Source organism: Rutilus rutilus (assembly GCF_951802725.1).
Source record: "Rutilus rutilus genome assembly, chromosome: 7".
In the NCBI taxonomy this organism is placed as follows: domain Eukaryota; kingdom Metazoa; phylum Chordata; class Actinopteri; order Cypriniformes; family Leuciscidae; genus Rutilus; species Rutilus rutilus.
Window position 1 is genome coordinate 41,830,987 of NC_140221.1, and position 144,179 is coordinate 41,975,165.

At 37.5% G+C, this 144,179-nt stretch overlaps 4 protein-coding genes across 6 annotated transcripts; 2 read left to right on the top strand and 2 right to left on the bottom strand.

Moving 5' to 3' along the window:
* The first annotated feature begins 4,369 nt into the window (after positions 1–4,369).
* On the top strand, positions 4,370–28,467 carry fbxw8 (F-box and WD repeat domain containing 8). The gene is made up of 11 exons (XM_084413455.1): positions 4,370–4,857; positions 4,941–5,045; positions 5,855–6,019; positions 6,141–6,229; positions 6,331–6,482; positions 7,544–7,740; positions 7,936–8,160; positions 17,324–17,451; positions 25,187–25,360; positions 27,818–27,934; positions 28,020–28,467. Exons 1-11 carry the CDS (start codon positions 4,486–4,488, stop codon positions 28,171–28,173), a joined length of 1,878 nt encoding a protein of 625 aa, XP_084269581.1. The 5' UTR covers positions 4,370–4,485; the 3' UTR covers positions 28,174–28,467.
* A 727-nt stretch (positions 28,468–29,194) lies between these two features.
* On the bottom strand, positions 29,195–38,400 carry tesca (tescalcin a). Its single transcript, XM_084413456.1, has 8 exons — positions 38,301–38,400; positions 36,440–36,509; positions 36,018–36,098; positions 31,813–31,952; positions 31,213–31,274; positions 31,026–31,133; positions 30,677–30,724; positions 29,195–30,039 (listed from the first exon to the last, which is right to left on the bottom strand). Exons 1-8 carry the CDS (start codon positions 38,359–38,361, stop codon positions 29,962–29,964), a joined length of 648 nt encoding a protein of 215 aa, XP_084269582.1. The 5' UTR covers positions 38,362–38,400; the 3' UTR covers positions 29,195–29,961.
* Positions 38,401–39,440: 1,040 nt separating this feature from the next.
* On the bottom strand, positions 39,441–54,332 carry fbxo21 (F-box protein 21). Of its 2 annotated transcripts, none has more exons than XM_084414102.1 (12): positions 54,041–54,332; positions 53,190–53,325; positions 52,933–53,027; positions 52,698–52,819; positions 51,455–51,601; positions 51,064–51,200; positions 48,821–48,957; positions 48,477–48,656; positions 47,011–47,143; positions 43,484–43,674; positions 41,869–42,026; positions 39,441–40,325 (listed from the first exon to the last, which is right to left on the bottom strand). In XM_084414102.1, the coding sequence occupies exons 1-12, from the start codon at positions 54,262–54,264 to the stop codon at positions 40,087–40,089; spliced, it is 1,899 nt and encodes a 632-aa protein (XP_084270228.1). In that variant the 5' UTR covers positions 54,265–54,332; the 3' UTR covers positions 39,441–40,086. The 2 variants fall into 2 exon arrangements, with proteins under 2 accessions (XP_084270228.1, XP_084270227.1); XM_084414101.1 differs by having other exon boundaries at positions 52,933–53,042; positions 54,041–54,303.
* A 692-nt stretch (positions 54,333–55,024) lies between these two features.
* On the top strand, positions 55,025–93,003 carry nf2a (NF2, moesin-ezrin-radixin like (MERLIN) tumor suppressor a). 2 transcript variants are annotated; one of them, XM_084413836.1, is made up of 19 exons: positions 55,025–55,156; positions 55,498–55,566; positions 55,735–55,871; positions 59,991–60,116; positions 60,973–61,095; positions 67,670–67,753; positions 70,936–71,004; positions 72,181–72,263; positions 74,781–74,856; positions 75,196–75,330; positions 75,438–75,512; positions 76,641–76,754; positions 78,432–78,554; positions 79,768–79,884; positions 79,979–80,079; positions 84,065–84,170; positions 85,643–85,770; positions 86,437–86,596; positions 92,188–93,003. In XM_084413836.1, the coding sequence occupies exons 3-19, from the start codon at positions 55,758–55,760 to the stop codon at positions 92,236–92,238; spliced, it is 1,785 nt and encodes a 594-aa protein (XP_084269962.1). In that variant the 5' UTR covers positions 55,025–55,156; positions 55,498–55,566; positions 55,735–55,757; the 3' UTR covers positions 92,239–93,003. The 2 variants fall into 2 exon arrangements, with proteins under 2 accessions (XP_084269962.1, XP_084269963.1); XM_084413837.1 differs by lacking the exons at positions 55,025–55,156; positions 55,498–55,566; positions 55,735–55,871; ... (1 more) ...; positions 60,973–61,095; positions 67,670–67,753 and adding an exon at positions 67,824–67,877.
* Positions 93,004–144,179: the final 51,176 nt, after the last annotated feature.

Below are 144,179 nucleotides of genomic sequence, written 5' to 3' on the forward strand. Positions count from 1 at the left end.
ACTGAAATCAAAATAAATTAACATGAAAACTAAATATATAGAAGTAAAAACTAATTCAGAATATTCATAAAACTTAAATAACACTGCTGTGTATATTTAAAGCCTTTTTATTTTCATAAATGACAAAACTCACAATATCAAAATAGCAGAGGTAAAACATGTTTAAAACACATGGTAGTAACGTAAACTATAAAAGATCGTAGCTTATGTAAACATCAGTAGCATGCCCTTTGATTCACATTTCGCATGAAATCTCATTCATGTCGCATTTCTATATTAACACTGACACAAACAATCAAGCCAGAAGCCCTTTATAAAAAGTCCTAAAAAAAGATTTGTCTTCATCTGTAAACAACATCAAGTTCAAATACACTTAAAATCATTCTACAGTATAAATATGCTTTCCATTGAGAAGAGTACAGTGTTAAGGACAATCAAAGTAATAAATATCTCATAAAAACCACAAAGAAACAAAGTCACAGCTCAGATATTGAATGGCATAGTCACTTACAGTAGCTTATAACTAAATGTTACAGTGCATTATGCAGAGGAGAGGTTTTGGTAGTAGTGTTTTTTTTCGTAGCTCTCCTCTGAAGATTGACCGTGATTGATCACATTTTTTAAATCATTTACAGCCTTTGCATATCCAAAGCACCCTCTCAACTTTTACCAGCAACAAGAAAATCTCAACTGCAAGGTCATCAAAGTTGAGGCAAGGCTCATATTGCCATAAGTGGTAGAAAAGATTTCCTCGCAAACGCCGAGGGACAATGACATCAGCCTTTTATTTAGAAAGATTTCCCAGGAGACACCGCTGGGTTTGACTGCACTGACCTTAAGACTTCTAACCAAACAAACGCGTACCAAAAATGACATCGGCTTGCCATGCTTCGGTAATCAAGAAGACTTCGGGATGAAGTATTGGTTGTTATGAAAGTGATCAGCACGCTTGTAATGTACAGCACAGATGCGTCTGCTGTTTGCATGTTTCCATTACTGCAACACTACTGCAAAAGTTGTGAGATATACATGGATGAGAAAACATTGACCCACTGTTTGCATGGCAAGTTTCTACAGAGTGCAGACGTGACCGGCACCTTCTCCTCTCCGATAAATCTGGAGCGGATCGTCCCAGGAGAATCTGAAGATTCATCTAATGGGGGGAAAATTGGGAATTAAGCTGATTTAGCACTATTACTCAGTTGCAATCAATGCAAAAAGCAAATTAAATGACATGAATTCAATTTAAATCTTTAATAATGTTTATATTTTGTTAAAGATTACTAACTACTTGTTGAATCTGACTTTTTATGTAATGCACAAAATTGTGTATATTTTGCGTTTCATTTGTAAGTCGTGGGGTTCCAATACAAAACAATATATTTTTAATATAGCAAAGTTGCATTTTAAGTTTTAGACTTCTAGCATCTTCCATTTACTTGAGCAAATCAATAATGACTTTGACATTTCTACTTTCCATAGTATTTTGCATGCACCTTCAATTATCAAACTGTTGAAAACATCAAAAATAACAGCTTCATAAATACTTTGTTTTATATATTTACATTTCACTTCTGTTTAAAAGCCGTTTTTAGTCACATTAGTCTGCAAACTGAATATAAAGTGTAAATTGTCAATCTTAAAAGTTTCATTTCAAAAAAGATTTTAGCCTATAATCTAAGCAATTTGCTAGCTTGCAAAGTGTACATTATTATTGCTATTAATACAAGAATGCAATATAACGTGTAACATGTAAACAATGTATTTCCAAGAAAGCCACTACGCATGACAGTAAAGTCCAACAATCCTCTATCCTCTCGGTCATTCTTACCTGTTGCTGTTGACCAGCAGAGCCTCGTCTCACCTACAGGTGTCGCTTTTTGACTAAAAACACCAGAAGCGTTACTTGAATGACCGTGCACACTATTTGAAAGCTTTTGATGATGTTTTCCCCGCCGCTTCGTTGTCCACCGCCGGAGCTTTTGTCGTTTGCAGCCCATCTCTTCTCCAGCTGGTCTCCGATCCAGCGCAGTCGGTGCGCAAACGGCAGCGGAGCGCGTCCGTGACACACGGAGTCTCCGCGCGCGCCTAAAGTCTGCTCCTCCACCGGCAGACAGCACATCCTTCCGCGCGCGCTCGGTCTAGGCTTCTTTTCCCGCTGCACTCTTTGAATTAGACGTGGAGAATGGTGTTTTGTTCGCCTGTCGATGGAACAGTGTGTGTTTGTTTCTGTCGGCGCTATGATTTATTAAAGTGTCACATGGTTTAGGGGTTTACATCACCATCTCCCCAAAGACAGCGGTAATGGTTAACTCTTCCCTGTCCTGTTCTCTGCGTCACGCGCTTTGTCTTTCCTGCAACAAGGGGGTGGGTGAGTGGGTGGTCGCGCAAATTATTCAGGCTACAGACATTACTGATTATGAATTGCATCTGCGGTGTGTTGTATCGGTTGTGCTCATTTAAAGGTGAGCTGTTACTCTATTGATGAGATTTTGAATGCATGTAAACAACATTAAAAACATCGGCTGCGTTTCAAACCCTATTAAGCTGCCTAGCTAGTGCACATTATAGACTCCAATAAAGTAGAAACATGTTAAATGTTTAAATAAATAAAAAATCTTTTATAAGTAATTTGTGGGAATTTTTGTATCATACATGTGTATTTTTGCAGAAAAGTTGAATGAGTGCATAACTGCCTGTTCTATTACTCTATTTTACTCTATCCTTTTGCATTGTTCTCACTCGCATTGGAATAACAGGACATTTTATAACTGATATTCAAATATTTATATTTCTTTTTAAAGAAAAAGCTTTTTTTTTAAAGCACAGAATAAAAAAGCACATAAAAATAAATAGAATAAACACAATTAAAAAGCTCATAAAAAGCATAGTAATCACGGTTTTAAAATTCCAAATAAAACCAATAACTACATAAGACAATTCCATTATATTCCATAGCCTATATAAAATTGAATTATATCTTTTGTAGTTTATTTGTCTGATAAATTTTACTGATGCTAATAAAACATGTCCCTACAACTTCAACTGTCCTTATATCATGCGGTATTTATGAAAACCTTTATGAACTCGGGCAGAATTAAAGTAATTTTTCATCCTGAAGGTCCTTTATTACATTTCACCTGCTACAAGTTCAGCAACAGCGCATTTTTTCATTCAAGTAATTGTGCTCATATTTTCTGTCACACTCACAACCATGTCAACTTTGCTCACACAAATAGTAAAACTACTTGGGATTTAATACCCAATTTCATAAATCCTATTAGCTGCAGATGCAACAAAACAAAATAGGGTAATATGTTATTTTACAGTGTCCTTGTTCTTACCATAGTAATAACAGTAAATTATTCATAATTACATGCAACTACCCTCAACCAAACCCTAGTAACATGTTGTTAATTAATATTACTCCGTGCTTAAATATTGTTAGTGGATGTGACCTTTTATCTTACACCTTTAACCCTATGATTATTCAGGTAGGGTAAAGGATAGTCAAATCAAATACAAAGCAGTTAATGCAAAATAAAAGTTCTCTTAATCTCTAAACTGCAATATTAGATATTGCTGTTGCAGCAAGCTCTCTTCACCCCAGTGTACCCTCTTGTTAACCTTTGTGGTTGGTTGCAAAAGTATCAAACTCAGGAACCTAACTTTCACAACTGCTGCTTATTCATCCTGTCTCATAATAATCAAAGGAAGTACTGCAGGCACTTTACAATTTCACAATCATTCAAGCATATAACTTAAAAGCAAGCCATTGAAATGGGTAAATGGCTATATCAATATCCAAAACAAAATGTAATTACACTGTAACAAGGACACCTTAAAATAAAGTGCAGCCCAAAATAGACACTGCATTTAATACATGTAACAAAATATGAATTCAATATAAGGATCTAGTAACCTGGCTGTAGCCCTAATTCATTCTTTCATTGACATGAATTATATTTGTCAATAGTTTTGTATAGCCTATCGGATGGTGCTGACCCATATTGAGTGATAAACACACATCCGACAGAATCTGATACCTTTATTGTTTCTGTTTTGAAGCCTTTGTCTCAGACCACAGTAATCAGTGATGTAATATATTTGGGCATCAGACAAACATATAGAATAGAATAGAATATGAGTCTAGAAATTTTGTCCCAAACATTTCTATACATTTAGTAAATGTTTGTCACATGTGAAGTTTTATTCATTATAAGCGAGTATTTTTTGCAGCTCCGTTGATGATGCTCGAAATGTTTTATTAGTCTGTGAGACACAGTCGTTGTCTTGTAAATAATTGTTCTTTTGGTTGGGTCACGTGAGGAATATGCGCCATGCGGAACACTTTACCTGAACATGATGTTCCAGCCGAGGCCATTTCGCGGTCGGATCACTGTTTGTTTTGATGGCAACAACGGTATTCAACAATACTTGTGTGAATGACATTTATAAATATGAATGAAAAAACAACTTAATTAAATGGGGATGGAAGAGGATGAGCTTTTGGCCTTTCGAGAGCGCTGGAAGCAGGAGTTAGAGAAAACCACAGACAAAGAGGGATATTTTGGGCATCTCAGTAAAGACAGTTCATCTGTTCACCAAAGCACTAGCTTTTGGGAGAAGCAGAGCAAAGCGTCCCAGCAAACCCAGCCCGCATCAAAAGAGCAGCCGGAGTATGTGTCGATCGCCGAGGGTTTGTTGGACGGGAGAAGTAGTCCACTGCTAGACAGAATCGAGCAAGAGAGAACGCGCAGGAAACGCGCTCCCGCCAGCGACGCGCTCAACACACGCGCGCCCCCCAAAAAAGAAAACAAGCGCCAGAAACTGCTTGAGCAGTTCCTTCAGGACCTGGTAACGCTCCTGTTATGTAGCTGTTCATGATATTAACTGTGCTTGTCTTAATAATAAACCCGGAAATTATGTGTTTACATTAGAATGAAGTGAATGACATCCCATTCTTTGACGTGGAGTTGCCCTATGAGCTAGCGCTAAAGATTTTCCACTTCCTGGGCAGAACTGATCTAGGACGATGTGCTCAGGTAAATATAAATCAGTGCATAAATGTCCATTCTATTCTATTCTATTCTATTCTGCATGATTTCCACTGACATAGGAATAGCAGTGACACAACCTTAGAGGGATAACGTTAGTTCACCCCAAAATAGTTCACCCTCAGGTTGTTCCAAACCTGTAAGAATTTCTTTCTTCTGCTGAACACAAAAGAATATATTTTAAAGTATGTTGGTAACCAGACAGTTGACTTCCATAGTAGGAAATAAATACTATGGAAGTGCAGGATGTGGGTGCTGTCATTTGTCTGGTTACCATTTTCATTTTTGGGTGAACTAACTATCCCTTTAAAGGATTAGTTCGCTTCAGAATTAGAAGTTCCTGATAATTTACTCAACCTTCGTGTCATCCAAGATGTTCGAAAAGGAATTAGGATTTTTGAGGAAACACTCCAGGATTTTTCTCCACATAGTGGACTTCATCGGGAACCAAAGGGTTGAAGGTCCAAATTGCAGTTTCAATGCAGCTTCAAAAGACTACACGATCCCAGTCGAGGAATAAGGGTCTTATCTAGCGAAACAATCTGTCATTTTGTAAAAATAAAAAAAAATCTAAATGTCTATACTTTTCAACCATGAATGCTCGTCTTGCACGTCCACGACTTCAAACATTTGGAAAGTACTGGAAAATAATATTATATTCAGAGAATATTTGGTTTCTCACTGCCACAAAGCAACACATTTGCTGTAATTGCCATCCAAATACTTTATGGATGTCTTGTGACATTTATTTTATAGAAGTAAAGTGGTTAATATTCTCTTCTTTGCTTTTGTGTCAGGTGAGTAAATCCTGGAAGGTGCTGGCTGAGGATGAGGTCCTGTGGCGTAGATTGTGTCTGGATGAAGGTTTTCACAATGGGGCAAGTATCTCTGACTCCCCCTGCTGGAAGAGCACGCTCAGAGACTGCCGCAACACAGAGAACGGGGTGAAGTCAAACTGGAAGGTCAGCAGCACCATGCCATTACGGACCCAGAATACATTTTACATAATTAATTTAGAACTATAATTATAGAAGTAATTTAATTTGTCGTTAAAATATGTTTTTACACCTTTTAAATGAACAGAATCGTGTTGGATCCATTCGTCACCTGCAGTACGAGTTAGGAAAGGTGTTGTGTGACGTCAGTTCCTGTGCTGGTCTTGTTATCGCTGGGTGTGTATTACTAAGGCGCATATAATTAATAAGCTGTATGTTTTTCAGTTATCCAAACACTACTGATCCTATAACCATTGTGTGCATCCGTTCTATTACAGTTACACCTCTGGTGATGTCCGTCTGTGGGACACGCTTCACTGGGACAAATCATACCTGCACCCCACACATTCCATCAGAGATGAAACCCCTGCCCCTTATGTTAGTCACGTACGCGTCAATAAGACTGTAGCCACAGCTGCTTATGAGAATGGTAAGAGATTTTTACTTTTTTTTTTTTCACCACCTTCTTTTTGCTGAAAGGATAAGACATTTCCTTTAAAAAAAATCTAAATAAAAAAATCACAATCTTACACTTCTTTGTTACTATTAGTAAACTACATTAGTTAGCAAGAACTAGCAATGAAAAAATACGTCTAAAGCATTTATTAATCTTATTTTTAATATTTATAATAATGTTTTTAAGACATGGCAATTGAATAATGTAACAAATGTAGTTAAAATATATATCACCATACATCCCCAGTTCCCCATGATTACGTTAAGTATTGCTAAAGTTTTTTGTGTTCTAAAGTGTTATGTTTGTAATTGTATATGCTAATTCGGCATGATATAATTAAATATGCACTAATTTGTATACATTTCCACGACAGAAATTTGAACACGTTGAACAGATTCTAATTCTTGTTTAATTTTTTTATTCAGAGGGGATTGTGGATATCTCCATTTTATTGCTCCTTTCATTGATTATCACCGCTAATTGAACTCATTTCGTAATTTACGCAGTCATTTAACTGAACTGAATCAACACTGAATTGACTTCAGCTGAATAATGACACTATTGTCTTTTTTAGAGCTGCTTTACAGCAGAATTAAATTATAAAATTATTATTTTCCTGTTTATCACTGTAAAGCTGCTTTGAGACAATCTGTGTGGTATAAAGCACTATATAAATAATGTGACGACTCCATAAATCACCATGTTTTTAGGAAGAACATTTTGTATACAACTAATAAAACCTTTAGAATGTGAATAGGAAGATTTGGTGTATGTAAGTACTGTTGAAGTGGACATTTCTGAGAAATCTACAGACACAAATAGATAAAGTGCAATAAATAAACACTTAAACGTGTATTTTGTATGTTTTCTTTTCAATAGTCTGAATTTATTTGATATGTTAATAAAGATTAATACTGCAACAAATGTATTGCTCACTGTTAGTTAGTTAATAATGGTTAATGCATGAACTGACTTTAACTAGACCTTTAACTGAAATTGTAATTCTGATAATACATATTGTTGTGTGTGTTTAGGGTGTGTAGATGTGTGGAGCACTGAAACCGGTCTTGAGCCCATTCACCGGTACCAGCACCTCCGTAGGGTTCATGCACTGGATCTAAGTCCTGACAGTCCTGCTTTGGCCTCTGCATCAGGACCAGAAGTGCGGGTGGACGCACCAGATGAGAAGGGCTACTGGAAATCACGATGTCTCGTTCAGTTACCAAAGCCTGTAAGTCTAATCTGAGACGTGCAGAGCAGATGCCAACCCTAGTAACAGTTGATAATTCTATGGAATGCCTTGCTGGTGCCAAAATCACCCACATGCATGACTCATTTTAAGTTGTTTGATGCATCCACAACTCACACAGAATAGTGCATAAGCACTAACCAGTCATGTATTCATCAGAGAAACTGTGTTTTTCAGGTAGATGGGGTATTGGTGGTGCCAGGGAGACGGGACTTCCCTTTGGTCACAGCATGGGCAGGGGAGAGCGTTTACTTGCTGGATTCCAGATGGAAGGAAGAACAGGAGCCAAAAGTTCTTCACTTTGTGTACGACCATCCAGTGACCTGTGTGGACGTGTCATCCTGCAGAGCCGTCCTGGGGATCAAGAGCTGCGGATGGGGCATGAATGACGGAGGCAACAAGGTATCTGTGTCCAGAATCCTGATTTTTATTTTTTTTTATCATTGTCTCCACAAAAATATATATAAAAAAATAGAACTGTTTTCAACATTGATAATTACAAGAAATACTTATTGAGCAGTAAATCGGCAAATTAGAATGATTTCTGAAGAATCATGTGACACTGAAGACTGGAGTAATGATTCTGAAAATATAACTTTACATCACAGGAATAAATTACATTGTAAAATTTCACTGTAAAATGTATTATCTAATGATATTTCACAATATTAGGGCTATTTTTGTTCAAATAAATACATCTATAGTGTGCATAAGAAGCTTCCGTAACACTTTTCAATAAGGTTTCATTAGTTAACATTAGTTTACTACATTAATTAACGTTCCCTAATAATGAACTGCACTTCTACAGCATTTATTCTTCAGTTAATTTAATTTAATGTTTAATTTAACCTTTGTTAATGTTAATTTCAACATTTACTAATACATTATTAAAATCACAAGTTGTATCTGTTAACATTAGTTAATGCCCTGTGAACTAACATGAACAAATAATTAGACTAATGTTAACAAAGATTAATGAATACAGTAACACATTTTTTGCTCATGTTAGTTAATACATTAACTAATGTTAACAAATGAAACCTTATTGTAAACTGTTACCGAAACATCTTTCAGAAACATAAAAAATCTAATCGACCCCAACCTTTATGGTAGAGTGTAAATATATATATATAGTGCTGTCAATCGATTTTTTTTTTTCATCGGATTAATCACTTTTGTTGTGTGATTAATCGCGATTAATTGCACACTTATCGTGAAATTAAGCATACTCCATTTATCTTGTTTAACACATTAATTTGCCATAACACATTGTTTTTGCCTTTATTGCAATACGATAGTATAGAGTTTACAGAAAGCAAAGTGGGAGATAGAGAGGGGGGCGGGATCGGGACTCAAACTTGTGTCGCCGATGCGTAATCGCGCTATATGTCAGAGCATTGCCCGTGAGGCTATCGGCTCCGACAAAACGACCTTCTTTTGTTGCCTGACCTCACCAAGCACTCTTATTTTTCAATACCATTTTGCAATGCAATGCCACTTTTCATAATCAAATCAATTTATAAAAAATGTAATCAAGTCCCACCATACATTTTTTCCGTTGGATATCTTATTGTCAATGTAGGAAACTAATGGGGCAAATCTTGCTGCGCCATATACAGGTTTGAGAGGCCGCTTCTGATAAATGATTGGCTATTTTTACAGATGGAGGCAAATTTAATTTCCTTCTCCATTTCCCATTTTAAGCTGCCTTTTATTTGCATATCCATTCTGATTGGTTAATTTATGCATCAGAGGAGACATTAGGTTTTCGAGATTTGATTCTTTTAAGCAGTCTCTTACCAGAGTAATCTCTTACTAAAACAAAATTTAATTTGATTCTTTTTTGTGTTGTTAGTTTTAAATAAAATATATACCGTTTTTTTTGGCTTACATGCTTTGACCACTAAGTCACACCACCACATAATGTCAACAAGTGCGGTCTGGAGATCTCATGTGGCCAATCCCTGTTGTTTACATAATTTGAGCCCACTAGTGAAGTGCATTGTGACCGTATTCCCAAAGTCGCAATGAATAAAAAGTTGCTCTGTGCTCATGTTATTATCTTAGGAATAGACCAGTTACTTTAATTAACACAAAATTGGGTCCCAATGCTTCTCCCAAGAGTCCCTAGTTTGTTTCTAACTCTAGCAGTGTTATTTTAGTATCACTAATCACTCTTATAAATAAAGGTTCCAAAAGGGGATTTTCACAGCGATGCCATAGAAGAACCATTTTTGTTCCCCAAAGAACCTTAAAAGAACTATTACTTAAAAAATCTGAAGAACCTTTTGTGGAATTGAAAGGTTCCATGGATGTTAAAGTAATATGTTGAGTAATAAAAAGTCATCTCTGCGACACTTTTACATTTAAAATCCCTCAATTCTCGCCATCTCTGAAAAGCCAAGCCAATATTGATTCTTGTTTTATTACGAGCTCTGTTCGTTTTTTGCGCTAGCAGACGTTAGATCCTCTGCGTCCCCGGAGGTTGGAGATTTAGCGCTTCATGTCAACCTTTCTTGCTCGTTGTGACAACTAACCTGTGCCACCCAACATGCATCAAAGTAGCCGGAGCAATTTTTCTCCAGTTACGGATATATGACGAGATGCACATGGACGAGTGACGCAAGTACACAATTTCGCATGTAAAGCATTCCGTTCATCAAAAATATAAACACTTATAATAGGCTTACCGTTATAATAGTGAATCAGGGTAAGACAAAAACACGTTTTGGAAGAAGGATTGATGGTGTATTGACTCTTGAATTTTTTTAACAAAAAAAGTTACACAGTGCACCTTTAATATTTTTTAATTAGATTTTTTTTTTATATTTTCTCTTTTAATTTGAATATAAGTTAGTTTTAATAATTTTGTTGTGTTTAAAAAAAAAAGTATATGGTTTTTATTAAGTTATTAAGCTCCGTTTATTATTATTCTTCCGCTTCTTCTTCTTCTCCAAAGTGAATCGCTTTTTAGAGGGCCTTAACAAGCTCAAAAACTCATGAAACTTTGCACACGCTTCAGAAGTGGTGAAAATTTACGTGTGAAATGGGTTTCAGAATTGGATGGGCCAAAATGGCTCAATTATTGCTCCTACATTTTGCCCCGGCTCTACGTTTCACGTACAGGTATGAAATTTGTTACATACATGTAATGACCCAATACCTACAAAAAAGTCTCTTGGAGCATAGCCCTAAACACAACAGGAAGTCAGCTATTTTGAACTTCCTCTCAGATTTTGTGCAGTTTTCGCAATTTCCTGATGTTGTACTTTAACGAACTCCTCCTACAGTTTTGATCTGATCCTCTTCAAATTTGGTGAGTGTAATCCTAAGGCCGTTGCGACGTTAAATTGCGAAGATCTTGAGTTTTCGTCGAAGGGTGTGCCCTCGGCGGCCTGACAAATGTGTGGGGCAAAATGGCTCAATAGCGCCCCCTACATTATTGCCCCGGCTCTACGTTTCACGTATAGGTATGAAATTCAGTACATACATGTAATGACCCAATACCTACAAAAAAGTATCTTGGAGCATAGCCCTAAACACAACAGGAGGTCAGCTATTTTGAACTTCCTCTCAGATTTTGTGCAGTTTTTGCCATTTCCAGATGTTGTACTTTAACGAACTCCTTCTACAGTTTTGATCTGATCCTCTTCAAATTTGGTGAGTGTAATCATAATGCCTTTGCGACGTTAAATTGCGAAGATCTTCGTCGAATGGCGTGTCCTCGGCGGCCTGACAAATTTAGATGTGCACATCCAATTTCAGCCTTTGGGTGTTATATGCATCATCAGATAAGTTCTATATTAAAATTGCTTGCAGTTCCGAAGTTGCTAGGCAACCACAAACAGCCTGCAGTAACTCAGGCATACAATGTCCAATCTGCCCCTAACTTCACTTGATAAGAGTCCTGTCCTGAACACATGACCATGCTCATATTCGGTTATAATAATAGGGCCACCTGCTGGTAGCAGGAAGTGTGGCAAATACAAATTTCCTTAACATAGTCCTCCTATATTTACATACTGCCCACCGTGCTCTGTTTTCCTAAAGGCGCCGGGTGGCGGTGGCACGGGTGCGAGGGCCCTTTTCATCGCTGCTTGCAGCTTTAATTTAATTTAATTTCTTCAGCTTAAACTAAACAAAAATGAGAAATGTTAGCTTGGCAACTAGCTAGAGTAGTTCTACAGATAAATGGCTAGAAATAAGCCTATCTTTATACAGTTTATTTTATTTCAGTTAATGTTTTATTTACATTAATGAACTTAGTTTTTATTGTTTCAGTAAACGATAATAATAACCCTGGTGCAAAGTTTCTCCAGAGCTTTGAGTTTGAGCCCGTGCAGTCTTGTACTCGTACTCTCCTGATTAAAAGCCCACACATCATGTGAAAATATACCTTAAAATAAACCTCTCTGAATCACAATAGCCCCCCCTGCAAGTCCCCAGCGTATTAATGCAACCGTTTAAATAGACAGCATTCATGTCTAGGGGGGAGATCAGTGCTCGAGGGGGAGGGATGGGTTTTCTCAGGGGGAACTGGTAGTTTTTCAGTGAAGCGAAAGGCGTACATGTTGACAGTAATCAGATGAGTGCTTGATAGATGGATGCAGATGGTGTCCTGTTGTATCACACAATGCTTTGGCTCTCTTTCTCCACTGACATCACCCCCATTTAAACACTCTCATTAACCAAGCGGGCACCGGGGCGTTCATTTAGAGTGAGCCGAGAGTTTGAACGACAGGACAGTTTGTCAAAGTCAGCCTCTAGTGGACTGTCTTGTTTCACTCTTTAATGGAAGGTGTTACAAGAATATTTCTTGTTGCACATCTTGTACTCATTTTTGCATCCCCTAACAAAGAAGTGCGCAACTTAAATTACGTTAAACTGACTTCAATTAGTTGAATCTTGTATAACAAAAAAAAAAAAAAAACTTATTTTGATGAGTTAAAGCAATGTGAAACATGTTTTTCACCTTTAGTTTTTACAGTGTGGTGGAATCAAAGTCTTTATTTGTTGCATACTTCTACGCACAGTACACAGGCAGCGCGATGCTTGATTGTGATGTATAAACGTAAAGAAAATTTGTTATAAGAATATAGGAAAAAGTTATGAATCATGTGACACTGAAGACTGGAGTAAATGATTTTCCAATAGAAAACAGTTATTTTAAATTGTAATAATATTTTACAATATTACTGTATTTTTGATCAAATAAATGCAGTCTTTGTGAGCACAAGAGACTTTTAAAAAAAACATTTTTGTGTACGTTAATTATGTGTTCTCAAACCACTTGTCTAACAAGGCTAATGTGTTGTTTTCCACAGACATTTACCATCATTCTACTAAGATGTGGAAATTTTTCCCTCCCTTTATTTTGACGCATCTTTCTTTAGACTGTCTAGAATCTCAGGACTTTATCTGGCACTAGCACATTTAGCTGGAATCATACTAATTTGTTTCATGTTGTGTCACTCCTCTGTGAATACTCTACAAGTTTCCATTCGATTCATGATTAGCACCTTTCGCATCCGTGTGTAATGTCATGTCTGTCAGCCGTGTTGCATGTTGACAGGATTTTCAGACTGCGAGAGGGAAGTCAGACGTGCCAGAACTGACGCTGGTGGTGAATCCAAGGTGTTTGTGTGTTATTAAATGAGAAGACATATGCCTCATTAAAACTTGTCAAAAACAAAGGAGGCAAATGGAGTCACAGAGTGAGTCATACATCATGTTTTGGTGTTTATTTCTTGAGCACTGTTTGGACTTTTGAATTACTATTATTACCACTGCACGTCTATGATTACATGTAATGATTAGGATGAGATTGGGATCTTAGCATTTTTTTACCAAGATGTCTAGAGTAGACACTTTTACATGTTTCAGTCTGTATTGGTTTGCTTTTCTTAGCTGCTATATTTAGTGTATGTGCTAGTCAAGTGTGTTATTTTAGCTTTCTGTTGTAATCATCTTTGTTTTTAAGCTGGAAGACTGGAAGCTCTGGGCATCTGTTGTGTATGTGTGTGTTTGAAGCACTGACCCAGACACACACACACGCAGATCATGCTGGCAAACCCTGAGGCGCCACTTTCATGTTTAACAGCCAGATAGGCTGGTGAAAATGTGGCACACTGTTGCACCTCCAGGTGCTGAAAATCAGAGACATGCAGTGTCTCGTGAGATCAGTATGAATCTGATTAACATCTCCACTCTGATCGAATTTCTGGAGGATAAAAGAGCTAGAAAATGTATAATTATACCAAATATCAGGGGACGCATTACAAATGTAAATTATTTGATGATTTTTTTAGATGCATTTAACAGTTTTATTGTCTATCTAGAAAAAATTCTAGTTACTACCAAACTTTCAGAAAACATCCAAGGATTATAATAACCAATCAATTATATATGCGCGTGTCAATTTTGTTGTTATAATAAAATCTTATAACATTTCATAAGATTGAACTTTATTTTTTTATATTTAAAAAGAAACTTCGGCAACATTTTAGTTAAGGGTCCAAATCTCACTATTAACTTTTTGCTTATTATCATGCATATTACTAGGATATTGGCTGTTTATTAGTATTTATAAAGCACATATCAATGCCTTATTCTGCATGACCATATTCTACATCCCTTAAAGGGATAGTTCACCCAAAAATGAAAATTAGCCCATGATTTACTCGCCCTCAAGCCATCCTAGGTGTACAGTTTATGACATTCTTCTTTCAGACGAATACAATCGGAGTTTTAAAAAAATGTCCTGGCTCTTCCAAGCTTTATAATGGCAGTGAATGGCCGTTTAAGTTTTGAAGTCCATAAAAGTGCATCTGTCCATGATAAAAGTGCTCCACACGGCTCCGGGGGGTCAAAGGCCTTCTGAAGTGAAGCGATGCGTTCGTGTAAGAAAAATATCCATATTTAAAACTTTATCGACTAAAATAACTATCTTCCGGCAGACGGCCGTACGCATCGATTTACGGCGAAAGAGTAACACTTGAACTTGACGCACAACGTAATGATGAACGCAGAAGCGCAGAGGATAGAGCAAAACAAATTACGAATTAGAAGTCTAAAACGACAATTTTTAAAGAGAAATGTTGGAGGAGTTTGTTGCCCAGCCCTGTTTGTTTGACTTTGAACCTCGAGAGGCGTCAAAGCTTACGCTACTCCTACATCCTCCGTCATACATCTTCCAGTGTTGCTCTTGTGGCATAAGTCGACTTGTGTAGGCCGTCTGTCAGAAGCTAGTTATTTTAGTCGATAAAGTTTAAATATGGATATTTTTCTTACACGAACGCATCGCTTCACTTCAGAAGGCCTTTATTAACCCCCCAGAGCAGTGTGGAGCACTTTTATCATGAATGGATGCGCTTTGATGGACTTACATATTTATAAAAAATATACAGCTGATCACTGCCATTATAAAGCTTGGAAGAGCCAGGACATTTTTTTTATATAACTCAGATTGTATTCGTCTGAAAGAAGAATGTCTTATACACCTGGGATGACTTGAGGGTGAGTAAATCATGGGCTAATTTTTATTTTTGGGTGAACTAACCCTTTATAATCCTATAATACCTAAACTTAACAACTACCTTACTAACTATTAATACGCAGTAATTATTGTAAAGTTGTATGCAAAAGTTGTAGTTAATTGTTAGTTAATAGTGAGAATTGGACCCTAATCTAAAGTGGAACCAAAACTTCAACAGTCACAATACAAAAACATATTCTGTTATGAATAAGTCTGTAAGATTTGTATTGTTTTAGATAGAAGTATCTTCTGCCTTCTTCTATCTTCTGTCTTCAGTAAAACAGTAATATTGCGAAATATTATTACAATTCAAAATAATAATTTTGTCTTTTAATATATTTAAAAATGTATTACTGTGCTGGCAAAGCTGAATTTTCAGCATCACCACTCAAGTCTTCAGTCACATGATCCTTCAGAAATTATTCTAACATTTCTTAATATTATCAGTGTTGAAAACAGTTGTGCTGCGTAATGTTTTTGTGGAAACCGTGATCCATTTTTTCAGGATTCTGTGATGAATAGAAAGAACCGGCATTTACATGAAAAATCTAAGTTTTTGTAACTTTAAAAATACCTTCACTCCGTCCTTGCTGAATAAAATTATGAATTTATTTATTACAACCTGACCCCAAACTTTTGAACAGTAGTGCACATTTTAATAAATTGAAAATTGTGTATTTTCACATGGCAAAATTTAATTTTGATGCATGTAAAGAGATGTGTATACGAAAATGCTATTTGTGAAATGTACTCAACCCCAACGCAGCAGCTAAATCATTGTTTACTTGTGTAAACGTCTCCATAACCTCCTGAATCCTGTAATGATGAATAAATCCCCGACATAATCCCAGTAGTCTGTCTTCCCGCCCGTGACATATGCACTCATCGCGGATTCATTCTAATCAGCTTTCATCCTCAAGTCTTTACATATTGTAGCTTTACACATTGGAAGCTTTACTCGTGTCTTGATGACAAACTCCTATTGGCTGTAATTTTTGGGTCCTCTCAAGGATTTTGGCTGGCAGCACGGTGGCTCGCAATTAAGTGTGTCTGGCCCAAACTGAAGGCACTAAACAGCTGGCATGAGCTCAAATCTGACATCATGCAGTTCTTCTCTTCTCCCTCTTTTGTTTAACATCTCTATCTGTTGCCTCAAAGTTTGCGTCCAATTTGGCCCGTGCCGTTGTCTGTCCTTTGCTCACTGTTTAAATGGCAGCTGATGCAATCAGTTAACCAGTCTCTGTTTTAGGATTGAATTACCTCAGAGACAGTTTAATGTGAGCGGATTAGTCGAAAGCTTCAGATGTTTTAAAGCACCTGCAGGAGACTCACGGTACAATGGTTCATAATCGATCATTGAACACTTTTTTTTGTTTCTCTGTGATCTTCACAAGAAGTGAGTGTCAGAGTTTGAAGTTTAAAAGACCTGCTTCCTGTAGGAAATATATAAATGCACACATAAATGAAAGTATGCTTTAAAGTATCAATGCACTATTGTGAGAATTGCATATTGATTCCTGATTGCATTTGCACTACCCTATTTACACTTTGCTTTTAAAGTTTATATCTTATTTCTATTTATGCACCCATAAACATGTGGTTGGTCACATTGCATGTTTAAAGACAGCTTATTATAACATCACAAAATGGCAGACGCTTAGCTCATGAATATCTGTAAAAATTTATTTGTGCATTTTCAAGGCAAAACTAAATGGAAACCAATTACATTCACTCTCAATTGCACAATGATTTTCTGTTTTGGTCATGGCAAAAAGTAAATGAATCTTAAAAAAGCTAAAATGCCAGTTAAACAGGTTGGCTCTGTTGGTTTATACTGATTGTGTACCTGAAGTGTTAAAAGTGTGTTAGAAGTTCAGAAAGGCATGCAAGACTTCAGAAATGTGTTATCTGGCATCTGTGGATGCAAGCTGTGGGCCTGACATTTGAACCTTAGCAGGTGTTACTGCACAATCCTGCCAGTTTTACAATCTATCTTCCATCTCACCAGGAGCAATCGTCCTCTCTCCTCAGATTCAGGTGTACAGCCTGGAGACCAGCCAGTGTGAGCTGACCGTGGGGAACTCGGCGGGAGACTTCACCTGCGTCAACCTGAGAGACAGCCCTCCTCACCTGCTGGTGTGTGGGAACAAAGACAGGCGGTACGACACACTCGCAAACATGTGTACCTCATCTATCACTGTTACGTTCACACACACACACACACACACATGCGCTTCTGTCTTCTGTCTGGCAAATTAAAGCCTCCTGTGGCTTGAGTTTCTTAAACACTGAGAGTTTGATGAGTTCCGACGGAATAGTAGCATTTCTCATTTACACCTGCAGCTGGTGTGAATTCAGGTTTTTTTTTTTTTTTTGGTTGTATTGCATTTTTCTAATGCAACTAGTTTTTTTTTTTTAGGGTTAGGGTATGTTGACACATTGAGCCTTGTGTTCATGTGAGAGAGGTTTGATGTGTGTTCATCTCATTCCCAACTCTCATCCCTCTGTAGATGAATCTCACAAAACCTTTTAAGAGCATGTTTTGCATAATTACAATGATGCCTATTTTTATGACCAAAAAAAAAATGTTGTCATCATTTACTCGCCCTCAAGTTGTTCCAAACCTGTATGAGTTTCTTCTCTTGAACACAAAAGAAGATATTTTGAAGAATGCTGGTAATCAAACAGTTGACGGTAGCCATTGACTTCCATTGTAGGGGAAAAAAAAATACTATGGAAGTTCCGTCAACTTTCTGGTTACCGACATTCTTCAAAATATCTTCTTTTGTGTTCAACCTTTGTTGATTTTTTTTTTTTCATTTTTTTTTCAATAACTTACATTCAGTACAACACATTTACTATAAAGTAGAAATGTTACAGACCAAAATCGTGTAATACTTGACAAATGAGAAAAGTCGCCAAGTTTCGTACCATTGCATAATGTACTAACGCAAATACATAATTTTCTTTTGATTCTAACGAATCTAACGTTTCACCCCAAAAAACTATAATTTAACATTGTAATAATAGGAATATGCTGAATTTTTATTGACACTTTAGACATTTTTGCTAAAAATCTACCTGGGCGCTGCCATGTTTGCATGCATGCAATTTTTTTAACGCTCTATAGCAATTTATTCACATTCTATTCACTTTTCCGAGAAGGTAATTGGAAATTCCAATCTAAAGGCTAATTAAAAGGCAAATTTAGACTCATCTAGAGAGTATAAACGAAATGATGTGATTAAGGCGGCAAAAGAAATCAGGCTTCGAATCTCCCACACGTGCACCACAGCTCAATGTACCTGGAACACGTGCGCTAACCACTAGGCCACAGCTCTGGGAACAGAAGTTTTTTTTGTTTTTTTATTGTTTGGTTCATTGTCTACTGGTCACATACAGCAGATTTGGACAGTTTAATAGATTTGCATTATATATACAAGATTAAAGCACTTAGAATAAAACACTCCTAATTATTTCCAAAGTGGAAAAACTTTTTTCCCCCACAGCTGTGGTCCTTTCAAAGCACGACAAGCACTCTGTCTTGCTCTCAACTATTTTTGGCTTACCTTGAAAATCATTTTACGGAAAAGCATCTGAAAAGCTCAGGCACTTATAGAAGTGGGAATGGGAATAATGAAAGCTCTCGGTTTGAAAGGATGGTGTTATTGTCAGCGGTGCATCACCGAGGGCTATTGATTTAGTGGACAAAGAGATGTTGGAGACGAGGAGAGATGCGGTACATCTGGCCAGCGGACTCAATACAGAACCTCGAACGCGGTCCACATCTGATGCTTGTGTCTCAATTAGTCTTTGCCGAATAAAGAGCCATTTCATTGACACTTGTGACAGCGGGAGCGCTACTTTGGCAGGTGGAGATGCTTGGCAGGTCTTTGTAAATAAATTCCAACTGCATCTTCGCTCAGACACTATATAGAGTGCCAAGAGGGAGGGCATGATGTCTCTCTGGCCAGCTGCGGTGTCTTTTAAAACATCCCTTTTTTGTGTCTTTCTCTGTCTGTCTTTCCACGGTTCCGACAAAGCAAAAGCTCTCACCTTTTGTTCGTCTTTGATGAATGAACGAAGCGAAACACTCCTTGGAGTGTCATTTTGGCTGTAATGATTTGACCCCATCTGATTCATCTGCGGGCAAAACACCAAACAGCTCAGAGGGAATGAGGGCTCGGGTCCTGCCCTTTATTAGCGTGGCCAAAGGCCAGGACCTAATGCATCAGTTCTGCTTTCCAATTTGTTCAGCCTCAGTGCTGCGGAGAGAGAGGAATCTCTGTTTGTGTTGTTGTGCCTGATTGGATCTGCCTGGACAGACATCTGAACAGGAAGTGTACACAGATAGGAGCCATAAGTGATTGGTATGTTCAGCTCCACGCATGGAAATTGCGAACAGATTCATGATGGCTGTTGCTTTTTTTTTAGAAACGGAAACAATGAAAAATTCACATGCTAATTTATATAGTGCATTAGTGTCAACCAAGCGGCAACCTTCCGATCTCTCCCTGGAATCCAACACGGAAGTGACTTAAACAGCAATTCATCAACTGGCCGCTAGAGACGGGCCCCAAAAGAGAGTCAATCTCATAGACCCCCATGTTAAAATGCCAAACTTTACAGCAGAAAAAAACATGTTTACAGCCTGGTACAAAAAGATGTATGGTTTTGGTCTATATAGCTAATTTTGCCCTTCATGACAACTGTGAGGGGCGTGATTTCTCACCCAGTTCCCCAAACATCCTATTTTCAGGTCAAAATGAAGCTCTACACTCAAAACCATTCACTCTTGCTGAAAAACCAAACTTTGCCCTCAGACAGGACACACAAGCCCTCAAAATCACACACACTACAACATAGTCTAACACACTGGTGCAATAAATTCAAAACAACATTTCCAAAACTGGTAAGTTATGTTGCTTGTGGTTCCCCCCCTCACAAACCTTTTCACATGATGAACACAACCAATGGATACATTGGCACATTTTTATTCATTAATGTACTACACAGTACAACACACACATAAAAAAACATTTTTTTTTTCCTGTTTTACTCTTTTTCTGTTTCTTTTTTTTAACTCTCTCCTCTAAATTTTTTTTTTTCATATTTACTTAAGATGTGTGTGACCATCATATGACAGTAAAAGAGCACACACAAACCTTATTCTAATATGGAATTGTATTGGAATGGTAAAGAATGTTGGTACGTGACAGGAGGGCCTCCACTCAAGGAGACAATATGATGAACAAGTCTAAGAATGTTCCACATATGGTTGAAATACCATTATTGGCCTAGAAAGATAACATTCTGGGAGTCAAGACTATAAAGGATGAAGGATCCCTCCCTTCACTGTCACGCTCTGCAGCCACTCTGTGTGACTGTACGACTGCTGGCCTTTTCTTGCAAGAAAATAAACCTCATCTTTAGAAAGACTATTGGAAATGTTTGTCTCTTATTCAGTGATAGAATTTTGTTTGCCACCACACCTCCCTGAAGGTTCTCGAGGCGACGGTAAACCGACTCAAATTTGGCCTTACTCGTAGCCCAGCTTCCCTCATAGTCATACCATTGACTAAGACATGGGCAACTAGAGTGGCTTGAATTTCATCTGAGACTGCTTGTCTTCTTGCCCTTGTCCTTCCTCCTCCTCATTCTTATCCCTCCTTGATCTCTTCCTTCATGTCTTTCTGGATCCATTGTTCCAAAACTCAATAAACTGATTTGGGCCCTTTTATCCATCTATTGAAGGATCCGATTGATGAGTGTTCAATTTTGACTCTAGCGTTTCCATTTGGGTAATTGTGTGCTGTCTTGAGTGAACAATATTGAATGCTAGTGCTTTCTAAATGACAACATGGTCTAGGCAATGAGAAATTAAGGGATTTGTGTGTAGAGTTTTGCAGTGACAGGTCAACAAATCTGACTCATGTGTGAAAACGGGAATAGTGTTTATAGTTTAGGGAAATGGGTGTGATTTTTGATAAATGGCATTATGGTTTTGAAATTTTAGTTCAAAAGCCTGGTTATAGTGTTTAAGCAATCGAGAAAAACTGTAAAGGTTTTTAGTTAAAGCATTATAAAGCCATGAACCAACCTAACCAGCTACAAAGTGAATCACAAAAGTACAAACTTTTATTTGAAGCAAAAACGTATTTGAAAATCGGGAAAAAAAACTCAATGGCTATAAGGAGGTAAAGAACTACAATGGGAAGAACTTCCCATGAAGCATTGCGAATGACATTATCACAGTGTTGAAATATTAAACTATTCATTTAAAGTTGGTAAGTTGGATGGTCTCACTTTACAATAAGGTTTCATTAGTTTACATTAGTTAACTACTTTATTTAACATGAAATAAGAATTAATAATACTTCTACAGTATTTATTAATCTTAGTTAATGTTAATTTTACAATACATTAAAATCAAATGTTGTATTTGTTATATATGTTGTATGTTGTATGTCAAATGTTGTTTGTTTGTTTGTTTGTTTGTTTGTTTTATTTGTATATGTCCCCGAAGGGCAATTGGTTTTACAGCAAGACAGCATACAAAAGGACAATACATTAAAAATTTCCGTAAAAATTAAATTAGATTTAAAATGTAAAATTAACACGAAAATAAGTACACACACAAAGTGCATACATGAAACCCAAACAACTACTTCCTTCCACCTACTCCCCCCATACCCGAATTTAACCGAGAAATGGAAGTAGGAATAAATGAATGTTTATACCTGTTACTTCTAACAGAGGGAAATCTCAATCGAGATCCTGAGGGTAGAAACTGAAACTCAGAATAGAGAGGATGTGAAGTAACCATTAAAATGGATCGGGCTTTCCTAACTACCTGCCGGTTGTACAGGTCATAGGGTGACTCTGCTGAACTCCTAAGATCTTACTGCTAGTATTTACTATTTTCACCAAAGCAGTCTTTGCCTTCACACCAAGAATTCCATACCAGCATAACATAATGTAAATGTTAGAACCGATATAAGATTTGTAAAACAAAATCATCAAGGACCTATCAACTTTAAATTTGGATAGCCTTCGTAGACAGTACAGACGTTGCTGGGCCCCTTTTACAAATCGTCTCCACATTTACATTAAAATTCAGCTTGTTGTCAATCACACATCCCAGATACTTATATGATTCCACAACATCAACCTCCTGCTCTTTGATAGTTGTTCTCTTAAGATCAAATGTTGTATTTGCTAACATTAGTTAATGCACTGTGAACTAGCATGAACAAACAATGAACAGCTGTATTTTTATTAACTAACATTAACAAAGATGAATAAATACTGTAACAAATGTATTGCTCATTGTTAGTTTATGTAAGTTAATACATTAACTAATGTTGATCTTATTGTAAAGTATTACCCCAAAAGCATAACCCATCAATCATGTCTTTAAAGGATTATTAAAGGTTTAAAGTTGGTATGAAATCAAAATAGACCCTTTTTATTTTGTTAGCGAACATTACTAGTCTTATGGTAAACAATTAATCCATGCAAGTTATTCCACAAAAAAAAGAAAGTATTTTTAATCAAAATCTGAAAATGTACTTCCACTCTGGAAGATAATTTAAAAGATAATTGTTACTTTTTTTTTTTTTTTTAGAATGGTTAGATATAAGCAGGTTTATATCTTGCAATTCTAACTGACACACAATTGCGACTTTATATTACGCAATTCTGACTTTATAACTCACAACACAATAGCTACTTTATATCATGCAATTATAAGAAGTCAGAATTGCGACATTGATTTTTTTTTTTTTTTACTCTGTGGTGGAAACAAGCTTTTAAGCTCCAAAAGTTTCACTAGCTAAATCTTTTATCAGTGACCCTTTCTCTCTCTTTTTCACTTTTTCTTTTATTTATTTTCTACACATATTTTTTCTCTTTCAATACATTCTACTTGGATTTACTGTGTTTGTTTTTAACCGTGAAAATGCCTGTTTGTTATTTGAAGGTAATATTTTTTTGGATTCTATTGTTATGTTGAAGCTACAATTGAAGCTAAACAGCTGAGATTTTGTTTCACTGCTTATAAATGTGGTTCAGTTAAATATGATGATGGTGATGGTGATGATGCAGCCCTTGTGTGTTATGTGTGTACATATGCTTGTCATGGCCGTGAGTGTCCTGTTGTCTTTTTGCTCACGGTTGGTGGCATTGGATGTGGCTGAGGATAATATTCTTGATTAATTGAACGAAGCCTGTCTGCTGACAGCTCAGTGAAACTAGATCTTGTTTTAGCTTTAGATTTATGGCCACTGCAACCTGCCAGTAAATATATTACATCCTCATACAACAATAAATGCTTCGATGAAATTAAAACAGTTCAGTAGATAGGCACATCCACATAATTACTCGCAGCATTAAATCCTGCTTGGCTATGCATTAACGATTCATTGTGACTAATATCTTTTGTCCTCCAAGTGTTTTTTTTTTTTTGGTCCAGGCAAAATTTAATTTTGTCGATTATCTTTTGGAAAGCACCAGCATGGAGTCATTCTTTGGCTGCCTTCGGTACCATTAAAGAGGACAGATGGAATTGAGCTCCTTTGGGCCTGTAAAAGTAATTTCTTTATACCAGCTACTAATGTCATCTCACAGTGGTGCTCTGTTAGAGGGAGAGAGCTGTCATATTGCAATTTCTCGAACACATTAGTCTTGCCTAGTCAGACTTTGACCAAAGTATGGTCCACTTTGCAGTTTATTCTGGCCAATATCCGACCATTTTGAGACTGTGGGACACATAATGCTTACCATAGGTCATTTTCTTTTCAGTTTAGGGATGGGTTTTTCTAAAATAGGTTATTACAAAAGTTATAATAGTATATAACATATATTACCGGTATATAAATATTACAATAATAGGACAATGTGTGGGAAAAATCATTCAAATAATTGCACAGCACGTAACAGCCAACAAAGCTTAAAGGGTTAGTTCACCCCAAAATGAAAATTCTGTCATTATTTACTACATTCTGACATTACATATAACATTTAATTTAATATTCAACAATAATATCGATCTGCCTGCATTGACACTATTATACAAGAACTGAACTGAGCTGGACGATGACATCACGGTTTACTCCAGAGCGGCTATATATATATATATATATATATATATATTTATATACACTACCATTCAAAAGTTTGGGGTCAGTAAGATTTTTTAATGTTTTTAAAAGAAGTATCTTCTGCTCACCAAGGCTGCATTTATTTGATAAAAAACAATAAAAAAAAACAGTAATATTGTGAAATATTATGACAATTTAAAATGACTGTTTTCTATTTTAATATATTTTAAACTGTAATTTATTCCTGTGATCAAATCTGAATTTTCAGCATCAATACTCCAGTCTTCAGTGTCACATGATCCTTCAGAAATAATTCTAATATGATGATTTGATGCTCAAAAAACATTCATTATTATTATCAATGTTGAAAACAGTTGTGTACAATTTTTTTTCAAAATTCTTTGATGAATAGGAAGTTCAAAAGAACAGCATTTATTTAAAATAGAATATTTTCTAACATTATAAATGTCTTTACTGTAACTTTTGATCAGTTTAACTCATCCTTGATGAATAAAAGTATTGATTTATTTTATTAGAGTATTACATCACATGTATTGGCGCATAAAATCTCATCATTTGCCCTTTTTTATAATCGTACTGAACCCTATCGCAATTTTGTTTTAATTTCGATTAATCATGCATCCCTATCAAACGCTCCGTGCGTGGACTACTCTCACTTATTAAAGTGGAGATCAGTTTACTAAATAATGTAAACTTGACTGACTGCTTCATTTCCACTTTAAGTGTAATGTTTTTGAAGCTGTAATGACATCCAGTTGTTTCTCTTTTCCAGAGTGAGAGTGTTTGACTTGCGTACTGGCTCGTCTGTCGTCTCTTTGTATGCCCATCACATGGGCGTGACCACCGTCCAGGCAGATGATTGGAAGGTTGTGAGCGGAGGCGGCGAGGGATTGGTCAGTGTGTGGGAGATGAGGATAGGAGCCAAACTATGGGAAATGCACAACAGGTGAGAATGTTTGAACGCTTCAGATAAAGGCCTCTGCCAAATGCATAAATGGAAATAATAATTTATGTGGATTAGAATCATTTAATCCAATAAAGCCTGATGATACATACAGATACGCAAAATAAATGATCAACATGGTAAAAACTTTGCAGAAAAACCTGTGGTATACAGTCTATGCCTTCGGTCATCTGATTGATTTTAGCAAGTACTTTTAGTATTATTGTAAAGAAAAGTCCACCATCAGGTCGTGGTTCACGTGTCTTTTTGCTGTGAAATCTTTGCAGATTTGTATAAAGTAAACATAAGAATAACTTTTCTATTGCCTGTAATATTTCAAGATAAACACTTTTTGCCTCATTATCCATACCTCATTTTTTTAGAAAAGTCATTAAAATGTAAGAATCAAATATGACACATCAGGCTCTTAAAGGAATGTTTGTTTGTACCCGCCACAATAAAAACTACAGAGCTTTGATCATAAAACTAAGCATTTAAATATCATCTTGCTAAGACATATTATTTGGAGATATAGTGACAACTGATATTTATACGCATTTTAAGTAGACACTCTGCTGTTCTGTTATAAAGAACTCACTGATTTACATTACAAACTATGAGAATTTCATCTTACATTTTGACCACAAAAAGATCAGCAATATTGCATATTTTTGCTTAGTTTGGGCCCCTGAATAAAATAGTTTTTTCCTCGTTAAGTATGAGCTCCATTTTCTCCTATATCATACTATATGAGTCATAATAGCATGATGTATCAAATATGATACATATGCAAACTTCTTTTTAAATAAATTGTTCGATAAACTGTTCCATAAAAAAAAAAAAAAACGATTTGGTAACACTTTAGTTTAGGTTTTTCCAATTCTCACTATTAACTAGTTGCTTATAAGCATGCATATTTCTAGGATATTGGCTGTTTGTTAGTACTTATAAAGTACATATTTAAGGTGCTCTAAGTGATGCTGGGTGACGTCACTTCTTGTTGACGTTCGAAGTATTGTCAAACAAAACGGAGGCTAGCTCGACCCTCCCTCCTCCTCATCCCGTCCCCTCCTCCTCAATTCTGTGCTTCCTAAAACAGTCATGAACCATTTAGAAAAACCAAACTGGATTTACCCACCTGTCCAGCAAAAACAGAGCCACCTGAATGTCGGATTGGAAGCCCTTCTGCCGGCGGAGTTCTCGCCACCTTTTGAACGCTTTTCCGATGTAAACGTGTTCCTTCTCCTTTTCCCTATTCTTTGCTATTTGTTCATCGGAACGTCGTCTCTTTGGTCGTGTGTCGGCCATATAAAAATTCTCAAGAATATACAATTTTAAAGGAGAACTCGGCAACTCTAGCGAACTCTAGTCACTTCTTCGCTGATTTTCCCTTTTGTTGTCGCATGTTTTCCCCACGAGCTCCCCCTACAGCTGTGGGGGGGCGTATATTTCACAACACGGTCGTAAAAAACTCACTTGCGGCGGCCTCCTCCCCCTCTCTACCGCTGCTCATGTGCGTTTGTTTTGATCGGAGCAAGCCAACTGTATCGTGTGGAGCTATGTCTACCGAGGTGGGTAATCTGGTAATACATCATACATGCGTGTGTGTTTATGTCGAATTGCCGTAAAGCAATTTGTGTTTCGCGCTCGTTCTCGTTTCTCACGAGACTTCCAATTTCTATCTTGCCGGGACGGTAGTCCCCAAGTTGCAAGGTTGGTTTTCCGCCTGGGAACGCTGGGGGGAGCGGGGAAAGTCACCAATATCACCAGAACAGGTTGTTTAACCATCCAAATGATTTCTAGACAGTTTTATTAAGTTAAAAAAGTTACCAAGTTCTCCTTTAACATTAGTCGTTGTTTGGACATCTCTCCTCTAGCTAACTTCCCTCTTCATGCTTCTCTCCTCCACTTCTCACACCCCCCTTCATGTGCACGCGCACTAACCCCCACCCCCAAATCATTCTGGTCGGTTATTGGCTGGAAACACTGTTTGTTATGTTTCGTGGCCAAGGCTGGGCAAGTTTTTCTTGCCGTTTGTGGAGCCTGGGCTGTCTACAGAGACCGCGTTTTTTACAGTGTGTTCAGGGGACAGGCAGCTAGCGGATAGTGAGAAGATGTTTGCTGTATGTGACAAAAAACGTTTTGGCCTAAAAAACGCGTGAGATCGCTTAGAGCACCTTTAATGCCTTATTTTGCATGACCATATTCTACATCTCTTAATCCCATAATACCCAAACTTAACAACTACCTTACTAGCTATTAATAAGCAGTAATTAATTTATTGAGGCAAAAGTCGTAGTTATTAGTTAGTTAACAGTGAGAATTGGACCCTAATCTAAAGTGTGACCAAAGATTTTTCTGACTATTATTTCCTACGTCAGGCTTTACATGGTTAAGATCATCACTGTTTTCAAAAGCAGAACTGCATTGCGGCCACATAATTGTTCTGTCTGTAAACAGGCACCCGGTTCGCCACATACGGTTCAACAGCAGCACTCTGGTGACGGCCAACATCCCCGATGAGAAGAGCCCTCGCGGGGCTTGTATCACAGACGATGACCTCACCGCTCACCGCAGGTAAACACAGATATCACATTCTGTTGTGTTATCTTTTGCTATTGTTTTTCCATCTGTTTATTTTGCACTTCTATTACTTCTTTAGATACAGAGGGCTGATCTGCCACTACGACTTCTCAATGGACTCATCTACACAGGACCACATTCTGCCCATCTGTAGGTCCAACTACATCGAGTCCTCTGGCTACAGCTATAACATTGGCTTGGCGGTGCCTTATGACATACTGAGTGGCCCTTAGATTGGCATCTGATACGCTGTGCTCTTGAGGCAAGTTGGACTGGGAAGATTGCCATTGAATTTGCTATTTTAAGATAATCTGGGCTCATATTCGTTAAAACTATTTCTTTATTTAATCATAATTTGTGTAATTTCAAAACTTTGTGTTTGAATGACACATTAAGATGTGTTTGAGGACTAGTATTAATTAATTGTAGGTCTTTTTATATATCTATTGTATCATGTTCTGTCCTTGCACAGTTTAGCATACAATACTATTAAATCATCATCTGAGAAGATGAAATACAAATCATACAAAATTACGTTCCAGTGGTTTTAATGCCCTCTAATTCAACACACAAAATACACAATCCTTCAAATGTTTGAGACTCTTATGCTCACCTAGACAACATTTATTTGATCGAAAGTAAAAGTACAGTAAAATACAGTATTCTAATATTTTTTTATATTGTAATATATTCAAAAATGTAATTTATTCCTGTGATGCAAAGCTGAATTTTCAGCATCATTACTCCAGTCTTCAGTGTCACATGATCCTCAGAAATCATTGTAATATGCTGATTTCTTATCATTATCAGTGTTGAAAACAGTTGTGCTGCTTGATATTTTTGTGGAAACTGGGATACATTATATTTCCAGGATTCTTTGATGAATAGAAATTTCAAAACAACAGCATTTATTTGGAAATAAAACATTTTTGTAACATTTGAAATATCTTTACTGCCACTTTGGATCAGTTTAATGTGTCCTTGTTGAATAAAAGAGTAGAGTACATAGTCGACAAACAAACCATGTTTACCAATTGCAAACGAACCCATATTTAATCTGGTTTATTTCACTGTAGTTTTTTTGTTTTTCGAGCATGTCATGTTGTCGTTTGCCTAATTTGGCTATTGCTTCAACCAAGTAAAAGATGAATTTGCTTCAAAATACCACTGAGTTTGGCTGAACGCACAACCTCTAAATATAGTATGGGAAGCATTTTATAACATTGCATAGATTAATGATTTCAGACAGAATGCAACTTTTAAAACAATGGTTATTTTATTCTCTTCAATATAAAGAAAAGGTTTAGTGACAGTTGTGAGGATTTCAAATGACAATAATGTACAAAAATATTGCACTGTAATATCCTACAGTAAATGCTGTTGCTGTAAAAACTTTACACACCCTGTATTATTTATTAATATATAATCTTGGGGGAAGGAAGCCAGATGGATTACATTTTAAGGGCAACAAAACAATCGCTCCCTGTTGTTTCTGAGGAAAATGATAAGATTTGTAGACTCATTAACTTAGGGTGTGGAGTGTTTTAGGACTGGTTTGTTAAGGAAGACTTCCTCCATTACACAACAAGCCTTTTGCTCAAAAGGGAAATTCACAATCACAAGGTTCAGTTTTGCAGTCTCAACAACCCTGCTAAAAATACAGTATACATAGTATCTGAAAGTATGTATGAATCAAAATGTTTGCGACCATGTCAGAGTAGAGTAGAGTAGAGATGAGAAGCCATAAAAACAGCCGGGCCTCAAGGGGTTGTTAAATATCTTCCAAATATGTATAAACACACTGTATGTTCGCTTTGCGTCAAGAGGTCTGGACTCTGAAATGTATCCCCCAGAGCATGTCGTGGTCACATCCACCATATCTCCATCATTGGAGATATTTCAGAGAAAGAAACCCAAGTAAACTCAATACTAAGGGTTGAATCCGTGGGACAAACTTTAGATGTTTCGATCTAAAATAAAGACTGTGCTGGAAAAGTGCTGTTCAGAAGCGGAAATTACTCTCACTTCCCACAATGCACGGTTTCCAAGTTCCAGAAGTGAACACTCATCTTGGTATCGATCTCGATGTCTTTCAGTATCTGTTGGAGAGACGTTGAAAGTTGAGGTATGAATAGCATGCATGTCATTTTATTATTGTATTTAAAGTCGCAATGAAATCAAAATGGACAATTCTTGTTTTTTATGGAATATTGCATTATTTATTTTAAATTATTTATCTGTTCGCACCATTTAAAAAAAGAAATAATAATGTGCCCTCGTAATCTTTAATCAAAATATTTTCTCCATCTCTTCTCTGATGACGTTTACTGGAGCGGGGGCGGGACAACCTGTCAGTTACACCAGATCACAGCGATTCGATCCAATCAGTTCCCGATGGACAAAATAAAGTCCCGCCTTACATTTATATTTTATTCATGAAGTCGTTTCACTCAATAAGGAAGAGAAGACTGTCGACTTCAAAGCATACTTTGAAGTATACACCGCGGACGGTGTGCAGCCTAATTTTTGTGTCCATGTGGACAGTGCGCGTACAACAGCACATGTATGAGTGACGAGTGCTTGAAAACAAAGTTCACTAGATAGTATGCACACGCCGAATGTGGCTTTCCGTGCTCACGGCCGAAGGACTATACTTTTAGGTTTTAAAAGATGGAGCAGAACACAGAAAATGAAGTATACCCAGTCCCAGGCCTTAAAATGTTATAGAGTGCAAACCTGCAAGAACTGTTCAAAGGTGATTCCCTCATAAAATTCATCAGGACCCTAAAAACAAAAAGGTTTCAGTTACAAAATCAAAAAAGATGAACAGTGTTGCTAGATTAGCGACTGGTTTACGTGTAGTCAGTCACTATATCATACTCTTTCCGTTGTCTGGCAGAAAATATGTACATGAGAACAGCTTATTGGATATTGGTTATTAAAATACAGTATGTGTGCATGGCTTAGGAGAGAAAACAGATGTAAAGTGAGGACATTACGTCATCTAGTGACATATTTTTCAGCAGGATTTAGCTACTCTCCGTTGAAAATAGTTGGCAACACTGATCGTGGAAAGTCACCGTACCATCTGACCCACTGTCTCACTGGCGACTTCCAGCATGGCAGCATCTGAAATGGCTTTGGCTGTTTCTGCTCCTATGGTTTCAGTGCTAGACAGCAGCTCCTCTACCACCTGCAATCACAATTACAATCAGTATCAAATCGTGCTACTGTGTTTGTAGCCATACAAGTAGAAGTCAAATGATTCTTACACGTCTATATTCATCCAGAGTGATGATGCCATCATTGTCAGTGTCGTGCATGTTGAACAGAACTACAGAGAAGGAAATATGCTTTTACAAAGTAGTTGTGTAGTGCGCATAAAATAAAAATGTAAATCAGCCAAAAATTCAAATTCAGAAATTCAAATAGTATCTCAAATGATGTTAAAAGAGGCATTTATAGTGATGCTTAACCGTTGTTTAGATGTTTTCACACACAGAATAATTCTATGTAACATGTCAAAGTATGTTAAAGGGGTTGTTAACCCAGAAATTAAAATAATTTACTCACCCTTATGTTGTTCCAAACCTGTACGAGTTTCTTTCTTATTGGGAGTCAATGGCTTACCAGTCTGGTTACCAACATTCTTCAAAATATCTTCTTTTGTTTTCAACAGAAGACAGAAACTCATACAGGTTTGGAATAACCTAAGGGTGAGTAAAAGATAACAGAATTTTCATTTTTGGGTGAACCATCCCTTTAAAGTTACATTGCAGTGTGAGATCTGCAAAACTTGTATATCAGCTTGTTTCGATCAAAACTGCAATTGAAAGAACATCTATCGGCAGTCTTTATTTCTTTATTCTCACAGCGTAGTTTCTCCTTCTTGATGGTTTTTCTCTCCTCCTCAGCAATGTGTGGTTTGGGTGGTTTGAAAAAGGCCAGGACGGTAACGAATTCCTCAAAACCGATCTCCTGCAAACAGCCCTTCTCCTTTTGACCCAAGTTCCTTGATGACAACACACAGACATTATCCACTGAGTATATATAGAAGTATTACTGTATAATCCTTTTATTTCATTGCAAAATGTAAACTTGCAACATTTTTAAGTGCCATTCACACGACACTGTTTTATGTTTTATTGTGTTTATGACTATTGTTTTATGCATTTTGGCCATTTTGGGGGCCTGAAAACGCACACTTTTGAAACCGGTTTCAAAGTGCACGTTTTTGAAAACGATACTGTTATCGTCTCCATGTAAATTACAGAAAGGCAAATTTGTGAAAACAGTGACAACATGTTGCATGCACCTTAAAGGTCCCGTTCTATGTGATCCCATGTTTCAAACTTTAGTTAGTGTGTAATGTTGTTGTTAGAGTATAAATAATATCTGTAAAATTATAAAGCTCAAAGTTCAATGCCAAGCGAGATATTTTATTTAACAGAAGTTGACTACAAAAAACGGCTGGATTGGACTACACCCCTCTACATCCTGCTTTAGTGATGTCACTAGAACCGTAACCTCCGCCCACAGGAACACAGGCGTATTGATGACGAAATGTCAACAGACGTGGTTGATGTTTATCTATAATCGGATACCGCAAAAGTTTAATTCGAAGTTAGTTTGCTCTGTCCATTTCACCACGGACTGTTTTTCTAACCTGGAATAATATCAAGCAGAGACTTCTCTCAGCGTTTCATACTGACGAAGGGGGCAATTTCAACTATATTCCAGCAAGCGGTAAGTAGTGATTTAATATGGAAGTAGCGATCACTCTTCACATCGTTCGTTTCTCTTAGTAGGATGAAAATAATCTTACTTAAACTGTGATTAATATACAGAAAGTGATCAAAGAACAATCCCTTTCCAATCGCCCAAGCTATCAATCACACAGCGCGAGTTTATCTGGACACTTGCCAAAACTCGTTATGAAATCAATGACGCTGTTACACTGCACAACGAAGCTCTTACTGTATTTATATGCCTCATGTTTGCATTGGTGAAATCATTAGTGATAGTGCAGAAACTGCGTTGCAATATAAGATCTTTCACGCGATCAACAGACTGTCATCTGCTCAATGCTCATCACTGCAACCTTTTATGTGATGGGAATAGATCTAAATACTTAAAAAACTTCTCATGATTCGTTAATCCAGATAGCTGTAATAGTAAAAACGTATAATAGCTGTAATAGTAAAAGTTTTCCAGATAGTTCCACATTTAATGCCAGATATTTCATATGCAAGCATGTCAGCCAATCACAGCAGAGGGCGTTTACACTGAAGTCTCACAGCAGACACGCCCCTTCAAACAGAGTGTTCAAACCTATTTTTTACAGTCTATGGTTCAAACCAGGGAATGAAATCAGGCTAGGAAATATGCCTTTTATTTCTAAATTATAACAATTTTTGATCTAAAAAACATACTAACATTATAAGGGCACCCCTGGAAACAATAATCCATGGAATGGGACCTTTAAGTGTCCAGTCTATAGGCAAGTATAGTGTTTCTTTACAAAGTGTCATCGCCAACTACTGGCCTGGCAGCGGAATACATCGTTTTTAGTCGTTTTCACGGATCCGTGTGAACGGGGATCATTTTGACAACGTTCTCGACTTTACTCGAAAAATGCAAAACAATTCATGAAATTACAAAAATAGAAAACCATCAAACCACATCTAGAAAAAAAGCTGTGGACTTTCCTTTTAAAACTGAGATACCTGCAAGCAACACCTGCACTCCCCCCTCCTGCCATCCACCAGGCCCAGATGGTGTTTCACCTGCCTGTTTAAAAGTCTGCGCTGGCCAACTGGCCCCCATCTTCACACAGATCTTCAACAGATCACTAAAGGAGTGTGAAGTTCCCTGCTGCCTCAAACGCTCCACTATCATTCCAGTCCCCAAAACCCCCCCAAAATCACTGGGATTTAATGACAACAGACCTGTCGCTCTCACATCTGTGGTCATGAAGTCGTTTGAGAGACTGGTGTTGGCCTACCTGAAGGACATCACTGGACCCTTGCTGGATCCTCTTCAGTTTGCATATAGAGCGAACAGGTGTGTGGATGATGCAGTCAACATGGGACTGCATTACATCCTGCAACATCTCGACAGACCTGGAACTTACGCAAGTTTGGCCTTCAATACCATCATGCCTGATCCTCTCACAGCCAAACTGATCAAGCTCTCCATACCCACCCCAATCTGTCAGTGGATCACCAGCTTTCTTACAGATAGGCAGCAGCTAGTGAGACTGGGGAAACTCACATCCAGGACCATCAGCACTGGCGCTCCTCAGGGTTACGTCCTCTCCCCTCAACTCTTCTCAATGTACACAAATGACTACACTTTAAAAAAAAACCCTGTTAAGCTCCTCAAGTCTGCAGACGACACCACTGTCATCGGCCTCATCCACAACGGTGACAAGTCTGCATACAGACAGGAGGTCATACAACTGGCTGCCTGGTGCAGTCATAACAACCAGGAGCTGAACACGCTCAAAACAGTGGAGAGATGATAGTGGACTTCAGGAGGAACACCTCACTCTTGAGTCATTCAGGTTCCTGGTCACCACCATCTCTCAGGACCTGAAGAGGGACACTCACACAGACTCTGTTGTGAAGAAGGCCCAGCAGAAGTTGAGCTTCCTTCGCCAGCAACTGCTGACACAATTCTACTCAGCTGTCATTGAGTCTGCTCTATGTGCTTCTTTAACCGTCTGGTTTGGTTCAGAAGGTTACAATAGACAGTGCGGACTGCTGAGAGGATTATTGGTGTTCCCCTGACCGGTACTCCTCCAGAGTGAGGAAAAGGGCAGGTAAAATCATCACACTCCACTCACCCTGTTGCCTCAGATCACTGGGCACTAGCACATAAAGGCACAGGAACAGCTTTTTTTCTACAGGACATTTCACTCTTAAAGAGTTGAATGCCTCCCTAAGCATTTGCCTGTAAGCAATCCAGGCAATCTCTTTGTAAATTCAGTTGATATTTTTTCATTTTCTGTAAATATGTTTATTATGACTAAACCTAACTGTGTCTTTATACTTTTAGATTTTAGGTGACATAGTATGGTATGTGTAACAATACCCTCAAGTCACGATTCGATATATATCACGATAACGATACTTGAACTCTTACGATACGATATTATTGCGATACTCCAAGACATATGGTAAAGGGTTAACAAAAAATTTACTGTTGATTAAAATGCAAAATTTGGTATAGAGACAGAGCGCATTTAGGACTCTTGTGTCCTTAAACGCTCGTTTTTTGGGGTCGACAGTTTATAAAAACTTAGTTCTGGGTTTTTTAGCTTGTTTGCTGTACACCCTGTCACATAGCAGCTTTTAGACATTTAGTTTTTTGTTCTAAGTCAAAAATGACAAGGAGACAGCTTCAGGCAATACAAAGTCAATGGAGACGGTTGGATTGTCCGCCCCGCCCCGCCCCGCCACCGGAGGGCGTGGTTTTCAGATTATGACGCATGTCGCTCTGTCTCTATTACATTGGGTGTGGAAATGAATAGGCTTGGACTTGGTGTTGGTAACCCAATGCACAGGACAACAATGGTGACACCAGAATGATTCTGAAAATTATTTTAGACGAATATACTTGCACTCTTTCACTGACTAGATATTTAAAATAATGGTAACATAAGACATTTGCCATTATCAGGACCCACAAATATTCCCCCATTGCATGATTATACATTATATTCAACATTATATAGTAGTTTAATGTAGTACTGACACTAAAACTCTGTAAACGTGAATTTTTTCTCACACAGTAATTTTCATTTTGGGTGAACTATACACAATACATATTGTTGCATTTTCGTATTGCGATATATTGTGACACCCCAACCCATACTCAGAATTTGTCCTCTGCATTTAACCCATCCAAGTTAGTGATCACACATTTAGAGCAGTGAGTAGTAAACACACACACACCCGGAGCAGTGGCCAGCCATTCACTGCTGCACCTGGGGAGCGATTGGGGGTTAGATGCATTGCTCAAGGGCACCTCAGTCAGTTCCCATATGTTAGAGTCTTTCCTTTTCTGTACACACCTTGTATCAAAGAAGGCCTCAATGATCTGTCTTCGGATTGGGTTGAGGGCCAAATCGCTCATACTCTCAAGGTGTTCACGTCTGAAATTTAGAAGAAATGGTTCTTTTTACACTACATTTCATTATAAAGGAAAATGAGTGTTTCAAAACACACAATTCAATAATACACGCTTGCTGTGTCATATGATGTTAAGCAGAAGTTGAACTTGCATCAAAATTAGAAAAGCTAACTGGTAAAAACAACATATTGCAACAACAGATTTTGCTTATTGTTAAACTGTAACTCAAAAAAAAAATCTGCGTCCATAATTTGCAGACCAATGGCTCTGCCCTAACACAGGCATTAATATAAAGTGTGTGATAGATGACCGTTATGACAGTATGAGTACTAAATGAGTGGCATCAAGTCATTTGTACAGTACCTTAAAGTGTCTTCATCTTGAGTCAGGTACGTAAATCTGTTATGGAGGTTTTTTAGCTGCTCTATGGAAACTAAAGTGAGAAAAAGATTTCAAATAACTTTGCAGGTCAATGCAGTGACAGTCAAAGCTGTTATGAAGGAGTGATGGAGACTGCGTCCGAAACCGCATACTCTCTTGAGGAGGTGCTTATTTTGAATCACTAAAATAGTATGTTCTATATAGTATGAGTGTGTGTAGTATGAATGTAATCCAGGCGTACTACAATCCCCATGCTGTCATTGTCATGTGACCTACCAGCGTCAGTTGCGTTGCTTCACTTCCATTTAAAAATCCTCTCCTGTGGCCTCATGGGATAATGAAGTGTCCGTCGTATGCACGCTTCACAATCTCATCGGAAGTAGTTGGTCATCTGGGTACCTTTTTGCCTTTTATGATACTTTGAATAAGGACATGCTTCTTTTGTCACGTCCTGTTTTTCTCCTATTATATAGTAGCCGATATGTGTGTGTGGGTGGGGTGCAAGATGAATTGATAATGAATCATATCATCAAACTGAGTTGTTAAACAATGCAGGGTTTATAAGGTAACCATAATAAACTCTCCGATTACAACAGGAGGGAGGTGATGGACTCAGTGTACAACACTGTCAACATGCCACAGTACAAATTGTATTTATAGATATTTAGTCAACCAAAATGGAATGTGCAATCAATCCCTGATCTTATGACAGCTGACACCAAATCAAAACGCTCACTATTATTATTGCTCATACAATATGCATTTGAGATGTCTAGTATGAGCTAACTGTACACTATATATACATATTATATAAAACTAACATTAACAAAGGTTAATAAATGCTGTAAAAATATATTATTTATTAGTTCATGTTAATGCATTACCTAAAACAAAGATTATTAGAGTATGTTTTACAAGAAAATACTGTTTCAGTTTTTGTACTTTTCATCATTTCTTTGTCATTTCTTTGTTAAATTTACTAGCAATTTCTGTGTGAAAATTATTTTAAAGTGACAGAAAATAAAATATTGAATCTTTTTAGTAAGGTTTTTATTTAGATTTTTTTTAAAAAATGCATTATTGTACATTTTTATGATTTAAAGAATTGATTATTATGAACACCCCGCAGTTCCTTTTACAAAACCATGATGACTATTATTTTCTGCTGTTAACTGAGACACTTCTCTTTAATGGTGGAAATGACAAGAAGAAGTAAATTATAGGCTATAGTTCACAAATACATGCTCACAAGAAACTAAAACCAGTAATACGAGAAAAACTCATATGTTAAGAAGAATAGTGTAAAGGAAGCAATATCTATTCTACATTTATTCTATCACAATTGAGTTGATTATAATCTATTCGTACAGCAGTACAGCAAATAACTGTTGTGAAAACACCTTCCTCAATAATGATCTATTCGCACAGTTATATTCACAGTTATGAGTGGGATTACTTGTGATTCTCCAAAAGTCCTTCTACTTCTAGCATTGCATTACTAGAATGCACTGAGAATTTAGACAGGCTATATGCACATATATTTGTTGTACAGTCATCGATCTGTGGGTCAAGGGTCATTAACAAACATAATATAATGCTAAACATATCACTAATAATGATCATTTGAATTTACATGTGTGTGTTTTTTTGTTTTGTTTTTAACCATGCATGGTACTATTCTTTGAAGTACATTGGCGTATTGTGTATATGAATACCATAGTACCATACTACCTTCAGGTACCATCACTGTACCATAGTACTTTTTTGTAAGTGTCTAGGTCTATCGTTTAAGCACACCTGGAAAAATGTAGCCGTCTATATATTTAGAAAGTTAGATACTCACAGCCAGTTTTATCAGTCAGATCTTGAAACTCAGGCACTCGTCCTGACTGAGAAGCACCCATGTTAACGTCCGGAAGAGACAATCACAACTTTCGCAATGTGCGCTGCGCTCGCTCACACTTTGACAGCAAAGCTCCGCCCCTCTCATGAAATATGCAAATATGCAGCTGTGACACACACACATATGGCGCGACCGGTTTTTACTGGGTTTGCGATCCGAACATTATTTTGAGACCCAGACATTTACATTGGATAATCTCCAAACTACATAAAAGAAGACATCCTGGCGTTTCTGTCATAGCAATATTTGGGGTCGTGGTCAATAAGATTGAGTGAATATATAAAATCCATTACGAATCCAAGTAAATTAATTGAGTTCAGCTTATATAATTAAATTGAAGTTTCTTAAATATATTGTTTTTAAAACAACACTGCAAATAATGTGTTTGTAATATTTACCCAGTCCACCTTCTGCAACCGGAGAAAGGTATGGTGTGGCAGATGCTTATATATTTGCATTATAAATATTTGAGGTTGTGTGACTTTGGATGAGTATTAAAGTTAATGCAAACACAATCTGCTTTGGATACAAAAGGGACATCGCCCTGACTTGTTTGTCGCTTGATAAAACAGTGAATTGCTGTCGATATATTGTCTACTAGTGAAAATATAAAATTATAACAATTTAAGTAAAAATATGAATTGACAAATTAACATGAATTTCAGAATGTTTTAATATTTGATTTGTATCTCAACTCGAAAAAAAACCTGACGGTCATGTTCTCCAGAAATGAATCATTGAAGAATATTCTAGGGCATCTTTAGAAAATTACAGATTTTTTTACAGAATTACAGTATTGAAAAATACAAGAGTTCACGTGGTCAATGTCTCAAATTTGCATACATTTGTTTGGTGACCTCAAAATGTTTTGCTTGAGAGAAACTTGAAAATGGAATCTCAATGATCTACCAAGATATTTTACGTTTAATTTTTTTCTTAATATACCAAATTAATATTTTATTATTTGAATAATAAAATATTGAAAGAGAATCTTAAAATCTCCCTGAACTTACAAAGCTATAGATAAGGCATAACAATAAAATAAACAAACAAAAAGAAATAAATAACTGAACCACTAGAAATGGGGATTCTTTTTTTTTTTATTGAGATTCATTCTTATATTCTCAATGCTTTACAACCATGAGCCAAGAATTCCTTAAGCCCTTGTTCTCTAGGTCTTTTTTTAAATAACTTTGAAGTAAACATTACAAAATAGTTCAAGGTGACAGTGTTAGACATTTTACTTCATGTCAAGTGCATGTTTGTTAACATATTAACATATATGAAATTAGTGCATTAGTAACGACATAATGGACGGGCCTAAAGCTGATCATCAACACATATACAGTACAGAAGTCCAGACCCTCCTGTAGTGTAGGTTCATATAATCTCTATATATATTATCCAGAGTATGTTTTGTTTCCATAAATACTGTAACTCAACCACATCATTTGTACTCAACCACTCAAATTCTACAATTATTTCTTTCAGACTACATTTGCAGCTCTGGGGTCAAAGTTGCCCGTAAAACTGATCTAGGACAAGGATGTTGTACGAAGGAAATGAATGAAATAAAAACTACTGGTTTTGGCCTGAACAAGAACTCCAAACATCAAATTCGGTCCATTGTCAGTTGTATTGAGCAACTTCCTGTAATAGTACAGGACAAATTGAGTGACTTTTCGCAATTAAAATGAGGAGGGAGGGAAAGAGGTGGCATTCTGGTCTACGGATCTAATAAATCGTGGTCCTGGAAGTTGGCGGTTGGCTCGGATGGCTGGCCTGAGTTTGGGTTGAGGCCGTGGTAAAGCTCCTCTACAGTCCTGTGGGTCTTGCACATGTCCTCTGGGTAACGCGCCTGGAGCTCTTCATTAGCGATGTAGTGTGTTTCGGAAAACTCAGAGAAGTAGCGGCCGACCTCAGGGTGAGCGATCTCCAGCGGGGCCGAGTGAGGCTCCAGATTCTCTGCAAATGAAAAGAAAAAGTGAGGGTTTCTTAGATTTGATTTTGTTTTTTGGGCTCTACCAAGATAGGTTTTCATGCTTGAATGTTCAATGTTGAGTGTGTAGTTACTGGTCAACCGCGTGTCCACTTCGAGCGTGCTTCGGAAATGTCACGCCCCTTACCATAACCGCGAGTTTCAACCATAGACTGTAAAAAAATATGGACGTCGTGTCCGTGACAAAGTGGGCAGCGCGTCACTCTCGGATAACCAAAAATGGGCAAAGAGGCGGGGTTAGCTGAGGTGACATGACGGCTAACAGACAGCAGACAAACGGCTAGTAGTGAAAGCAGCATCAGTCCACCTGTCACTCAAGTGGCCACGGCCTTAATTATGCAGAACTTTAAGGCTTAATATCATTTAAACGGATGTTAAAAAAAAAAATAATAAAAAAAAAAAAAATCACAGAATAAGTGGTTATAAAAGGTAAATTAGCTATATAGATCAAAACTACTTTTTATAACAGGTTGTAAAAAAAAAAAAAAAATCTGCTGTAAAGTTGGGCATATTAACAAGGGGGCTCTATGGGGTTGACTCTCTTTTGGAGCCCGTCTCTAGCGGCCAGTCAATGAATGGCAGTTTAAACCACTTCCGTGTTGGATTCAAGAGAGAGACCGGAAGGGTGCAGCTTGGTTTCAACACACTACTAACGCTATTCAACCAGGCGTCGGCCCCTTTTTCGCATTTGCCTTGGGCGGGAATTATTCAAAATCCTTTTGTACCGGGTAGTTCTTGGAACTTTGTTACGGGAACTAACAACCAGGGAGGTTCCCTGATAACTGAATGTTCCCCTAAGGCCATCTGGTTGCATTCGCACCGCCAGTAGGAACTCTGAAGTGACGCAAGTCATTGTGACTTTTATTTTGACGGCGCTGAGAATGCCAGAGCACACATTCTCCATGTTCATTAGTTTTATGATCTGTCTAACAGTCAAGTCTTATACGTTATTAGATAGAACTGTTACACAAAGAAAGTAGACAGTATTTGAAAAGGTATTAGTGTTTGCCGTGTCGTTGATGTCCAGTGTTGCTGAGCAGAAATACATAATCATGTTTCTCTTGGTCCCCTCAAAGTTGCGTTGGATTTTCTCCTTAGCGTAAAGGTTGAGAGGTCCATCTATCACTGTTTTCCATGTTCGTAGAGTTAGTTCATGGAGTAAACATAAAGGCTATAAATTGTGTGTACACGGCTTTTGGACGGGTGCTGGACTTTTGCGTGCGTTCGGCCAGTCAGTGTACACTTACGTCACTGGTAGTTCCTGTAGTGCTGGTTTAGACCCTACTCTGAAGTAGAAGCTAAATTAGTTCCTCCAAAAGGAACCTGACCCATTTGCCCCCAATGAAATGATTCACTGCTGCTAATGAAATTGAGAGCAATTAGGATAAAGACCCAGTTTTCAGATACCAGTCTCCAAAAGTATATGCACAACCTATAAAATAAAAGAAGAATCAAATAATTTCCATTGCTAAAATGATCCCACTGATCTTGGCTCACGGAAAGTCTTACCTTGCGCAGCGTATCTACAGGTCCCGTCCTGCACTAGGACGTTGTAAAATGGCTGATCAGCCCCCTTAGACAGTTGATGGACCCTCATGGTGTTAATCCACTCCTGACTCATGGTGCATTTAGGGTCCCATCCATAGATAACGCAGTTGTAGCCTGACCTGTGAGGACATTGGACGGTTTGAGAACATTCTTAACCAAATATTCCTATTGTAGATTAGCCTCTTTTCACATTGTATTATTTGGCATCACACAAACACACAAGTATCACCTTGAGCACTGACGGCAGCTGCTTATCACACTAGCTAACACTGTTTGCTGCTCTTTTTACTCCTGTCCTATGTTTTTACTAGCTAAACTTGTGTGTTTCTGTTTCAGTTGCATTGAAAGGGATTCACTTTTCACTGGAAAAGTAAGTTTTTCATTTATATTGAAAGAGTCTAATTATGTCTTATCTCATACAAAAAAAACAAAAACATATATAACATTTTTACTGACCACAAGCTTTTGAATGTAAAATACAAATGTAACATTTAAATAAATAATAATAATAAAAATAAAATCAGAAAAGTAGGAACAACTAAGGATTTATTTTTTTTGTACTCACCAAGGCTGCATTTATTTGATTAAAAATACAGTAAAAACAGTAATATTGCAAAAATATTATAGCAAATTAAAAGACCTGTTTTCGCTTTTAAAATATTTTAAAATGTAATGTATTCTTGTGACAGGAAAGCAGAATTTTCAGCATAATTACTCCAGTCTTCAGTGTCACATGATCCTTCAGAAATCATTCTTTTGTTGAAAACACAACGGTTGTTGCTGCTTAAAGTTTTTGTGGAAACCGTGATACACTATCATTCTAAAGTGTGAGTTAAGTAAGATAAAACAATAAAAGAAATGAATACTTTTATTCATTAAGGATGCATTAAACAGATCAAAAGTGACAGTAAATATATTTATGATTTTAATAGATATTAGATATAAAATAGATATTAATGTAACAAATGATTTCTATTTGAAATAAATTCTGTTCAATTAACTTTCTATGAAAAAATGTATCATGGTTTCCACAAAAATATTAAGCAGCAAAAACTGTTTTCAACATTGATAATATTAAAAACCATTATTAATAATTAAGTACCAATAACAATTGATGATAAACGAGCAGCAAATCAGCATATTAGAATGATTTCTGAAGGATCATGTGACACTGAAGTCTGGAGTAATGATGCTGAAACTTCAGCTTTGCATCACAAGAATAAATTACATTTTATAATATATTCAATTGAATATTCAGTTGAATTTTAATATTTCACAATGTTACTGTTTTTTACTGTATATTTTAAATCAAATAAAATGCAGCATCAGTGAACATAAGAACATTCTTTCAAAGAAAATTCTAACTTTTGACTTGTAGTGCATAGAGAATATTTCAGAAAAAAAGAGGCAAAATATAATACTTTGCAGTATTATATAGTATAGCAATGTTGGTTAGTTAAAAACACTGTAGTTTTCAAGATAGAGGTTTATGTTGCTGTTCTAAAATTTCAGATTAAATGGAGTTTCAGGCTCCATGTAGTTCATAAGTGTGCAGCTCACACAGACAGGAACCCACCTCTTATGTTTCATGACGAGGCCTACAGAGTACTGTACGTCCCTGTGCTCCGGCGCGCTGCGTCTCTTCACCTCCGGCTCTTCCGGATGTCTCTTATGCTGGATGTGCTCGAGCGTATGCTGCACCAGATACCCGACCGCTCCGTGCTGGGACGGGTCCAGAGCCTGAATGTGCTGCAGAATATCCAACACCTGAGACAGAGACAATCACATCAAAACAAACCTGCGTATTACACACACACTGCTTACACTTTGCTCCCATTCAAATATTAATATAGACCCTTAATCATAAAAAGATGATGAGTACTTAGTGGTTTAATCACAAATTCCCAATGCAAGTGCAAAATATACATTCCCTTTTAAGTTGTGTTAGGTACCGTGTGAAAAACATCTATTAGAAATGTAAAAGTAATGCTTAATATTCACTGTCCTTTTTTATTTTTGTGCAAATAGTCAATCTTTTTGGCAGATTGCACAGATAATATACCCTTAGTAAAATAGCATATTACTTTTGTTTACACACTTTGAGAATAGCATGTCACTATTTGCACTTAGTGTAACCAGGGGTGCTATTTAGTGCTATTTATACTTGGTGCAAACAGTATCCACCTTCAAAACAGCAATTACCCTCTTTAAAGGGCTAGTTCACCCAAACATGAAAATTCTGTCATCAATTACTCACCCTCATGTAATTCCAAAACCATATACTTTCATTCATCTTTGAAACAAATTAAGATATTTTTAATGAAATTTCAGCGATTTCTGTCGCTCTATTGAAAGTCTATTCACTCAAAACCCTGACTGTTCAAAAACGTTCATAAAGAGATCATTAAATAAATCATATGAAACAAGGGGCTTAATCCAAGTCTTCTGAAGTGACCTAAACATTGTTGCAGACCAGGTGCACCTCATGACAATGGTGTTCCCTGATGGAAGTGATCAGGAATGGTTTGAGGAACATGATGAAGAGTTCAAGATGTTCCCCAGATCTCAATCCAATTGAGCATCTGTGGGATGTGCTGGACCAACAAGTTCGATCCACGGTGACTTCACCTCGAAACCTACAGGACTTGAAGGATCTGCTGCTAACGTTTTGGTGCCTGAAACCACAGGACAGCTTCAGGGGTCTTGTAGAGCCCAGACCTCGGAGGGTCGGCGCTGTTTTGACCAACAGCATATTAGGCAGGAGATCATAATGATTTGGCTCATTGGTGTAAAGTGATTGTCTTTTAAAAAAGACTTGGATTAAACTGCTCGATTCATATGGATTTATTTTACGATCTCTTTATAAATCTTTTGAACCGTCAGAGTTTTGGATGAATACACTTTCAATGGAGGGACAGAAATCTCTCAGATTGAATGAATGTACAATATTTTAGTTCTAAATCGTTTTCTATTTAATATTTTGTATTTTTAGGGTATTTTATGGTACTATATTATATTTATACAGTAGTTATAATCCATTTATTCACTTTTTAAGCATAGACCTGAAAATAAAATTTCCAACTTAAACTTTCTTAAATCTTAAATGCTTTGGAGCACAGAGGCAGATTATTGCTGAAGTGAAAAAAAGTTTTTAAAAGTGAGCTTAAAGTTATAAAAGGATTGTCCATTTATTGTTATGAAAAATGCACAAAGATACTTCATAAATCTAGACAAGTTGTGTTCCAAACTTGGAAGTTAATATCTAAAAAACATTTGCTTTCAGTAAGATTTTGTTTGGGCGCAATACCAAAAGTTCCCACTAATTAAAGGCACACTATGCAGTTTTGTTTTTTCTCAAACAGTGACCCCTAGAGTCGCTGTGGAGTACTTGTATTTAACGTTACTGCCGTAAATACCACTCACACAGAGCCGTCTCTGCACTCCTCCGACCGCGCTTTCTTAGTCGACTCTGCCACGATTCACGTCTGAAATGTGTGCTAGTGTCTTCCATAGAGGCTGCTTCATATGTTGTTGATGTATGTGACGTCGTGCCGTAAGCAAGACGTGATTCTCGTGAGATTTGTCGGGTCGCCACCTCTGAAACTTGTATTGCTGGTCCCCCCCCCGCTTTGCTATCGGGATGATTCGCCCAACCACGAGTTCGTTTACCATCGAAATGATTTCGAAGCTGTTATATTAAAGTCCCTGTAAAGGCAATTCTACAAAAAAATTCTAAACACATTATAAGTGCTAGAAATGTATTGCTAAAACATGTTACAAAGACTGAGAACTGTGAAGTACTAAATTGTGGAGTTAGACCGTTTAACAGTTTTTCACCCTTGCTGTGAGCCGGATTTTTTGGGCGGGGCTAAAACGGGGGCTCGATGACGCACTGCGACCCCCTGAGCTTGATTGGGCCCCTACTTGATGACGCACGGAGTCACTAAGCCTATCGCTCAATCGCGAGTTACTATCAGACAGCCTACAGTTTGCTAGCTACTATGCCCACGGCTCTGGCTATGCCTTCGTCATGTAAATGCGTATTCCCTGGATGCAATCACTTAGAAAACAGATCGGTGTCCTTATTTAAATTTCCGAAAAATGATCATATCAAGAAGAGGTGGATTTATCTTGTGAAGAGCTAACGTTACCTTGATGGAGAGCTGATGATCACCACCACACCCGCCTCTGTAGAGATCAGGATAGTTTACTTTCGTTGGAGACAACTGGAATTCACTGATAATCCGCTGTTACTGGTGAATGGGGCCGAACCGACTATCTCCCGCTGTCCGCTTCGGCCTTCATCCTCCCGTCGCGCCGACATGCACGAGCTGTGCGCGAGTCATATTTCCCGCGAGTGGGCGTGGTTTCAGCGCAGCCAGCGGACACGCCCCCAGCGTTTGAGAGCTGAGACTACTGCTCATTTTTTCGAGATTTTGATAGCTTATTTTATTTACTTGGCGGCTTTTTTAATCATTGAAATTGGGCTGGGTGGCTAATAACACATTTTTCGGTGGTATGACAAACTCAGAACACATACTTAATTTTGACTTTACAGGGACTTTAAGGTACAAATCTTGCATAGTGTGCTTTTAAAATTCATTTTTGACCAATCATTTGCGATTATGTCCAATCATTTTTGCTTGTTCACATAGCAAGTGCCAAAACCTTTACTAAGTTTCATAACATTATGATGAATAAAAAAAAAAAAATAAAAAAAAAATAAAGTTTTGTGTGAGCACCAATATCTTAATTTGTGTTCTGAAGACGAACGAAAGGCTTATGGCTCTGGAATTACATGAGGGTGAGTAATTGATTCATTTTTGTGTGAACTAACCCTTTATCACTTAGTGTAAAGAGCCGCCAGCTTTATATTTAAAGGCCTTTTTCATGGAATAACACAGCGGAGAGTTATAGGAAAGTATTGGAACAGAAAGAAGGAATGGGATTAGAAAATGATGAAGGACAAATTCAAACCAGTATCCTTATGCATATGCGCCGGAGAGATTTTATCTTTTACTATTCTATATTAAGCATAGGTTTTCTACTGTGAATTGTGGATTGTTACTGACATTGAAGTCTCATCTGTGAGACTGAACTCACTTTCTCAGGCCAGATGCCCAGATGGAAGTAGAGGCGGGCCTGCAGCAGAAGATACTGCACGTTATCAGGGTTAATAGTGAGATAGAGATCCAGAGAGTCCCGCAGGAGCTGATATGATTTCTCATTCCCTTCCCTAGACAAAAAGCAAAAGCAAGCACATTTTGTAACAAACATGGGTCTGACTAATTCACAAGTTTAGCTGACAGCCAAGAAAACTAATTTCATTTACATAAAACAGTCTAAACTGCAGAATCCCCTGACTGGTTTACTAATGAGTACACACACATGCAGCATGAAATAAGTTTCTGACAATAAGAATATAAAAGAACTGTTCATGACGCATAAAAGCACAAGTACAGTAATGAAAGCATGAGGGCACGTTTACACGACAACAAAGTACTAAAAACAGTTTTTCCGTCGTGTTTTTCGTGCACAGACAACAACATTGTCAAAACGATCTCCATTCACACTAATCTGAAAAAATGACTAAAAATGCTGTATTCTGCTGCCAGGCCAGTAGTTGGCGATATCATTTTGTAAAGAAACGCTACGTGCCTATAGACTGAACACTTAATACGCATGCGCATGACATTACCATTGCATTACAACGGTTCACGTTTTTGTAGTTTACACCAAGACAATAACAGCAGTGGTCGACCGATATATATCGCCAAGGCCGATATATCGGCTGATATTTGCCCTTTTTAAAATATCGGCATCGGCCGATACGTTTTTCTGATTGGCGGATGTATTGGAAACAGGACTTTTATTTTGACGGGTGGCGCTGAGAACACCAGCGCCTGAGAAGAGAACGGCAGCGCCTGAACACACAGCGCTCACTCACATTCTCCGTCTTCATTGGTTTACGATCTCTGTCAGTCATATCTAATCCTTTGTTAGACAGAACTGGTAAACAAAGAAAGTAAATGGCATGTGAAAAAGTAAAGCGTTTGCTTTTATGTTATTTGTAACAGAAAAGGAAAACAATCAGGCTAAAACACTTTCTCATTTACCGCCAACATTCAGCAAATGCGCACCAGATTACTGAGTACCGTTACAGTGTTTACTTCCTTTTTATTCACATATTCATATATTTTTAAACAATTACTTTATTTGTGAAAAAAACTGTAATAGGACTGCAGATTCAAGAAGTTTCCATCTAAAGTATAAGCATGTTTATTTTAAAGATTTGTTTTCTAATTTATTTCTAATTGATTAAATATTGATTAAAATGAATATAAAGTATATATATGCTCTCTAAGATACCGGCATCGGCCATCAAAAAACAATATCGGTCGACCACTAAATAACAGTATCGCTTTCAAAATGTTTTAAACCCGTTTTCAAAAGTTTGCATCTTCAGGCCCCCAAAACGATGTTATCAGGTAAATGAACGACCAAAATGCATAAAAAGTTTTCCGTTTTTAGTTGAAAACGGTGTGGTGTAAACGGCCCCTGAGTCTCACCCTCTCTTGCCAATGTTAAGCAGGTTTCCCACCATCCTCAGCAGCAGCTCGCTGGTGCTTATAGCGCTGTAGTAATCTGCTGTCACCTGGTGTCGGATCAGATACTCACACTCTTTAGCAGCCAGCTGCTTTCCATTTCCAAACGCGTCAATGTATACATAGTCGTAGATGTCACCACTCCTGCAAAACACATCATTAGTCAACTTACGTTGTCGTTTAACTTTTAATGCAAGCACAACTGAATTTTTTTAAGCACATTTGAATTAAAGCAATGAACTTAACGGTGTTTGCTATGCGATTTCATTTTGATAGATTGCAATAGGTGGAAAGTGGAAAACACCCACCTGCTTTGATTTTGGCACCAGCGGAGCAGGAAATGGTTGGGGAAGTTGACAGGCTCCAGAGGAACTCCTAACATCCTAGCCAGAGTCATGTAGAGCACAGAGAGGCTGATGGGAATGCCTGTACGACGGACCAGCACCTGACCACAAAGGGGCCAACACTGTGAGAAATAAACTACATTTCTGTCTACACTTACACATTACAATACAATGCTTTAATGTTAATGATGTTTTTACTTTCAGCACAATTAGATGGAAGGTAACATTATGTTCCTTTAGTGTTTTGTCGATTACAGGTATTTATTTTACTTTGGAAGTGTTTTTTTCTTTTTCTTTTGCTGTGGATGAGTGTTTATCACCCCAACATACTGTACTCTTCAAAAGTTTGGGGTCAGTAGATAAAAAAAGAAAAAAAAAAGAATACTTTTATTTAGCAAGGATGCATTAGATTAATCACAGGTGACAGTTAATACTTTTATAAAGTAGTTTTAATACTATTTCAAATAAACACTGTTCTTCTAATTATATTCATCAAACAATCCTGATTTTTTTGATCAGTTTAAATAAATGTAAAATTAAATAACACATTAAAATATATTGTAATAATACTGTATTGTTACTGTATTTTTGATCAAATAAATCCAGCCTTGGTGAGCAGAAGAGACTTCTTTCAAACACATACAAAAAATCGTACCCACTGCAAACTTTTAAACAGTATCTTAGTTTAAATACAATAACATGTCGGCACAAAGATGTTGTCAGGATAATGACATAATAAATTGGCAACAGTACCTGCTCTGTTGCATCACTCAAATTCTGTTCTGCTATATTGTCTGGAGATAATAAGTACAGGTTTTTTAATTTGCTAGCAGAATTATGATAATTTTTACAAAATAAACCTCAGAGTGGACAAAATTTTTGCTGATAAACATAAACACCTCCTAGAACTCACACATACAATAACAACTCATAAAATATGCTTGCAGCCTTTTGTATTCTTTGAATAAATTATAAGTTTATATCATTTATATAAACTACATTATATATACTATATATATATATATATATATATATATATATATATATATATATATATATATATTATGAATGAAATAAAGTCAAGTTATGTTACAAAATTTTTAAAAATGTAATGTTAAAAAAATATATACAGTACCAGTCAAAAGTTTGGAAACATTACAATTTTTAATGTTTTTGAAAGAAGTCTCTTATGCTCATCAAGCCTGCAGTTAAAAAAAAAAAAAAAAAAAAAAAAAAAGAGTAATATTATGAAATATTATTACAATTTAAAATAATGGTTCTCTTTTTTAATATACTTTAAAATGTAATTTATGTTTGTGATGCAAAGCTGAATTTTCATCAGCAAGTACTCCAGTCTTTGGTGTCTTATGATCCTTCAGAAATCATTCTAATATGCTGATTTATGATCAATGTTGGAAACAGTTGTGCTGCTTAATATTTTTTTTATAACCTGAGATACTTTTTTCAGGATTATTTGATGAATAAAAAGTTAAAAAGAACTGTATTTATTTAGAATAGAAATCTTTTGTAACAATATACACTACCGTTCAAAAGTTTGGGAACAATAACTATCTTTTTTTTAAAGAAATTAGTACTTTAATTCAACAAGGATGCGTTAAATTGATAAAAGGTGATGGTAACGATTTATATTGTTAGAAATGTTTTTATTTTGAATAAATGCTGTTTTTATGAATACATGCTGTTAACGTTTTACTCATCAATGAATCCTGAAAAAAGTATTCCAAAAAAATATATTAAACAGCACAACTGTTTCCATCATTGATAATAACTGAGTATCAAATCATCATATTAGAATGATTTCTGAAGGATCATAAGACACCAAAGACTGGAGTACTTGCTGATGAAAATTCAGCTTTGCATCACAAAAATAAATTACATTTTAAAATATATTAAAAAAGAGAACCATTATTTTAAATTGTAATAATATTTCATAATATTACTGTTTTTTTTTTTGTTTGTTTTTTTTAACTGCAGGCTTGATGAGCATAAGAGACTTCTTTCAAAAACATTAAAAATAGTAATGTTTCCAAACTTTTGACTGGTACTGTATATATATAGGATATTACTACATAAATTTACATGTTACTCAAAGTTATTTGTTCATGTAATGCACATTGTATACGTGCATATGTGTATGCTTGTAAAGTATTTTGGAAACGAGTATGATATCCATGTGACTCCAGTACCTGATGTATGTATGAGTTCAGCGGATTGTAGTAGTCCCGCTCATTGCCCTTGTACTGTAGCTGGTCATATAGAACAGCGTTCAGAGCGCATATGACTTGCCTTTGAAACTCCAAGTCTTCCAGAACGAAGCAGTCACCTGAAGACAGATATAGGTTACGCTACAGCTTTAAGATCAACAATGCTATTGTGGTTTCCCAGTGCAAGTCCAAAGTAAATAAAAAAATGTTGAAAATTAAGCTAAGAGACAAACAAGACATTTATGTCATCGACATTGAGCTGAAAGCTTTTATCGTACGTCAGGGAGAACATAAGCCCGGCTACACGGGTCTGACTAATAGACCTCATGAGAACAGTAAATTGAATTTTCCGGATCTCTCTTTGCGGACTGACCTTGACTGGCTCGTAGAATTGGGTGTGTGGCGTTTTTTACTCGCAGATGCTTCTTCACCTTGTCAGTGATTTCTTCTATCTGTGCAGAAATGCTCTCAAGGGTAAAATCAGTCAGAGGGTTGCAATACTGGTCGACCAAAACGGCACCTGGAATTAAACAAACGGACATGTGTTGTTTGACTCAAATCTTTGATTTAAACTATAATTCCATGTTCAACCTCAATCATCCATAATAATGAAGTGAGTAAACTTTGGTGTGATAGGGTCATCCTAAATTACATTGTGAATAATATGCTGTGCATGACTTTGGTAAGCCTGTATATGAAACAAAGCCTACTATGTGAGCTATGATTATTATCTATGATAACCATTATAGTATGACAGATATTTTTCGATTAACCTGGCCTTTATGTGGCCTCATCCCTGGTATTCTGAAGCATAGTAGCATTATCAGATATGACCTTTCATGCAGTGTGTAATATACCTGTTAGTGAATGTAAAGGTCTGCAAAGTTTCATAGATCAAAGTGTACAGTAAAATGAGTTATTGTCTCGCAAAAGAAAGAACCGATTCTGAATTGCCTGAAACCAGTTGTCAGCAATTCCAGTTTTACTTCCTTCCTGCACAAACCTGTGTAGGGTTGTAGCAAATTTGCATAATGCCAGTCTATGTTCTTCATTGGCTATTCAAGAACAACGTCATCTTGACTTGCCCTCAAACACTGTTGTTGTAGCTGAGGCCTGGAAGAGTTTGGTTTGTGTTGTCGACATGTCGAGAAGACGTTGTTTTCTGCGCTGCCAAAGCAAATCCACTTTGCACGCACTTCCAAAATATGAGTATGAGGTTTGAATTGATACAGTAAAACTGACGCCATCATTACTGTTGGTATCAGTGTGTGTATCAAGTGCTGAGGAAGCCCCCGGAGCTGAACTTCAGATATGCTAATGGCCGTTTCGTACTGTAAACGGTAGACCAATAACAACAGACAAGGCCATCTGACCAATCAGAGCAGAGTAGCTCACGGAAAGGAGGGGCTTAGATAGACTGATTCCTTTACAGAGGTGATGTTGCAATGTATATTATATGAAAATTCTAATATTTTTGACCTTGGATGCATGTAAACCTGTTGTAGGAGACCTCCAAACAAAATTAGGAACCTTTAAAATAGCCAAATATGGCCACTTTGTTTTTCCATTAATAAGAAATAAAACATTACTTTCTGTTAGTCTTTTTGTGAGCTTACCTTCCAGGGCGGATTGCTGTTCTGGTAGTCGCTCAAAGAAAACCTTCAAATTCCTCAAAATGTTCTGCTGCCGGAGGAAGTACAGGATTTTCTTTGCATAGTACTTAAGTGTCAAACTTTTCCTGAAGGCATCATAGGAAAAGAGGACATTCATAAATTCAGTTAAACCATTTAGTGCTAAAAAAAAAGATATATGTATATATATATATATCATAAGCGTAAGCTCATCTCTAACCTTTTCTCCGAGTTCAAAATACCAAGCAGCTCATCCTCACAGAAGTGTTCTGGGGCACCAAGAGACTCGATTTCTGCAAAGCTGTCTCCAAGAACCTGACCAACGCAAGGCTGAGTTACAGAAATAATAGATTAAATCCAACTTACCTTACAAATATACCTGTCCAAAGCATTGCGTAATTGTCATGCCATAAATATTATGATATTTTCGGCACATTGTGACAGCTTTGTAAGTCAGTCTCTTGTAGAGTCACTTACAACTTCTGTGAAGAACCTCTTGGAAATAGACTCTACTGTTCTTCTTATCTGTTGACCAACCATGTCCCGGCTCTTGAATTCCTTTAGCCAATCGTACGACTCATTTTGCCGATAAAATCTCTGCAGCCTGGGCCACCTAAAACATTAATGATACATCAGTAATGTTTGACCCCATAAAATATATATATATAGAATGCAAGGTATTACAAATATATTAAACCTATTCTTTAAATGTGGCTAGGATAATGTTGTGTGTCATATTCTAAAGTATATATATTTTTTGTGTGTTTATATATTGCCTAGATTACAAAGAAATTATTGTTAATTGTGGCAGAGGGTGCAATTCAATTTCATGCTAAATGTAATTTGCATGTATCTGCCAAAACATAACTAACTATAGTATACACTAAAACACAATAGTTACTAGTAGTTATTGTTATATAACACCTATAAATTTAATAAACTTAAAACTATAGTTCTATTTAAAGACGGGTTTTTTTTTTTTTTTTCATGTAGGCCTATATGTTAATTTATTATTAGCAGAATTTCATGCATTTATGTGTTTAATGTCGCTAAACGTTGTAAACAATCGTAAGTGCATTTCGTTATTTCAACGTATAGGAGGTGAGTCCGTAATAGTTACATATTACATGTTATGCATCTCTCTGCGTGTGCACACAGGACCGAATTTGGTGCATCAGCAGAATGAGAACACGACCTGACAGCTCTCAAGTCACGCATTGAATGCACACCTTAAACCACCTATCAGGGATCAAACACATTTCTTATGGTTTGAAAACTCGAGGTTGATGGAGGTATAAAGCTTTAGAAATGTGTTTAATTTATGCCACCTGAGTTTGTACTGATGCGCCCAGACCTTTCCTCTGCCATGGCACACGTCATGCAGCCTCTTGCACGTGCAGGAAACGTTGCTAATGTCGATATGGTTTAGAACGGGAAAGCACAATATATGCTCTAATAATTCGGCTGGTAAATCGGTTAACTGCTTAGCGAAACTCTCTGAAATATCCGTATTTGTCCCTAAAACTCGATCTCCCGTGTATGGCGTCGCCATCTTTTCTGTTTACTCCGATGACCTCATCGAAGCCCCGCCCAGTTGTCAACGAAAACACGCCCCTTTCTGGTGCAAAGGGCTGAACTTTGTGAAATAAGCCGAATATATCCATTTATATTTGAACGAAACACGGAAATTTTACATTTACTATAAATATTAATTAATAATATATTACAGTGTATATAATTTATAATTGTATATATATATATATATATATATATATATATATTGTAAAATAAAAATACAATTCAAGCATAAATTAGTAAAGGACATCAGATTCAAAGTAACGTTAGTTAACCGATCTATTTTATTTTATTATTTATTTTCCGTTCATGTGAATTTAACATTTAAAATAAAAACTGAACATAGACTTCGCATTTAATCTGGAAATCTAGATACTTAGTAGCATATATTATATTTACATTCATAATTTGATTTAAATAATTAATACTAATGACATATTTATAAATAACAATTAAAAAGTAATAAATGTATATATTAGTAAACAATTTGAAGGTGATTAATTATCGTTTTATGTTAAGAATTTACTCTAAATGTACAATATTCCTAGCATTTACAGCATGTCCAAAATAATATCTTAGTTTTACTTTTTGGAAATAAATAACTGGAAGTGCTTTAATTATTTAATAATTGCGGTATTGTGCGATGTATTATCTCCTAAAAAAAAAAAAAAGAAAAAAAAAGGCTTTTAACTAGCTCAATGAAGCGCACTTTTGCGCATGTCCTTCCTCCTCGTGCACGCGCACGCGAAGTTTCAGCTGCAGTTTTGGCCCGAAAGAGCCAAACCAGCAGCGGTGTTTGTGTGTCAGGTGTTTAAACGGGCGTGAATCACACACACACCGCAGGAATTCAGCTGTTTACGGCTCGACAGGTGAGTTAGCAACCGGTTTACGAGCTGTCAGTCAAATTCCGTCAAAAACACTCATAACAAAACAAAACAATGAGGCATGAAACCGTAGATTAGCATAAACAAGCGTTTATGAGTACGTCAGATGTTGTGAGGTATTGTAAAAGTTAGTATTTTGCTACACGAATGTATAGTTAAGTGTTATATGATAGGTTACTGTTTGTTCACGCTTATCACATCACGCTTATAGTAGTTTTAAATTAGCTTCTTTTGTCTATTGTTATTGCACATGCAGTATATAACTAGCGAATAAATTATTCATCAGTAAACTTATGCTATTCTCTTTTCCTTTTATCTTCTTGCAGGCTTAATGGCGCTTTAGAGGAAGTAAAAGGGATAGTATGTGCCCAGCTGCTAGTAAACAGTTAATGCAGGTGGTTTGTCAACATCCTGCCTTTAGATATGCACTTTAATCACATTTATTGTTACATTTGCCAGTAATGCTAGGTTGAAGCTTTTAACAAGAGGTCAACCCTTAATGTGTTTCATCATAAGCTATGCTTCAGATATAGTTAGTCAACAGGTTTATGTTGTTTCTAAAGAGGTGGAAAGTTAAGCAGCTATTATGGCAAGTGTCCTTAAATCAAAAATGGGACTCAATTCCATCTGGAGGAAACAAGCCAAAAACTTCAGCGTCACAATTGTTACAATGGATGCTGACTTGGAGTTTAGCTGCGAGGTAAGTGGCTCGGAGCATTTTGCATGAATGTGATGTTTGTTTAAATGCATTGTTTTTATGTGGTGGTGGTGAAGCTCCTTGAATTATGACGGAATTAAGTTTAAGCTGTCTATGTAGGAGACTGCATATCACATTCATGCTATATTATGGTTGTAAATCTATTGTAGCCTACAACCAAACCTGTACTGTCAGAGATCAATGCTTCTCATCAGCAACCAGAGGGCATGTAAGCATAGTTTAGGGAAGACACCAGGCTGTCGACATTTTAACGTCCCGGCTCAGTGTTGTGCCCTTGAGCAAGTCACTCAAGCTGACCTGTTTCTCCAGCGGAGCTGCATCAAGACATTCCTGTCTGCTTTTTGCTTCAATGGAGAAACGGTTCAGTGGCCTCAAGGAATAGCTCTTCCCGAAACGGATATTCTGTCATTTACTCCCCTCATGTCATTCCAATCCTGTATTAATGTCTTTTTTTCTGTGAATACACGAGAATGTACAAGCTAGAGCTTGCGGACAGCAAACTTGGGATGATGATTTATATCACCAAGCTATTGAAAAAGCACTTTTTGAAAATAACTTGAGGCTTCAAGTAAACATTGTATGAAGATTGTGTCATTAAATCATTCATTCAAGAGATTCGTTCAAAAACGCTGATTCATTCATTCGTTCAACTCCACTTTTAAACATACACTCGTGAACTTCCGTAGGTGAAGTGCAGGTCTAGCATAAACATATAAAATCCATACCTTTAATACAAGTCAGGTTTTATATCATTGACGTGAAACGCAATTAGTTCTTGACAAAACTTGAACAATTTAGCTGTAAATGAGATGCGAGTACTTTGAGGTGAAGATTATCCATGTACAACAACTTAAATTTGTTTGTTTTTCTTCACACAAAGCAACCAGAAGGCTAGAAATACAGTGCACACGTAATATAGACCATTTTTAGTGTGCTTTTTGCAGCTTGCCTGTATAAAACACCATTCACTTTTCTTGTGTGGAAAACAGAAGCTTGAACATTCTGCCTAACATCTCCTTTTGTGTTTGTGAAAATAGTATTTCTTTAAAAAGAATCTCAAAAACTTTTCAAAAAACACTCATGACAGCTTGAATGAAAAAACTAAAAAACTAAAACAAACATACAAATCTACAAAGCAAGCAGCATCATGTATCGCAGTAATCCTCATTCCCACATATAAAGGTGTTTTCTACAAACTGTGAATCCGGTGGGAGTTCTGCAGGCATATAGAGGGTTTCTCTGTGGAGCTGCGCTTCATTTGCACATAGCATCCACTGAGTTTCTTGCAGGAAGATGCCCTATTTTTACACACAACATCACAAGAGAGTGTTTTTGAATTAAGGGAAAACAGATGGTGGTAAGAGAACTGCGTGACAGACGGGTACCACGAGTTAATGTCCCATGAGGCACGATGGTCCCACTCTACAAGGCCCTGTGCCTGTGTTTGCCTGTCTCTCACTCCTTTTTGATCTTTCACACTCATTAACAGTATTTCCCTTAGTGGCAGTGAGGTTCTGAGGGATCATGGTGCTGTTGTCATATACCGATAAGGGGGCATATATGTACTATAAAGTGGCTTTAGACACAAAACTAAATGTATGGTTAGAATTAAGGAAGCAAGATGTAGCTGTTCTGGTTGACGTATTCATTAGACACATTTATTTATTTTTTTTGTCATATTGATAGAGAAATATTACAGGTTCAAGTTCATACTATCGATTACCACAAACAGTAACAGTATTTTATCTTATAAAAATTGTATTTGAGTGAAATTGTCTAAATCCTTTTAGCAGTAGCAATACTGTTTCATGCAATTAACATTGATATTTGTTACAGATGTCATTCATGTGAGTGGAATTTGCTCCGTGTAAACAATTTTATAGTATTGTTTGGTGGTTTTGTGACAGCTTTTACTAAATCATGACGTTAAATATTGGATTTAACTTTAAAATGTATAATGTTTAAGCCTTGCTATACTTTCAAAAACTGTGTTAAAACATTTAGCTCCGTAGACTTCCATTATAAGTGCAATACTGAACATGCATTTTTATAAACTAAGGGCCGAATTAAAATTATTTTCTGTGGTAATCATAAGCATTTAGAGCAAATTCAGAGCTTAAGTAGTAATATTTAACCCAGAATATTCGTCAAAATGTAGAAATTAGGACCATTGCATCTGATTTCAGCAAAATTAAGATACTCTTTTGGTGCATCTTTGTATTTCATAAACAACACCACTTGGTGGCAGCATGGATTTAGAAAACAAAATCCATTTCTCTTATAGTCTTTCGCTTATTCTCTCTCCTCACAGACGTTGAGATTGTATTGCTTATCATTCATAGCTGATAATAGCCCAGCACTAAAGTCAATTACAAGATTTGCTAAACCACAATTCATGAATATATATATTTTTTTAACCTTTGTGTATATAGTAATGGATATTATTTCACAGTGACAGAAAAAGGTCCCCAAACAGTTAGGAATGAAATCCTGAAACTAGAGGAAAAACCATAAAGTAAATTTTATTTAATTTTTCAGCTCTTAAATGTTTTCTTAGCATGCTATTTAAAGTGAAAATGAAGTGTCAGAATATGCACAACAGATTCCACACAGATTGTCACCTGAAATGAGGCATTTCAAATATTTTCACGGGTTTCAGTTTAAGCATTGTCATGCAGCTTATTAGAAGTACAGAATGCCTACATATTTTCTATTCGAAATTCAAAACACTTCATCTGCATTTTTATTTGTGCTGTAGGCTAATATTTATTTTAATCCATCTCTGTGTGATACCGGACTGCTATTACGTGCGCTCATGTCATCTAATCTTGTGCCGTATAACAAGAAAGACATTCTTGGGTCTAGTTCAGTCAGTGAAATCTGATTTGAGGTTAATAGCGTGGGGCTCAATATTGGATAAAGACAGAATTTGACTTTGAGGTTTCTGCTTTTGTTCTTTCTTGTGCTGTTACTCTTTCAAGTTTGCAGTACTTTTTTCACCCTAAAGAGCCACATAACTTCTCCGCTGAATATTTAGGACCGTGAGTGAACCCCTCGTTTCTCCGTGAATGCTTGCACCAGCTGACGGTCGTCCTTGAAGGCAGCCCGTCAGCTTCCCAGAGGAGAAGCCTCAGCATATTTAATTGCTTGGACTCTGGATGGCAGCATATTGTCATATGTTCTCATACATAAACATTAGGCAAGAGGAAACCGCACTTTGAAAAGCACCTGTCCCTGTTATGCTAATACAGTTTGCTGTGCTGATGATGTTTGCAAGACTGTGGAGGTTGTCAGTACTTATAACCGCAAGTTTCTGTCCTCTGTCATAACTTTAATCATTGAAGGTGGCAAAAGTGGCAAGTGTATTGTTCTCAAGACACTAACATCTAGCTCAGCTGCGTCCAGATGATGCTGAATCCCACTAATGACAAGGCTAATCGAGCACAGATGCTTACACAAGAGAATTATTCTCACAAGATGAGTTTTTGAATTGTTATTCTGCTAATATACTCCTGCAGATTGCATTCTGATATCCGAAGTTATTAAATGGACAGCTATTTCCAATGTCAGTGTCTTTTCTCTGTCCAATCCATCTAACCAATAAAATGAATGACAAACATGCAGCCGGCTTATGCAGGCTTTTTTCTTTTTCTTTTTCTTTTTTTTGGCCTCCTGACAGTAGTCCTGATAAAAGATGAAGTGATATGTCCGAAAACGAGTGAATGCGCTTGCTGACAGCAGAGACTTTGTAATGATGCCCAGACTCATTTCTCTGCCTTGTGTCCACATGGTTTGTGGAAATGAGGTTATTCAGGGAATGCCATTGTTCATTATACTGGAGCTGTTCAGATTTGTGGTCAGTCTGAATTCGATTAGTCTGTTGCAATCCTTAAGAGAGTTAAAGTGTTTCCTGTTAGGCTTTTTAAAATGTAACATTTGGGATTAGATTATGTTCTATGTGTATGTCCCAGCTCAACCTCTTGTTTCAACAGAACAAGAATTATGACGAAGGAATGGGTCTTAAAAATAGTTGAGAAAAATTCGCCCTGTAGGTTAACATGCACTTCTTACTGACCCTTTTTTGTAATCTTGTTTGGACAGCTGAAGTGGAAAGGAAAGGATCTGTTTGAACTTGTGTGCCGGACACTGGGACTCAGGGAGACATGGTTTTTTGGTCTGCGGTATGACGTCAAAGACACTGTGGCATGGCTGAAAATGGACAAGAAGGTAAAACACTCATGTTGAACTGGCTTTACTTCATTTAGGCTTTTAAAACTATTTTTGACAGTTCTGAATTGTACTGTGCAATGATATACTCTACCGTTCAAAAGTTTGTGGTAAGTAAGATCATAAAGACTTTTACATTGTTACAAACATTTCTATTTCAAATAAATGCTGTTGTTTTCAACTTTCTGTTCATCAAAAAAAATTAAATAATAATTTTCGTACAAATATTGAGTAGTACAACTGTTTTCAACATTGATAATAATAAGAAATGTTTCATGAGCAGCAAATCAGCCTATCAGAATGATTTCTGAAGAATCATGTGACTGGAGTAATGATGCTTTGCCATCACAGGAATAATTTACATATTAAATTATTTAAAATAGGAAACAGTTATTTGAAATTGTAATAGAGTTTCACAGTATTATTTTTTTAATGATTTTTTGTTTATTTTTACAGTATTTTTGATCAAATAAATTCAGCCTTGGTGAGCATAATAGACAAATAATACAAAACAAATGTTGCTGACCCCAAACTTTTGAACTGTAGTCTACATTAAAACAAACTCTCATGAAAACCAAACCAACACAAAACAAGTATGATTGCATTACAATGGCCCAGTGAGGATTTTAGATGGTATGTGATAGTACTAAAGGCTTGACATATTCATGTACCATGGTCTTTTCACGGTACTTCAAAGAATACTATAGTACTACTTTGGCACATGTCCAAAAAGGACATGACATTATCATTTAAATCATGATGTCCAAACTGATGGTAGTATCATGTTACTATTGGCAGTGGATATAAAGTATGCAATGCACAGCAGAATATTGGTCATGACTTATCTTTGTTATAGGTTTTGGATCATGATATGCCCAAAGAGGAGCCAATAGTGTTTCATTTCCTGGCCAAGTTTTACCCAGAGAACGTTGAGGAAGAGCTACTGCAAGATATGACGCAACATCTCTTCTTCCTGCAGGTGAGTCATTGGCTCAGATGGGTTTAGCTGGAATACAGATCAAATTAATTGGATTTTTTTTTTTTTTGGGCATGTTGCCACTCTTATTGATAGGAGGATAAAGAGAGGACAGGATATGATGGAAAAAGAGGTGACTCAACTCGCATGTGTGTTAACTGCTAGGTCATGGCTGCAAATTTCCTTGAATTAAAGGGTTACTTTACTCAAAAATGAAAGTTCTGTCGTTAATTACTCACCGTCAAAGTGGGAGTTGTGTAGCTGTCAATGGAGGGACGGAAATCTCTCAGATTTCATCAAAAATGATCTTCATTTGTGTTACGAAGATGAACAAAAGTCTTTAATGAGATTAATTCATGACAGAATTTTCATTTTTGGGTGGAATATCCCTTTAACATTCATTCTTAATTACATACAACAGAGCAGTTTCTTTATAGCCAAAATCTATCACTATAAATATAACTATATTAGCGTTCAAATTAGTGGACAATATTGTTCTGCAGTTTTGTCGTCTGTTCTGTTAAATGCTCAAGCAGGATGGATTCTGATTGGCTGTCAATGTGTTTATTGTAAAAAAAAAAACAAAGTTTCTCTGGGCTGTTCTAGTTATCGTTCTTGGTGTGAACGGGCCATAACTCCTAACCCCGGGTACCTTCATGCTCCAAAACGCGAGAGCAGAAAATTGATGTATTGTTAATTTGATTTCTGCATAGTGTTGTGCATAAGTAATCTAGTTGGACTGCAAGTATTGTTTGTACACAACAGCAGGTAATGATGTGTCATTGACCCACATTCAGCCATTTCATTTCAATAGGCTTGGCAGCAGAATTGAGCTCCTGTATTTGGTTTCTCGTGCAGTTCTCCGCGAGAGAGGCTTGTGGGCTGCTGTCTGCGGGTTCAGTGCGCTCTTTCATTGTTTGGTGTGATTGTGTTCAGCCATGTGGAATCGGTGTGCTCCACATCAGGGCCCCTGTCTCTGATTCTATAAGCCCAGGGGAACACCTCCCACCATAATTCGGCTTCCTGCCAAGGTTCCTTCTCGGCGATCAGAAAACATTAAGCAATAACTCTTTGATTATGAGCACATTATCAATCATTTTCATTGAGCTGGTTGGTTGCTCAGCATGGGAGGTAAATAAGCACCTGTTTTGCATGCATTAAAACTCAGTTCATTTTTACCAACGGTATTGCGACTTGTGATCGAATGTTAAATTGTGGCAATTTGCCCTTCAATTTGCAGTGCTTGTATCAATCCAGTGGATTTAATGCATAGCAAAGGGCACAAGGAGAAGATATGAACATTCTGAGAAAACTTAAGTAGCTTATCTTCACATGTAATGGGAGGTTGAGCTGCACCGCTTCAGGATGGCAGTGCACTCTGAAAACCAATGTAATGAATTCTCAAAAGATGCTAATGAATTCTGGGAAGAGATTTGAGAACGGTGAGTCTGTTCTCTTTTAGCCTCTGCTCATATGTAGGCTGGGATAGAGCCGCGTGTTTGGATGTGCAGATCCTGTTTAAAAGCGCTCGCCTGGATGGGCTCTTATCAGGAACGGCCACCCTTCCCAGACTGCGCTCTTAAAGTGCTGTCACATTTGTAAAGCAGATTGAAAAGACGACCATAATAGCCAGACGCCTTTTTGACCAGTCACTGACACGCTGCATGCTACTTTTGTGACTGTTTTCAGACTGATAGTCAGGGGACGGATAAAACGGCATGCTTGATTATTTTATTTGTATTTATTTTGGAAGCAAGTCTTAAAGGGATAGTTTACCTGGAAACGAATATTCTGTCGTTATTTACTCATGTCGTTCCACAGCCATATTACTTCCTTGCTTCTGTGGAACACAAAAGAAGACTTTTTTGAAGAAAATTCTTGCTACTCTTTTCAATACAACAAAGGTGAATGAGGATTGGGGCTGTCAAACTACAAAATGACAAGAATAGTATATCATATTATAGAATGTTATGAATTATGGAATATTATTACAATCTTATTAAAAGAAGATTTTTTTTTTAATGTTTTTGAAATAAGTCTCTTATGTTCACCAAGGCTGGATTTATTTGATCAAAAATACTGTAAAAACAGTTATATAGTGAAATATTATTACAGTTAAAAATAGCTGTTTTAATAATGAAATTTCTGCGTTATTACTCATTGTAATCATGTAATGTATCATGTAATCATGTAGTCATTGTAATATTACAAGTCATTGTAATATGCTGATTTGACGCTCTAGAAACCTCTTATTATTATCAATGTTGAAAACCATTTTACTACTACTTCATATTCTTGTTGAAACCGTGGTACATTTTATTTCAGGATTTTTTGAGGCATAGAACAGCATTTATTTTAATTGGAAACCTTTTGTAACATTATTAACCTGCGTCACTTATTCAGCAAGGGTTGCATTCAATTGATAGAGTATAAATTTCTTTTAAAAAATATGAACTTATAAGTAATAAGTAGTGAATAATATGGTAACACTTTACAATAAGGTTTCATTTGTTAACTTTAATGTATTAACTAACCATGGACAGTACATTTGTTACTGTATTTGTTAATCTTTGTTCACATTATAAAAATCCAGCTGTTTGTTAATGTTAGTTTTCAGTGCATTAACTAATGTTAACAAATATACCTTTTGATGTTAATAATGTATTAGTAAATGTTGAAATTAACATTTAATAAATGCTGTAGAAGTGCAGACTGTGCAGTTCATTATTAGTGCTTATTAACTAATGAAACCTTAATTTAAAGTGTTTCTAATAAAGATAAACTATTTTTATGTTCCCCACTCAACATACGACGTAATAAAGTGTGTGAGTCGTTCGGATCCCTGTTATGATACTTTCATGGCACTTTTGCATACTTTTTCCAGCCACAAAACAGCAACCAGGATATTTTTGTAATGATTGTCATACAGGTTCAAACCATGTAAATAATGACAGGTTTTGTTTTTGAGCAAACTGTTCATTTATAGATTGGTTGTTTTATTGTTGGTTTTTAATGAGTTTGACCTTGTGCTAATTGTGGCCCTGTTGGTAAACTTATTTTTTTTGGCATCTGTTTTCTTGTTATGATTAAATGAGATCCTTTTTCAGTTTGCCAAGCAGCTAATGGTCGGCACCGTGATCAGCCATCTCCCATTTGGCAAGGCTGCAGTATTTTACTCGGAATTTGGCATTGGTTCGTTGTTGAAAATGAAATAGTAACCTTTTGGTGTGAACACACATTTATGCATTTATAAACTGTGTACATAAACAACCTTTTGTTCTGTTACCCACTTCTTTTGTTCTTAAAGGTCAGGGGTCTATTCCTCCATTCCTTATTAATTTTCTCTTTAATGAAGCATGAAGTCAGGAATTAATTTGATTCTTTGATTCATTCAGTAGTCATTCATTCAAGGCAGCACTGCATTGAAACTTTCTTTTCCACAGGTTTCTTGAATTAGTTCAGCATGTACTTATTAAATACTTATTTTATTTGATATATTGTTTTTAATTCGCAAAATATAAATTTTTCAAATTTATTTTAATGTTTCAGTATTTTGTTTTATTTAAAAAAAAATCTACACATTCAGAGCAGCTCGGATGCAGAAAATCTAATCCTATTACTGAAATCTTGAACTTTATTTTTTTGAATTGCAACTCTGATAGATCCTATTTATTCATTCAGTCTAAATGATCGATACTCAAATTATGACCAGGATTAGGAGTCTCTGAGCAGTCCTATCCCAGGTCGCCTATTTTCTCCTAGTCTCGCGTAGCTAGACCTTCAGACGGACGGCAGAACGTTGGCAAGTATACTGCAACAATGGTGCCGCAAACTTCACATGCTTTTGAAAATCCAGCATTTAGTTGATCCTGATAAGTGCTCACAGTTGTAAACACGACGGCTTTCTTCCATGAGGGGGTTTGACGTCACGGCATCTTTGTTTCCAGGCGGACGGATAAGGAACGCGACATAAGCGTCTCTCAGAAATCCTGTAGAATTCAACCAATCAGACGACGACTTGAAAACTTCTGAAGTGTTTACCATTTTGTGTGCCATGTGAATCAGACGTTCAGCCACCGGTCCGTGGGCATGACGTCTGAGGCGGAGAGTAGTTTTCTCCCTACAAACCCCACTTAGAATTCAACTCAGCAGCCCTGCGGCAGTGAATGTGTAACCTGTGAGGCATCTGCTGCTTCTAGAGTTCTTAAAACTGACCCTGAAATATCCTGCTTTTGCTTTGTATTTGCAGCCTTAAATGACGTCTGGGCTTTGCAGTCCATAGAGCCTGAAGGAGACAACCTCTGCCGGCTTACTAATGGATAGTTGAGAGGATAGCTGAAAAACAGTGTTGTTTGTTCAGTGTATTCAGAAAGTACCTGCCAAAATATCTAGTTTTCTATAAGGCATTAAAGTCCCCTAGACTTTGACTATGGGAAGTTTAACTATTTGGGGATCTGTTTCTGACATTGGGGTTTGGTCACAGTTTGTAGTTACTTTACGTAGAAAGACGTATACGCAGAGCACTTTGTCTCATGTTGTTTCTGTTTCCATGTAATAGTTAGCATCGAGCTAAATTATTTACCTTAAAAGTTGCTTAGTATTATTTTCAATTTAAATGAAATTTTATCCTTGGATGCATACTTTAAAAATCCACCACCATACTTTGCTGTATTCAACATGCTACTTACAAACTGTTTATTTTGTGTCTTAAGTTTTTTAATTAAAAATGAATACGTTTATTCAGCAAGGATTCATTAAATTGTTCAAAGTGACCGTAAAGACATTTATAATGTTACAAAATATTTCTATTTAAAATAAATGCTGTTCTTTTGAACTTTCCATTCATCAGAGAGTCCTACAAATGTGCATCACAATTTCCACAAACATATAAAGCAGCACAAGGTTTTCAGCATTTATATTAGAAATGTTTGAGTACTAAATCAGCATATTGGAATGATTTCTGAAGGATCATGTGACACTGAAGACTGGAGTAATGATGCTGAAAATTCAGCTTTGTATCACAGGAATAAATTACTTTTAAAATATATTAAAACAGAAATAACAATATTACTGTTGTTTACTGTATTTTTTATCAAATAAATGCAATGTTGGAGAGCATAGACTTTAAAAACATAAAACAACTTACCAACCTGCACAGTTGTAAACTTACCAACCTGTATGCTTCCAACGGTGTCTCTAGGAACATTTAGTTCCTTCACTATCTTTTTGTATCCTGTTCCTTGTTTGTGAAGGGCGATGATATCTTAACTTTTTGGACCATTCTTTTGACTTACCCATATTTCTAACATGCAGTCAAAAGTGACACTCAACAAACCTAGCCAGTTCAGGTATTTCATGTGTTCTAGCTCAAGCACACCTGGTGCAACTAATGAAGCCCTTGCAATGGAGGTTGAATAATTTTGATTACAACTTAATATGGGTCCTTTTTTAGCAAAACATACTTTGGGCCCTATTTTAACGATCTGAATCGCAAGTATTATGCGTTCTTGGGCGCTGTTGCTATTATACCGGCGGGATAAATGACTCTTGTGCCCGACGCAAATCTAAAATGGGTTGGTCTTAAGTAGCTACATTACTCATAGGTGTGGTTTGGGCGTAACGTGAAATAAACCAATCAGAGCATCATCTCACATTCCCTTTAAGAGCAGGCGTGCTTGTTCCATGGCGGATTGCTATTATAACGGCGGATTTGCCAGGCGCACGCCAGGAGCGGTTCACAGCAGAGGAGACCGACGTTCTCGTCAGGGCTGTAAAACGCAGAGAAGTGACATTGGGGATGGGAGAAACCCACCCAAATTAGATTCGGTTTAACAGGCGTATAAAAATTTGGGTAAATGTGTAAGCTAGATTTATGCCTATTTTTTTCACATCTTGATGGACACAACAATGATTTCCCTTGTGTGTTAATATTTTTCCTTGTAATAATGTATGGTTTTCTAAAAATGAGAACTGCTGCGTCTGTGTGTAGATGAGATAAGCAAAGTGCATGCGCGTTGTGCACACGCTACATTGATTATGGCCAAGCATGCGCCCTTAAAATAGCATATGAATAACATGCGCAACGCAATTGTTTTCTAAACCTGCAAAATAGCACCAGGGAACGTTTGCGCCGGAACACGCCGCCTCTTTTTGCTGAACCGCCCCCGGGAGCGCAAGTTCATTTCTTAATTTACCGACGTGCGTCTGTCGAGGGAAAAGTCCACTGTGCGCGGGTGCAAAATAGGAACGATACATGCGTCGGTGTACAAAGTCAATTGCGCTGGGTGAAAGATAGGGCCCTTTGTCTCTGATGTTGTTCTATAATACGTCCTAGCAGTAGCATTAGTAGTGAAAGGTCTGGGCAAACACTGCAAAGGAATGATCCTTGTAAAACCCCTGTTGTGTCCTTTAGCAAGATCCTTAACGTTAAGTGGTTCTAGGGTGAATTTTTTTTTCACCGTAATTTATCATGATGGCATTGCATGAAATTCTTGGTAACAAATTCCCCAAAAAGTATAGAAAGAAATAATAATGAAATTCTATTTATCTTACTCTCCTCTGTTCTGAAATCCTACAGGTAAAGAAGAACATTTTAGAGGAGGAGATCTACTGTCCTCCTGAGGCTTCGGTGCTGTTAGCCTCTTACGCCGTCCACGCTAAGGTCAGTGCTCTTTCTAACTTGTGTTTTTCTTTTTCTTTTTAAAAAAAACTTTCTTTCTTTGATAGACACGCACGCAGAGAGGTGTCAGAGCTTAACCGTAACCTCCTGTGGACGTCCCTTCAAGGTCGGCATCTAACCCATTACATTTCCCACAGAAAGAAGTGCATTTTATTAAGCAGGTGTCAGTTTGATTGACAGCTCAGGGGCAACAAGAGCATTTGATTTATCCAAAAGCCTCCAATTTAGAAAGCACTCTCTGTTTCTCTCTGACTCATGCCAGACACAGAGGGAACGCTAGATGGCTCTAAAAACTGGACGGGAATCTACTGAAGCTTTTGTTTGTAAGCTTCACATGGTTTAGCTGGTTTTTGAGCCTTGTGCTGGTGTGCTTAAGTATTTTGATGGATTTTCAAAGCATTTTACAGTGCTGCGAACTCAGAAATGTTCCCGTTTTTATTTGGAATTTTTTTGTCATGGATGTGATTTGTGGACAACTGATCAGTTTTTATATATTTTTTTATTTGATATAGATTTATCAAAAAACAGAACAACGTAATGTTCTTGAATCTGTTTTATTATATTAGTTTTACTATTTGAGTTTTTAACTCAACTTTTGTTACGTAATCTGGTTTAGCATTTATTCCAGATCAAACAATTAATCAGGGCCATGTTTCCCAAAAGCATCGTAAGATTAAGTTGATTGTTGAACAATTACCACCAATGGTCTCCACGATCAACTTAGGCTCATGATGCTTTTGGGAAACGCATCCCAGGTGTTTTGGTTTGAGTCCAAGTTTTGAATAAAAGAAAATAATAATCAAATTAGATGGTAAATTAGTATACATTCATTCAAAAGTTTGGGGACAGTAATTAATTATTATTAATTCTAAGTATATATAATAGTAATAATATATATTCATTTATTTAATTATTTATATACATACATACATACATACATACATACTAGGATTTTTTTTAAAGAAATTAATAATTTTATTCAGCAAGGATGCATTAAATTGATCAAAAGTGACAGTAAAGACATTTATAATGTTACAAAAAGGATTCTTTGATGAATTTAATCACGCTTTCCCAAAAAGATTTAAACAGCAAAACCGTTTTTGACGCTGACAATAATAATTGATGATAATAATTTCCTAATTATCATGTGGCACTGAAGACTGGAGAAATGATGCTGAAAATTCAGCTTTGTGTCACAGGAATAAATTACGTTTTAAGACGTATTATAATAGAAAACACGTATTTTAAATTGGAATAATATTTCACAATATTAGTTTTACTGAATATTTTTTATCAAACATTGATGAACAATATGATAATTATTTCAAAAAGTAGTCTGTTTAATGTATTTGATTAATGCATTCAATTTCTCTGATATGTGTTTTATGTAAATCAATGAATTATCTAAAAACGTTACTACCTTTTTTCATTGTATAATGCAAAAATTTACTGTTACAAGTACAGTACGTAAAATTACTTGTACTGTAATTTTAGAATTGTTTTTAATTCTACATCTGCTAGTAATCTGCTACTTTATGGCATTATTATAATTTTAATGAATGTGCAGTCACAGATGTGCATTAATTGGCTTTGAATGTGGCTCAGCCAATCAGATTGATCTGTTTTAGAAATGTGAGAAGCCGCGTGACAGATTTCAGTCTGTTTTAAACCATCAGGTGCAGGTTTGGACTTATTCAAAGAGACTGGAAGTTAAAGAAGGCAAGAGCAGAGAGAAAGAGGAGGTGTAAAGGGAATAAGAATCAAAAAAAGAGGCATAGGCAGAAAAATCAAGTAAGAAATAAAAAAGTGGAAGAGAATGTGGAACAGAGGGGAGAGACTGAGATGGCAGCAGTTTCTCCCTTACAGAGAAAGCTCGTTCTTAATGCAGGAGTGAAGCTTAGACAGCAACCATTTACACCGACTCTTTCAAATGGGGATGCTTTCACATGCCAGTCTCATCGTAGCTGCTCAGCATGAGTCTGTCCGTAGCAAAATAACAAGCCAGCGTGACACTGAGGAATTTTATTGTCTTCCCTTTTCTGTTTCTGCTTCTGCATATCTGCTTGTTCCTCAGTTTCTGCACAGCAGTCCACAATCTGTAATGTTGTGTCTACGCTGTTTATTTTGGACGATTTCATATGCCTTGTCAAACATGAGTTTTCGGGGAGATTTTTATGTACTGTATCTGTGCCATGGTGTTGATTACCACACACAGTTTCCTCAGTGTTTATAAACAAACCAAACATATAGACAATAAATACACTTAACACTTTCACACGGTACCGAAAGTAGAACCATAACAATTCATTAATGTGTTTGGATAAGACTGCAGGACCAGCAAAAAAAAAAAAAAAAAAAAAAAAAAGAAAGAAAGAAAGAAGGAAACTTGTTTTTTGTTTTCTTGTTTTTTTTTTTTGGTAAGTTTGTGAGGGTGACAGAAAGGAATGTGGATGTACACTGGTTTTATTTTTATTTTTTAATCTTTTATTAAACAAGAGAATATTAAATTGATCAAAAGTGACAGTAAAGATGTTTACATTGTTACAAAATATTTCTATTTCAAAAATGCTGGTCTTTTGAACTTTCTATTCATCAAAGAAACCTGAAAAAAAATTCTTTCCACAAAAATATTGATCATAATCAATAATCAATTTGTTTATTATAATCAATATTTTTGTGGAAATAATTTTTTTCAGGTTTCTTTGATGAATAGAAAGTTCAAAAGAACATATGAATACAATATATGTTAGTTTAAATTGTAATCATATTTCACAACATTACTGTTTTTACTGAATTTTTTATCAAATAAATTCAGTCTTGCGGAGCACAAGAGAAACCTTTTTTTTTTTTTTTTTTTTTAATAGTCCACTAATCAATGCAGTTGTAACATCTGTGTAAAATGTGATTGTGCAGTTTTCTTTTTCTCTCAGCAGTACCTCTCTACTGATCTTACCCATAATTCCTCATAAAAAATCACAGCTGAATTTCATCTTATTTTGATTTGAAAGGGCTTTTATGTTTTAGAAAACTACGTATTACTCAATTCACTTTAAGTGAGAGCAGGTGGGTATAATGGCTGTTTTTGTGACTGCATGAGTTGATGTTTTTCCTCCTCTCAATATTCATAATTGAGCTTATTTTGATTTGTCATCTTGCTTCTGCAGTACGGTGATTACGACCCTAATGTCCACAAGCCGGGCTTCCTGTCCCAAGAGGAGCTGCTACCAAAGAGAGTGAGTGTGATGTTGAGATGGGCGTCACTCCATGCTAATTACGCTGATTATGTTCGCAGAGCTCGTAACGAGCCCGTAAGGCTTCTTCAGCGGGGTTCCCGTAGGGCGTTAGATGTAGTGAAAGCTCTCGGCTGGAATCATCCGCTCACATGTCAGTAAGAACTGAGAAAGAGCGTTTGTTTACTCCACTGGCATTCAGAATCGTCTGAAGGATTTAAATAGTCACACTTAATTAGAAAATGTCCTTCAGCTCTATTAGCCATTGTGTTTGGCTCTGTTAACTCTTTTTACACTATTATTTTCCACACTGTGTTGTTTGGCACAAAAATATGCTATATTTGTGAAATCAACACGTTTTCCACCTTAAATATTAGTGGCAGCCTTTTACCACTGAAGCTAGAATGACTCATGTTTTAGTCTCTCCATTCCAGAACTTACTGTAACACCATACTATCTGCCCCAGAAACATTGCAAACGATGAAAGAATGTGAGCTATTTTACTTTGGTAATTTACATAATACATTATAATTATACGCCACTGCTGGTCAAAACTTGGGGTTGGTAAGATTTAAAAAAATTTTTTTTTAAAGAAGTCTCTTTTGCTCACCAAGGCGGAATTTATTTGATCATAATATTGTGAAATATTATTACAATTTAAAATACATTTTCTATTTAAATAAATAAATAAATTCCTGTGAAGTAAAGCATCATTAATCCAGTCTTCAGTGTCACATGATGTTTCAGAAATCATTCTAATATGCTGATTTGCTGCTCAACAAACGTATTATTATCAATGTTGAAAATAGTTGTGCAGCTTAGCCTAATATTTCTGTGGAAACCGTGATACGTTTTTTCAGGTTTCTTTGATGAATAGAAAATTCATAAGAACAGCATTCATTTGAAATAGAAATCTTTTGTAACATTATAAACATTTACTGTCACTTTAGATCAATTTTCTTCCAAAAAAAAAAAAACTTTTAAATGGTAGTGTATGTCATCAATAATTGTTCACTTCCCTCTTTTCAAGTGGAAATCTGCTTTCATTCCAACAAACAAAATGAATACTGATGTCAAACAGAGTGCACCAAGAGCTCTGTTGTGAAAATCCCATTATGAGAGAGTTAAAGTCTTTGTTCAAGTTGATGACTGATCTTTGTGTGTCTTTCTCTTGTGCAGGTTATTAATCTGTACCAGATGACTGCAGAGATGTGGGAGGAGAGAATCACGGTCTGCTACGCTGAGCACAGGGGCAGAACCAGGTATTGTACACCATATTCTCAGTCTTGCACAGCTTGCCCACGTACTGTTCATGTTCGCTTGATGCAGTTAACTCACAGAAATGGCAAAAGCCTTTAAAAATGGCAGTTTTCAAGTGTAACAAGCTGGTTGTAACTGTGTTGGTTGCATGTTGGTCAGACAACTGTTCTTTGCAATGAACCAGACATTGGTAATAGCCAACAGTATGGCTTTGCGATACTATAAACGCACATCGTCACACGTGTGGCTTAAAGTCGACATGAAGTCAAAATTTACCCTATTTACTTTGTTAGCGCATATTACTAGTCTTGTGGTGAACAATTAATCCGTGCAAGTTAATACACAGAAAAAAATGGTTTGCCTTGATAATCTTTAATCAAAATCTGAAAAGTTACTTCGGTCTGGAATGGCGTTCCTTCTCTGATGACGTCAGTTTGACGGCTTGGGTTGAAAACGCTTAACCACTCCCCTCAAACCGTTAGTCTGCCATGAGCAGAGATGGAGAGGACGTGCGCTAAAGTAAAACCCTGCCCTCTGTTCAATATTCCCTTTCACTTGGAAATACGTCACAACACTGGAGAAAAGTCGTTTGCAACTTCCGGTTCACGGGGACTTTAACTCTGTGTGATGTGCACCTTGGGAAGTCAAGACTCTCAAAAGATGAAAAACTGTCCTGCTTCCGGCTTCCTGTGTTGCTTCAGAGCCCATTTAGATGTAGGGCACTTTCTTATTCCAGACCTTATCATTGCATGTGACAGCACTCCAGTGTATTCTTGACACACTCACAACAAATACACATTCTGCACTTCTTGTTTTATCTCTCTTTCACACATACACCCAGCTTAATTTGACTTTTATAGCTTATTATTTTTTCCCCTGAAGTCCAATGTTAGTCAGGGTTTCTTGTGGTAAAACAGTTGTTATAGTTTCATGTGTCATTTTCAGGCCTCTGAGCCATTTTGTTATTGTATCATTAGGACTTGTAAATTATAAATATGTAAATAATATACAATATGTAAATTATCTCCCTTATGATTGGCTAGCTTTTTTTTTTTGAGTAAAAAGAGTACACAAAAACCCAGAACTATCCTAGCAACTACCTTAGCAACACCCTGACAACCTCTTATAGAAACCCTAGCATTTTGGCAGAGAATTTTCTTTATTTTATCATTTATCATTCGTTTATTCATTTATTTTTTTTAAATATATTTTTTTTATTTTACTTTGTAGTTTATTCAATTTTTTTAATTTTTTTAATTATTTATTGTCCAAGGTTATATTACCATTCACATATATTGCCATATTTTCATCTGTTCATTTTTTTTTCATATATTTATTTACTTAGTATTTTTTCAGTTGTTTATTTAATTTATTATGTTTAATTACTTTGTTGTAGGTCTATGTACACATGCACATGATCGTTCCAAACCCATAAGACTTTTGTTCATCTTTGGAACACAAATGAAGATATTTTAATGAAATCTGTGTGATTTCTGTCCCTCCATTGACAGCCATGCAACTACCACTTTGATGCTTCAAAAAGTTCATAAAGAGATCATAAAACTAATCCAAATGAATTGAGCGGTTTAGTCCAAATTTTCTGAAGAGACTAGAACACTTTATATGATGAACAAATTTAATTAAGGCTTTTATTCACATTTAAACATTCATCAACTCACACATCAGTTATAGTAAACAGAACCAATGAGGTTCATTCTCGTGTTACGCAGCATGTTTGAGCTTCTGCAAGAACCAATGAGCTTCTGTTTGTTCGCTGATCAATATTTAAATGTGATTAGAAACCTAAATTCAATCTGTTCATCATTTAAAGCGATTGAGTCTCTTCAGAAATTTTGGACTAAACCGCTCAATTCATATGGATTAGTTTTACGATCTCTTTATGAACTTCTTGACGCGTCAATTGTGTAGCTGTCAAAGGAGGGACAGAAAGCTCTCAGATTTCATCAAAAAGATGTTTGTTTCAAAGTTCGAATGAGAGGTGAATTTTTGGGTGAACTAACCCTTTCAGATGGCCATTTTAAAAACAAGTAGATAATTTTGAGACCCTTGCTTTCGGTTCCACTACATCTGGCTGTTTTTGAACGCACAAACCCATTCTATGTGAGCGGCTCCTCACTCATTCTGTGCTTCTTGCTCTCGGTAAGTGTGGTTTGATGAGGCATGTTCCCTGCAGACTCGCAAGAACATGAAGGTGGTACTAAACATCTAGTTATTTTTAGTACTAAAAAATACGATTTTTAGAGTGATATTTAGTATAAAATTTAATTGGTCTGTTTATGGTGAGTGTGTGTGTGTGTGTGTGTTTGTGTTTATTGCCATTATCAGTTACTGTAAGTAAGACATACTGCGTGACCTCTAGTTTCTGCACTCCGAGTTAGTTGAGTCTCATTAAAGCCCTGCGGTGGAATATTTTATTTTGTGTCTAATTTATTCTCTCTCCCTTTCTCCTTTTCTTTCTCTCTCCCTCCCACGTTTTTGTATGTTATTGTGTGCTGCAGAGATGAAGCCGAGATGGAGTATTTAAAAATAGCTCAGGATCTGGAGATGTATGGGGTCAATTACTTTTCCATTAGGGTAAGAAATGCCTTCGCTGCTGTACGACATCAACAATCTGAGCTGATTTCCGACGGCTAAAGCCTTTACAGCCAAACACTTTTATTATTGTATACCTTTATTGTTTGTTATAAACAAACCTTTTATTATTGTTGACCTAATCACCTTTAACTTGCATCATCTCCCACTTCATTTTGTGTCTACCCTGCTTGAAACTTACAGTAGAATAATTATTTCTGCCTTTTTGTTTGAAATATTACTTTGGCTATCCATTTTACTCTGTAAAGCTGTGGTGGTGAGATCAAGATGGTAAAATAAATTGATGTCTTTTTAATGTCTTTTTAATATCTTCTCTTTAAGAATAAAAAGGGTACTAGCTTACTGCTGGGTGTTGACGCTTTGGGCCTCCACATTTATGACCCGGATAACAGACTGACGCCCAAAATTTCTTTTCCCTGGAATGAGATCAGAAACATCTCCTACAGCGACAAAGAGGTACTTATTTTATGAACAATTTATGCTTTAACCAACCTGCTCTACGCTGTCGTTTATGGTGTCATTTATTGCTGTTGGTGCACTCATTTCTGTTACTGTCTCTTCAGTTTGCCATTAAGCCCTTGGATAAGAGGGCAGATGTCTTCAAATTCAACTCCTCAAAACTCAAAGTCAATAAACTGGTGAGTATTTCATGATGTGAATGCTGAGATAAGTTGTTTGATCTTCACAAATCCACTGTGGTGTGGCATGGTGGTTAAAGATCTAAGCTGGAAGGCAACAAATTTAATGTTTAATAAATGTATATGTCATTAATCCTATGTTAGTTAATAGGGCTGTGCTAAAATATCGATACAGCTAACTATCGTGATAATTTTTTTCACGATTGTGTATCGATATTCTAACCTCTACTATTGATACTTAAAAAAAAAATAATAATAATGTTTTAAACGGGTTTAAAATGACTTTAACATTTCATCAAATCCCTCTGTGTGTCAAACGACCTCCTCAGTTCCTGTAGATCGCTGACTCGCTATCTACAATGCTAACATTTGTACGTCATATACATTCATACGGCCATGGCGGAAAATATGAGCGCTTCCAGCTTGCAGAGCCAACGTGTGGGTGCACTTTGATTTAGGGGTGTGCGTTATCACGATTTTTGATCATGGACGATTAACATGTCTCCACGATCTGCTTTTTCACAGTGCATTCTATCAGTTGCAGTTCTGGCGCCTCCGTCTCAACAACGTCCCCGTCTCCGTTACACTCACGGGACACTGCAATTCACAAAAGTTCATTATTTGCATGTGCTTTAAAGCCTTGCTGGTTAAACATTTCATTCACATGCTGATGCGCTGTTCTAACATGCGCTTTTCTGAGCGCATACACGCGAAGCTCACTGGCACTAAAAGCCTATCAAACAGCATCTGGATTCTGTTACATTTGAGTCTTATTGCGCTAATACTGTCAAATATGTACTCCTAAGGTTTACATAAACACAGTTGGTTATGTCTAAAGTGAAAGCAAATGTTTGAGATGAAATTGGGTGCGTGTCATATGCGTGTATATTAGATGCGTGCCGGTCTTAAAGCGACAGTAGCCTAATAACAATAATTACAACCTATAACTGATATGGGTTGAAGACATGGAATATATGTGATGGCATTTGTGAGACATGGACTGAAATTTTATTTGTTAAAGAAATACAGGTTTGGAATGACATGAGGGTGAAATATAACAGAATGTACTTTTTTTTTTTTTAAAGGGCATACTAAGCTTTTAATAAGGACATTTTTATGTGTTTAAAGATTCTTCAGCTGTGCATCGGAAATCATGATCTCTTCATAAGGAGACGCAGAGTTGATTCGTTGGAAGTCCAGCAGATGAAGATGCAGGCTAGAGAAGAGAAAGCCCGCAAACAGGTCGGGGAAAAGTTAATGATTTCATGCAACACGTAGAGAATATTGTTTGTTTTTATGCTAAACAAATAAATGAAAGCAAGCTGTTTTCTGGGCTCTGATTTTTAATGAGTTCGAGTCTTAAAGGATAATAAGAGACTAAGAGAAAAGCAAAATAATAAGAGAAAAGCAAAATAAGAAAGTTGAAAGGAATAGAGAATATATATAAAAAAAATTATAAAGTATAAAAGAGTAATAAAGATAATAAGAGAGAACAAAAAGTTAATGTGTACTCTGATTAAATATTCCTTTCTCCAGCAATGTAGCTAGTTGCAGATGAAAAATAATTTCAGTATATTAGAGAAACTAGCAAACATGTTAATTTTTATTAGCCTTAATGGCCTTTTTTACATTACTGCCATTCAAAAATTTGGGGTTGGAAAGAATTTATATTGTTTTTGTACAGTCTCTTTTGCTCAACAAGGCTGCATTTATTTGATCAAAAGTACAGTAAAACAAGTAATATTGTGAAATATTATTACAATTTAAAATTACTCTTTTCTATTTTAATATATTTTGAAATGTAATTTATTCCTGTGATGCAAAGCTGAATTTTCAGCATCATTACTCCAGTCTTCAGTGTCACATGATCCTTCAGAAATCATTCTAATATGCTGATTTCGTATTTCGTATTATTATCAATTTTGAAAACAGTTGTCTAATATTGTCGTGGAAACCGTGATGCATTTCCTTTCAGTCTGGCTATGAAGGTCCCACAAAATTATATTCAAACTCACATTAGATGCTTTAAGATTAAATAAGGCACATAAACAGTACCTGAGATTATCATGGGCATACTTTGTATGCTGTTGTTCCAGCCTGATGACACAGAAATAGAAACCACTTATAAAATAGAATAGTCACAGTTGCAGCTGATTTAAACTGAGGTGTAAAGGTCTATACTGTCACTTTTGATCAATTTATTTCATACTTGCTGAATAAAAGTAATTTATTATAAAAAGTGTCTTAACCATAGTGTCTTAACACTTATATAGTGTTTCTATTTCTGCAAAATCATGGCTGGAACAACAACAACATACAGTAGAAAATATGACAATGATAATCTCAGACGTTGCACTTTGGGGGTGCTATATAAATAAAGAAAATGTGCTATATAAATAAAGTTGCATGCTTGCTTGCTTTATTTTAATGTTAAAAGCGTCTAATGTAAGTTTGAATATTTTGTGCTCTTTATATCCATACTGAAAGCAACAATGGATAATTCACATTTATGAACTTGCAGAGAGAGCCCACCCACATGCTCTTCTGATTGGCTGTGATTTATGATGTCACATGTCATTGGGTGTGGACAGACAAATTGGTTGTCGCCAGAATCTTATCGTATCTTCTGGTTAGGGCACGGTGTTACTGATCCCAAAATTTTGAACGGCAATGTATGAGGATAAATATTCCTTTAAGTTATTACAATTTTGGAAAACAGTCATCTTGCTTTAGAGAGCTTGGCAAGTGTCAGCCAAATCCCTCCCTCCCTCGCTAGTTAATCTTAAGACTTCATGGTCACCATGTGCATTGCACCTTCAGGCACCTTTAACCAGGTGCTGGATTTGCGATCCACTAGACCCATTTAGCAACGCTGCAATCCTGGTGAAATATGGATGAGCTTTTTGCACCTCTCTGTAGATGGAACGGCAGAGGCTGGAGAGAGAGAAACAATTGCGTGAGGAGGCAGAAAGAGCTCGTGATGAACTGGAGAGGAGACTGATTCAGTTACAGGACGAAGCTCACATGGCCAATGAAGCACTGGTGAGAAACTAAAACATCACCCACACTAAATATACTTTTCCTAATCATTTCAGTGCTTGCTAGAGCACTTCAGTATCTATACTTGTACTCAACCCATGTGCGTGAGCCTCATACTGTTTTTTTTTTTTTTTTTTTTTTTTTCTTAATAGTGATGTTTTTAATAGTGATGTAATACATAACTTTTCCCAAAATTGTTGCAGGTGTTTTTTCTGTCTTAGTAGTGACATATTTGATTATCAATTATCAACTAATTATAATTATCCTAAGTGCCATAAGTACTTTGTACATTAAGTACCAGTACTACAACAACAATAATGATAGTTATTATTATTAAATAATAAAAATAATAAAAAAATATATTATTTAAATAATAATAATTATGATTATTATAAAATGTATATCAAAATTCATAACAATCAGTTATAATCTAAACAGAAATCTGAACATTTACAGATGTTTACCTTTTTTTTGGCGACTTTAAAGTCTAAGCCCAATTTTCAGTTTGCATTCATTCTAGTTTTTTGGGACCCATCCGACCTAAATATTAGTACATTTAATTTATTATTGCATATAATAATATTTCTAAGGCTATATTTCTTTTACCTTTTCACATAGCATTTTAAGACTCAGTGTTCAGTGCACACTCTCGGGGTATTTTGTCTTTGTTGCTTTTAATCTGATATCAGTGTGAGTAACTCTGATATGTGCATTTCTCTTAATAGTTCACTATCCATGCTCAGCATAACGCTAATTCAAATTATAGAGAGCTCAGAATAGCACAGGTCTTATTATTTTTAATCAGAGAGTTTCATATCCTTGCCAGTCCTGAGTTTTCTTTCTCTCGCTCTCTCAAATATTGATGAGGTTTTTTCACTTTCCTTGCCAAAAGTAGATCTGTTTTGAGAGATATATTTAGGGAAGAAAAGACTAACCTAGTGACACGATTTCTGTGAAGCAAATGACGTAAATGTGTTAGACTGAGCCTTATGTAACAGTTTTTTGTGAGTTTTTTTCACATAAATTGTGTGGAATTGTGTAAAACAGCAAAAGTTAAATGTATATTGAATAATTCAGATTGCTTTTTTAATAATAATGCTGCATTGGAGTAAAATGCTGAACTGTACCGTCTAATGCCGTTAATCAACAAGGGAATCAAATGAAGCAAAATGACCTATGTGCATCTGTGCAAACTGTGCGGTCTCTCTGTTTTCAGTTATGTTCGGAGGAGACAGCAGATCTGTTGGCGGAGAAGGCACAAATCGCTGAGGAGGAGGCCAAGCTGTTGGCTCAGAAAGCCGCCGAGGCTGAACAGGAGATGCAGCGGATTAAGGTTAGTGAGCATGTACATCAACACATCAGCTGCACATGGAAGATCCTTTTGGACCATTGATGACTGATCATGCTCTGAATAATTCTCTATAAAGGTGACAGCTATTCGCTCTGAGGAGGAGAAGAGACTCATGGAACAGAAGATGCTAGAAGCTGAGATGCTTGCACTCAAGATGGCAGAAGAGTCTGAAAGGAGGTAATATCACACACGCATGTTCAGCATAAATATTTGGATATTCTTTCATCAGATGACTGCTTTTCATGGTGTTATTTTAACACACATTTAGTGGTGTACCAACGATAAGACCTTTTAATTGGGTTTTAAAAGTTATTTTTTAAATGTCACATTTTTTTAAACTCTTTTGAATAGCCGAGTACCATTTTTCTTATTCTTTTCTGAAAATATAAAATTATATATAAAATTGTAAACTGTTGAATTTTTTTTTTAGTTAATTAAAATAAAGCTGAAATAAATAACATAAATATTAGATGGAAAAACTTAGACTAAAATGATAAGTGTTGAGTGAAAGTACAAAAATTACTAAACTGAAATAAATGAAAAATTCAACAAAGTATTAAAAATAACAAAAGCACAAAACAAAATAAAACATTTGTTCGATTCTTTTTTTATATAACAGGGGTGCAAACAGCGCGCTTTTCGGCGCCTCCCGCTTTTTTCACGTCAGTTTGGGTGACTTGTGTGAATCGTGCAGATCCGAAGAGTTTTTTTTAAGGAGGGGAGGGGAGGGGGGGGGGGGGGGGGGGTCTGATTATAATTTAACCAACAGTAATTCTGGATTGCGTCCACCAACAAGTAAATAGGAAATAAGCGAATCAGAAGTGCGCGCCAAACCAGCAGTATGTGCGCAAGCGTGAACCACTAGTGTTTCTGTCTCACTCTGGATCTGCCACTGCATCACATTTCTCTCTGCGTGGCGTGGAGTGTCCGTTTTTATGTCGGCTCTCATGTAAACTGGTTAGAGCTTGTGTTAGAGCAGGGGTTCCCAAACTTTTTCATTCGAGGACCCACCTAGACAAGTATAATCAATCTCAAGACCCACTTGCACTGGTGCTACCAACTTTCTCAGTTAGTCGCACCAGCATGATTTGGTCAGAAAATTTTTTTTTTTTTTTTTTTTTTTTGCTACATGCCATGGGATTAATCAATGCATGCTGATGATCTTAATCTGTATACCCTAGTTTTGCACTGATGTAAAAAGACTGACAGTGACAAAACCTCATGTTAGCAAAATATTTTAAACTTTTAATTCTTAAAAAAACAACAACAACAAAAAAACATGAATGTTCTTTAATGTTTGATTATAATTTTACCGTCTTCACATAGGGATGGGAAATGATCAGATTTTATCAATAAAAATAATGCCACTGACAATTCTGATTGTCGATCCGATTCTTTAACGATTCTCTTATCGATTCTTGATAGCACTGTGTGGAAAAATTTCATATGCTTTTCAAAAAAAACAAGGGGTTTTATTTATTTTAAAGCTTAAGCTTGAGTAAGCAAACTGTACTTTTTATGTAATGTAATAAATAGAACCTTATTGTAAAGTGTTACTGATTATACACCGATTCATACGTCTCCTGAGTTCACTGTTGGAAAGATCAGTTGTTTTAACCATTCATTAAAATGAATCGGTTCAAAGGAGTCATTAGTTCGCGAATTGGACGTGTGCATGTGCGCGTTGTGTGATTATCCCAGCAGTTAGGACATGGACATCCAAGATTTCTGTCAACACAGAAAACATTTCATCACTGGATTTTTTTTTTCGTTTAATTAAAGTGTTGTTTTATGTCAGCTGAATGTCTGGGACGCTTTTCAGAGAAGATAAGGCAACTTATTTAGCACAATTCACACCCAGCAGTAATTCAGGAAAAAAAAAATCTCCGAATGCTCCACATGAAACTTTGGTCTTCCGACCTTTTACCACCATGTTGATTTATTTTGATTAATATGTGCGAGGGAGAGAGAGAGAGCAAGACAGCGCTTAGTTTGAAGACGGTGAAGTCTTGTTATGTTTACACTTTCGCCTGGCTCCGAAGAGAGAGAGAGAGAGCGCGCGCGCGACCGAGTCTCTCTCTCTCTGCTCGACGTTCTTTCAGTTAAACATGCGCTGTGACAAGCGCAGCAGTTCATCTAATTACTCACCGATCAAATAAGATTTTGGCGGGACAAAAATTCACTTTGGCGGGCGCTAAAACTCACTTAAGAGTCGTTTGGTCATTAATCGGACTGGTTTTGTTTCACTCATCGTAACGTAAATTTAGCTGCAGCTAAGTGCCTTTGTGCGACCCACCTTTTCTCACTGTGCGACCCACAAGTGGGTCGCGACCCACAGTTTGAAAACCACTGTGTTAGAGCACAATGCCTGCGTGACACACACACTTCTCGAGCCGCGCCGAAACCGCGTGCAAGAAATAGAACCGCAACCGACGCCTATTTTTCACGCGACACGCAAGAGTGTTGGAAGTTTTCAGACAAAATAGAAGGCGCAAATACATATTAATGAATTACATTTTGATGCTTGAAAGTCTCTCGTTTTTGACAAATGCATATATAATTGTAATTTAAAAAATAGGCCTAATTATCGATTTTCAAATATTGCCCCTGTCAATAGGCCTACAGAACGAAACATTCTGTAGCCTATTTTGCCGTCAATACTGCCGACGTTGTCTTTGCTGTATCAGGCTATATATATTATGTTTAACATCCAAATGTAGATGGTCTGTCGGCGCACAGAGCCACTCAGTCGCAGACAGCACGTGAAGTTCGTGAACACCGAATTCCCTTTTCTTTCTTATCTATTTGTGTTTGAACAGACATGTGCACGAAAAAATAAGCCAGTGTCCGTCTCAACGAGTTTCCCCGTAAACGCAGTCAAAATAAAACGGATGCGTGTCATTACCGGTATTAGATACGTGCATTCGTCTTAAAGGGACAGCACCCAATATACCTGCAGCTGTTTGTGTCACCAAAGTTAATCAAACAACAAAAGAGAAAGAGCTTAATCACGTTTTGTCAAAAGATAAACTGTATTAATACTTAATACAGTTAATTTACCTGAAAAACATAAAGTACTGCTTTATTTCTCGTGTATTTGTGTTTTATTGTATTTGTATTTATATTTGTATTTTGTTTATTAGTTTCTATGCAGATGCACTAGGCCTACCCTACACAATTACCCCAATCATCCTAGAATTATTAATTCTTTACAAAAAGAGCTATTCAAATCATCAGGTGAAATTGTTTTCAGGAAGTAGCAGTAAAGCAAGAAGAAGTGCAAGATAGTTTTTCTAAATTTCATTTGACTCTGTGCCTATAGGGGTGGGTTGGGGATGGTGGCAATGTAGTATCTGGATATTTGCCGCGGGACGAGGGCTTCGATTACCTCTCTCTTTTTTGACCATACATGTGTTTGCACCCCTGATATAAAAAAGAATGAATAAAGCTAGAATATATATATATATATATATATAATTTTTTTTTATTTTTATTATATATATATTGACTGTTTACACATTCATTAAACAAAATATTGTTGGGGCCATGAAAGTTTTGTGAATATGATCAAAAAGGGTGGCGTTGGCTGGCAACTTAAAAATAAAATGCAGACAGGGAAAGAGTTAATAAATACTACAATACTATATAGATATTACTTAAAAAATATTGCACAGAAAGAGCATATATAATATAAATATTAATATAAATATTATTCTTTTATTTATTTATTTTGCCTGAAGTCTGTTTATTACACTAAAGTCTATTAAAAATCAGTGTGGATTAGAAGCATTGGCTAAAAGCAAGTTACACACACATATTGTATATATATAATCTATCATCTGCTGTTATATAGTCACTCAGAACTCAGTATGTGAACATGCACTATTATAGACCACCCAGATCTTCCTCTCACAGCTAGATCTATGCTGATGGCCCATCTCAAAGCCATCTACTGGGCCTTTACTCAGTATGTGGCACTCTGTTGGTGTGCATGCTTTGATAGCGGTTTTATTCTGTGCCTGTGAAAGTCTCAATTTACTGCTGATCTGCGCATCCATTTTTCAATTTCCAGCTGAATTTGTGCTTTGGAGATCCCAGTACTGTGTCCACTTCAAAGGGTTCAAACCTTGAGTGACTAACCCAATGTATTTATTCTCCGCAGGGCAAAGGAGGCCGACCAGCTGAAACAGGACCTGCAGGAGGCTAGAGAATCAGAGCGCAAAGCAAAAAACAAACTACTGGAGATCACCAGCAAATCGCCGTACTTGGTAATCAACCATTCGTTACCAAAACACTCCCCCACTGCGTTCTCCAACATCTCCACCGATGACGTTACATCAGCGCTTGTCATTCTTAATCAGCTTGGTGTCCGAAGCCAGTTGGAATTTATCTCTAAGAGAAAAAGGGTTTAAACTCTGCACAGTTTTTACGCTAGTCTGATTTAGCCTCTTGGCCATTTGTCAATGTCAAGATAATTTGTTTAAATAAAAGTTCCACCAGACAGCCATTCCATTACTTGCAGGAAAACTTTCCCTTCTCATCCAGGGAAACATTCGAGAGTCTTTTAGCCTCGCAATAACCACCCTAATGCAATCAAGAATGAATATTTATATTCATATTAAGCTGTCCAACTTTAAAAATGGTTAGGTAGCCATGTAGGGTCCCGGGAATAGTGTGGCACGGTTGTAATGCTTTTCAGAATTGGATTACAAATGGGTTTAAACGTCTGGCTATTTTAAGGGAAACTGAAAGCGAGAGACTGCATTTAACTTGAATAGCTCCATTAAATGCATTGTGAATATCCACCTGGTTCAAATACACATGATGACTGAGTGCACTTCATATCTGATTCAAATGCAGGACAAATGAGGGATTGTCCTAAGCCTTGAATGTAAGTAATGGATATAATTGAGGTCAGAAAATTAGTTTTTTTTTTTTTCTACATAAATGTTCCCAGAGAGGACGTTTTTCTACCTGGAAACTGCATTTCAGGGCTATTACAATGAGTTTCCTAATTATTGGTCTAAGCACTTGGGAACTGAGCTCTTCTGCTCTTTCAAAGCTTTGTGGATACTCTTGAAAATCCCACGGGCGGCTCATTTCCGCACATTTAAAATGCACAGTGAGTTAAGGGGTGACTGGAGGTCAGCGTATCATTTGAAACATTAGCTCTTTCTACGGGTGGCTAATGTTAGCTGTATCTGTTTGACCACTTAAAAATCCAGTAGGCATTTTAGAGCATTGCTGCTATCTCCGGGTCATGATGTCTTAACTGAGAATGTTGTAGTGTATTTTTCTTTTACCCTGAAGCATCCTTTGGTCTTTTGACAAAATCCAACTATAGGTAGCTTAGGCAAACCTGAGCTTGACTTTGCTTAGGTACGCCATCCTGCCTGAGGCAAATGAAGGCAGTTTTTTGAAGCTCGTACTACAGTGGGTGCTTGATTTCCTAGTCGCCACACTGATCATTTAATTGACCCTTATTTCAATATGAAACTTTTGTCTTTCATATGCTGCAGGGCCTATATATATAACGATATTTTTTTCGTGTTGAATGTCCTTTTCCGCTTTTGGAAAGCTGTTAAGAAGCATTAGTATTTTAATACTGATATGTTTGGTACAGCACTCCTGCTTGTGTGATATTGCTTAATTATTATGTGTACATTTGTTCCTTTATATAGCCACTCAGCTCATTTGAATGTGTTTTTCTTTCTTCCTCTTTCTCTCGTTCACTGCTTAGCCTGTGCCGTTGTCTGCCAATGCTCTTCCTCCTGATGGCACTAACTTCAACTTCAGCATGGAGAACCTGAGTTTTGACTTCAAAGACACTGACATGAAACGTCTGTCCATGGAGATCGAAAAGGAGAAGTGAGTGCAGACCATTTCAGGCAGCAGTCCATCCTGATCACAGTCTTTCTGCTGGTGTCACATCTGTCCACATCTTTTGAACCAGTTACATCAACTGTACCAGAGTTTGTCCTCTCTGCTGATGCTCAACTGAGTAGTGGATTCGGTTTTATGTGATAAAATTCCCTACTCCCCTGTTTGTTTAGACAATTCAACTAGAATGACCAATGACTTTCAGGTTGGCAGTCAATAAGAAGGTGATTTATGAGAATATGGTGCTGTTATTCTTAAAAAATATTGATTGTCCAATTTGTCATGATCTGAAAGAACGTCTTCTTAAAAGTCTATGCCTGTTCCCCGTGGATGAAAATACACTACCATTCAAAAGTTTGGGAGCAGTGAATTAATACTTTTATCCAGCAAGGATGCACATTTAAAGACATTTAAAATGTTACAATAGATTTCTACCTAAATAAATGCTGTTATTTTGAGCTTTCTATTCATCAAAGAATCTTGAAAAACGTATCCGGTTTCCTCAAAATAGCCTCCAAATGCACATCATCTCATATGATATTTCACTTGTGTGGAGGAGTTTTTCATGCTTAAAATTGGGTGTTAATAGGCCTTAAAACAGATGGAAACCAGGAGATCAGCTTTGTTTCATTATGTGTCTGTCCTCTTTGGCAGGGTCGAATATTTGGAGAAGAGCAAACACCTTCAGGAGCAGCTGAATGAACTGAAGACCGAGATTGAGTCATTAAAGCTAAAGGACCGAGAAACCCCTCTAGACATCCTACATAATGAGAATGCTGAGAAAGGCACCAGCAAGCAGAGCAACTTTAAAAAGGTTGGTTAAATGCATCCTTCACAAAGCCAGACATAGTGAGACAAGGTTACAAGGTTTGAGACCAGGGGTGTCTAATCCTGCTCCTGGAGGGCTAATTTCTTGCAGATTTTAGCTCCAACACTCTTGCTTGGAAGTTTCTAGTGAGTCTGAAGACCTCGATTAGCTGGTTTCAGGTGTTTAATGAGGGCTGGAGCTAAACTGCAGGACAGTGGCCCTCCAGGAGCAGGTGTGGACACCCCTGTTTGAGACAAATACATGCAAATAATTAGTAGATCTAATATAATAGTTGACAATAATAGTTGAGAGATGACAGGAAAGTAATGGGGAATAGTATAGAGTATTGTTGCAAGCTGAACCTTCTTCGCCCACTTGAGAACAACAGCTGCTGGCTCCAAAGTCCCTGAGCTGTATTAAAGGGTTAGTTCACCCAAAAATGAAAATTCTGTCAGTAATTACTCACCCTCATGTTGTTCCAACCCCGTAAGACCTTCGTTCATCTTCGGAACACAAATTAAGATATTTTTGATTAAATCTGAGTGCTGTCTCACTCCTCCATAGGCTTCTAAGACATTATAACTTGCTGGCCCAGAAAATGTATTAAAGACAACGTTAATATAGTCCAAGTGACTCCAGTGGCTCAATCTTAAGTTTATAAAGTGACGAGAATACTTTTTGTGCGCAAAAACAAACAAAAATAATGACTTTATTCCACTTTTCATTTCCTTCTCTCTGGGCCTCGAGTCTTTTCACGTAGTGTTTAAGCGTAGCGCGTCTGTGCACATCACCACGTATGACACACATGACCAGCGTCGGCCAATAGTGAGCCTACGTGGTGACGTGCAACACAGACGCGCTACGCTTAAACACTACGTGAAAAGACTCGAGGCCCAGAGAGAAGGAAATGAAAAGGTCATTATTTTTGTTTGTTTTTTCATATCTGTTATCTGCATGTATGGTAGAGTAGTGGTTATACATCTGGGGTCTTAATTTCTAAGTTATTCTAAAGTGCAGTTCAGATTACCATAATAATAATACGCAACTGACTTGATTATTGACCGATTATTGTTTGCTAGTATATAGTGTCACTTCAGAGTACTTGTGCACATCACTACTGAATGTAGCTAGTGTTTTGTTGTAATGCTTAGTATTTGAAACAACCCAATACATTTATTAAAGATCTTTCCTTTGGGGGATAAATTGGAGGTTATCCTAACTTTTTTACCTACGAAATAAAAGGTACAAATTTATTTTAAGAGGTTAGTTACGATGATTTTAAGAACATTCTTATCAGGAATTCAATTTATTCTTAAGTTTTGTTTTTAGAACATTTTTAAGTAAAAAGATTAGAACATTTTTAAATGTTTTTGGGAATATAAAACACTCTTAGCTTTATTCTTAAGTTGGAAAATGAGATGTTAATACGAATTTTATTCTTAAGAATGTTTCATGAATTTGGTAACTGGTTACTGAAATGCATTCATTTCAAACTCTGGAAGAGAAACTGAACTGGAGAGTTAAAGAGTTTGTCAGTTGATTTGGAGAAGAAGATGGCACTTAAAAATGAAATATAATTTCTTAAAATCATATAGCAGCACAGACACTTTGAAGTCTTAAAAAAATTGTAGTCCAACATTCAAATAACTTCAAGTTCAGCTTTTTACGACCTACAGAAGTGCTTGTTGCAGCAAGTAGCTCTATAATGTTAGAATTATTCCAACTTTGGAACTTGTGTTTGAGATGGGGAATAATTTTGAAAATGGAAATGCAGGTTCACTGAACTCTTCTGAAAAGCTTGTGTTGTAATACCATTTCCCAGAAGGGCTAGTTCCTATGAAATATGATCCTAATCACACTGTTAGTCATGCCACGAGCACCGATAATCCAAAATTAATTTATTCATCATCTTTCTGAAAGGTTCAGCTACGTTTTCATCAAGTCTTATGAAACGGTAGATTAAAAGCCCCATTTTAGCCATAGAATCCTTTCCTGCTGTGTGTGTGAAATTGTCTCGTTTGCACTACGCTAATTGATTCCTGTGTTGTGATCGGTTGTTTGGACGGATGGATTGCCCTCCGTGTGTTCAGTCATTCTGCGTTGATGTGATTGTCTAATTGAAGCGGAGCTTGAGCAAATCAAGCCGGACACTTTGGGGGAACAGCTTTACAGCTCTCATGCTAAGAGCAGCAAGAAAATCCAACTCTGTCTTAAACACTCTGACAGCTGTTGTTTTTTTAGCTGATGTTGAGCCCGCATTGGAAGCCTGTATCGGGACACTGTCCAACTCATTGTAAATCACTGTTGCTCAGGTAGCTTGAGCACTGGACCTTGGAGCAAGTACCAAGGGTCAGTGGCTTTCCAGGTCACGCTGTGGAATGATTAATGGCCGTGGCGGTGCTTTCTCCATAGCCTGGTGTGTCCTGCTGCTAGCTATAGCCTGAGGGACAGAGATGTAGTGAGAGTGTCTTAATGTACTGACAGTCTCACCTGTTCTCTGAATGTGTTGATGCGGTAATCCATCAAAATCCCCATTGAAGCGGTGGCACGTAAGTGTCCAAGCATTCCTTTGTTAATTGTACTGAAATATATGAAGTTAAATGTTAAAAGTCGATTAACCTCCATTGATGTTGATCTATTTTTATTCCTTGTAGGCGTTTTTTGGGAAGCCATTGATTTTTACATGTTTACTTGTGTGAAGGTTACAAAATGTCATGATCATACACTACCATTCAAAAGTTTGGCGGCAGTACTTAAAAAAAAAACTAAAACAAGAAATTATTACTTTTATTTATCAAAGATGCATTAAATTGATCAAAAGTGACAATAAATGCATTGATAATGTTACAAAAGATTTATATTTCAAAGAAATGCTGTTCTTTTAAACTTTCTATTCAAGGAATTCTAAAAAAAAAATATCAGTTTCCACAAAAATATTAAACATCACAACTGTTTTCAACATTAATTATAAGAAAGTGTTTCTTGAGCATCAAATCAGTGTGTTTAAATGATTTCTGAAGGATCATGTGACACTGAAGACTGGAGTAATGATGCTGAAAATTCAGCTTTGCCATTAGAAATAACCAAAATGGCATCTGCAAAAGTTATATTAGAACTTTTTCAGAAAACTAGCTTTACTTTTCTAATCTGGGCTGATATGTTAATCCTAAAGTCTTAAGGTGATGATACACAGGGCAACTTTTTGAGCAATGTTGCTGGGCAATCTTGCCGAGTGATTGTTGCTTGGGCACTTTCCCATTGAAAATGGGCATTACATTTCTATCTGGATAATTTAGATTGGTCGTGGGCCCTGTGTCTCATCTGGTTGCCCGTTGACGGCAACATTGCCCAGCAACATTGCTCAAAAAGTTGCCCTGTGTATCATCACCTTAAGATTTAAACTCTGGTAGAGAAGCTCTATGAATTGGAGAGTTGGCCAGTTTCTCTAACAGTGAAAAACTAAAAAAAGACACTAAAAATAGTGTCTCCTAAATATCAAATAAGAAATGTAATTCCTCAAAGTCATCACAGTGTTCATACTGACAGTAATTCAATTGCTGGAGGCCGCAAAGGTTCTGTACTTTCACTTTCCGGTAGACGTTCCCACTCGACTGCAGTATCCGGTCGTTGTCGGTGGCGGATAACATGAATTTTTGCACTTTTCTGAGGCATTTTTGCAATTACTTCCAACCATCTGGTCTCAAGGTGATCTTTAGTGGATGTTTGAACTTTGAAGTCAGTTCTCCTCAAGTTCACACGGTTGTGCTAGCAGAGGAACCACAGACTTTTGTCTTTATTTTCAGTGTATTTCTAGTGACATTTATATCTCAAGATGTCTGGAGCATGTGTGGAAACCACTGAGCAGATTGGGGTATTTCAGGGTGAAAGTACTTGTACCTTATATCCCTGCAAATAGTTCAATAATGAAGCAGAAATGTAACGTCAAGGTCAAGGTCAAGTTTATTTCTATAGCACCTTAAAACAACACGAATGTTGACCAAAGTGCTTCACAATCTCAGCACAGATGCACATACAGTTAAAACATAGCATATCAAAAGAATTCAAACCAAAAACACATAAAAGATAAAAAATAAAATAAGAGCCTAGTAACGACACTAAAAAGTGCAATTACATGATCTTTTCAAAAATGCCATACAGCATTTAGACGCATTTTAATATGCTTGTGCAAAAAGGTACGTTTTAATCGATGTTTTAAAAACTTTTAATGTAGGGGATATAAACCATCTTTATATAGCATTAATTTCATCATTTTCCCATCTCTGTACCTCTCTTCCGTCTCTTCTTGTTTGTTTACGCCAGTGTTTCATGAGGGATTCTGTCTTGAAGTGTCTTTAAACATCACCATCAGTGGGCTCTCACACACACTAGTGACAGCTGATCAGAGAGACACACACTGCTCTCTATCTCTCTCTCTCACTCTCTCTCGCTATGAATTCTGCATGACTCTGAGGTATTGAACGTGTCATACATGTCTAATGTTTCTCATGGCATGAGCATAAATAATTAAAAATTACACCTGCCAAAGTTAAAACAATAATTTATAGAATTTACCGCATTAAATTGAACATGGTATAATGCACAAACCTTATATTACACACACATTAGTTATCAGTTAACTGCAGTTAACTATTATTTGTTAATGTTTTAAATTTAATAATAAATGTATTAATAAATATACTGTTTTTGTTTGTTACGGAAGTTTGTTTTCACCAAAAAATTAAATACTTTATCTTTTTCCCCCACAATTGCAAGTTTACATCTTACAATTCGGACTTTATAACTCGCAATTGCGAGGAAAAATATCCAAATTGTGTGAGAGTCACAATTACCATTTTTAATTGCGTGTTTATATCTCACAATTCAGAATAGCATTTTTTCTTGCAATTCCAAGTTTATTTCTCACAACTCAAAATGTACCTTTATTTTTTTTTCATCCTTGATGGGAATAAGCTTCCATAGTTTGTTCATAATACATTATAATACACCACGCACATATATTAGTATATGTAAATTAACATTAAACAATGCTGTAAAAGTATCGTTCATAGTTTTTCATGCTCCTCTGCCTGTTGCATTAACTGAGGATATTGAGCATTGTTATTATTATTGTAAAGTGTTACTGATTAATTTTAGCAAATGAAAAATGTGACATTTAATCTTCTGCAGTAGTTGTGAGATTTATCAAGCTAATTTGAATATATTGGCAACCCTAATTAAAACACATTTCATGTATATAGATCCATAAGAAAATATTCTAATATGCTGATTTAGTGCTGCTGCTTATTATCTTTTATTATTATTAATGTTTAAAACAGTTGTGCTGCTTAATATTTTTGTGGAAAGTGATGCATTTCTTGTGAAGATTCTTTGATGAATAAAATGTTCAAAAGGACAACATTTATTCGAAATTGAAAAATGTTGTAACATTGCAAATGTCTTTTGAGCAATTTAATGCAGAATATAAGTATTAATAAAAAAAAAAAGCTTATTTACCCCAAATTTTTTTTATCTTACCTGTCACTTCATAAGAAACGAAGAGCATCACCTCTCAATGTTCCTTCAATCTGTCTCCACAGCTCACTCTCCAGAGCACCAAATCCAGAGTGGCCTTCTTCCAGGAGCTATAGCCATCCAGACGGACTGGACTATAGTGTCTGAATAATGTCTCGTTGTGTCGTTGTCACATTCCTGATTGGCTGTGACCCATTCCTATATGATCCTAGCACATTCCGGTGATGAAGAATGTATATGTGGGTAAAGTTTACATGCATTACTCTAAGAGGACCAGGACCAGGACCTCAAGTAAACAGAACTACAGAGGGAGAACATGTTTTTAAAGGGACACACACACACACACTAACATAAACTCATTCACATACAGAGTCACACTACACATCGTTTCCCAATATCCCTCTGTCTGCAGGAGGTCAAAAACCCATTGTAAAGACACTACGAATAGCAGTGTACACACACACTGACTACATATATCTCTGCAGTGCATCTTAAATTCATCTTTCCAGTAGCACAGCAGATATCTCTTTCGATCAATATGTGTCAGAATAATTGGCTAAAGCAATGGTATTGCACCCTTGTGCCGTATTAAGTTAGGTGTATATATTTGTGGTCCACTATGGAGCCGTCTAGTCATTCATAAAGGCTGAATTAAACCTTATCGTGTTACAGTTTAGAAGAGTTTACTTTTTCTCAGAGGATAGGTTAGTACAGGATATTTTTAGAGGAGAAAATGCATTTGTGAGAACACCATTTTTACATATGAAATATTTGGGATTTTTTAAAAACCGTTTACTTGGCCTGAAATGTTTTACAATGTTAAAATATATTTTTGAAAATGTTTTCGTGCAGATAAATAAATGAATAGAAATTATCTTAAATATTCTTTGGCTGTTCTTTTTTTTTTTTTTTGATGAAACACTTTGCTTTGCACATCCCCAGAGCCATATAGAGAATCTCTCTATATGGCTCTGCACATCCCCCAAGCACTGAGTTTTACACTTTAGAGTGCAACTTGACCCACACCGATTGTGCCACAGGCATGATTGAAATCATGTGCCTATTATTTTTCAGTGATCAGGGCTCTCATTTATAAAACTGTGCATAGGATCCTTACTAGGGGTGTAACGATACACAAAACTGACGGTTCGGTACGTCCCACGGTTTTGACGTCTCGGTTCGGTTCGGTTCGGTTCATTTAGGTGGAGTGGGGGGTTTAGAAAGCTAAAATTGCTTCTTTTTTTTTTTAAACAGTGCTTTAATTAACAAATTGTGTCCTTGTCTTTAAATTAATTCAATTACAAGTAAACGTTTCGCAAGGATAAAAAAAAAATTATCTGCTAATGCTGTAAACTATATAGGAGCCCTTACTTACACATATAATTAAAGCTTAACAACAGAGCCTAGACTTTTAGCCTAAATTCAGTTGCTATTTATTTTTAGATATAATAATAATCAACACTCAAGTAACAAATTGTATGACAACATGTAAACTGCACATAAGGCAGTTTTTACATTAACATTTTTACTCTCATTTATTATTGAAATATAATCATTTACACAGTTGCTGTCATTTTCATGACAGATATTTTAAATAATCAAGATGTCATTAACAGGTTAAGTAAAATATAATATATAGGTTAATATAGTGCATTTATTTAGTGAAAGAGTTCATTTCCTTAGCAAACTAACAAGCTGTGGACACTGAATGACTTGCCTGAGGTAAATAAAGCTATGTGAAAAACTAAGCGTTTTATTGACGTATTTCCGCTGTTGAAACACTGACTGAGCGATTACACGAGTTATGATGCCTTTCAGTAAGTATACTGTATCTTTCAACATACCTTCAGGTGTCCATTCATGTTTATTCTGTAACTGAGGAAGAGAATAGCGTTTACTCGCGCTCTGCGCTGCCGCTTTAAATGAGGAGCTAGCCTACGGTGATCTGTCACGCCACATCAAAGAGCGCCAAAACGACATTTAATGTTTGAATTTCGTGATCAAATAGACAGAATTTGAAAGATTACACCTTGCTTATTATCGAATGTAACAAACACTGAGCTTATTGCGATTAAATGTGGTTAATGGTGGTTAGGCAGCGCTGTATTCGTTGTGTAAACATAAGACATGAGGTCCAATGAGCCGGACAGCAGGGGGCGGGGCGGGCGTGTTCGGTACGCCATGAGAGTATCGCGATTCGTATCGTGGGTGGTGTATCGCGGTTTTTCGGTTCGGTTGGAATATCGTTACACCCCTAATCCTTACTAAAAGTGTACGTGCGCCCGAAAGCCAAGAATGGCGAATGCCAAAAAATATTCAGACTTGTAAAACCATTCGTACGCCAGAACCTGCGCAGAATTCACTTTATAAATCCCAGTCAACGGAAGATTGTGCGCACATGCATCTCCACCTCGAAATAACCATATATGGAGCTTACAACGCCTAGTTTTACTATGCAGATCCTCATCTGCATATCATTTGCATATGATTATTCATCCACGTGATAACGTTTACCGTTACAAGACACATTACATTAATAAAAATCATGTAGTTGCCCATCCTTGCCTTGTTTTTGAATACATAAATCAAATAGTGTAAAATACATTTCAGAGAAAGTTTTTCTCAATGTTTTCCACTGTTCCAATTGTATTTTTAATTGATTTATATTTTTAATGGAAACAGATAGGCCTTGGGCATTATTTGCACGAAACTATTTTCTCAGACAATCTGGTATTATCATGATAAGCAATCATCTCTGTGGTTAAAACATTAAAACACAGCACGCCACAGGAAAAGTGTTAAAAAACATCGCAAATCTTTCTATTGATGAATGTTGTAACTTCTCAGTAATGATTTCATGTTTTAAGTGTTTAACTCCATTAATTTGAATGGCATATTGAATCTAAATGTTTATATCATAAGTAAAACATATAGTTTAAAACTATAAATCATTATTTTATTTATTTAAACTGTTATTTGCGTCAGTTTCACTAAATGGCTCAACGCGCTCGCTGGCGCGGACATTTAAGAAGGGATGGATATTTGCTTCAAGTTATAGGCTTGGTGAGTGAAATTATATTTGTATTATCTTTCTGTAGCCTATATGTTTAATTTCTGTCTAAAAGTGACCAAAAAGACATTTAACTCCAGCTCACCATCGGTGTCGCCAAACTGCTCCATCTCCAAAACGTTCGTACGCATGGGTCAGAGTTTGCCTGCAGGTGTGCAAATTTTCCCGTCAAGTCATTTTTATAAATCACAACTTATGCGTCGGAAGTGGCGTACGCCTCTTTCAGGGCCTGTTTTGTGCGTACGCAACGGTTATAAATGAGGCCCCAGATGCGCAATTTTCACCTGGTGGACAGTAAAACCCTGTGTTTTGTCCACAAGCATGGCTCAGTATAGAGCATACATCAACTGCCCACTTTATCACTTTATTAAATATTTAAATATTTCCCCCCATTCATATTCCTCATAGGGATTTCAAAAGTATATATTAAATATTATTGTTTTTAAAAATGAAAAAAAAAAAAGACAAAAATGTACTTATATTATTGTCTTGATGAAATGAATGGCACAGCCCATAAAGAATTGTGAATGATCTAACTGAGTAAAAATAGTGGTTTATTTCAAAGTAACTTATGAATTATAATATAAACGGATATGTAGACTTCAGAATTTCAGCTGTTTTAAAAATGACATTGAGATCTGAAGTGGCTTCAACAGATTGACAGATAACTCCAGAGTGCATGGTAGGTCATTCTTGAAGGGTTTATAAGTTATTATTAAAAATCAATTTCTCAATGGAGAACGTGCCTGAGATTTTTAGTACTGTTAAGCTCCATTGTGTTTTGGAATGTTTTGTGTTTTTTTTGTGTGAATGTTTGAAAGGACAGCGACGTATTGAGAACAGCAACAGCAGTCTGTTGGGATTTCGTCTTCCTGAAGAATCTTACACAAGGTAAATCAATATAATCAGCCTAAAATTAACAATTTGTATGTTACATGAAAACAACAACCGTCTCAGTTATAGCATGACGGTAGACTGTGAATTAGAATTCAGTATCACGGTTACTTTAATAGCTCATTAAACTCAAAGCACTTTGCAATAAATATACTGTGGTTTCATCTGTGAAAATCAGTGCAGTTTAAACTATTGCAGTTTTTCCCCAATGGCTTTACAATATTTACAAGATGGTAAACACAATTTTGCTGGGCAGTTGTCTAAGCTTTTTGCTTCATGTATCACACTTCCCATAATCCTGGTTATCATTATCACAGCCTGAGAACAAATACCCACCATCGCTCATCAGTTTCTGCCCTTCCTCAACACATTGTCTGCATGTCTGGACAGATGACAGCTTTGATTGATGGCTGGTTCCAGGCATATTGACAGGCTGTCACAATCAAGAGAGGGATGTGCCTTAGGAGGTGACCATGTCACTATGTGTCCCATCAGTCCTTGGGGTGGCAGATGGAGGCCTTGGGAGATAATACTGGTACCAAGGTGAACAGAAGAAAAGCTACTTTACTGAAGGTGAGAAAATCAGAGGCAGTGATAATCAATGACATTTTTTTGCCTTGGGAATTTATTATAGTTTGATTGCAGCTTACTTGGATTACACAGTTCGCATGCAATTTGATTGCCCAGGCTGTTCTCTGAGGGCAAGCTTTGTTTCTGATCTCTGGAAACCTTGTGTTTAAAGCTGAAATGTGTCTTTTTATATATATATATTAAAATACTTTCTCCTATTGCAGTTTTACATGCCGTGACATTAATAAGCCAGTCGTAGGTTGACAACACTGCACCTGACCTGCAGAGGACAGAACCCAGTCTGAACTCGCATACTCTCTTGAGTAGGTACTTATTTTGAATCAGTAATTACTTTGCGACTGCTAAAAAGGATATTCTGTATAATATCAATATGTATAATATGAATGTAATTCGGTCATGTTGTCAATATCACGTGACTTACTGTTGCGTCGCTTCACTGTCATTCACATTCTCCTGTGGCCTCATGGGATAGTAAAGTGTCCATCGAATGCACACTTCTGAATCTCGCCGGAAGTTGTAGGTAATTTTGCCTACTCTTTTATCAGTACTGTGATTTCGGACATACTACTATTGTCTCGTACAGTTTTTTCGCCTACTATGTAGTGGGGAAGTATGTGATTTCGGATGCAGCCGGTATCTTCAGACCTCCACGCACATCCGGTATTATAGTTTCCACCTTTATCTTCTTTTGTTTTATTGGCATTTTCTATCTTCTTTGACTAGTTCTTAAAGGAATAATCTGGGTTTAATACAAATAATAAAAAGTAAGCTAAATTGACAGTTTCTATGGTGTAATGTTGATTAGCACAAAACATATTGGTCCCATACCACGTTCTCTTTCAAAGAAGTGTTGTAACCCTAACTCTATTGTTGTATTTATTCATTTGAATTAGCTTTTATTTATAGTCTTAATTTTAGTTTTAGTAACTTTGTACTTTTGTCATAAATTTCAAAAATCTAACAAACTTTAAGTGTCATTTAAAGTAATTTAAAGTCATTTTCATTTAAATTTAAGTTAAAATGTTCCACCTAATATGAATATTATTTTAGCTTTATTTCAATTAACGAATTTTAGTTGTAGTTTAACAACACTGCTTATGTTATAAAAATCACTTTTATTAATTTTGTTACAAAACTGTGTATTATTTGAGCTGTAATGTTTTTCTCATTCTCGTCAAATCATGTTAGCACACATTTTCCGTGTCTTGTGGTTACACTGTTAAAACAGTGAGTATTTTTTTTTAATGTTTACAAAGTGTCTACTGTAAAAGATTTTTGCTTCTTTTTTTCCTTCTTTCTTTCTTTTTTTTAAAGGACAAGTGTATATTACCTTTTTTTTTTTTCTAATTACTATTATGCAGTGAGTTGATTGAGCTTAACTTGAACTTGCACTTTGAGCTTTAGTAACCACCTAGTAAACTCAAGGCTTATATAACCTTGAAACTTTTAAACTTCAGGAACACTCCAACTTTACTTCCAATAATTCTTTTTGGTGCTGCTAGGTGTGCAGAAATTACACACTTCACTTTTAATCTTCATAAAACATTATAGAAAATACACTTCACCCTTCATTGTTGAGATACTGTAGGCTGACTGGATTGCTGATTGGATGTCAGCGCTTGTTTTCACGGATCTGGTTCCCCACGTTACCTGAGACACTAATAAATGACATTGAGTTCAGTGATTCATTTCTCTGCTTAAATTGCTTTAATAGGCTTCAGGTGACTTACAAATACCCCTTGACAGGATGGATGAAAGCCGTGTGTGTGTGTGTGTGTGTGTAATTATGCTTTGCCCTCACGTCCATGCAACGCCTGCTTTGTTTTGTATTTGCGTCATTGGATATAACAGTAGGACATAACTGTTATCTGGCTGCAAAAATCACTACAAGCCTTTTAGATGATCAATGGGGAGCACCAAGCCTGGGCGCATACACTCACACACTTCATAAATTTATGCAAATCATATCCATGTGACAGAATATGTTTGAATGTGGCATGTGTTGAAATGTCAAGGGGTGTATAATCAGTTTAGCTCTTTTGTCCTCGCTCGCATCCTGTTTATTGAACCATTTATACCACCTATGGTTGAATGCTTGATTCTGATTGGCTGACAGATGTTTCAGAGTCTTGATTAATGTTCTGTAACCGCACTGCTATAACTTTGTTGACCACATCATGGTTCTAGATCACATCGCTGAATTATTTCAAAATTGTTGCAGTTTATATAACAAGACTTCCTAATTTAGAACTTATAATTTCTTCTGTGGAACAACAAATTTCTTTTTTGGTTTGTTTGTCCAAATTATATAACATTATTCTAGTGGATTTGGGATATTTTAATCTACATATTTTATATATTGTGCCTTTAAAATCCAAGCTACGGTTTCCACCTAGTAATAGCAACTTGGGCTGTTTCTAAGTAGGCATTTTGTCTGTGGTGTAAGTAGTTTTAGGGACATGAAAAATGATTTGAAATGAACAATTGCACCCATGGTATGCAGTAACCGTAATATATAAGCAGAATTACTGATTCCAGACCTGGATTATTTAAAATGAATGCACTCTTGAGGTGTGACTGCATAACATAGTGTTCATATTACCACCTCGGGGTGCGCATTCATTTTCAATATTTCAATTCATCAGTTTATTTCTTTCTTATGTTGCAGGTCCTCTTGTTTCTGCAGTGTGAAGTCATAAGACAAATGAGACACCTGTATGTGATTCTGGTGACCTGTTGTTCACCTGGAACTTGTGATCATTGGTCACATGGTCAGAATTATTGGCACCCTTGGTAAATATGAACAAAGAAGCCTTTGTTAATCCTTTTGTTATTTTATCCAAAAAAATCACAATCTAACCCTTGCGTTGAAGTAAAAGAATTGAAAATGGACTGAAAACCTCTTTATTCAATACTTTTTGCAACCTCCTTTTTCCAAGATAATTGCTCTGTGTCTTCTCCTAGAATGCCGGATGAGTTTGGAGATCAGAGACCATTCCTCCATACAGAATCTCTCCAGATTCCCAGATTCATGTTGGCGCTTCTTCTCTTCAGTTCAGCCCACTCATCTTCTATAGGGTTCAGGTTAGAGGGCTGGGACGTCATGGCAGAAGCTTAGTTTTGTATTTAGTGACCCATTTTTGTGTTGATTTTGATGTTTGTTTTGGATCGTTGTCCTGATGGAAGATCCAACCACGGCCCATTATAAGATTTCTATCAGAGGCTGTCAGGTTTTGATTTATCTGTTGGTCTTAATCCATGATACTATGTATCTGAACAAGATGTCCTGGACCTCCGGCAGAAAAAATAGACCCACAGCAGTATAATAAACCTTTGGCAAGGGGTACTTTTTATCCCCACCAAACCTATCTAAACGTAAATATTTTACTCATAAGAATTTCTAGGGGTGCCAATATTTGTGGTCAACATGTATTGGAGAAAAACATTTTTCATAAAGAGACCCCCCCCCCCCAATTCAATTGTTTTACTTCAATGAATGGTTCGATTTTTGCAACAACAAAAAATTAATGAAAGATCAAAAGGGTAAACAATGCAAATTTATTTTCACAGCCATCTTTGATCATATTTACCAAGGGTGCCAATAATTATTCTGACCATGACTGTACACTCCAGCAGGTTTTGGGAGTGAGACTCACATTTATTTGCAGAAGATTCTATAACCGATTTCTTTCTTGTATCATTGTTATGTTTATGCAGTACATTTATGTTTATTATATAATAATTTAATAGAATCATGAAATGCTAGGTTTTAATGTTAAATACATCATTAATGGAAGAAATAATAACTGATTAGGTATTTGGTTTACTGTAACTATGCTCTGATTTAAAAAAAAAAAGATAAATAAATGTATTTTTTTAAAGAGAGAACTTTTTTACAGCACGGGCACATTAAATCAATAAATAGTGACAGTAAAGAAGACATTTATAATATTACGGGTTAATAATATATAATAATTATAATTATAATATAGGGTTTCTATATGTCACATAAATGCTGAACTTTTTCATTTTCTATTCATCAAAGAAAGAAATGGAATGGAATCCTGGAAAACACTAAAAAAAAAATCATGGTTTCCATGAAAAAAGTTAAGCAACACAACCGTTTTCAACATTGATAATCATAAGAAATGTTTCTTGAGCAGCAAATCAGCCTATTTAGAATGATTTCATGTGACACTGAAGACTAGTAATGATGCTGAAAATTTACCATCACAGGAATAAATGACATTTTAAAACATATTAAATTGGAAAAGAGTTATTTTAAATTGTAATGATATTTCACAATATTGCTATTTATATACAGTGCTATGCATAAGTTTAGACACCCATACTAAAGTTGACTAAAAAGAGGAATAAAAAAATCATCTTTTGGAAACTTAACTTAATGCCTTAATTTAAAAAAATTTGGAAAAATCCAACCTTTAAGGACACCAATTTTCTTTGTGAATGAATAATGTATCGTAAATAAATAAATGTTCTTCCTTAAAATACAGGGTGCATAAGTTTGGACACCCCTATGTTAAATTCCCATAGAGGCAGGCAGATTTTTATTTTTAAGTATTTTTTTACAAAGATTTCTTAGGATACTATGCATCCTGATAAAGTTCCCTTGGCCTTTGGAATTAAAATATCCCCACATCATCACATAGCCTTCACCATACCTAGAGATTGGCATGGTTTTATTTCAGTTAGCCTAATAGCTAGTTTGATTTGCATTGAGAGATGATCTTATGGAAAGTACCCCATGCCAATCTCTTGGATTTTTCCTAATTTTTTAAATTAAGGCATTAAGTTCAATTTCCAAAAGATGATTTTTTATTCCTCTTTTTAGTCAACTTTAGCATGGGTGTCTAAACTTATGCATAGCACTGTATATATGCACAAACATGATGAGTGCTGTACTTGTGAACGGATATTTGTGGCTGTGCTGTAGATTAATATGATGTGCTTATCTTGAATGTAGGATGAATTGCAATTTTATAAAGTGAAGTGAATTTAGGAAATTCTTTGTTAAAACATAAATAAATAAATCGTTCAGATGTTAAAACTGCACACACTCTAATCTTGTAGGATAAAAATGAACTCTTACTAATTTCATGGGCGGCTGATTGGATCCAAGCCAGGACTGCTGTGCGTTTAAACGAGTATGAGAGTGAATTAGTGAGTACTTGAAACAATGACAGACTCAAATCATTCATGCAGTGACTCAAGCAGAGCATTTTATAATGGTCTCTTTGTTCCCATATCATATTTGATTCTATCCCCCATCCTCACGTCTCTCCAGTCTAGTTTATGGGTGGTGGACCAGGGGAAGTGTTACCTGAGCACAATCACTCTGCACTCATTAGGTTGTCCAATCACAGCAGGGGGGCCAATCCGCCTATTTTTAGACCACCATTTTGCATTCCAGACCATCAATCAAACTCTGACATGGTCCACGCAGGCGCTTTTGCTATAAGCTCTGAAGTGTCGCATGTCAGAAAAGCCCAGTAAAACCAACTGAAACTTCTATTGATCTGTCAGTTTATCAGCAGGGAGAATTAATTCATGAAATTTTCATGAGATTTAATACGCAGCCCGGTATTTAGCACAGTAAGACTCCTTCAGAATTTTGAAAATATTTATATTAACTCCCAACAAGTCTTTCTGAATTTTATTTGTAATTTTTTTTTTTTTTTACTTTTTAGTTTATCAGCATGTCCATTCGCACATTTCGAAATTGACTAAAGGCACCACTCGTTAAATTGTTACAAACCTGGTTTAGTTAAAGGTATAGCGGAGGATTTTCCCGAATTTTAGAAAAGAACCGCCCTCTCCACTTTTTGAATAAATGCACATGCGCAACACTCTACCTGCTCCCGAGAGGGAACGCCTATTAAACGTGTGCACGAGAGAGCATGCACGAGCCTAGTTCTCCTCGTGCACGCTCTGTTTACAAGTTGCTGTCGGCATGGCTCATACAAGCGGCACAAATATGTTGCAAATTATAAACTAACTCAAAAACATTCATGCAAGACAAAATGTCAAATGCTCTTCCGTGTTTTAATTACTTATTATACTGATCGATTGAGTGAGGACTCAAGACATGATCTGCAATGGAGAAGTAGCTTGTTGCATTTGTGTAATAAATACTATGGTGAACACATTGGAATTATCAAAAATGAACACACAAGGTTTAAGAACATTTCAGCATGATACCTTTTACCATTTGGTCATAATGCTACTTTAGACAAATTGAGATGTTTACCGTGTCTGCGCGGTGCGTGACTTAATTGTGCCAGGGCTAGCATCGCTAATCATAGCTTACATTAACTTTTACTAGCAGTGATTTTAAATGGATTTCTCCAAATAGCATGCCAAACTTTACCTGTCGAGTAGAAACTTCGCGACTGAGGCATCAGTGGGAAGCCCAACCTGTGCTTTTAGCGCACGCCAGCGTGTGAAATATTCTCCCAAAAACACTCTGGTCTTGTTTCTTTCTTCAGAGGCCTTTCTCTTCTTGTCATATAATTCGTAGACACTTTTTCTCTTGCGACCCTCAGACATTTTGAAAAAACCCGGTGAGAACGGGCGAGCTTCAATGAATGGCTGAAACCATAGGCTAGCTCACCACACATATAGACCTGAAAGTGCGCATGCGCAGAAAGCGAAAACTACCTAGGGACGAGCACGTACGACGGCCTTACGTAAACATATCACCAGAATGATTGACAACTAGGAGGACCAATAGTCTTGATGATCCACCCGGAAAAAGAAAATCCTCCACTATACCTTTAAACTTTCAGAGTTCATCTGTATGACAGATAAAAATAATTGTATTTGCTGCATTCTCATTTTCTGCAGTGTTTAGCAAAAGTATCTATTTTTCTACTCACCGTGTTTCTGTTACTGTTGTTAAAGGGATAGTTCACCCAAAAATGAAAATTAGCCCATGATTTACTCACACTCAAGCAGAGCATGTGAGCGGAGTGGAGCGGTGAGAATCTCCGCTCATCGCTCACTGAACTGTTCACCCCTCCGCTCCCCCGCTCAAAGCTACATCAGGCCGCTCCGCTCATTTTCGCTCAGCGCTCAACGCAGTTTGCTTCGCGCTCCACTCAAATCACCCCCGCTCGCTCCAAAAAAGGAAAAAATCTACATGTATATCACTTGTAGCGGTCCCCAACCTTTTTTGCGCCACGGACCGGTTTAAAATCAGACAATATCAGACACGGACCGGCCTTCAAGGTGTGTGGCGGATAAATACAACAAAAATGATTAAAATGATACGACTGGCATAAAAACTGGGGTATTTTTTTAAATAGCCTATAATAATAAACGTGAATCCAATGTGTAGGCCTACTCGCAACTTTATTAACAGCGTCCTCTAACATCGCGCAGGCAAATGAGAAAGTCTGAAAACAAACAAAATGCCCCCAAAAGAAAAAAAATCTCTATGTTTTCAGTGCTGATGCGTTCACGTAACATGTAAGGGCACCTAAAAGCTGTCACAACGAACCGGCAAAATGATTATGAATATGTAAAATATAGCAGAAGACATTTTAAATTTTTTTTTATGTCTGTCGGCTGGAAAGATGCTGACTCGTGATCTTCGCAGTAGTGAACGCGCCTGAGAGAAATGCACATTTCATACGGGAGAGCAGTCTGTTTTCTTTCGTTTTGAATTGTTCTGTTTAAAAGTAGACATTTCAAGCTTTATATATATGTCTCAGGTGTGTGAGGCAAGTAGGCTATACGCTGAGTTTCGGTTCATTCATGAGACAAACTCCAGGTTCACGCCGGCGCCTTCGTATCGTGGTTATCTATTTTCTAATATATTTACTTCTTATTAAATCCAGACAATTGGTTGATGAAACCTTGATTAAAATTAAGATACAATTAATACAAAACGAAATTAAATTTAAAGACAGGCTTTGTGCTTTCAGTTTGAGGTCTGAGTGAAAGTTTTAAAGCAGTCTTAGTGCCGCTTTCAGAGCGCTCACGTCCGTAACGGAGAACTGTCCCGTCCATAACATTTTTTTTATATATTTTTTTTTATAAATTTCTAAATGAATGTGACTTATAGTCCAGTGCGAGGCTAGGCCTATGTTTTTTCTTCTTCATGGCGCATTTTTTGACTGATGCGCCTTATAGGCTACTCCGGAGCGACTTATATTGATAGGCTACACCTGTCTGAATTCTCATTTTACTTTTTGAACTCCATTATTGAGCCGAGTTTTGCCTGAAAATAGTCTACTGTTGATGACTGTGCAAGACAAATAGATTCAGGGTCAGGCTTGACTGAGCATGCTTCAGACTCGTGGTGTGAGCGGAGCGGAGCGAAATTGGAGCGGGAAATGCGACGCTCCGTCCTTTTGAAATTGCCGCTCTGCGCTCTGTCCAAGATCCGCCCGCTCACGCTCCCCGCTCGCTCCCGCTCCACTCCGCTCACATGCTCTGCCCTCAAGTCATCCTAGGTGTATATGACATTCTTCTTTCAGACGAATACAATCGGAGTGTAGCGACAATGGGTAGAAAGCAACCACCAACTAATCTTCTTTTTGAATATTAATTCAAATTCTCTACTTCTCGATGACTGAGGGGGGAAGATTTGTTCAGAACGTCTCATGATCATCACCGGTCTGACTAATTGAAGGAGCCCCCGGCACTAACACATAACTGGTCAATGGCTAGCTTTGTGGCCTACTACGGACTGGTTAAGATAAAGACAGTGTCCGCACATTCCAGAGTCAAATCACCAAGACCAGAGCCATAAGTCACCCATCCCGGTGCCAGAGAGTCTGCAAAAGACCCTTCTAATGACCCAACTAACGGAAAAGCTTGTCAATTTAAGGTTTTTAAAAGAAGAATCGACACCAGCAGATGTTACTGAAACCCCCGACAACATTCCTGAACACCTCCTCCTTAAGACCTCTGAACAAACAGAGTTCTGTCTCTTCACCAGAGAACTGATTCTTATCAATAACTATACATAAAATCATTCAAGAACAATTTTCAATGGACTCATGATCAAACAATCATGCAACTACCTAATCCTGGGTTGTTTCCACCACTTATATGCATATTTTAATAAGATAATATGTTTTGATCCCATTTAATTCAGGTAATAGTTATTATATTAACTATTAGAAGGAGTGAATGAATGAAAGTGTGTACTGTTTCATATCAATGCTATCTTACGAACACAACTAGCAAGATGGCTTGAATGATATCGGTGTAATATGTTTTGATCTTCTTTTAATTAGAAATCATGTCTAAACTGTAGCCTCTGTTCTCTCTGCTAGTAAGGAGATCCCAGATAGCGCATGATTTATGACTTTGCAAACAAAGGCAGTGTCTAATTGGTCAGAACTCATCCTGGAGGTTGGACAAACTTTTAGTTTAAAACCTTAGACCCAAAAACAAATTTTTCTCTCTCTCGGTGCTCTCTCGCTCTCTATAGGAACCATGTAAACGCGCAAACGAAATAACCCCAATCAAGATCTGAAGAACATGGGTTAAACAGCTTCATTCAAGCCATCATCATCTACTCTCAATTTCCTTTCTTTTCTTAGTTTCATTTCTTTTCCGTTGTGAGTGTCGGTTCTAAGTTAAGTTATGCGACAAGATTTCGAGCCACGTTTCTTCTGCAAAGCCAGCTTCAAACAAAGACTTTCATTCCGCCAGCACACCACGTGACTGACCACGTGATCCAGACATCAGGCACGAGGAGACCGAACGGACCGGGAAAACCCCTTTCACGCAACAAAAAGGGAATCCCCAAAAGCAAATACGCAAGTAGACTACCTCCAGACTTTTAAGCTGAAACTGGTGTTTTGATAAGGGTAATAACCAGTCTTAAGAAACGATAGAAGGGTTAAATTAATGATTGATGGTTCGTTCAGGTCATGTCTAAGTGCATATGGAATCGTGAGATTTCATCCTTTCACTCTTAAACCCACTCTTTCCTCACTCTATCCCTTTCTGCAACGCGTATGAATGTGTATGTGTGTGTGTGCGTGTGTTTGTGTTAGATATTAGCTTTATGTGTTAGTAGCCTATATAATCAATAAAGTATTGTTTGTATTTAAAAGAGATTACTCGTGTGTGCTTATCAGATTTATTGTCTTGAACTTCGATTTAAATTACCTATGCTTTTACCCTTAATTTACTTCGTAATTTATTGTTAGCTGGGGATTAATTCTTTCTTGGCCAGGAAGATATTATATTTCCTAGAGTTAATACTTGTTTATGCTTTCTGTTCATTGGATGAACTGATGAAATGATCATACTATTGATTCTGCTACAGTAAATTCTGAAAATAATTAAAAATAATTAAAATATTAATTATTGGTCATATTCCGTTATGAACAATAATTAATAATATTTATACGTGGGCGTATAAACGCTACAGGAGTTATATTAAAAATATGTCCTGGCTCTTCCAAGCTTTATAATGGGAGTGAATGGGTATATTTTTTTGGAAGTTAATCAAAATCCATCCATGATAAAAGTGCTCCACACTGCTCTGGGGGGTTAATAAAGGTCTTCTGAAGCGTAGCTATGCGTTCGTGTAAGAAAAATATCCATATTTAAAACTTTATCGACTAAAATAACAAGCTTCCGACAGATGGCCTACACAAGTCGACTTACGCCACAAGAGCAACACTTGAAGATGTATAACGGAGGGTGTAGGAGTAGCGTAAGCTTTGACGCCTCCCGCGGTTCAAACAAACAGGGCTGGGCAACAAACTCAAGCTCCTCCAACATTTCTCTTTAAAAATTCTCGTTTTAGACTTCTGATTCGTGACTGGTGTTTTGTTTTGCTCTATCCTCTGCGCTCTGCGTTCGTCATTTCGTTGTGCGTCAAGTTCAAGTGTTACTCTTTCGCCGTAAATCGATGCGTACGGCCGTCTGCCGGAAGCTAGTTATTTTAGTCGATAAAATATGGATATTTTTCTTACACGAACTCATCGCTTCGCTTCAGAATGCCTTTATTAATTCCTCGGAACGTGTGAAGCACTTTTATCATGGATAGATGCACTTTTATGGACTTCAAAACAGAAACGGCCATTCATAAAGCTTGGAAGAGCCAGGACTTTTTTTTTTATATAACTCAAATTGTGTTCGTCTGAAAGAAGAATGTCATATACACCTAGGATGGCTTGAGGGTGAGTAAATCATGGGCTAATTTTCACTTTTGGGTTTTAAAGAACCGCAGCTGCAGCTCTTAAAGGGATAGTCCACCCAAAAATGAAGATTGTGTCATCATTTACTCATGTTGTTCCAAACAACCAGAGTTTCTTTCTTCTGTTGAACACAAAAGAAGATATTTTGAAGACTGTTTGTAACCAAACAGATCTCGGGCCCCATTGGCTAGTAGGAAAAAAAAATACTATGGTAGTCAATGGGGCCCGTTACGTTACGTCTTTAGCGGGAGAGAGAAGCAACGCACACGGAGCAGAAAGGGCTTGAAATAAGGCACGCTTGGCTCTAGATAAAATATATATTAGATATATATTTTAGAGGATAAAGCACTGTTACCGTAAACGACCCTGACCCTGTGGTGTGAACCGCTCCGTTGTTGTAGGCTCTTAGTGGGATTCGAACTGGTGTTTCTGGCATGGGAGGCGGGCACGCTAACAAGGACGCTAAAGACTAATGACTGGAAGTACTGATCCGTGTGTGTGTGTGCGTGTGTGTGTCTTTTTTCATTACGGTGGTGGCTAATACCAACTCACCATATAGCTTTATTTTATATGCACAGTATTTGAGGAGAAACTAAGGGTTCTCTAACATTTAATTTTTGGAATTCTATTGTTGGTTTTTTACTGCTCTGGCATTAGTGTATTACTGAAAAACTCTCCATTCAGTTACATGTGTGTGTCTAAGATAAATGTATTATCCTTTGTGCCATTAGCTGCCACTAAATGAACAGAGAGGGCTGCATCATTATTACACTGCTGTCATTATAACATGAGTTTCAGTTATTAAATTTAACCATGAACTATTCTCTCTGGTAGACTGTGTGCTCTAAAACACCTTTTTTAATTGGGTTGAGATCCGCATAACCATCTAATTTTTATTTTTTTACAGAAACAACATGAACGAAAGCACCGAGTCATGGATCACTGTAAAGGTCAGCTAGTTATTAATATATGCAGAGCTGATTTAAAGACATTTTCAGATGCTGAAACTGTCGGTCAGGCTTTTGTAAAGTTCCTGCTTGTGTGCTTATGGGACTATGATAGATTATGTATTTTATAGACACACATACAGTTTGGATCAGTAACATTTATTTTTTGGAATGAAATGAATACTTCTATTCAGCAAGGATTAATTAAATATATTATCAATAGTCACAGTAAAAATCTGTTTCTAATAAATCGAAACATCAAAGAATCCTAAAAAATGAATGTTTCCACAAAAAAATGTTTAGCAGCACAATTGTTTTCAACAGTGATAATAAGATAAGAAAATTAAAAATTCTTTTTTAAGATTTCTGAAGGATCATGTGACACTGAAGACTGGAGTAATGATGCTGAAAATTCAGCTTTGCATCACAGGAATAGATCAATTTTTTAAATATACATTAAAATACATTACTTTTTTAATCAAATAAATGCAGCTTGGACTTCATAAAATTACACAATCTTACCAACCCCGAACTTTTGAACAATAGCTTATATAATTAGTGTAAATAGTGTATATAATAGTATACTTTATATGATAATAATGACTATTTCCTTTCATTTTATTTTGACTAAACAATATAAAAAATTAAAAAAGGTTGGGAAACACTGATCCAAACACATACTTTTTGTTTGATTTTCTGTCAGTTCATTGTCTTCTTTTTGACTTCCAGAACTCACATGCATGTTCTGTCACAAATTCACAGCTACCACTAAGATCAATAGCACAGAGAGAAGACAGGTAATCAGAACTGCAAGCGTTCTGCTCAATCCTAAAAAAACAGGTTTTCTTTCTCTCTTTTTAACCCCAACACAGCGGTTTTCCCACCACATAATGCACTTGTCCCATCAATGCGGGAAACAACGCTCAATGTGTCACTGCTTGTCAGTATTTTCACCTCTCTACGGATGATATATCAAAACAACTGATGGGCTCTCTTGCTATTTTGATGGCCTTGCTTTCTTCAAAAGCTTCTCTCTCTCTCTCTCTCTCTCTCTCTCTCTCTCTCTCTCTCTCTCTCTCTCTCTCTCTCTCTCTCTCTCTCTCTCTCTCTCTCTCTCTCTCTCTCTCTCCTCTTCTCATCCTCTAATTCTTTCAACCTCAGCTAACTTGCTATTCTGTCACACTGTCTACCTTTCATCCCTTGTGTTCCCTCTCTCTTCTCTCACCTCCTTTTGTCTGTCTGTGTGCAGCATGACTCCTTGACTTCTTCAGACTGTGTTGTTGCAGTCGTGTCATGATGTTTTCTTGACAAGAACAACATACTGTTATTGTACATGCCTCAGTGAAGGGTCTTAATCCCTTAATTCAAATATAAATCTGTATCTGTCTGTCTGTCGTTCTATCATTTGAAATATTGTTCCATCCATCCGTTGTTCTATTGTTCTGTTTGTCTGTCGTTCTATCGTTTGAAATATTGTTTCATCCGTTGTTCTATTGTTCTGTCTGTCGTTCTGTCTGTCTGTCGTTCTATCGTTCAAAATATTGTTCCATCAGTTGTTCTATTGTTCTGTCTGTCTGTCGTTTAAAATATTGTTCCATCCGTTGTTCTATTGTTCTGTCTGTCTGTCGTTTAAAATATTGTTCCATCCGTTGTTCTATTGTTCTGTCTGTCTGTCGTTTAAAATATTGTTCCATCCGTTGTTCTATTGTTCTGTCTGTCTGTCGTTCTATCGTTCAAAATATTGTTCCATCCGTTGTTCTATTGTTCTGTCTGTCTGTCGTTCTATCGTTCAAAATATTGTTCCATCCGTTGTTCTATTGTTCTGTCTGTCTGTCTGTCGGTCTATCTATTTGAAATATTGTTCCATCCGTTGTTCTATTGTTCTGTCCGTCTGTCGTTTAAAATATTGTTCCATCCGTTGTTCTATTGTTCTGTGTCTGTCTGTCGTTCTATCGTTCAAAATATTGTTCCATCCGTTGTTCTATTGTTCTGTCTGTCTGTCTGTCTGTCTGTCTGTCGGTCTATCTATTTGAAATATTGTTCCATCCGTTGTTCTATTGTTCTGTCCGTCTGTCGTTTAAAATATTGTTCCATCCGTTGTTCTATTGTTCTGTCTGTCTGTCGTTCTATCGTTCAAAATATTGTTCCATCCGTTGTTCTTTTGTTCTGTCTGTCTGTCGTTCTATCGTTCGAAATATTGTTCCATCCGTTGTTCTATTGTTCTGTGTCTGTCTGTCTGTCTGTCTGTCTGTCATTCTATCGTTCAAAATATTGTTCCATCCGTTGTTCTATTGTTCTGTGTCTGTCTGTCTGTCTGTCATTCTATCGTTCAAAATATTGTTCCATCTTTTGTTCTGTCTGTCTGTCGTTCTATCGTTCAAAATATTGTTCCATCCGTTGTTCTATTGTTCTGTCTGTCTGTCGTTCTATCGTTCAAAATATTGTTCCATCCGTTGTTCTTTTGTTCTGTCTGTCTGTCGTTCTATCGTTCGAAATATTGTTCCATCCGTTGTTCTATTGTTCTGTGTCTGTCTGTCTGTCATTCTATCGTTCAAAATATTGTTCCATCCGTTGTTCTATTGTTCTGTGTCTGTCTGTCTGTCTGTCATTCTATCGTTCGAAATATTGTTCCATCCATTGTTCTGTGTCTGTCTGTCTGTCTGTCTGTCTGTCTGTCGTTCTATCGTTCGAAATATTGTTCCATCCGTTGTTCTATTGTTCTGTCTGTCTGTCGTTTAAAATATTGTTCCATCCGTTGTTCTATTGTTCTGTCTGTCTGTCGTTCTATCGTTCAAAATATTGTTCCATCCGTTGTTCTTTTGTTCTGTCTGTCTGTCGTTCTATCGTTCGAAATATTGTTCCATCCGTTGTTCTATTGTTCTGTGTCTGTCTGTCTGTCTGTCTGTCGTTCTATCGTTCGAAATATTGTTCCATCCGTTGTTCTATTGTTCTGTCTGTCTGTCGTTCTATCGTTCAAAATATTGTTCCATCCGTTGTTCTATTGTTCTGTCTATCTGTCGTTCTATCTTTTGAAATATTGTACCATCCGTTGTTCTATTGTTCTCTCTGTCGTTCTATCATTCGAAATATTGTTCCATCCGTTGTTCTATTGTTCTCTCTGTCTGTCGTTCTATCGTTCAAAATATTGTTCCATCCGTTGTTCTATTGTTCTCTGTCTGTCGTCCTATCATTTGAAATATTGTTTTATCCATCCGTTGTTCTATTGTTCTGTCTGTCTGTCATTCTATCATTCGAAATATTGTTCCATCCATCCGTTGTTCTATTGTTCTGTCTGTCTTTCTATTGTTCTGTCTGTCTGTCGTTCTATCGTTCTGTCTGTCTGTCATTCTATCGTTCGAAATATTGTTCCATCCGTTGTTCTTTCCGTCTGTCATTCTTTCGTTCAAAATATTGTTCCATCCGTTGTTCCATTGTTCTGTCTGTCATTCTATCGTTCTGTCTGGCTGTCATTCTATCGTTTAATATGTTGTTCTGTCCATCCGAGACAGGGCTTACCTTCCAGTGCCCTATCAAAAAGTAGAACACCCCTGCAAATGCCTAGAAGCGCCCTAACAATCACACAGCGCTGCCCTGGTACGAATTTTATATGGTTATTTTGTCATTCAACATTGGAGCCTGATAGCCCCTCTGTTACGTAATTAAAGCTGTGACCGTTGAGTGCATGAAGTGTCTAACATTCCACATCATAAAATAGTTTAAGTACGCGAATTGGGACGCATCTACTATCTTTCTGTAAGGCCTATAGCATTTAATCTGTTACATTAAAAAAAAGAAAACTTTTTCCAGTTCTTTCATTCCACTTACATTCATCATTTATTCCATCTTTCCCTGCTTTACTTCCTTCTCTCATTAATGTGTTTTTCTTCGCTTCCTTCCCTCCGCCTCGTTTCGGTGTGATGGCTGGTGATGTTTTTGTGAGGGAGTGTGTCATACTGCTTACTCACTGGAAAAGGAGGGGGGAAAGTTTGAGTTTGCCCCACTTTTCTGTGCGCCAGCCGGGTAACTCTGCCGCTTTGACCTGGATTCTGCACAAGAGCGATCCACGAGGCTTTCACAATTCAAAGAATCATTAGACAGAGTCTCTCTCTCTCTCTCTATTATGTCTGTGTCTGTCTGGACTCTTGTTTTATTAACTGTGCCATATCCATTGAGAAAACGAAAAACCTCAGCAATTAATATTAAATAAACACATGAAAGGCAAAGGATTTCATAATTCACCTACATTCACAGAACATCCTCCGCAGAGACTCCTGAGGCCAAGAACGGTGAGCCAAAGCACAGAATATGCATAAGTGTGCTGTTATTAGTACCTCTCCTCATCATGTATTAAGGCCTAATTAGACGATCACAGAGTAGACGCGTATCGCAGGGGATTATTATGTCTGTTCTGATTCAGCATCTTGTTTATCTGGATTTTAAAGAGAGTTTATGAGATGCTTTTTTAGCCCATCAATGCAGCTTTTCTCTTGCTGTGTGGGGAGGACACACTGTACAGTGTAAAAGTTTGACTCATGAATATTAATTAGCTGATTTGGTAATTGGCATGTAATTAGTGGACAGCCAAGGAGGTTCATTAGCATTCCCACTTGTTAGCATTCCCATTCATCTCATTTGTAGTTGCTCATCTGGTTTTAGACTCCCTGGAAGTGTGTGATGCATTTCATCCTTCATATCAGGCTTTAAATGTCATAACGGTTAGTCAATATATTGCCAAAACAGTGATCCAACTGTGTATGAGTTGGCGAATGAATTTCATTCCTCCTCCTCTACAGCTTAGTGGAATTGAGAAATATTGACTGTAATTGCCATGTCTCCCAGTGGTGTCGATGCCCTGGCAAGGGACATGGCCCGACATTTATTTTAAACACATGAGTGGTTTTAATTATAACGATATTTCATCAGGGCCTATCAGTGGCAATACTAGTCAGATTGAGCTTCAAACTGGCATGAATAACACACTCTTATTAGGCAATGTTTCCCTGCCCGTGTTTATCAGCACACCACCAAAACTTTGGAAACATTTTCACAACATTTCTGAGATTTAAGACCTAATTTTGGAGAATTCCATAAATCAATAGTTATTGTCGGATGTTTTGTGTGTGGCTAAAGGTATTAAGATGACGTAACCTTTTTTGTCATGTAGTTTCACTTATGTTAGCTTTCTTTATGCGCATTTGTGTGTTGCATTTGACAGTTTGGGTGTTACTTTGTGGCCATGCAGTGGACAGAACATTTGTACAAGTAGTTTTCATAATGAAAAATCTACCACTTTTGTACTCTATTACAATTTGGCTACTTTTGTATTTTGAATCATTTATTGAACAGACAAACAGATACATATTTGAATTATGGGATTAGATATTTCAAAAAGACCCTTAACTGAAAGACACTGAATGACAGACAGAACAATAGAACAACGGATGGATGGATGTGTCTGTCTGTCTGTCGTTCTATCTATCTAACTCTGCTGTCTATTTCTGTCTGTCGTTCTGTCTCTCCATCTCTCTGTCTGTCATTCTATCTATTTCTATCTGTCTATCTGCCATTCTATCTATCTGTCTATCCTTTACGAAACAGAAGTGTACTTCAAGTTCTTTTTATTTATTTATGAAGTATATACTAAAGTAATGTTCAAGTCTATTTTTAAGTATACTTTATGTATAGGTATACTAATATCAGTAAACTAGTAGTAAACTTGTAAGTGTACTATTTCAATATTGCTTAATTGGGACTTAATTGGCAATTTCTTTAGTATATAAAAATGTTTAAGTGTAACAGTAGTAAACTAAGTGCACAACTAGTTCACAACTACGTTTGTCATTTGTACTGCATCTGTACTACAAGTGAATTTACAAGTATTCTAGTAGTTTACTATTTTAATACTTGTAGTATTTCATAATTAATCAGAAATATGGAAATATTTATTTGATTAAATAATCGGCACTAAAGCTGGGACAGAGATTGGTCTTGCGCATGTTTCCCAGTTGGGTCCTGCCAAGTGGTAAGTGCAATCCTATATGAAATTCATATGGCCAGTTAGCATGGGGCGATAATGGAACCCGTAGACAATCCTTTATATAGGGCCCATATTTCAGCCCATTTCATACCCATATGTGCCCCACATACAAATGTAGGCTGGGAAAGTACACAACATTAAATCCCATTTAACAGACTGTACAGACTGTGTCCGTCTCTCACAGGCCTCATTTTCTCTTTTGTCAAATTAAACTAAGGTCCATACTAATTTTATTAAACAGCATTTTATTAAAATGAAAATTGTAGTGAATAGTCTTCAACAGGGGGTCCGCAGACCCTTAGGGGGTCTGTATATCATTGTTTGATCATTGTTTGATTAGTTTAAGATGAAACTAAAATACCATATTAAGTTAACTTCAGCCAAAGCACTGGAAATTGGTTGAAGACCCCCTGCTGGTTTATTGTTTGACCAGTGAAATTATTTTCAGTGCTTTCCCAAAGCAAGAAAAGTTTTGCACTTTTGTGTTAAACTTTGTGAGAGAAGGGAGATGTGGGCTCTGGCAAATCGTATTTCATGCTCTCTAGCTTCTAGCCTGCTAGGTAAACCATCAGTGTGGTTTGCAATTACGGCTGTAATTCAATTGACACTTAATCACCCACTGCAGAATGTAGCAAGAGAGTTTGCGCTCTAAACCTGCAATCAAACCGCTGTGATTTTGAATTACGCTGCATAGTACCGCTAAAGATTGCCTCTCTTGAATTATTATAGCTTGTCCTCCAAGAACAGCAGCCCGTGACGGGCCGTGAAAAGCCTGTTTTTGTAATTTTTAGCCTATGTAATAGATCAAATAATGTAACTGAGAACTGAGAAATACTGCATTTGAGACACTTGCAGTTTTCTTCAGTCTGTCAAAGCAAGCGAGAGAGCGATAGCTCATGCTTTGACATTGATATTGTGTGACTGCTTCTCAAAAACTGAAAAGAATGAAAAGATATTCATGGCTTGCCAAATGGACTGTCCTTTCCACTGAGAATCTTTTGACCCTGGACCCTCATTCTGACTTGGATATTCAGCTGTCTAAATCGAATATGTGCTTCAGAAAAACACCATTCATGTTTAAATGTGTTGTCTTTTCAAATGTTCCTCTATGAAACATTTTAAGAGTAATTCAAAGCGCGACACTTTAATTTAAGGTCTTATCCGCAGTTTCGGTTACTTTCTTTTCTTGTTTCAAGAATTATTATGTGAGCGCTCTCTTTACCCACACACACACACACACATACTCTTATCCTCAAATGTAGGTGCTTAACCAAATGCAAATGTAGCCTAGTTGAACGTCCTACCATACTAATTGGAATATATTACTTTTAATGTTTCGGCGGAGCTTGTGGAGAGGTCTTCCCCCTGCCATTTAAAGGTCTGTAACTGGACCCAGGGCTTTTTTTGCAGCCCAGTTCATTAAACATACCCTATTCCTTGATTCACTTTATATTGGTTTCATTTTTAAAGGCCTGAAAGCAAAAGCTCAAAGACAGTAACTATAGGAAAAGTAACTATAGAAGTCAATGGCTAAAAAAGAAGGCTCTTTAAAGGTTATTTACATGTAGTAACAGTTCTGTTTAGAACCGTATCGTCCTGAAGAACCCTTTATATGCTGAAATGGTTCTTTGTCTTAGAATTTAGGGTTCTTTATTCCCGCCTTTTTGTTTTTCAAATCTGTAACTGTCAAAGCCTCCTCATTACTGATTTTCTTTAGCTCAGCTAACTACACAGACTGTCAACATACTCTCAACAGGTAAATGATTTCTTTCTTAAAATGTCTATAAATTATAACTTTAAAAATTGTAACGGGTTTCCTACCAATCTTGTCTTTTTCTATTTTAGTTTAACAGAACATGTGAGCGTGAGCAGCTCTGTACAGGATACTCATCTTCTCTTCTGGCAACTCATCTTCTCTTCTCCACAAGTAACAGAGATATGGAATTTATAATCCATTTAGTTAGATTTTTTTTTTTTATTATTACTTACATTACTTAATTACATGCCTAAACACACCCAGTCACAAAAAGCATCTGACAGCAATCCCATGACTTTATCACTTTTCCTTTTAATACGGTAAAGGGCTCATACTGACCATTTTTGCTAACTTTATTAACATAATTGTTTACATAATCAAATGTAAGAGACACAGTGTTACTCTAAACTCAATTATGTATTTCAGATGCTGGCACGCATCATAACCTCGTCATCTGCAGAGAGAAACTGCCACTCAGAATACACACATAATGAAGGATGTAAAGACATCATAGAAAAATAGGTTTGGAACAACGTGAGGGTGAGTAAATGATGGCAAAATTTAAATTTATGGGCGAACTATCCCTCTCACAAGGTAAAGAGTAATTGTGAGTTTTAAATGTTATTATTTCCAAAAAGTATTGCCAAAATGGAAGTTAAACTTTAATCCATCAGAACAGAAAAGGCAACTAATTCTTGAATTGCAATCAAAGAGATAACTGCTGTTTTGAACATAATATTATGCAGGTTACCAAGTATATGATTACACTGCGTTGCCGAAGCCACAAAACCAAGTGGGCCTTAATGGTTGTGATGGTATATTATGTAAGCTGGATCGGACACTTACCCAAACCTGTGTTTGTAGTAGTTCAGAATTTGCGAAGAGGGGTTAATTGCCACTTAATGTCAAATTATATCTATCTGCATAATGTAACGTGGGTGAGCTGAAGCCCTACATCCGAGTCGATCTCTACCTGTTTGCCTCTGCCTGAACTGCATTAACCTCACTGATCCATCAGCAAGAGACCTGATGCATCCCACCCACACCCGGGAATGTAATGAAGTCCATGTGAGCAGCACATCCGAGTTTTTTTTTTTATCACCCGGCTCCTCTCGAGCGCTCTTAAAGCTGATGATGACCTCTCATGTGTGATGTCATGCTGTCGCGCTTGTATCCCGCATGCGGGTAATGAGCATTTTTTTGAGGGACGGTCAGGAAGTGATTTTGGTTGATGGTTTTCTGGGTCAGGAAAGGGGTCGGAATTGAGTCGTGCCAAGGATAGAGCCTGTAAACAGGTTTGAATCGTGAGTTATGACATCCAAAATGTCATCTTGTCTGTTTGACTTGCTGCAAGCAGGTAGTGGGGTTGTTGTGATGGGTTTTGTCAGAGGATGTTATTGACTGAGATGTGGATTGTGAAGCACATCATGAGGATATCCCTGTCTGTGGTGTGCGGGTCACACTGATCTATTACTGTTCTCCTACAAAGTGCATCAGTCACTGTTTAGGAATTGCATGTCATAATGTGCTTTCTCTCTCTCTCTTTGGGTAGCATTCGCTCTCGCTTCCTCCTGCGGATGTATAAACATAAATACACTGCGGTGCACAATGCAGCAAAACTATGTGATCTCTATAAAGGTCAGCCGTGTAAAATCAAACCTCTTTTTCCTAGAGAAACATAATGGGAATGAAACAAACAAGAAAAGCAATACATCTCTCTCTGTCTGTGGCAAATCCAAATGAGTGTTTCATAATTTCTTTTTAATGTTTATTTATTATTGTTTAAAAAAAAAAAAAAAATAGTGAAGATGGATAAACGAAATAATTCATTTTTGTGTAGATGACATTTAATTGATTTCTTTGTGTGCTTAGGCTATACAGTTTAAACAGTTTTTAATAATTGGCTTTTTTATCATTTGGATTTTTAAATTGTGTCTTTTAAATGTAAATAAACATTTCAAGAAAACAGCCCTAGGTTTTCTTTCACAAACAAGCACTGATTGTATGGTGCATATTAAACAGTTGGTTAGACGCTACAGGTGAATAGAGTGATAAGTGGTTACGATTCTTCTCATTTACATGTTTTTAAGTAGTCGGTAAAAAAAAAATACTTTTTTCAGAAGCAGAAATTATGATGTTGCTCCAAAAACATGTTAATTTAAGAAAATACACTGTTGTTGTCCATGCTTTGTCATAAATCAAGAAGTAATTTTTTTTTTTTTTAATGAATAATATCATATATTTTAAAACTTATTTTAAAAACTTTAGTGGAAGGTGAGAAAAAATATGTGTGTAAGAAGACTCATTTTAAGTATGAGTCTTGCATCATTAATTTGATCCGGCCACTTTAGGTTAAACTGTTCAACTGCTCGTTAATGCAAATATCTAATCAGCCAGTCACATGGCAGCAACTCAATGCGCTTAGGCATGCAGCCATGGTCAAGATGATCTGCTGACTTTCAAACTGAGTATCAGAATGGGGAAGAAGGGGGATTTAAGGGACTTTGAACGTGGCATGGTTGATGGTGCCAGATGAACTGGTCGGAGTATTTACTGGGTTTTTCACGCACAACCATGTCTAGGGTTTACAGAGAATGATCTGAAAAAGAGGAAATATCCAGTGAGCGGCAGTTCTGTGGGCGAAAGTGCCTTGTTGATGTCAGAGGAGAATGACCAGACTGGTTTGAGCTGATAAAAAGGCAACAGTCTCGTTTACTGCTGCAACTGCAACATTCAGATGGTCGGGTCAGAATTTGGCGTAAACAACATAAAAGCAGGTATTCATCCTGTCTTGTATCAACGGTTCAGGCTGCTGGTGGTATAATGGTGTGGGGGATATTTTCTCTGCATACTTTTGGCCTCTTAGTACCAATTGAGCATCGTTTAAACACCGCAGCCTAAGTATTGTTGCCATCCCTTTATGACCGCAGTGAACCATCTTCTGATGACTACTTCCAGCAGGATAATGCGGCGTGTCACAAACTGGTGTCTTTAATGGCCTCCACAGTCACCAGATCTCAATCCAATAGGGCACCTCTGGGATGTGGTGAACTGGGATATTCGCATCATGAATGTGCAGCTGATAAATCTGCAGCAACTGTGTGATGCTATCATGACAATATGAACCATAATCTCTGATGAATGTTTCTAGAGCCTTGGATTTATGCCATGAGGAATTAAGGCAGTTCTGAAGGCAAAAGGGGGTCAAACCCAGTGTTAGCAAGGTGTAGCTAATAAAGTGCCCGGTGAGTGAATATGAGTATATGCATACGAAAATAAAATAATCTTTTAATAATATCAGTGTTATCGAAGATGTTGAAGAAGAAAATTAGCCTGAAATATATTTTAAAAAATTCTTGAAATATTTTGTTTGGCATGCTTTTGCCTGTAGTCTTTTAGCTGAGTATCACACACGATGAGTTTTTGACGCTTTGGTGCACTTCACTATTCTTCAGATATTCAGAGCACGTATATCCTCTAGAGCCACATATATCAAAATTCCCATCACAGGAAATTATTAGATAGTATCCTGTGGTAAATAGTTTGCTTTGGCTTTGCTTCGCTTGAGCTTAGGCTGTGGCAGACCGAAGTGTATTTCCCAACGGAGGAATGATCAAAGCAGACTCCTTTAGGATGCAGTTTAAAGAGTTAGCATGGGATTTTATAATTGATGGATATTATGCATAAGACTAGATATTGGAATATCACTTTTGCACATTTTTACTTCAGTTCTGCTGACTAAAAATCAACCAGCACTTTGCAAAAGTAATGTCATATTTTCTAGTGAAACAATAAGTGGACATCAATTTATTTTGACCATTTCTTGTGACCAAAAGTCTTTTTTTGCCATTAAAAGTCCCCATTATATTATATATGTTACATTCTTCAATAATTCACTATTTGTTTTCCACAAAAGAAAGATGAACAACATGAGGTTGGTGGGTTTGGAACAACATGAGGATAAATGATGCAACATGACAGAATTTTCTATTATAGGTGATCTCCCTTTAAAAAAAAAAAAAAAGAAGAATTGTACGATATGACCTTTTAAGCCACTTTATTAGTGCATACGTGTAGCAGTGCAGGGATCACACCTCATTTCTTGATGTCAGATTGAGGTGAATTAATCTTGCCCCTGGCAGAACGGTCAAACGGGGAAAATCCGAGGAAAATCCACAGGACGATGAACAAAGCTTCAGAAAGCGAGAGAGGAGGAGAGGGTCAGAGAGATAGAAAGTACAATACGAATGTGGACAATGTGATAGAGAAAGACGTGGTGGGGGAAAGGGAGAGAAACAGCGAGAGCGATAAAGAAGTTCTTCTGCTGCGGCAGCGTGTGAAGGCTTACACTGCTTGTGGTGGAGAATGTTAATGGAACAGCAGCTCCGTTGCAGGGATTTTCCACTCAAGCCCTGGGAGAACTGCCTGACAGGAGAACTAACAAACAAACAAACACACACACCCGCAGAAATCACACTCAAATTACTAACAGGGGAGCTCCTCGTAAACGGCACACAGAGAGACACACGTTTGCGAAATATGCGAATGAAAACAAAACGAGCCAATATGCTCACTCAGAAGATAACAGTTTGGTTTAAACACCCTCAAGGTGAATTGAATGTTGATATTCAAGTCGTTGATTGACAGGAATATTGTGTAGAACAGAAACCCAGAAGGATCATTTATTTAGGCCTACAGATTAAATTACACTTGCCATTCAAAGGCCTTTTATCCCATGAAATGACAGGTATTATAAGTGATGAAATATTCATTGCATCCTACTAAAGCGTGCGTGCATGGAAGATCGCTGTATTTGTGTTTGCAAATGGATTGCTATTGGCCTAATAAATAAATAAACCACGCATTCCCATTGTCAAAATATTTGAAGGCGGAAAATAAAAATGAATGGGATCCTGCAATGTGACAGACACTGCGGCACAATTTTACGGATAAAATAAAATAAACATCAGGTCGGTGCAGTTTCTGGCCATTAAACATTAGGTAAAGATGAAATCTGCAGCAGGAACACTCACAGAATCCTAATTTGAGAACAGCGCGAGATCTGCTGGAGCATCACGTATCCGGTGGGCCTCGCTGATACGGATTTGCTGAACTATTTGCGTTCATGAATGTTATATGCAAATGAACACTGTTTGGGATAGCACGTTTTTAATATGGATGTTAATTGGAAGGCTTTCTAGGCAACCTGTGAAAGGCAGAATGTGATTGGAGTGATTGATGCGTGGCAGGTTTCTGGTGTCGAGACTAGAGGCCAAGCCGTGGTCACACTTCACATTCACTCTCACTCATTCATTTTCATTTCAAACGCATGTTGACACGGGGAACCGGAAGTCTGTAATGCTTTGAAGTGTTGCAGTCCGAAGTAATTTTGCATGCTCAAAGCCTTGTGTGATCACAGCTTAAGCCCGGTGTAATAGGAAACTTAAGATCTTCTCTTCTTTTCCTTTAAAAAAAAAAAAAGGAAATCTCTTATGCTCACCAAAACTGCATTTATTTGGAAATTGAATGTAATAATATCATTTTAATATTATAAAATATTATTGCAATTTAAAATAACTTCTATTTTCAACCTGTTTTTATACCATTACAACCTTTTGTAACATCAATAATAATCAATAATGTGTACATAGTTTTATAAACAATTTTAAATATCTAATGCTTATAATATCAACTGCAGTAAATTGTAGCAAGATAGAATTGGCTGGCATCAATATAAAGTTTTGTCTATTTCACATTTAGTAATGTTCTCAGTAAAAGAAAAAGAAAATGACAGAGAATGATTAATAAATTATAGCTGGTGGATTTCTGTCAGTGTCTGGAAAGAAATGAAATAAGTCAGAAATAAAACGAGAAGTGATTTCCTCAGAGACTTTAATATTTTACAAGACATTCTGAAGGTTAATGGAGGTCTCTCTCGTGTTTTGCAAATTCTGCCCAAACTGTCCATACGCCCTTGAGAGATGCTTGGGTGCAGTTCTTCAGTAAGTCATGAGATTCTTCAGTGAGATCTGAAGCGATTCTTCACCCTCTCCAGAACCACTCAGTTCTGACAAGAGGTGGGCGATTTACCAGTAGACACTATTAACCGGTAAAATTTGTCGGTAGGTATAGACTACCGTCTGTATTGCGGTTACACTTGCATGACGTTGCAGTGCTGCGCTGACAGTTGCAGTGAACTCTTCTGACAGTGCTCAGAAACCATCTCTCAGATAACACGTGCATATAGCGAAATGCTGTCTTTCTCTGCTTAGTGCTTACTGCGCTCAATGCTTAAAAACGCATGGCCAGCAGCCATTTCACCCTGTAGCCCAAGACTGGTTGCTCACAGAAGCTAAGCAGGGTTGAGCCTGGTTAGTACCTGGATGGGAGACCTCCAGGGTCTGGAGGTCTAACCTGGAAGAGGTGTTAGTGAGGCCAGCAGGGGGCGCTCACCCTGTGGTTTGTGTGGGACCTAACGCCCCAGTATAGTGACGTGGACACTATACTGTCAAAGAGCACCGTCCTTCGGATGAAACGTTAAACCGAGGTCCTGACTCTCTGTGGTCATTAAAAATCCCAGGATGTCCTTCGGAAAAGAGTAGGGGTGTAACCCCGGCATCCTGGCCAAATTTGCCCCTTGGCCTCCTAATCATCCCCATATACTGATTGGCTTCATCACTGTCTCCTCTCCACCAGTAAGCTGGTGTGTGGTGGGCGTTCTGGCGCAATATGGCTGCCGTCGCATCATCCAGGTGGATGCTGCACATTGGTGGTGGTTGAGGAGATTCCCCCCTTCCATGTAAAGTGCTTTGAGTACCTAGAAAAGCGCTATATAAATGTAACGAATTAAAGGGACAGCAGCCTAATATACCTGCTGTCGTCTGTCATTAATGTCAATCAAACAACAAAAGAGAATCTCTCACTGCTCTTGACTAAATTACTTTTGTAACTTTAATAAGAATGTGTATATTTAATTTACACAGTGATGACTGTTTTTTTTTATACATTTGATTACTTGATATATGTAAAGTATTTCTTATTTCTAGTGCTTGAAGTTTTTCAGGTAGGTCCATTTCATCTGTGTCTTTGTTCTATTGTAGTTTGTTTCCCTAGATGCTTGTTTCATTGTATTTTCTTTATCACTGTTTACTTGTCTTTAGTACAAGTTTGTTATAGCAAAAATAACTATATCGTTATGTATATCGTTATCATGAAATAAAATGACTCATATCGTGATATAAGATTATGGTCATGTCGCCCTCTCCTAGTTCTGGCTGTCCCAAACAATGTTCTCAGAAGCCCTGGACCACATTAAAGGTGACAGTGGCTAAATTGTCTGTGGCTACATCAGTGCAGGCTGTCAAAGTGATTTGCTGGGTGGATTTTGCAGGGTTGACTTCAGAAATATTGCTATTCAAATCACATTTTCCTGAGTCCCCACTGCAATGTGGCTATGACTTGTGCTTTAAATATAATTGAATTCAGAACTTTTATAGAAGTGGTTCCTTGTGGCACAACTGATGTGATTGTAAACTTTTTGGAAGGAGACTGATACTGCATATGAGACATTCAAATCATGGTTGTGTTCTTCAAAAGAGGCTGAGCATGCATTGGCGGTGCATGGTGTGATCCAGATGGTGCATTGCTTTAGTGAAACATAATGAACACTATGGCTATAAAGCCAATGACAGGCGTAGTGCTGTAGTGACAATTTTTAAATTGAAGCTCTTATTCTCTCTCTCTCTCTCTCTCTCTCTCTCTCTCTCTCTCTCTCTCTCTCTCTCTCTCTCTCTCTCTCTCTCTCTCTCTCTCTCTCTCTCTCTCTCTCTCTCTCTCTCTCTCTCTCTCTCTCTCTCTCTCTCTCTCTCTCTCTCTCTCTCTCTCTCTCTCTCTCTCTCTCTCTCTCTCTCTCTCTCTCTAGCTTATTTCCATCTGGATTTGGGCTTTGTTTCTCCTTGGCTCACTGATGCATGATTATTTGTATCCTTTTATTTGTATTATATAGTCCAGGTCTCTCTGTACCTTCAATTAATGGCGTATCAAGTAATCATGTTCTGCACTTTTCGAAATTTTACCCCCACTGAAGACTTGCACAAAAACCATTTATGTTTTTGTTTTTTATGACCATTTTCTATTCTAATGACACATGAAACTTATGTTTATACAAGGTTCAGGGTAATGGCGAAAGAGCTATTCTGTACTGTAATGTCAATGTGTCCTGCAAAGAAAAGGGATTCATTCAAACTATAGCCAGATCTAAATAGTCTACATACTTTAGAATCAAACTGTATAAAAGTGTAACTTTTAATGATGCCGGTGAATTGCAGATCTGGTAAGTTGTAAGGAGCACTATATCGAGTCCAACCTTTAGTTTAAACTGATAATCGTTTGTTTTACTGCTGTTTTCGCAGTTTCCCCTATTAAATCCAGTCACGCAGCAGCTCTTCTGCCACTCAGTCCGGCCGAACACGCCCCGTGTTCCGGGAAAGTGACGTTGTAAGAATTGAGAAATTAGGAGATGCTGGACAGTGTGGTTGAAGATCGACCAGACCCTGAGAGGACAAAGGACCTCTCTGGAAATTAACATTTGAACTCCTCCTCGTGCACTATTGAGACGAAAGTCTCACCTCTGAGTCATCCTAATCTACATCTCTTTCCCTCATCCCTCTCTCCTTCTCCCCCAATGCGAAGATCACCAAGGACTCGCCCAAGAATATATGGTTTAATGTGAATGATTAACATTGAGTATTATACATATTTAGTATCATTTGAAATGTCTCATTGCGACTGGTACAAATGTCTCATTTCCAAATAAGTAAAACAAAAGGTAATAAGGTTTTTAAGAGTTTAGGGATAACTGACACACAAAGGAAGGTGGCCTCCTGGCAAATGGTCTCCTACCCCCCCAAAAGATGTAACTTCTGAATGCAAATTTCCATTGTTAAAAGATGTTTCCAAGTGAAAGAGGTCCTGACTATATAATGAAATGCAGCAGGGGATTCGGGGCCTTTCTGTACCTCAGATTAGCCCGTGAGGCTGAGAGTGAGACCTCTCAGCCTCATGTATTTCTTAATGTTGGGTTTGCATCTTCTCTCTATTCCAGAGCATTTTATGTTTTGTATCGATTATCTTTGAATTGATTATGAAATTGGCATGATACATTTACCTGACATAATAAATTGTTACATTTGATTATTCTAACCGACTTTGGCATTATTTTCATTAAAGAGTTAAAAGGAATAGTCAAACATTCGCTCACATTTAATGATGCACAGATATCATTAAAACCTTTTCATTTATGGAGTCAGATGAAATAATGAGAGAATGCATATTCAAATGTATTGCGTTTAATCAAAAAATACTTTGCCTCGAGAAAAGGACAGTAACACGTAAAGACCTTCCGCGCTGGTCGGATGCCTCCATTGGGCCGATCGAGTGCGAGCATACAACGTCAATGCATACCCTCTATTTTAATAACCATTTTAATTTCCAAAGTTAGTCTGGATGGACTGGGGTGTGTGTCTCTATTTTCTATTATATGATCTCTTTAAAAGATGCCTGGCCTCAATGTCTATGCAGTATCTCTGTCTTACTCTCATCCTCCTATCCAAACTCTCTCTTTCTCAAAGTCACTGGGCATCAGCGGCACATGGAGCATGTGAACAGCTGTTAATGAGCACGTGCAGCACCTGTTGGGTACGTCGCCACATCATCCCGACACGACTCTCATTAGGAGTGACACTTCAGCCGGCCTGTGAAGTGTCTCGTTAGCGACGGGTCAAAATGCCGTGTGTCATTCAGCCGGTCTCACCTGGCGATGCCCAAACTAATGTCTTTGTTGGCATCGTGCCGCAGCATCTACCCCTCTCCCCTCTCCCTTCGCAGCATCTGTTGCCATTGGGTTATAAATACAGCTACTGGTTTTGATGGGCTTAGCAGAGATGCAGCGTTGTATCAGGGCATTTTAGAGATAACAGATCTGACTACACCTGGACAGGTGGGATTTTGTGACACCCCAATGCCGCCTTTACGACAGCCTGTTTGATAAATCTATCTAGCCTCTTCATGCCGCCCAGCAGATCATTTTGAAGGGTTTAGCAGGCGGTTTGGGATTGAATGAAGTGTTCATTGCTGTCTGAAGTCTCTTTATATTCCAGCTGTGTTCCGGATAGGATAAAGACACTCTCTTAATGAGGGATCAAGGTTGATGCATTAGGAATCTCTGCTGCTTAAAAAAAAAAAAAAAAAGGAGGAGCTGATTACCAGTCACGCTAGAGAGCAAGGCTGACAATAGCAGTCTATATTTGATATCTCCTCATTACTGCGCTATAGGATTATGAAATAGCGTGGCAATATCGAGCTGTGGTCTATAGATAGACGACCAAATGCAGGATCCACAGGTACAGTTCCCAAATTAACTACAGTTGAGCTGTTCCGGCTGTCTATAAGCTATTGATTTCAGATGGAAAATGAAGGTTGCGAAGGGTGTTTTGCACTGTGCTGAAAAGAAGTTCTGACATTCATGATGCTTGTTTTTGTCCTGTAGTTCATGAAGGGATAGTTCACCCCAAAACAAAAAAAATCGGTCAACATTTACTCTCCCTGATGTCGTTGCAAACCTGGATGACTTCCTTTTGTACCGAAAGGAGACATTTTGAAGAATGTTTCTAGTTACTTTTTTGTAGTAGTCTGTTTCTCATACAAAGCTATACTATGGCTTAAATAGGCTTTACATATTGCGCACAAGCCAAATTTACTTCTACAATAATTTAAGCTTCTTTTGTCTTTTTTTGAAGCTTGAATGCCTCATTTCATGTAATTGAATAAAAATCTTTCTCCAAATGTCTCCTTTTTTGTTCCAAGGATTACACTTTGAACAGTTTACCATGTAAAGCCTAAAAAAGTATTTTTTTGTTAAATGTTTTGCCTGAAAAGTATGCGTTTATCTTTCTTTACAATACACTAGCGCAAAAGTTTTTGTTAGAATCCTATTGCTCACCAAGGCTGCATTTATTGTATTAAAAATAAAGTAAACATATTGTGAAATATTTTGATATAAAACAACTTTTTTCTATTTGAATATATTTTTATCTTTGTAATTTATTCCAGTGATGTCAAAGTTGAATTTTCAGCATCATTACCCCAGTCTTCAGTGTCACATGATCCTTCAGATATCACTCTAATACAGGGGTGGGCAACTTCGGTCCTGGAGGGCCACTGTCCTACAGAGTTTAGCTCCAACCCTGAAAAAATCACCTGCCTGTAATTTTCTAGTAATCCTGAGGACCTTGATTACCTTGTTCAGGTGTGTTTGATTAGGGTTGAAGCTAAACTCTGTAGGACAGTGGCCCTCCAGGACCGAAGTTGCCCACCCCTGCTCTAATATGATGATTTGCTGCTCAAGAAACATTTATTATTATCATCAATGTTAAAAACAGTTGTGCTGCTTAATATCTTTGTGGAAACCATGATACATACAAAGTTAACATTATAAATGTCTTTACTGTCAATTTTGGTCAATTTAATGCATCCTTGCCGAATAGAATTATTGATTTATTTTCGAAAACCATTTCGCTGAACTCACTTTTGAACAGAAGTGGATATGCCACTTGGTTTGGTATTTTGTTATCTAATGCAATGACATTCATACATTTTAAGTGACCAAATAGTGGACTTTGAATGCCACTTTCCCTAACAAACACCTTTGAACGTCCATGTCCTGATATTAGCAAAATCAATGACTCTCTAGACTAGAGCCTTCAGCAAATTTCCAGGTTTTCACACGTACACCTTAAAGAACAGCAACTGCACGTTCCAATGCTTCAAGCAATTCCTCACAGTTTTATTTGGCTCTGTTAATACACAGTGACGCCCACTCATTTAGATCTGATTCATGTTTCGCTGATTAATCACGTTTTAAAGAAAGAGAACGTAAGATCACAGAGATAATATTTGAGTAACATTATCACACACATACACACACACACACACACTTTTTCACATTTTATTTCTTAAGGAACCAGAGATACTCCTTTGAAAAGAGCCTGGGATATATTTGATGTCAAAATCATAGCTGGCTAACTTCGCCACCCATCGCTGCTCACAACAATCCAATTTCGGCTTAGTCATAATATGGGTCAGCGGATTATTATCAGTGCAGACAGTGAATTTGTTACCTCTTAGCCAATGGCTAAACTTGTCACACATTGCCCATTTTAAGGCCAGAAACTCTAATCTATGAGCAGGATAGTTCCTCTGAGACAGAGACAGCGATTTACTAGCGAATGCGATTGGCCTAGCAATAGTGTCGCCTTCTTATACTTGAGAAATAACAGTCTCAATGCCATCCAGTGAAGCATCAGTGGAAAACACAAAAGGCTGATCAAAGTTTGGATGTGCCAGAACCACACTATTAAGCAGGGGCGACTTCAGCATCTCAAAGGCAGATGATGACATGGTCATCAGTCCAGTGCTCATGACTGTGAAGATCTCTTCAACCTCCAGCCACCCTTAGACTTTCTCGTCTGCCCTGTAAGCATTCAAAGAGAGGTCTAGCAATGGATGAGTATTTGGGTATGAAATGTTGGTAATAATTTACCATGCCAAGAAATTACCTTATATGTTTTTGACTATGAGTCACACCACCCTGTTCCATCAGATCAGTGCAAGTCATTCTTGCAATACTCTCAACTTTACAAGGGTCAGTAGAGACACCCATCTCATCAACTATGTGCCCGAGAAACTTTACTGACGTTCTGAGAAAATAAAATTTCTTTGGTGACAGCCTCAAGTTGTGCCCACGCAATCTGCTAAAGACCATTTCCAGTCGCTCCAAAGCAATCTTCTCATCAGGGGTGAAAACGAGAAGATCGTCAAGATAACAGAAGACATAAGAAGTTCTGATCACCAAAAATTGCTGTCATCATTCTATTACATAAACCCTGTGGAAGGCGGTTATATTCGTATAGCCCCATCAGGGTTGTAAAAGCCGCAAAGTGCATATTGTAAAACCCTGATGTGAGATCCATGGTGCTGAACAAACAATTACCACCTAGTGCAGCCAAGCAATCACCCTAGTGGGTAAGTGGATATGCATCTTTGGACGTGCTTTTATTCAGCCACCGCAAATCAGTGCTGATGCGTAGGTCCCCGTTCTTTTTACAAACCAGCACCAGTGGAGGCAAATTCGCTGGTAGACTTACAAATTATCTCTCTCTTCTCCATCTCATTAAGTACTTTGCGAAGAACCTGATACTGACTCGGGGGCACTCTCCAGTATGGCAAGCGAAAAGGTCTGGCATCAGTGAGGTGAATTCTGTGCATGAATCCCTCAGCCTTACCACAATCAAGGTGAAAATATCCTCATACCGCAAAATTAGGTCCAGAAGTTGTTTCCGACAACCTTCAGAAACCTCACATGAGTTGATGTCCAGCCCACCCAGACCAACACGTAGCAGCTGCTCATTTAACTCATTCTCCCCTCTATCCTGGCTTGATGTGGAGTCAGCCACCTGAGAACAGCTCAACAGAGAAAAAATGTTACCAGTAGGTACAACATCTTCCATATCTTCAAGTGCCACACATCAGCGATCTTTGCATTACGTCTCAACAAAATTTGCTGATGAGACATGTTAATGAGCTTCAGTGGTACCCACCCGTCACCCCACAAAAGCGTGACAAGTCTAGCCACAAACACGTGTCTGGGAGCTGATCTGGAAGTAGTAGGTTCAGTTATCACAGTACTACCTGGGGAAATGGCACAATACTTATCCAACTTTCCCCACAACAGGTATTCACGGCCGGGTTCCAGACACACTGCTGAAGTACATCTGACTGTACCAATCTTGTCTGGGATTTCCCCACGCTTCCAACGTTTCACCCCTGCCAACTGGAAAGAAACTGTTCAGATTCTAAATCTGCATTCAGACATGGATAAGACAGTGCTTTCCAGTATGCAGCACAGTGTTTGATGGATCACATGTTTGATTACGCTTGTTCCGATTGAAAGTTCATCCAGTTGGCTTTGAACAACCAGGTTAGGCACAATGATCTTACAGCCGTACACTTCCATTTCAACATCATAAGCAGATTTAGGCTTCGCTCGACTACCGCCACAGCCTATTAGAACTACATCAAAATTTGGATTCATTCTCTTTTTGCAACACACCAGCATCGAGGAGTTTGGCCTCAGCCATTTCACACATTGTGCAAGCCATTGACCCGCTATCGAGCATGCCACCAAGAGTTAACTTGTTCCCCACGATGACTGTAGGGCTGTCAATCTTCCTCTATAATACTATTCGAATTCCATTCCTTATTTTATTTAATATTCAAATAATATTCGAATATTAAATGCTCAAATTAATCCTATTATTAATATTTACGACAGGCTTATGGATCGTCAATGCCACTATAGCATTTGGTTGTTGTTACACGTTCTGTCCACTAGAGGGACAGCTAACATTAATCGCTTTATTATTAACAATAAAACAGCGGAACAAAATGAATGACTTTGTCAAAATGTGTCAACTTTAATGGACATTTTGTATATTAATAAAACAATGGGTGCTGAGACTGCATCACTAACTGCACAATGCACATCTTCTATTGAACACAACCGATTCTTTACAAATTGAAGAAAAACAATTCAAATAAAATGAAGATGCCTAAATCAATGTGCGTAACATTTGCATTCAACATTACAAAAAACATTGGCAGGATTTAATCCCTAAGGTTGTTGGCCAAAAACACAAGACGATCAACGTTTTCTGAATCTAGTGCAGAGCGTTTTTTATTTACTATAATCCCAGCCGTAGAGAAAACCCTTTCTGCTCTAACTGAGGTCCCCGGGATGCTCAAGTAGCGCTGTGCCAGCTCAGCAAGGTGGGGGTACCTAGACTGTGACGTCTTCCACCATGATAATGGGTTGCTATCGGTGGGTAGTGGGGTCTCACTTTCGTAGATCAACATTTCTTGTTCTAGCACGGCTCCTATATCTAAGCCTGATGCACCACCTGATGCGTCTGCTCCTTGGCGGTAAAGATCTCCAAAAAGGTCCCCCATAGCACTGAGAGCGGTTTTCTCCTGGCGCGTTATCCCCGTAAGCATGGCTGCTCGCTCCGCAAACACTGGCAGCTGACTTATCTCTCTTTTTATTTTCTCCCGTACCTCATGCCGTTGGTCTCGTTCTAAATGAATTAGCCGATGGAAACGCGGGTCAAGGTAGCTAGCCGTATTTAGCAGGTTGAAGGCATCTTTGTCCCGACTGTATCGATTGTAGAGGTCCGTCTTTATCTTAGTTTTCATTTCATTGAGTGCTGCCGGATCACCGGTGGATGGCTGAAGATTTGACAAAAGTACATACTTCAGCGGGAGAACAGCTGATGCTGTTGGAAATCGGTCGGTGGATAACGCCTCAGTGGCCACTTTGAATGGCTTAAGCACTACTCTCACCTACGAAAATACACACAAACATAATTAGAATAGCTTTATGGCTAGCAGCTTAACGTAATGCAGCTATGAATATGCTGCTATGCCCTCTTCTGTAGCCTATTATTAATGAAAAATCTAGCCTATTAATTGGTCAATCAATGTCACCCGGTTATTACATGTAATGCATACATTGCATGCGTACATCATTTTTGTCACTCACCTGTTCCATAAAGCCTGTTTTATGCTTCTGCGTCGAATCGACGGCGTACCCCCGCAGACCCCTCTGCGTCGCCGCGAACCCCTCTCCAACCCCTCCGCCGTAGCTCGACGTGCACCTCCAAAAAATTGTAACTACGCGTCGAGGCGACGCAGACCGCAAGGGCTGTGATTGGTGTATGAGAGCAGAGAGCAAGACTGAACATTTGGCATCCTCGTGATTCAGTGCACTTTTGTAAATAGTTCATTTTCTTAGATAATGTTTTATATTACGGTTAACTTATATTGTGTTTCAGTTTTATATTGTGTGTTTCTTGTACCTATTACTCTTATTTTTTTTTTTATTGTATACTTAAACCTTTGCCCTTTGTTCTTGGCGTGCTTTTTTACTCATTGCACATTAATAGATCAATGGTTGTTTTGAAAAAAAGTTTATTTACATTTGTTGTTCAACGTCGATTAGCTCCAGCTGCAACAACCATAGACGGGCAACAACACTCTCTCTCTTTCGCTCGCGCGGAACCAGCGCACGGAACCAAAACAAACTAGCAAAGAGATTCGCGAACCACACCCCACCTAGCGTTCTGGCGGTGAAATGCACCGCGATGCAATGCAACCCGACGCAGAACCATAAAACAGCCACGACGCCGTAGGAGTGACGACGTAGCTACGCCGTGGAGTTGACGCAGAAGCATAATGAGGCCTTAAGGGTCCACTCGCTGGTAGTCAACTCGAGATGACCAAGTTTCTTTTCCATGATGACCGCTGCTACCGGAGCTTGTTGCTCGGCTGCCCGACACACCATGTCGTAAGTGCTGTTCCATCGGGTAGCGCAGTCGTTTATTAGCTTAGCAGGTTTAAGACCATGCTGCTTTTGTTTGGATTCCAAAAGGTAGCTGTCGGTAGTGGATTTGTTAAAATGCAGTGCTGTGGCCTTCAGTCTGCTGATTGGAGTTTCTATAGCTCGCACAGCCAGCCCTTTCCTCACAGCCAAGTTAATGGTATGTGCCATGCACGGGACATTGACGGTCTGCAGGTGCCTCTCGACAGCGTTGATATAATTAGCCGCGTTGTCAGTGGTGATGGAAAGCACTGAATCACGACTAACGTTGTACTTTTCGAGTATGTTTGAGATGCACTCAGCAACGTTCTCGGCGGTGTGGCTTTTCTGCGCTTCAGCCGTTTTGAGAATTACATCTTTTAATTCCCAGTCATTATCTATAAAATGTGCGGTGACCGTCACATACCTCCGTGGCAAGTGACGTCCAGCCATCTGTGGTCAGGGCGATCTTTTTTCCACTGATCATTTGTCTGATGTTGTCTGATGTTGTGTCATAGAGTTTCACAACTCTGTCAGTGATTGTTGCGCGGCTAGGAACCGTGTACCTTGGCTCAAGCTCGTAAATAAAATCTTTAAATCCAGACCCCTGTGTGATGTTGATCGGTCTCATGTCTTTACAGATAAACCGTGTCAGTTTGTCTGTAATCGCCTTTTGGCGGACAGCTGGTAAGCCCCGTGATGAAGAGAGAGGCAGAAAAGAAGTCATTCTTGCCTGTTTTAGTGGCGGTTCCTTGGACAGATCACCTAGCTTGTCAGATGTGCCCTAAGGTTGCTGGTTGAGGAGTGATATTTCATTTTGATTTTGCATATTCTGCAAATTGCCACCTCTTTATTTGTGATTTTTTCCATTTATGGTTTGAAATCCAAACACCTTCCACACATCGCTTCTCAAATTGTCAGGAGTGGTGATCTCCGTTTCCGTGGAGACATTGCTCTCCGCCATTATTGACAGTATTGTTATGACGATGCAGCGTGGATAACGCGCGCAATTGTGTTACGATTCAAAAACTGTATTACGATTCAAAAACTGTATTGTTTATCAGACGAAACAAAAGCATTTCATTTTCACATTCGTGTGTAAGCCAAGTTGGCGAGAAAGGCAAGATTGCATATAATTAAAAAAATAAAAACATAAAAAAAGCTATATTCGAATAGTAACTTCAGCATTCGAATAGTATTGATTTTTTTTTTTATATTCGAATTATATTTGAATTTCGGAATTCGTTCCAACAGCCCTAGATGACTGGTGTGTAAAAAAAACTATCGCTTCTGCATATTGTGTTGGTGTTCTGCACAATGACATTTTCAGTCGAATCACACAAGTCTTTGACCAAAGTAAATGCAAATTCAACGTCAACATCAGCCATATGGGAGTTATCGCTTAGACCTGTACACCCCCCCACCATATACGGGTCCATTAGTTTCCCCCAGTCTGACTGCGCTGAGCAGACACTCTATGTGGACATGTATTGTGTGAGTGCCCTGAGGAAAAACAAGAGAAACACAATCTTGAGTTTTGAGTTTTGGTGGAATGTGTTCGCGCTTTACAGACATCACATTCTCACTCTATCACCTTGTCTAAAATCAGTACTGTGCGAAGGATGAACATTGCTATTTTGCACCACCTTCTCTAGCACTTGTTCCAGCATACTCATCATGCGGCTGAAGATCTCCCCATCTGGCTTTCGCACACTTTGTGCCATGGAAGTGTGCCGGGTCAGTACAATGAGCACCACCGCATGGCTTAATGTCTGCAGATAGGGAAACATTGGAACAGCTTGTCTGTGCATTCAATAGACAATGTTCAATGATTGGTCATCGCACTGAATGACAGCAGCAAGGTTACGTATATGAAGACTTCTCTGTCTCAATGGTGCTCTTTTTTTCTCTCTGGTAATCATCCAGCCGCCGCTGAATGTCTCTTGCATTCCACTCATCTACTGGCTTGCATTTAAAGAGGCATGATAACTCAGGGTCAGGGCAGTGTTTCACAAACATACATGCCACTTCCATGCTAATAGTATCCATAACTCTACCCTGTCTGAGCAACCCTTCCTCAGCCAAATCAGCTGCTTTGTTAAGTCTGATCCAGTAATCCACTGGATTTTCTTTTGGCTCTGGACATGTTGAATAAAAATCAGCCAGAGGCAAACAAGAAGAAGTATCACTGAAGTACTTGAGCAGTATGGAATAGTTTATATCAGGGTTACGCACTACATCCAGAGAAACATCACTCCTCAACCCAATTTTAACAATGTCCCTTGCCTTGCCCATTCATCTCGACAGTGTCTCGTCAGCTTGGTCGGATACTGGACACTTCAATCCAATTCAATCCAAACACAGACAGAGTATTTATCAGAGCTGTCACCTTTAAATGTCACTGGTTCTCTGTCTGTTTTAACATGAACTGTGACTTGAGGCATATTTTGACTGACGTTATCGGAGCCTGTATCTCTGCTAACTTGTGAGTTACAATTTGCATTTACAACTCCTGTTTCAGCGAGTATCGCCATGATCGAATCACCTATTTGGGTTCCGAGTCTACGCATCATATCTGTCAATTGTTGCAATGCATGGTCAGTATTATCAGCTCTTGGAGTGGAAACAAAAGGCCCAATCCCCAAAAATTGTCTCGTTGTCGGATTTGTTGTAGTATGTCCACGCCCTGTCCCTTTCAGTATCACACATAAACTGGAGATTGCCAACCCCTCCACAAAATGACTCATTGCGTGTCATACCACCATTATACATCCCAGAAAGTAAAACACCCCTCCCTCTAGGGACAAATGGGCTAGTAGTGTCATAATCTGAAGGAAATTTCTCAGCCATTAATTCAACGTGGATGGTAGGGGAAAAGAAAGTATTTTTTTATTTTTTTTTATTGCAAGTACACAAAATGAAAAATAAACTTGCACAAACGGATGTAATTCGATTACAAAAATATAAAATGGCGAATTGAGTCCATAGTTCATCAAAGGTTCCACTTGTTTCGCAAAGTACCGGTCAGAATGTAAAAGGAACAACCAACCAGTCCACTTTTCATCCAGTTCTCGCAATTCCGTGATCACAATATGAAGTACATGGAGATTCAGCAACCACACGGCGATCTGCATCGTGCAGATCTTCGCGATGCGACGAGTCACGGCACCAGTGTAACGCTTCTCATCCCAAATCACAGATGGACACGGAGAACTGCGTTTCATGCGTTGTTTACAGTAACGCAACAAGGAGAAACATATATCCTCTGGCGACAGTGGGCATTTACACATATACATGCATCTACAAGAGAGCAAACAGAAATGAGAGATTCACCTGTGTTGGATTCGAAAAGATGGCGTCAGCCATCTAAACTTCACAAAGTTCATCACATACAATCAACATCAATTTACATATTGTTACATAACATCCACAAACTTTAATATTAATATTATTCATGAAATTAACAAATATTTAGAAACAAAAACACTAACTTCCCCAGAGCATTTTACCTAACACCTCTTCAGCTTTGGATAAACTTCTCTTCTGAGGGTGGGGGTGTGGTTTCACAGGTGAAAGGGCAAATTACCTACTAATTATGTCACCACAAGGGATCACCAAACAATTATTAAATAGATTATTTACTTATTATTACTGAATAATTTAATTATTAAATTACAAAACAGTAATTTTGGTGAAAGACATAACATTTATAGTAACAGTTCTTTTTAACCCTGTTACATTGAGACAGCTCCTCTCTTCGTGAAGTTATCATTAAATGGAAATCCATTGCTTTTTGATGAGGAGAATTATTTTCAAATTGTCTTCAGAATCAGATCATTCACCTGCTGTTAGTCAAACTCATTTGAGGGTATTTGGAGACTGCAAGATGATGACATTTCAAATAGATGATGAAATTTCAAAAGAATGTGCTGAAATCTTTAAAGGAACAATCAGCTTTTGAAGTACTGAAGTTTCTTTGTATGAGATAGATCTGTGTGCTTTTAATAAGCCATACTTTATTTACATACACTACTGTTCAAAAGTTTGGGGTCAGTATTTTTGTTTTCCAGCATACTTTCAATCAGCAAGGATGCATTAAACTGAACAAAAGTGACAGTAAAGACATGTATTAGCTATGTTACAAAAGATTTCTATCTTGAACTTTCTATTCTGCAAAAAATCATGGGGAAAAAAAGCTGCACAGTTTCCTCATTAAACAGCACAGCTGTTTTCAGCATTGATAATAATAATAAATGTTTCTTGAGCAGCAGATCAGCATATTAGAATGATTTCTGAAGGATCATGTAACGTTGAAGACTGGAGTAATGATGCTGAAAATTCAGCTTTGATCACAGAATAAATTACATTTTAAAATATATTAAAATGGAATCAACATACAGAACCACTGCCAGAGAAAACAAGCATTGTTGTGACAACCAGCCCCGGTCTATGTATCTCTAAAGGATGTTTTGTTGCCGATTTGGCTTTCAGTTATCTAGACTTGGATGCTAGAAAAATACTAGATAAATATAGGTTTTTGTGTCTGAGAGAAAATATAGTACATCAGAGGTTCTCCTTTGATGGTTTATTTTTCAGCACTTTTCTCCTTTTACATTTATCCCCAAACACACACAGCCATGACCCCTTTACAAATTAACTAAGCACTTCTGCTGTCTCTGGCTCTCTCTTCTATCTCTTTTAGTTCTGTTAGATGGATGTGTTTGCAGTCTTGCCATTCTTTCCCCCCCCCCCCAGAAATCAAGAATGATAAAATAAAATAAAAATAAAAACACCCAAAAGTTTCAAGGCTTCCTAGAAACTGCAAGATAAGGAGACTGTTAAAGTGTTTGTCTAACTATCTGTCTCTTTGGACAGTAGAGCCACAGTGAAATATAAGATGCAGGATTCAATACAGAATGTTCTGACCTAAAGGTCAAACATTCACATTTACTGACTTAGGTCTGAAGAGAGAAATAAAGCAGGCTTTGTAAATATTGTTCTCAATTTATTGATCCTGCTTGTAACCTATGCTGTGGATTGACTCATGAATTTTCAAATTAACCTGTACAACATTTTCTTCAGGATCAATAAATGGTACCAATTTAACATTATTTGAGTATGGATTCAGATAATAATAGTGGTGATATTGTGGTAACCAAAGGGTTCACAGTACCACTGTGAATATATGTAGTGGAAACGTTAGAAACAGTTCTGTTCTCATACACTAATGTTATCAGATTTAATTGCTTTCAAATGAGGCTTTGCTCTTTTCAGTCAACTGAGAAGTGTTTGCCTCCATTTTGATGAGCATGTGATTGCATAATTTCTTAAAGGGGTATATGTAAGAATTTTCATGTATTAATCATTTTTATATTGCCATTGTGCAAACAGCTTGTAACGAAAGTACACACCCCCCCCCCCCCCCCCCAAAAAAAAACGTCCCCGACATCTTAGGTTGACTATGTAGACTAATTTGAAGCACTCATGGCATTTGTGCAGGCCCTCAAGAGCCTCTCTTCAATCCTATGTGTAAATGCCTATGAAATAAATGCTTATGTTCAGGATAATGCCAGAAAAGTAATTCTGTACTGTAATGTCAATCTGTCATGCAAAGAAAAAGGGATTCATTCAAACTATAGCCTCACATAGCCAGATCTATATAGTCTAGTCTCAAATGTGCTTTTATAATTACTTAATTATAATAATAATGATAACTTTGATCATAACTGTGTAATTTTAATTACCTCATCTGTCGACATGATGCCTGTGAAACACACAGCTGGTGCAAACATATCCATATCGCTATGATCAGATGCTTTCTTAACCGCTGTTTTTTTAGCCGCTGTCAATTTTGTTTTGAATTTATTTTGTCATTGAGAGGACGCGGTGCAATGTTCGTTAACAGTATATTTCTGCAAAGGTATTTCAAACATCTTTTTACTTCTAGGCAAAAAAAAAAAAAAAACTTTGTCGTGAGAATATCCGGCCTTTTCATCCTGCTGGATCTGTCTGCTGCCTTTGACACAGTTAAGCACCAGATCCTCCTGTCAATCCTACTTTAGGGTGTCGTGGAGGGGTGTGGTGTCTAAGACCCAACATCTAGCTACTGGAGTGCCTCAGGGCTCAGTGCTTGGACCACTTCTCTTCTCCATCTACATGACATCACTAGGATCTGTGATTCAGAAACATGGTTTTTCCTATCACTGCTACGCTGATGACACACAACTCTACCTCTCATTCCAGTCTGACGATCCGACGGTAGCTGATCGTGTCTCAGCCTGCCTGACAGACATTTCTGGCTGGATGAAGGACCACCACCTTCAACTAAACCTTGCGAAGACAGAGCTACTTGTGGTCCTGGCCAACCCAACACTTCATCACAACTTCACCATTCAGCTAGGCTCGTCATCCATAACTCCATCAAGGTCAGCCAGGAACCTTGGAGTTGTGATTGATGATCAGTTGAACTTCACAGACCACATTGCTAGAACTGTCCGGACCTGCAGATTTGCCTTGTACAACATTAGGAGGATCAGGCCCTTCCTATCAGAGCATGCTACACAACTCCTTGTCCAAGCACTTGTTCTATCCAGACTGGACTATTGTAATGCTCTTCTAGCAGGTCTTCCAGCTTGCACTGTCAAACCTCTGCAACTGATCCAAAATGCTGCAGCCAAAGTGGTCTTTAACAAGCCGTAGAAGGCACACGTCATTCCTCTCCTCGCAAAACTGCACTGGTTGCCAGTTGCTGCTCGCATCAAATTCAAGTCAATGACGTTTGCCTGCTCTGCTCCCTTTTACTTAAACTCATTATTTCAGACTCATGTGCCATCCAGAAACTTGTGCTCTGCAAGCGAACGACGTCTTGTGGTGCCATCTCAAAGAGGCACAAAATCTTTTTCTCTGACCTTTACCATGACTGTTCCCTGCTGGTGGAATGATCTGCCTAACTCAACCAGAGCTGCTGAGTCCATAGCCACTTTCAAGAAACGGCTGAAGACACTTCTTTTTCGACAGCACTTAATCCAGTAATACTAACACTTTCTCTTCTATTCTATTCTATTATTTAAAGAAATAAAATAAAATAAAATAAATTAACATGTACTGCGTTAGATTAAACTGAGAAGGGTCATAGCACTTGCATATTGTTGTCCTACTGTTAGTTTAACTGCTTCTCGACCTGGTCTTCCTTTGTGCTGCCGCTTCGTATCCTGGATTGTTTGTACTGTTTGTCCTGTTCGGATATTTATTTATTTTTCATCGGAACTCTGTGTTGATTATTCCGTTTCTCACTATTGCTCCCTGACCTGGACTGTTGTCACTACACTGACTACCTCTGCTGTCTGTAAGACGTTGAGAACGCTGTGCGTGTCTGTGCAGCTGTTTCGCGCACTGTTGGATTACTCCATTTTTTTTCCACTGTTTGAACTCTGAACTGAACTGTTGATAAGTTTGCCATCGGGCTGCTGCGAGCTCTCTTCCCTGTTACATCTCTACCACACTCGGCTCCTCAGATGGGTGAGTTACCGCTCTCTCTGTCGGTTGCCCTGTTTGTTTACTGCTTACTATCTGGGTGCGTTGCCTCCTATTTAGTCAGCTGTTTTGGTGAAGTGACGTTCAGGGTTTGGCTAGCGTGGTTCTGCTTGTGATTGGGCTCTCACTTTCTCAGTATCAACATGCCTTGTGCAAAAACATTTTTTTCTTTTTTCCTCTGCTTCATTTTTTGGTCTTACATCCGTGATGGATATTGAATATTTTCCATCACAACTGAGGGCCTTTAACTGCCGCCCACGTCTTGATCTGATGACGTATGAATACTGTCAGAGACTAGGGATTCTCCGTCGCCCAAGATACATACACCGTTCGCGGCGCACACTCTTGAGTTCCTTTTGTTCAAAGCCTGATGCTCCTCCATGCATCTGGACCAACAATAGACTACCGTCCATACCTAGACAACTGCCTGCCGGTCCCACCATTCAGCACTCTCTGATCTGTCTCACTGATAGCGATCAGCAACATACATCTGATTTGAATCTCTTGCATCATCACTTTGCACTTTTGAACTGTCGATCAATATCGGACAAAGCCCCTTATCTCAATGAAATGATCACTGACAATAAACTTGAAATTTTTCTTCTCACTGAAACTTGGCAAGTTCCTGAAGATTTTCTACAGTTAAATCTCTTACGCCTGATGGATATAAGTATCTGTCTAGACCGCGACTCCACGGTAAAGGGGGTGGTCTCGCTATCATCCATCGTGATAACCTCCGAATCAAGCAACTTGACTTTCATGACACCAATACATTTGAGTACATGGTTTTGAAGGCTGACTCTCTCATAATTATTTTGCTCTATCGACCTCCTAAGGTCCTGTCCAACTTCTTTTCTGAACTCAGTGAACTGTTGACCCTTGCCTGCTCATTGTCATTTCCCATTCTACTGCTTGGTGACTTTAATATTCATGTTGATGCTGTTTGCTCTAACACCAACCAGTTACTTTCTGTCTTTGAATGTTTTAATCTGACTCAGCATGTTCATTTTCCTACTCATACACGTGGTCATACCCTTGATTTGATCTGTACATCAAGGGCCAGTATCTCTTCCATCACTTCTACTGACACTGGTATTTCTGATCATAAATTTCTTGATTTTAGCTTCAGCCTGCCTATACGTAAGAAATGTTCAACAACTGTTTTATCCTACCGCAATCTCAAAGCTGTTGATACTGCATTATTTTGTACCTCCATTTCCTCTTCTAATCTCTCTGATGTCTTTGATATCTCTTCTCCCTCCCTGATATTGTCTAACTATCACTCCATAATCTCGGATATCTTAGATAAGCATGCTCCTGTTAAGACCAGAGGTGTCCCTTCCACACATTCGTCTCCTTGGTACACTCCTGAGCTCCGTACCTTAAAGGCCACTGGTAGACGGCTTGAGCGTTACTATAGGAAAACTGGCCTGACTGTTCACCATTTGGCTTTTACTGAACATGTCAAAAATTACAAATCGGCCCTGAACTTGGCTCGTTCTAGTTTTGTATCTGCCACAATTAACAAATCAAGCAACAGGCCAAAAGCATTATTTAACACCATAAATAAACTTACCAAACCTCCATCTCATGTTGCTCTAGCTTCTGATGAACTTTGCACTTCATTCTTGACTCACTTGCTAGAAAAGACAGATGCCGTAAACCAGTGCCTCTCTAATGATGCTACTAATATTAGATATCTGCCAAATCAACCTGGTCAATCCCTGCCTCTCTTTTCTCTGTCTACTTCTTCTGTCTCTCAGTTAATCTTGAAATCCAACCCTTCATCTTGTCGTCTTGACCCTGCTCCTACTACTCTTCTGAAACTTTGCCATTCAGTTATTTCTGCACCTATCTCTCATTTCATCAATGCATCTCTTACCTTTGCTTCATTCCCTCTGTCACTCAAAACTGCTGCTGTTACCCCTGTTCTCAAGAAACCCAACCTTGATCCCTCAGTTTTATCTAATTATCGTCCTATTTCAAAGCTAAATTACTAGAAAGTAGTGTTGCCTCCCAGCTTCAGTCTTTTCTAGTCGAAAATAATCTTTTTGATCCTTTTCAATCTGGTTTTCGCCCTTTACATAGTACTGAAACTGTCCTAGTTAAGGTACTGTATGATCTGCTTCTCTCTGGTGACTCTGGTTCTCTGTCTATGCTCCTGCTGCTCGACCTCAGCTCTGTCTTCGATACTGTCTCCCATCAACTACTCATTTCTCGTCTTTCGGATGTTGGTATTTCCGGTGCTGCTCTTTCCTGGTTTTCTTCCTATCTCTCTGACAGACTATTCTACATTTCACTTCAGGATTTTCGCTCACCTACTGTCCCCCTGAAGCAAGGTGTCCCCCAGGGATCCGTTCTTGGGCCATTATTATTCATAATCTATATAATACCTCTTGGTCAGATCCTCCGCCGTCATGGTTTCAATTATCATTTTTACGCTGACGACATTCAATTATATACTACCTGTACATCAATTTTATCTATCACAACCGACAAAATCTCTGCTTGTGTGCATAACATAAAAGATTGGCTTCATTCAAATTTTCTAAAACTTAACATGGACAAAACTGAGGTTATTTTTACCGGACCTTCGTCACTCACTAATAAAATTCCTACCAACTTCACCTGTGAGATCGCTGGCTCTCATATCAAACCATCTAGTACTGTTAAAAATCTTGGTATAATTTTTGACTCCTCTCTATCTTTCCACTCTCACATTAATTCTATCACTAAATCGGCATTCTTTCATCTACGTCGTGTCGCTTAGCTCCGTCCCTTTATCAGTATCTCAGACGCTGAAACTGTCATCCATGCATTTGTCACATCACGTCTTGATTACTGCAATGCACTTTTCATTGGCCTATCTGCTAGCTCCATTTTCAAATTACAATACATTCAAAACTCTGCTGCCAGAATACTCACCCACACCAAGCGTTCTGCACATATTACCCCAATTCTGCATGATCTTCACTGGCTTCCTGTGGCTTACCGTATTAAATACAAAATTCTCCTTCTCACTTTTAAATCTCTGCATGGCTTGGCTCCCCCCTATCTCTGTAACCTGCTCCTCCCCTACACCCCGACTCGCACTTTACAATCCTCTGATTCTAGCCTTCTCGTCATCCCTCGTCATCGCCTTGCTTCAATGGGGGGCAGGTCATTCAGTGTTGTTGCACCCAAAATGGGGAACTCTCTCCCCCGATCACTCTGTTCTGTTAACACTATTTCTGAATTCAAATCCATGCTCAAAACTCACCTATTTTCTGAATGTCATAATTCTTAAGGTTTTTTTTTATATTTTTATTTTTATTTTTTTATATCTGTTTGTATTCTGCTGGTTGCCGCCCCACCTAATTTTCATTTACTGTACTTACACTCTCATCTAACTACTGTTGTTTTGTCTGCTGTCTTTGTCAATTGCCTTTATTGTTGTTTGTTTATTGTAAAGCGTCCTTGAGCCCTGGAAAGGCGCTATATAAATAAAACCTATTATTATTATTATTCTATTGTTCTCATTTGTAAGTCGCTTTGGATAAAAGCGTCTGCTAAATGAATAAATGTAAATGTAA

Coding starts and splice junctions, on each gene's coding strand:
- fbxw8 (XM_084413455.1), top strand. CDS start 4,486: ATGGGGATGGAAGAGGATGAGCTTTTGGCCTTTCGAGAGCGCTGGAAG. Junction 25,361..27,817: donor CTATGGGAAATGCACAACAG/GTGAGAATGTTT, acceptor GTCTGTAAACAG/GCACCCGGTTCGCCACATAC. Junction 27,935..28,019: donor GACCTCACCGCTCACCGCAG/GTAAACACAGAT, acceptor TTACTTCTTTAG/ATACAGAGGGCTGATCTGCC.
- fbxo21 (XM_084414101.1), bottom strand. CDS start 54,264: ATGGCGACGCCATACACGGGAGATCGAGTTTTAGGGACAAATACGGAT. Junction 51,602..52,697: donor ACAGCAATCCGCCCTGGAAG/GTAAGCTCACAA, acceptor GTTTAATTCCAG/GTGCCGTTTTGGTCGACCAG. Junction 48,958..51,063: donor TGAACTCATACATACATCAG/GTACTGGAGTCA, acceptor CTTTGTGGTCAG/GTGCTGGTCCGTCGTACAGG.
- tesca (XM_084413456.1), bottom strand. CDS start 38,361: ATGGGTGCTTCTCAGTCAGGACGAGTGCCTGAGTTTCAAGATCTGACT. Junction 36,510..38,300: donor TCTGACTGATAAAACTGGCT/GTGAGTATCTAA, acceptor TTCTCACTTTAG/TTTCCATAGAGCAGCTAAAA. Junction 31,275..31,812: donor CAAGAAGGAGAAACTACGCT/GTGAGAATAAAG, acceptor CCTTCTCTGTAG/TTCTGTTCAACATGCACGAC.
- nf2a (XM_084413836.1), top strand. CDS start 55,758: ATGGCAAGTGTCCTTAAATCAAAAATGGGACTCAATTCCATCTGGAGG. Junction 55,872..59,990: donor ACTTGGAGTTTAGCTGCGAG/GTAAGTGGCTCG, acceptor TTGTTTGGACAG/CTGAAGTGGAAAGGAAAGGA. Junction 61,096..67,669: donor AACATCTCTTCTTCCTGCAG/GTGAGTCATTGG, acceptor GAAATCCTACAG/GTAAAGAAGAACATTTTAGA.